Genomic DNA, 144179 nt, shown 5'->3' with positions numbered 1-144179 from the left:
CATAGCCCCCTTTTTATACTAGTCGCAATGCAGTCTCCAGCTTGTGCATCTTTCCTTTTTTACGTTTTTTATGTCCTGTTCTGGAAGGTACCGTCTCTAAGGTACCGTCAACATTGTACCGTAGTGTGATGGGTGGAAAGGCCATAGAAAGGTAAGGGCAGTGCGGAGACCATCGAGTATGTTCCAGAATAGCTGAATCTTTATAGATACATAGATCCATTCGTAACTTCAGTCCGCAAGCGAAACACTGTACCTCGTATCCCAATCCTGACTCAGGTCCCAAGTAGACAAATCCTGTTCTAGCTAAAACATGCGAAGAAGGTAATCCTTCCCTATCCGTAGGCCATTTCTGAAACGTGTCCAATCGACGGGCACAATCACAATAGTCAGGTAAGAAGACTGGAAAATGGTAGGGTTTGAACTTGGAGTTCTCATCGGGTTTCTCACTCGATTCTTGCTGTGGCGAAGTCATCTTTCTGGTGGGGTAACTATCCTCTTACAACCAATGTTTTATACCGACGTGTCCATACGGTAAGGTGAAATGATTGGGAAGTCGAACTCGCTTCTGGTACACGACTTGATAAACTTTTTCCAAAGGTCGACTGACGATGTGGTGAGTGGGTAAACGTACAATCTTGTTCGGTTGGTAAGTGGTCACTTTAAAGTTTCCATCCTCTCCCGATTGCAAGGCTTCTTTCAATACCCCAAAGTTGACCACTCGACTGGTACGATAATTCAGAGTCAGTCCTTTCACTTTACACGTCGTGTGCACTTCTCCTTGTTTGTCCCGGTATTCGTAGCCGTAATTTTTGGGACCGCCACTGACGAAACTTAGAATCTTGTCGTCGGGATACTCGTCTGTCCAGGCTCCTAAACGGTCTCCTTCGATGTCAGGGTGATGTTGAATCGGGTGATGGATGTAAATGCAACTGTCCGTGTCAAAGTACAGGACGCGTTCTTCTAACAGTTCTAAAGCTTCGTACAATTTTAAGCGAGCATGGGCTGTCACGTAAGCCGCAATGATGACATTTCCAAAAGGGTCGTCTTGTACAAAGTCCAGATCTTCTTCGTAATTGACCAAGATTAAATTCTCTCGAACGACGTCCACGTGTTTCATGTATTTGGTTTTGTCGTGAATCATCTGGAAGTAGCGGGCAGGTTCTGTCAAATATTCCGTCTTGGGTAAACACGGTCGTTGTGCCATTTTACCCCACAAGCAATTTAACATCACTTTGGCAAACGATCGCCTGCCTTCGTTTTTCTCGATGTGGTCTAAAGTGATGCCTTCTTGTTCGTAGTATTTCTCTTTGAATTGTATTTGGTCTTCGGGAGTGTGACACCAGGAAGGATAGCCGCTGGCTTCTTGCTTCAGTTTCAAAAAGGCATCCACATAGTCGGCGAAAATGCCTTTCTGCGTGGGGTCACCCTTGTGGTATTGTTGTGTCTTGGGAAAGTGACAAATTTCGTACACTTCTAACAGTTGGTATCCCATGTCCAGAGCTTTGAACAATTCTACGCTGACCCAGGTTCCCGTCAAGGCTCGTTCTTCCTGGCTGTGATGACAAGGTTGGTCTTGGTTACACGTTTCGGCACAAGTACGGCACAATGGAAACATCAGTTTGCCTTGACAATGGTGAGGTAAGACGGGATGGTATAGGTTCGTGGGAGGCAAAACTTTACACTTGATCAAGCCTTCGTATTGTCGAATGTTTTTCAGGTCGATGTGTTCCGTCAGCAATTGCGGGTGCCGTACAGGAAAGCGACAATATTTGCACACGTAGGGATACAGCGAACACACGTCCAAGTATTTGATTTCTTCTCCTTTCTCTTCGTCGGCTTGGTACAGCAAACAGGTGGCATTGGTCCTTCCTCCGTACAAACTATCCCTCGGGTTCAGCGGGTCCATGAACTGGTAACTTTCCACGAGGCGTTTAAACTCGGGATCGGTTTTCATACGGTGATCATACTCGTGTTCCCACATTTCCACCACTTGGTGTCCTTGCTGTTCTAACTTTAGGCGCCGCTGACAAGTGTCCTGGTACAAGTCTTCCATGGTTCGTTGCAAAAACTGATTTTTGGTGCCACGGTCAGGGTAACAGACGGGACATCCGTGAAATAAGCAACCGTTAAACTCGTACACGATCTTGGGGTTTTCTAAGTCCCAGCCATCGACCGAATACGTTCCGATGGTCTTTTCGCCCCCTCCGTTGCGGGCATGCTGAATCCACTTGTCTTCCTTGTCGCACAAGTAATGTAACCAACGCAGGGCTTTGACCGAGTATTGACGTTTGACATAGTGGGTCGTTTGAGGGCTGATGACAGCTACGGTGTTTTCAGGCATGAATCGTTGTCGATACACTAAGGAACACGCTTTGGCAATGGTGCAAGCTTCTTTCAAAGGATCGACCCCTCCGTGTTCCATGAACAGTTCTCGAAATTTTCCACAGCAACGTCGTAAAATGTCCACGTCGGAACGACAATACTTTAGCATTTCTTCCTGAAAGTCGAAAGGGTCCGAGGCGTGAGCCTGGTACCAAGCGTAGAAAGCTTCTCGTTGTTCGGTACGCATGTTGTCGGGGTCGTAATAGTGAGCCTCGGGCAAATGGGGTAGAACGGCGTGTTGATTGGCTTCCGTATTGAAAAAGTGTGGAAAGTACCCTTTAGCCATTTCTGTCATTCCAAACGTTTTAGGCATTCGACTCAAAGGCATGGCCAAATAGCTCATCGAATCTTTAAACTGTACTTGTCCCACTTGCATGAAAATGATTTTGGCTCCGTTCAAAGTCACTTTAGGACGCTCGGTGCCTTGTTCCGTATAGTATCTGAGAAGAAACTGTCCATCGTATCCGGAAAAATTGTGAGCCATCACCGTGGCATGACGATGACAATCTCCGTAACGTTCGATGTCCTCTTGGCTCCACGTCTTGTCGACGGGGTCTAAGACCCATTGGGCAAAATCGGCTAACGTGTTTGGTCCCCGAAAGATTTTTTCACGCCCTCCGGGAATCTTGCTGCAGTGAGGGCAATGACTGAAGATAGGTTCTTGAATGCACTTCTCGCACGTTCGATGAGCCACGCAGAAATTAGGAATGTGAATGCCAGTCTCTTGCATGCATTCGAAATCGAAAAAGATGAAATTGCCTTTCTTCTTTTGACCGTCCTCTGTCTCTGTTGGGGGTTGGTATTTTTGCACGTAACATTCGTGTTCCAAGTCCACGATGTGGTGACAAATGTGACATTTTTTCTTTCCTGAACATACGTGTGCCTTGGTATTATTGGTACGTATGACTTGTTCACACGTAGAGCACAATCTCAGGAGTTGACAAGCGCATTTTTTCTGTGAACCTTGCGTCTTCAAATGTTGTTGGTAACAGGTAGGGCTGACAAACGTGCGCAGACAAGTTGAACAAGGCACTGGTTCTTCGCTCAGACAGGGTGAAGAGGCCAAACATCCTGTGCATTTCGATCCACAATACTTGTGTTGCTCTCGATTGTTATAACCATGGTCACATTTCTCACAGTAATAACCGTATCCCAGGAATCCGGTGATACTGGTAATGGTATCGAAATGGTCATCGTGATGATAAACATGAATGTATTTTCCGTCCTTAAAATCTTGGCCTCGAAACAATAGAGGCCCGCGCATTTCTTGAGGGTGCACTTTCAAGGTGTATCGTGGAGCTAGGACATCTTGCAATTTTTGCATCTCAGGAATGCCACAGGGTGTGTCTTTGGGCAGTGCGGCTTGTTGTAACAGGAGTTCTGCTTCGTTTCGTTGTTTGGCTCGGTCGGAAGGTTGAATAGTGTTCCAGGTTCTTTTCCATTCTACCGTGTCGTTCTTGTTGGCATAGGTTCGTCCCACCACGATGGCACGGGCTAAACACATCTGGTCATGAGGGTTGTTAATTCGGACGAGACTCGTTTTGGTGTTGCGAAGGTCGTCCACCAATAACATCTTTTTGCGTCCTGTCCCTTGAGGAGGAGAGACGTGGGTCATGTCCAGTGTGGCTTTACCATCGGTGATGTCAAACTGATCATTAGATTGTTGTACGTGTTGAATCTTGTCCATGACTTTGGAAGCAGTCAATTCTGCAGGTGTGCTAAACTCGATCCAAACAGGGGATTTCAAACCGTCGTGTTGTATGGAAAGTCTCAAGCGATCGTCTTCTTTGGGTTGACATTGTCGCTTGAGTGCAGTGAGCAAAGAATCCCACACCTCAGTGATGAACACTTCTGCTTTCTCTAACGGCACTTCAGGCTTGAAATCTTTAAACTTCACCGTGTATTTGTAAGCCGTGGTTCTAAATTTTCTAGAGGAGCGCTTTTCCGTCTCTCGAATGGAATAGTACTTTTCAGGGTTGACTAAGGGTGGTGAACTTGGTTTAGAGGGTTGGGATTCTGGTTCACTCATGTCCTCTTCAAAATCACTGGCATGAATTTGTGCCAAGATTTCAGCCCTGGTACGAGGCGATAGATCACGTTTCTGCCTCTTACTTTCTTCTTCTTCTTCTTTCTTCTCGAATGAATGGGATCGTTTCATCTTGAAAGCAGAAAGTCAAATGACTCAAGTTCAAACACCATGAGCTACTTTATAGTCATAGCAGACCAGCGTATATAAAAGGGTGTGTGTCTTGTCCTTTCACTATTCATTTCACTCTCAAGCCGAGCACAACGATGGAAGAGACTAACCAGATGGAACGGTTCGTCAGAGCTTTGCGAGGGGTCATTAGAAAATTCTCTTCAGACCAGCCTACGGACTACTCTCCTTCCTTTAGAGATAAAAGTCAAGATACTTGCTATATCTGTCAGAAGAAAGGGCATTGGTCTTCAGAGTGTCCAGACCGTCAAAAAAGAAAAAAAACAGGGGCTAAAAAAGACAAAAGTCAAGATACCTGTTATTATTGTAAAGAAAAAGGACATTGGTCTCCAGATTGCCCAAAAAAGAAACAAGAGGAGTCAGAAGAAAAGAGGAATTCTTCAGAAGAAGAGAGGGATTCTTCAGAGGAAGAGAGGGATTCTTCTGAGGAAGAAAGAAGACAGGTGAAGAAAAAGAAACAGGAGAAAAAAAGAAGAAGGGAAGAAAGCGAGGAGGAAGAAGAAGAGGAAAAGAGTGTGACGGTGAAGAAATTCAAAAAACAGAGAGACTAAACAAGGAGAAAAGAAGAAATCAATGAACTTTTCATTAAAGTGTTATGTTGTGAATTGTGAATTGGATTGTAACAATGGATAAAAGAATAAATGAATGATAAAAGGTAAGTGTCTTTGAGTTTTGATTTTAAAATAAGAACGTACACTCACGCACTCATACACAGACACGTACTATAAGGGTAAAATGGGTGGGTTTTTTATTGAGTTATTGGCAAATTGAAATTGTATTTCTTTTCGAGAAATGTGGGTGACCCTGAAAAGGGCCTTTTTTTATTTATGGTGTAGGGGTGAGTTTAAGCAATCAACTTTAACTGCCTTATGCCTTTGCCACGGCCAAGGCCTACTTCTGAACTGCGTAATGTTGATGATGATTGGGTTGAAATCACTAAGGGTGGTACGGTAGGCTTAGTCACAGGGTTGACGTGTTTAGCTCGGGAAGGTCGTATTCTCTTCGGTCGTGATAAAGAAGTCTGATACATTTGTTTCAGACCTCTTAACTCCGCTAAAATGTCCAACAGTACCGTGACCGTTTGATTTTCACCCTCTTGTTTCTTTGCTGTTACTTCTTCTTGCTGTTGCTGCTGTTGTTTTTTTCTTACCTCTTCTTCTTGCTGCTGTTGCTGTAGGAGAAAAACTTGTTCGGCTTCCTTTTGTCGTTGTATAAATTTCTCCAATTCTTCTTTCTGTCTCTGTCTAAAATTCTCCACTTGCGGTAATGAAGAAGGTAACGAAGGTTCCGGAACAAATTCTTGCGAGGAGAGAAAATCCACAAAATCCCAATTCACCTCTTCTGAAAGTAAGTCCGGGTTCCCTTGGGCAGTCTCCCCTGTTGGTGCAGCCCAATGGATCATTTTCTGAGTTTCCGTCATGTTGAATCACTGTCGCATAGATTGACTGCACACAAGCGCTAGCGAATCTATATAGACTACGTGACGTCACAGACTGCTCTCTTCGGATTGGATGCGGGCTGACTGAATTCTGTAACGCGTGTTCGGATTGGTGAATGAACTCAATCCGTTTCAATCCTTTCTGTCCCTATAAATAAGCGCAGTTCACTGCATTGATTCACCTATTCTCGGAGCCTCAACATGTGGACAGACGTTGAATCTTCAACCCTTGTGTCAACAATGATGTTCAGGACGGACATGCTCATGTATGTCCGATCCAAGTGGACCGTTGTCCACAGGACCAACAGCAGCCTGTGGATAAGAAGAGTCTATATAGAGAGACAAGGTTGCCTCAAGAGGACTCTGATGTATGGCCCTGCTGTAAGACGAAGTTTGAGGAAAAGAAGATGTCACAAATGCCCTTTATGTTAAGGGCATATTAACATAAACCAAAGGCCCTTTTCAGGGCCAGCCATATATCTCGAAAAGAGATACCTTTCAATTGCCTACCCCTTTTTTTAAAATTTAAAAAAAAAAAATCCCATGTTAAATTCCCCTTGTACGTAAAGTGACCCACGATTTATTCCCATGTTAAATTCCCCTTGTACGTAGATTGACCCACGATTTTTCGCCATGTTAAATTTCCATTGTACGTAGATTGTCCCAAGGGGTTCTGTAATGCTAATTCCCATTGTACGTAGGGTATCCCCCTTCACTACTCGTGTTGGTGTATGGACCGGTGCGTGCAGGCAAAGCAATGGATGACGTTTACTCGCGGACCAGCGTTCGAATCTCATGAGAGAGATGAAATATATACAATAGTAACGTAGGAAAAGGAAATTTTCTTTTTATTATTTACCAAAATTGCTCCAGAATTGTGGTTTAGAACATAGATGTTAAAAACATTAAAATTAAAATAAAAAACGTAAAAAAAGCATTTTTTTCTCAATAAATAAAAAACGAAAAAAAAAAAAACGTTCCAGTAGTTTTTAGGCAACACAAAAACCAATATTTTACTTATTTACACGCTACATACCAGTTTTAAAGTTTCAGTGATACAAATATGAAAAAATGTCAAAAGTTTTAAACCGTAGTCCAGATAACATTGAAAATGTTTTCACTCAGTGTCGTTATCACCATCTGACTGATCTGACCACTCTATAGTTTCCTCCATATAATTTATATTGTCCAGCTTTTCCTTTAGGCGAAGATTTGCATGCACAAACACTACATCTCGCACTCTCTTGCACCGCAGACGGTTTTGTATTTTCGTGTGAATGAAGTCATATAAAAAACGCAAAAAAATAAAAAACGTAAAAAAAACCGCGTTTTTCGAGGTAAAATAAAAGACGAAAAAAACGTTTTTATCATCTATGGTTTAGAAGATTAAATTCTTCGGCACAACAGGCTCACCTCCATTCCCTTGTCATAAAGTCGCCGCACTTTCGTATAAACATACGTGACATAAGAAAGCGGTAGGACTGGGTTGACTTAATCTGTCACAGTAAATTACACTTCTGTCATTTTTAAAAACCACTTGACCCTCTGAAACCAATGCAAGTCCGGTTCAGCAATGCATCACAGCTGGTTTGTCGTTGTTAAGGAAGTAAGGGGAAATACCTTCAGCGAGACGCTAACGTAGTCTGGTAAAATTTCTTTATCAAAGATTAATCTCCATGTATGAAATGTAAAGCAGTTTGCCTTTATTTGTTATACCTCATAAAGTGTTATTTTTCTTGTTGCAGGTAAAACGTTTCTAGGCACACACAATCAAGTGTCGCATGGCATGAAGGGGAATCTTATATTTTCACGTTGAAAATATAAGAATATATTTTTCACATTGAAAATATAAGAATATATTTCTCACATGTGAAAATATAGGAATTAAAAGAAGATAATTATTTTGCCAACAAGCCTATATTTCGCACTTAAATATATATAGGACATCACAACTTGGCCACGGTACCAAATCTAATGATATACCCCGTATTATTGGGAGTATTCAGGGGTCAATGCAGGTATATGAATCATATGTGAACTACATCCAATCTTGTCTTGACCACATCCTTATTCAAGCGGTACGGACATGTTTCGGCCGTCCTACACGGTCACCATTTCTTCATGCATAGCACAGTGGTAGTTCGATAAAATTGTTAGAGGGACGATTCAGGTCATACGTGATAGGGATGAAGATTGCTGTATGTATGTATGTATGTATGTATGTATGTATGTATGTGTGTGTGTGTGTGTATGCGTGCGTGCGTGCGTGCGTGCGTGTGTGTGTGTATGTATGTATGCATGCATGCATGTGTGTGTGTATGTATGTATGTATGTGTGATTTGGATTTTTAACGTTGCTTTCAATAAAAAATCAGTCATATCGCTACGATGTCTGCAGTGTGGCAGTTTATAATGATGCCTAGCACTGGGGCATCATGTCGCATACCTTATCATGATGTCCCACCCAGTCACAAATATCCTGACACCAGGCCGACCAGTCCTAACACTAACCTCTTAATACTGAGCGCCCCAAGCGAGGCAGCTGTTAGTACCATTTTTGTAAGTCTTTGGTATGACTTGGTCGGGGATCGAATCCACGACCTCCCGCATCCGAGGTGGAAGCATCTGACCATTAGGCCACCAGAGCGATATGTATGTATGTATGTATGTATGTATGTATGTATGTATGTATGCATGTATGTATGTATGTAATGTTTGTAGGTATGTAATGTTTGTAGGTATGTAGGTCGGTAGGTATGTATGTATGTATGTATGTATGAATGTATGTATGCATGTCTGTATGCATGTACGTAAGTAGTGAAGGGGGGCACTTTACGGTCAATGGGAATTAGCATTATAAGACCCCTTGGGCAAGATTACCGTCAAGGGAAATTTAACATGGAGAAAAATCGTGGGTTAGATTACCGTCAAGGGAAATTAACATGGAGAAAGAAAAAATCGTGGGGCACTTTAGCGTCAAAGGAAATTAAACAGGGTGGGCCTTTATAGCGTCAAGGGCTTTCACTAAAGTGGGCCTTTATAGCGTCAAGGGAAATTGAACATGGGATTTTTTTTTTTTTTTTTTTTAAATTAAAAATGGGGTAGGCAATGGAAAGACTATCTCTTTTCGAGAAATATGGCTGGCCCTGAAAAGGGCCTTTGGGTTTATGTTAATGTATTCATAAACATAAATGGCACCGCATTGGTCTTCTTCTTGTCCTTAGGCTGCGTCTTACTGTTGGTCCGTACATCAGCACTCTTTTCAGGAATCCTTGTCTTTCGACGTAGATCCTACGTATCCACAGGCTGGTGTTTGTCCTGTGGACAACGGTCCACTTCGATCGGACATACATGAGCAAGTCTGTCCGAAACATCATGGAAGACACAAGGGTGGATGACTCAACTGTAGTCCACATCTTGAAGCGACGAGAACAGGTGAATCAATGCTTTGAACGGCGCTTATTTATAGGTACAGGAAGGATTGAAACGGATTGAGTTCATTCACCAATCCGAACACGCGTTACAAAATTCAGTCAGCCGTCATCCAATCCGAAGAGAGCAGTCTGTGACGTCACGTAGTCAATATAGATTCGCTAGCGCTTGTGTGCAGTCAATCTATGCGACAGTGATTCAACATGACGGAAACTCAGAAAACGATCCATTGGGCTGCACCAGCAGGGGAGACTGCCCAAGGGAACTCGGACTTACTTTCAGAAGAGGTGAATTGGGATTTTGTGGATTTTCTCTCCTCGCAAGAATTTGTTCCGGAACCTTCGTTACCTTCTTCATTACCGCAAGTGGAGAATTTTAGACAGAGACAGAAAGAAGAATTGGAGAAATTTATACAACGACAAAAGGAAGCGGAACAAGCTTTTCTCCTACAGCAACAGCAAGAAGAAGAGGTAAGAAAAAAACAACATCAGCAACAGCAAGAAGAAGTAGCAGCAAAGAAACAAGAGGGTGAAAATCAAACGGTCACGGTACTGTTGGACATTTTAGCGGAGTTAAGAAGTCTGAAACAAATGTATCAGACTTCTTTATTACGACCGAAGAGAATACGACCTTCCCGAGCTAAACACGTCAACCCTGTGACTAAGCCTACCGTACCACCCTTAGTGATTTCAACCCAATCATTATCATCATCAACATTACGCAGTCCAGAAGTAGGCCTTGGCCGTGGCAAAGGCTTAAGGCAGTTAAAGTTGATTGCTTAAACTCACTCCTTCACCATGAAGAAAAAGGCCCTTTTCAGGGCCACCCACATTTCTCGAAAAGAAATACAATTTCAATTTGCCAATAACTCAAAAAAACCCACCCATTTTACCCTTATACTACGTGCCTGTGTATGAGTGCGTGAGTGTACGTTCTTATTTTAAAATCAAAACTCAAAGACACTTACCTTATATCATTCATTTATTCTTTTATCCATTTTTTACAATCCAATTCACAACACAACACTTTAATAAAAAGTTCATTGACTTCTTCTTTCTCCTTGTTTAGTCTCTCTGTTTTTTAAATTTCTTCACCGTCTTTTCCTCATTTTCTTCCCTTCTTCTTTTCTTCTTCTCCTGTTTCTTTGCCTCTTGTAAATAGAATTGTCTTCTTTCTTCCTCTGAAGAATCCCTCTCTTCTTCCGAAGAATCCCTCTCTTCTTCTGAAGAATCCCTCTTTTCTTCTGACTCCTCTTGTTTCTTTTTTGGGCAATCTGGAGACCAATGTCCTTTTTCTTTACAATAATAGCAGGTATCTTGACTTTTGTCTTTTTTATCCCCTGTTTTTTTTCTTTTTTGACGGTCTGGACACTCTGAAGACCAATGCCCTTTCTTCTGACAGATATAGCAAGTATCTTGACTTTTATCTCTAAAGGAAGGAGAGTAGTCCGTAGGCTGGTCTGAAGAGAATTTTCTAATGACCCCTCGCAAAGCTCTGACGAACCGTTCCATCTGGTTAGTCTCTTCCATCGTTGTGCTCGGCTTGAGAGTGAAATGAATAGTGAAAGGACAAGACACACACCCTTTTATATACGCTGGTCTGCTATGACTATAAAGTAGCTCATGGTGTTTGAACTTGAGTCATTTGACTTTCTGCTTTCAAGATGAAACGATCTAATTCATTCGAGAAGAAAGAAGAAGAAGAAAGTAAGAGGCAGAAACGTGATCTATCGCCTCGTACCAGGGCTGAAATCTTGGCACAAATTCATGCCAGTGATTTTGAAGAGGACATGAGTGAACCAGAATCCCAACCCTCTAAACCAAGTTCACCACCCTTAGTCAACCCTGAAAAGTACTATTCCATTCGAGAGACGGAAAAGCGCTCCTCTAGAAAATTTAGAACCACGGCTTACAAATACACGGTGAAGTTTAAAGATTTCAAGGCTGAAGTGCCGTTAGAGAAAGCAGAAGTGTTCATCACTGGGGTGTGGGATTCTTTGCTCACTGCACTCAAGCGACAATGTCAACCCAAAGAAGACGACCGCTTGAGACTTTCCATACAACACGACGGTTTGAAATCCCCTGTTTGGATTGAGTTTAGCACCCCTGCAGAATTGACTGCTTCCAAAGTCATGGACAAGATTCAACACGTGCAACAATCCAATGACCAGTTTGACATCACCGATGGTAAAGCCACACTGAACATGACCCACGTCTCTCCTCCTCAAGGGACTGGACGCAAAAAGATGTTATTGGTGGACGACCTTCGCAACACCAAAAAGAGTCTCGTCCGAATTCGCAACCCTCATGACCAGATGTGTTTAGCCCGTGCCATCGTGGTGGGACGAACCTATGCCAACAAGAACGACACGACAGAATGGAAAAGAACCTGGAACACTATTCAACAATCGGACCGAGCCAAACAACGAAACGAAGCAGAACTCCTGTTGCAACAAACTGGCCTGTCCAAAGACACACCCTGTGGCATTCCTGAGATGCAAAAATTGCAAGATGTCCTAGCTCCACGATACACCTTGAAAGTGCACCCTCAAGAAGTGCGCGGACCTCTATTGTTTCGAGGGCAAGACTTTAAGGACGGAAAATACATTCATGTCTATTATCACGATGACCATTTCGATACGATTACCACTATCACTGGATTCCTGGGATACAGTTATTACTGTGAGAAATGTGACCATGGTTATAACAATCGAGAGCAACACAAGCATTGTGGATCGAAATGCACAGGATGTTTGGCCTCTTCACCCTGTATGAGCGAAGAACCAGTGCCTTGTTCAACTTGTCTGCGTACGTTTGTCAGCCCTACCTGTTACCAACAACATCTGAAAACGCAAGGTTCACAGAAGAAATGTGCTTGTCAACTGCTGAGATTGTGCTCTACGTGTGAACAAGTCATACGTACCAATAATACCAAGGCACACGTATGTTCAGGAAAGAAAAAATGTCACATTTGTCACCACATCGTGGACTTGGAACACGAATGTTACGTGCAAAAATACCAACCCCCACCAGAGAAAGAGGACGGTCACAAGAACAAAGGCAATTTCATCTTTTTCGATTTCGAATGCATGCAAGAAACCGGCATTCACATTCCTAATTTCTGCGTGGCTCATCGAGCGTGCGAGAAGTGCATTCAAGAACCTATCTTCAGTCATTGCCCTCACTGCAGAAAGATTCCCGGAGGGCGTGAAAAAATCTTTCGGGGACCAAACACGTTAGCTGATTTTGCCCAATGGGTCTTAGACCCCATCGACAAGACGTGGAGCCAAGAGGACATCGAACGTTACGGAGATTGTCATCATCATGCCACGGTGATGGCTCACAATTTCTCCGGATACGATGGACAGTTTCTTCTCAGATACTATACGGAACAAGGCACCGAGCGTCCTAAAGTGACTTTGAACGGAGCCAAAATCATTTTCATGCAAGTGGGACAAGTGCAGTTTAAAGATTCGATGAGCTATTTGGCCATGCCTTTGAGTCGAATGCCTAAAACGTTTGGAATGACAGAAATGGCTAAAGGGTACTTTCCACACTTTTTCAATACGGAAGCCAATCAACATGCCGTTCTACCCCATTTGCCCGAGGCTCACTATTACGACCCCGACAACATGCGTACCGAACAACGAGAAGCTTTCTACGCTTGGTACCAGGCTCACGCCTCGGACCCTTTCGACTTTCAGGAAGAAATGCTAAAGTATTGTCGTTCCGACGTGGACATTTTACGACGTTGCTGTGGAAAATTTCGAGAACTCTTCATGGAACACGGAGGGGTCGATCCTTTGAAAGAAGCTTGCACCATTGCCAAAGCGTGTTCCTTAGTGTATCGACAACGATTCATGCCTGAAAACACCGTGGCTGTCATCAGCCCTCAAACGACCCACTTTGTCAAACGTCAATACTCGGTCAAAGCCCTACGCTGGTTACATTACTTGTGCGACAAGGAAGACAAGTGGATTCAGCATGCCCGCAACGGAGGGGGCGAAAAGACCATCGGAACGTATTCGGTCGATGGCTGGGACTTAGAAAACCCCAAGATCGTGTACGAGTTTAACGGTTGCTTATTTCACGGATGTCCCGTTTGTTACCCTGACCGTGGCACTAAAAATCAGTTTTTGCAACGAACCATGGAAGACTTGTACCAGGACACTTGTCAGCGACGCCTAAAGTTAGAACAGGAAGGATACCAAGTGGTGGAAATGTGGGAACACGAGTACGATCACCGTATGAAAACCGATCCCGAGTTTAGACGCCTCGTGGAAAGTTACCAGTTCATGGACCCGCTGAACCCGAGGGATAGTTTGTACGGAGGAAGGACCAATGCCACCTGTTTGCTGTACCAAGCCGACGAAGAGATAGGAGAAGAAATCAAATATTTGGACGTGTGTTCGCTGTATCCCTACGTGTGCAAATATTGTCGCTTTCCTGTAGGGCACCCACAATTGCTGACGGAACACATCGACCTGAAAAACATTCGACAATACGAAGGCTTGATCAAGTGTAAAGTTTTGCCTCCCACGAACCTATACCATCCCGTCTTACCTCACCATTGCCAAGGCAAACTGATGTTTCCCTTGTGCCGTACTTGTGCCGAAACGTGCAACCAAGACCAAGCTTGTCAGCACAGCCAGGAAGAACGGGCCTTGACGGGAACCTGGGTCAGCGTAGAATTGTTCAAAGCTTTGGACATGGGATACCAACTGTTAGAAGTGTACGAAATTTGCCACTTTCCCAAGACACAACAATACCACAAGGGTGACCCCAGTCAGAAAGGCATTTTCGCCGACTACGTGGATGCCTTTTTGAAACTGAAGCAAGAAGCCAGCGGCTATCCTTCCTGGTGTCACACTCCCGAAGACCAAATACAATTCAAAGAGAAATACTACGAACAAGAAGGCATCACTTTAGACCACATCGAGAAAAACGAAGGCAGGCGATCGTTTGCCAAAGTGATGTTAAATTGCTTGTGGGGTAAAATGGCACAACGACCGTGTTTACCCAAGACGGAATATTTGACAGAACCTTCCCGCTACTTCCAGATGATTCACGACAAAACCAAATACATGAAACACGTGGACGTCGTTCGAGAGAATTTGATCTTGGTCAATTACGAAGAAGATCTGGACTTTGTACAAGACGACCCTTTTGGAAATGTCATCATTGCGGCTTACGTGACAGCTCATGCTCGCTTAAAATTGTAGGAAGCTTTAGAACTGTTAGGGGAACGCGTCCTGTACTTTGACACGGACAGTTGCATTTACATCCATCACCCGATTCAACATCACCCTAACATCGAAGGAGACCGTTTAGGAGCCTGGACAGACGAACATCCCGACGACAAGATTCTAAGTTTCCTCAGTGGCGGTCCCAAAAATTACGGCTACGAATACCGGGACAAACAAGGAGAAGTGCACACGACGTGCAAAGTGAAAGGACTGACTCTGAATTATCGTACCAGTCGAGTGGTCAACTTTGGGGTATTGAAAGAAGCCTTGCAATCGGGAGAGGATGGAAACTTTAAAGTGACCACTTACCAACCGAACAAGATTGTACGTTTACCCACTCACCACATCGTCAGTCGACCTTTGGAAAAAGTTTATCAAGTCGTGTACCAGAAGCGAGTTCGACTTCCCAATCATTTCACCTTACCGTATGGACACGTCGGTATAAAACATTGGTTGTAAGAGGATAGTTACCCCACCAGAAAGATGACTTCGCCACAGCAAGAATCGAGTGAGAAACCCGATGAGAACTCCAAGTTCAAACCCTACCATTTTCCAGTCTTCTTACCTGACTATTGTGATTGTGCCCGTCGATTGGACACGTTTCAGAAATGGCCTACGGATAGGGAAGGATTACCTTCTTCGCATGTTTTAGCTAGAACAGGATTTGTCTACTTGGGACCTGAGTCAGGATTGGGATACGAGGTACAGTGTTTCGCTTGCGGACTGAAGTTACGAATGGATCTATGTATCTATAAAGATTCAGCTATTCTGGAACATACTCGATGGTCTCCGCACTGTCCTTACCTTTCTATGGCCTTTCCACCCATCACACTACGGTACAATGTTGACGGTACCTTAGAGACGGTACCTTCCAAAACAGGACATAAAAAACGTAAAAAAGGAAAGATGTACAAGCTGGAGACTGCATTGCGACTAGTATAAAAAGGGGCTATGGTCAAGATCGATAGTTCATTGTGACTACCAAGACCGAACGAAGAAGATGAGTACTTTCAGAGAAACACAGAACAAGTTGTTTAGAAGGGCACAATTCAAGTGTGAGGCTTCGGAAGTGGAATGCGATTGTGAGCCTTGCGATGGGACCGATGCTGTACGTTGTGATCTGAGCGATGCCGTAAAGCATCATGGGAACTTTAGTGTCCCTACCCCTATCATGGAAAGTGATGCTGTGCGTGTCAAACCTGTGGGATGCGAAAGTGATGCCGCTCGTCCTCTTGGACATTTTACTGGGTTTCGTTTTAAAGGGGAATGTTCACCTTCACGTCTACCCCCCTACGGATGTCATCCAGCCCTGAGCAAACTCCTACCCATGTCACTCAACCCTCATCGAAACGAACCTGTGAAAGACGAATATTCGTTTCCTGTGCGTTTGTCGGAATACTGCGACTTTGAAAATCGTCTTCAATCGTTCAAAGGAAAATGGCCAAAGTATCTGGGAGGACCGACCCCCGAAGAATTAGCCAGAGCCGGATTTTTCTACTTGGGCGAAGGAGATAAAGTCAAGTGCTTCAGTTGCGGTGTGTCACTTCACCACTGGGAACCGCAAGATTCGGCCTACGTTGAACATGCTCGATGGTCACCGAATTGTCATTACTTACCCTTAGTGGGACCGAGACATTGAAGTAACTTCTTACCATAATAATCTGTTCATGGATACTTTACAAGAGAACATTCGTGCCTTGCCTGTGGAGTTGAGAGAACGCATTTATCGAGAACTGGTCAAAATACAAGTAAAACGTAAAGAACAATTGCATCCGTTACGTCACCGGTGTTTGAACCACTGGTACCTTCAGGCTATACAAGGACTGATTGAGTTGAAAGTGTTCCATTGGACAGACATTGATCAACGACCTCCTGGTTATAAAAAGGAATGGTTTGGTATGGACGATTCTATCTACTACATTGTAAACGTACTGCATCGAATTCCAGAGGAAGAGTTAACGAATTACCAACATCTTGAACACAATGTCAACTTGGTGAAAGAGGAAACTTCTGAACGAATTGTAATGTGTAGATTAGTGGTGAAACGATTTAGATTCGACAATGAATTTAAACCATGTTTGTGCAAAGAGTACATTTCTTGTGTCAGACCAAAGAGGATTTAGTATGACCTATTCATGGATACTTTGCTAGAGAACATTCGTGCTTTGCCTGTGGAGTTGAGAGAACGCATTTACCGAGAACTGATCAAAATACAAGTGAAACGCAAACTCAAAGTGATTCATTCGTTTTTAAATTATGCTATGTTCCAAAGTACAAGAAGACTGATTATGAGTGGATATTACATTAGGCACAAAGTTAAACGAGGCTATTGGCCACCACCCAGCGATTCCAGAAACAGTGTATATACTTATGGATACTTTACAAGAGAACATTTTGGGCTTGCCTGAGGAGTTGAGAGAAAGGATTTATCGAGAGCTGGTCAAAATACAAGTAAAACGTAAAGAACAATTGCATCCGTTACGTCACCAGATCTTTAACCACTGGTACCTGAATGGTGTAAGAGGACTGATTCGTCAGAAATTTTTTCACTGGTCAGACCTTGTTGAATACTTTCAGTATATGAATGATGATGATGGGCCAGACTTTCGTAATTTTGTTTACTTGGAGATTCACTTACTGCAACGTATTGAGGAAGACGAGTTAAAGGATTACCAACATTTGTTACATGGAATCTGCTTAGAAAAAGACGAAACATCTAGACAAACTCTGACGTTTCAGTTACAGTATGTAACATTTAAATTCCCTACTGGAGAACGAACGTGTTTGGTTAGAAATTACCTTTATTGCTTCCGAAACAAAGACACTATAAAATCAAGTTGCCATGCCACGGATTATGTCACATATCATTCAACAGATTCCGTGGAAGGAACTCAATGACCATATTCAAACCGTGGATCATTACCATCGATTATTACAAGAACTGTATCCATTCAATTTGGGACGACAAGTGGTGTGTGTCTTAGTGACTTGTTTTTTTGGGATTTCGTTTACCAGCCGATTCTTTGTGGACTCTTTACGATCAGTACTTACCATACCCCCATGGCCTTAAATGGTCACGAAAAACTCCTTTTGCTCAAAGCCTTGCGTTTTCATCTGGATACTTCTCGACCTCAACAGGAAAAAAAGATTCGTCAACTATTAGCGACCCAAGACGTGTATGACGATGTGTGTGTAGCTTGTGACTTACATCCCCATTGGACAGATGTCCGTGCCTGGAAAGAATGGGGTTTTGAGGCTTGGACCCAAGAAGTGGCCCAGTATGCACGAGAGTTGTTCAAGGAAAAAAGTTACTTTTCAACCCGTGTTAGTGACGGTGCCAGAAGAACCCGTCACCCAGGACAGGACTGTCGTGGACAGGCCTGAAAGACCCTTTCGGGAGGACACTTGTGTGACTTTACCCACTACTATAGAACTGGTTAGAACATTACCCAAAACATGTGGTTGTTGTACAGACACTTGTGTTTATTCCACGTTCATAGTTATTATGTGCCTTTTATCCTTGTACTTAAGCCTTTGGCTTTTATGTATTTTTGTCTTTCGTATTCATGGTTGAAAAAAACATTGAATAAACGTGTTCTGAAAAAGTATATAAACTCTTGTCTTGTTTGTTTTCGTGTCACAAGTGACATTTCTCACACCATGGCTACCTCTACTGTCTCTGTTCCCTCTTCCTCCACTGTCAAAGTCATCGACGAACACTTAGATCGTGCCAGTTGGGAGGCTTTGTATCTTCGCCATCCCTTTAACATGCTCATTGCTGGACCTAGCGGTTCTGGCAAAACCGAATTCGTCAAACGTTTGATCGAACATAAACATCATTTGATCGATCGGTCACCTCAACGGATCGTGTGGTGTTACAAAGAGTGGCAATCGGCGTACAGCCTCTTGCGAGAAAGTCAAGGCGATTCCATCGTGTTTGTGGAAGGCATTCCTAAAGAAGACGATGGCATCGTCTCTGTCTCCCGTCTAACCCATTTGGTCATTTTCGACGACATGTTAGGAGAAGACGAAGAAGAAATTAAATTGTGGTTCACGCGTAAAGGGCATCACCGTAATGCCAGTGTCGTTTACATCACCCAAAATTTGTTTCAACAAAGTAAAGCCCATCGCACCATCAGTCTCAATGCGCATTACGTGGTCTTGTTTAAAAGCCCTCGAGATAAATCGCAAGTGCAAGTCTTAGCCAAACAGTTAGGAACGCCTTGGCTGACTCAGGCGTACGACGATGCCACTCAAACGCCACACGCCTATTTATTCGTCGATTTGAAACCTACGACCCCCGAGGATTTGCGATTTCGTACCCACTTGTTTCACCACTGGTGCCAAGACGGAGGGCCTGTCCTGTACACGTCTCCGTCCTCGACTTCATTTCACTCCCCATGAAAACAATCTATAAAAACCTCAGACCCTTTTTCGTCTGTCTCACACACAGTGTAAACATGACGTCCCTTCAGTCGCATCTTCCCGTCAAATTGATTCGTGCCTTGTATGGCATCAGTCGAGAAAAAGATCCACAAACACGAGCTCGTGTCTTAGAAGCTAGTCTCAAAGAAGTCTTACGATGGTTCACGGTGACGGCACGTCAATTACTCCAAGGAATCATTCAGATTCCTCATCAAACCCAACGCTTTTTCGATCGAAACAAAGTCGCTTTGGTCCAACTGGCCGATCCCCGCATCGACACTCAAACCAAAAAACAAATCATTTTGAAACCTGGAGGGAGCGGTACTCTAGGAGGGGTCATCATTCGCTCTCTCTTAAGATGGGATCCTAATGCCCCCAAAGTTATCCCCAAGACAAAAGTCCAACGAAGCCCCAAGAAGAAAAAGAAAAAGACCAGGTCCCCAAGAAGAATAACTTCTCCAGTGGCAGGACCCTCCTCTTACCAGACACCACCCCGGAAAAAGAGAAGAAGCCCCCAGAAAAAGAAACAGAGAAAAAGTCCCCAGAAAAAGAAAAGTCCACAGAAGAAAACTAGTCGCAAGAGAGGCACTTCGGCCAGGACGCAACCTTACACTCGCAAACCACGGCCTGCCACAGCGGTGACTGCGTCCCCGGCAGCCTCACGTTTATCCACTTCTCCGTTGATGACACCCAGAACTGAAGAGTACTTGGAGACGTTGATCACACCAAGAACTTCTCCGCTGATGACCCCCAAAAGAACTTCCCCAGTGGCAGGACCTTCCAATTTAGTGGCAGTGGCTGCTGCTCAAAAAGTACCTTCTCCCAAAATCAAAGTTCAAGAAAGATCGGGCATGTTACAAAGTTTACTGGATTTGTCCAAGCAAGAACTGGCTCGATTTAGTCCGTTGCGTACCCCTGCACGACGTGTCATGCCTGTCATGAAGTTGATACGACGTAAAGACAATCAATGGCGACGCGTTCCAGTATAAAAAAGGCCTGTGACCGAGTAGGGTATCAGTGTTTTTTAGGTGCTCCTAAAGACTCAAAGATGTCACCCTCCAGAAAACCCCAAGGAAAGAAAAGGAAAGGACTGCCACCACGTTTAGCCAAACATGGGGACATGTTATCTGTCCTGTCCAAAGCTTCTCCACCCCTACGAAAAAAACTCATTCAAACAGCCTCCAAAGAGGTCATCGATACCGTGTGCGAATGTTGTTTGAACGTTTTGAAAGGCACGATCTCTTTGTCCAAACACCAGAAACAATGCTTAGGCAAACATCGTCACGTTCTTCGCCAAATGGTTCGAAAGAAAATTCCCATTCGTCAAAAAAAGATGTTAGTGCAACGTGGAGTTATTTTACCCCTCTTGTTAGGCCCCATACTGAAAGGAGTCTTGGGAACCATGTTGGGAGGACTGATGGGAGCAAGATAAAAAGGCCCTCGGAAGTCCCAAAATCTCAGAATCGACCCCTGACAACCCCATGGAAGGACGAAAACTAGCTTTAGTGCCTTACAAACGATGGATGGAATACCATCGTTGGCAAGAACAACGCACCCCGCATTTACCTCCCAATCCCAATTTGAGTGAGATGTCCCAGTTACAACACGAATTGCAATCCTTGATGGATCGCCAAGATTTGTCCGAAACAGAAAAATCGCAAAAGTACGGTCAACTCTTGCAACGACTGCAACTCTTTCACCAGAAAGCTTTAGACGAAACAGCTCTACCCACTCTGAAAGATTTTAAGACCTTGATGAAAAGTCCAGCACCATCACCAGTACCAATACCACCAGTACCCGTGACCAAGACAGAAAAAGGAAAAGGAGAAGAAGAAGAGGAAGGGTTTCAAACTCCACCAGAAAAAGTACGCAAGTTAACAACACCACCTACCTCCAGAATTGGATGGATTAAAAAGATGATGGCCACCCCTTCTTCCTCACAAGAGAAAAAGAAAGTGAAGACAGAAGTGAAGACAGAAGTGAAACAAGAACCAATATCCCCCGCTCAGACATCCTCCTCCTCTTCAACACCTATTGCTGGCCGCACACGCAAAGCATTGCAATCCAAGAAAATACCCCAAGAGAAAAAGAGTAGCCTCTTCCAAGAGTGGGTGCCTTATTAAGACACCAATCAACACAAAAAAATGGAAAAAGTCTTAGCCAGCATTTACTACGATCCCTCGCATCCTGCAGGTTACGCAGGAGTTCAAAAATTGTATCGTGCTGCCAAAACGCGACTGAAAAGTCTCCGTTTACCTCAAGTGCAACGATGGTTACAAGAACAAGCTACCTACACTTTACACAAACCCATTCGACGCAAGTTTGCCAGAAGTCGCACCCGAGTGGAAGGCATCGATCATCAATGGCAAGCCGATTTAGCCGATGTCTCTCATTTGGCCAGCTACAATCGTGGTTACAAATATTTGTTTGTGTCATCGACGTCTTTTCCAAATTTGCCTGGGTTGTGCCTTTGACTTCCAAATCCAGCAGCGAGTTAGTGCGAGCCCTGCAACGGGTGCTCAAAACAAAGCGGTCGTCACCCTCTTCGATGGCAAACGGACAAAGGCACCGAATTTCTGAACCAAGCTTTCCAAAAAGAATTAAAGAAACGTGACATTCATTTTTTTACCACCGAGAATCCCGAAACCAAAGCCAGCATCGTGGAACGTTTTCAACGCACTTTGAAAGAACGCATGTGGAAATATTTTACGCATCACCACACTCTGAAGTACATCGACATCTTACCACACCTGGTGCAAGCGTACAACCAATCTTACCATCGAAGCATCGGACGTGCCCCGCAAGACGTGACTCCCGAGAACGAAGTGCTGGTGTTTGAGCGCCTGTTCGGTACGTCCCCGACGAGGGCTGTCCCCAAGAAAAGTGGCGAGTTGACCGTAGGAGATTGGGTGCGCATTGGCAAAACCAAACGCACTTTCGACAAAGGTTACTTACCTAACTGGACGACCGAATTGTTTCGCGTCACTGGACGAGTGCATGGCCGTCATCCTGCCGTCTATAAATTGGAAGACATGAACGGAGAAGTACTCAAAGGAACGTTTTATTTGCCCGAGTTACAACGTGTCACCAAAAAAGAAGACGACGTGTACGACATCGAAAGCATTCTCGAACGCAGAACCCGTAAAGTGGGCAAACGACGTGTCAAAGAAGTCAAAGTACGTTGGAAAGGATATCCACCCAGTTTTGATTCTTGGATCGACGCTTCGCAAGTCATCGACTATAAAAAGAAGAAGTGACCATCATGCCCTTTCACACATCAGACGCAGCTACGTCGACCACTCCTTCTTCCCCTAGTTCTTCTGTGCAAGATTTACAAAAACAACCCTTGTGGGTGTGGTGTGGAGAACGTGTGCCTAAAACGCAAATCGTCTTTTTCTGCCAAATCTTCGTGGTGTATTGTGTCATCGGGGCAGCCATTGCCAATTTGAGTTTGCAACAAGGAGACAAACAATTGTGGACCATTTTATTGAGCAGTTGCATCGGTTACCTGCTTCCCAATCCCTCCCTGAAATTCTCCTCGAACGGGAACGTTGTGTCCAGTGCCAGTGCCAGTCACCACTCCAACAAGCACAACCAGAACCCCATTTTGGGCGGAGACACGCCTCTGACGTCCACTAACCCCTCGGACAGCCACAGAACTCTGGAATTATGAGTCACCAAAACCAATTTTACTTGACCTTACCCAGTGACAGTTCCATGGAGGTGTTCCCCAACAACACGTTGTGCTGTTACACGGCTAAATTACCTCAAGCCATCCCCTTAGATCACGAAGCCCATTGGGAAGTGGCTTTAGTAGAAATGATTCACCCGACCCAAGTCCACAATGTCATTCCCAATCAAAATTTTTTTCATGTGGAAGTTCTTGACGTGCCATTGCAACAGGAATTGGATAAGAGACCCATAACATCTGACGTTAAAAAAACCTATAATGAGAAAACTAAAACGTGGACCTACCACTTTTTCATTCTCCCAGGCTATTATTTTAGTGGTCATCATTTGGTCAGCACCATAGCCTCCAGGTTTAATGGTGTGTTTATGAAAGCTTTCGAAAGTGTCAACAAAAGTGTCACCCTGGAGTACCACAAAGTAGCTCGTCGCTTCTTAATAAAATTTGAACGGAGTAAAATCATGTCCATTTTATTTTGTCCTGAATTGTTTGACATGTTGGGCGGAGACATGAACATGAGAACGACCATACTCAAGAACAACGAATTACCCATCGTTTACGACAACGAGTCTTTTAGCAAGTTATTTCGTGCCCCAGTAGAACTGAACCAAGGACTGAATTTGATGTTCGTGTACTCCGATGTGGTGGAGTACAACGTGGTGGGACACACCTCCGTGCCGTTACTGCGTGTCATTCCTTTCAAAGTGGATTCTGCCGCAAACGCTGACGAGGAAGGTGGAAACACTTACCACGTTCACCGCGAATTTGTCCATCCTCACTATTTGCCTGTCAGCAAGTCGTATTTGGACACGGTCAACATTACTATAAAAGGAGATTTGGGACAAAATATTCCATTCACCAAAGGAAAAGTCACGGTGAAACTCCATTTTCGAAAACGGTTCTCTCACGACTCGTAAGTAAGTCATGTATCCAGTGTACCGAGGGGTGGCTCGACAGCGAGGACACGGTTTAGGAGACATGTTAAAATCGGCCTTTCGTTCGGTGGCCCCGGTGTTGAAACCGATGGTGACACGCGGATTGCACGCCTTGAAAGATGCGGCACTGACGCAAGGCAAAGAATTTCTCCAAAATGTCATCATCGACAGACAAAACCCTAAAGAAGCCTTCATGAGGGCTGGCAAAAATGTCTTGCTGCAAACGGGCAAAGACATTTTGGGCCGACGAGACACACCTATAAATGCCCTGCACGCTACCGAGTCAGGCATTCAGCAAGGACAAGGCAGAAAGAGACGACGAAGAAAACACCCTTTCACCAGACTTCAAGCGAGAAAGGCCAAGAAAAGAAGAACCGTTCGAGACTTAGACGTTTTCGATTATTGAAACACAGAAAAAATGATGCACCGAGAGTCTTGCGCCTGTTCCAAGACGGAACTGGACCTGTTTGCCATGCCCCCCACGATGATGACGATGCAGGAATCCCAGTGGGTGGAATTTCATCCCGTCTCCACACTGACCGATTCCGCTCCCATCGAGTTTGAAATCAAGGGACAGCCCGAAGATTACATCGATCTGAATAGCAGTTACTTGTACTTGAAAGTCCAAGTTCTAGAAAAAGATGATAGTGGAGTAGATGACGCTGACGAAATAGCTCCCGTCAACAATTTCATGCATTCCTTGTTCAGCTCAGTGGATTTGTACTTGAATAACAAACTGGTCAGCAGCAGCATGGATACTTACCCTTACCGTGCCTACTTGGAAAATCTCTTGACGTACGGAATAGATGCCAAGGATAGTCATCTCAATGCCTGTGTGCTGTGGGTAGCTGACACAGCGGGCAAGTTCGACACAATAGATTCAAGCAATTCCGACTTTGAGGCAAGAGAAGAGAAAATCCTAGGGAAAAAGAGTTTAGAACTGATGGATCGTTTGCATTTGGACATGTGGTTGCAAGAGAAATATTTGCTGAACGGGGTGAATGTCCGCTTGAGACTGAATCGCAGCAGTGCCGCTTTCCATTTGCAGGCTGCTGATCCTGCTAAGGCTCCTAAAAGCATAATCCAGGAGGCCAAACTCTACGTACGACACGTGGAAGTGTTACCCAAAGTAGGTAACGACATCAGTCAAACGTTGAGCAGAACGACCGCCAAGTATCCCATACGACGTGTGGAAGTGAAAACGTTCACCATTCCTGCTGGACAGCATTCTATGATCGAAGATCATCTGTTTCAAGGACAGCTACCCAAGCGTTTAATCCTTGGTATGGTCCTGAATTCAGCCTTCAACGGAGCCATCAAAGAAAATCCTTTCAACTTTCAACACTTCAACGTGAAGAAAATCGAAGTCAGTCGCGATGGCAAGACCTTGTGTACCCGACCTTTCGAACCTGACTTTGCCAACAAAAATTACTTGAGATCGTACTTGTCCTTGTACGAAGCCACGGGCAAGTTAGGAACCAACACCAGTCACGGCATTGAGTACGAGGATTACGCAGGAGGCTACGCTTTGTGGGCTTTCGATTTCACTCCAGACCAAGGCAGCGACGAGGGACATTTCCACCCTATAAAATCTGGCCAGATTCGTGTGGAACTTCAGTTTGCAGAAGCACTGAAACAGACAGTGAACGTCATCCTGTATGCCGAATTCGATAATACCATAGAAATCAACAGTTTGAGAGAAGTCATTCTAGATTATTAGAAGCTATGGAAGACTGTTATCCCTCTTTACCTAGTGGAGAAACTTTGGAGATGGAATGTAAGGAGACCGTGGAAAAAGAAGAAGAAGTGATCATGATGAAATCGAGATGGCCAGAACAAGAAGCCCATTTAGTCTCCTGTTTTGCCAAACACTTGGTCGACAAAATGACGGAATTGATCAAGAAAAATTGCTGTGGATGTCAAAACGATCATCCCAGTCAAATTCAACACGATAAATGCCTAATGTTAAGTCAAGAAGAAAAATTGGACGAGTATCTGGACGAAGCTTGGAGTCTCATCTCAAACAAAGACGTGTTGCACCAGTGGTATAAAGACTTGCGTGAACATTCTTGTCCACCATTAACCACTCAAGAGATCCATCGTATCGAAGCTCTCCTGAATCAGAGTGAGGAAACAGAACGAATAACCGTTTATTCGTCAGACATTTTCAAGCAAAAAGTCAGGATCGAATTGACGACTTATTATTACCTGTGAAGAAGAAAAAAACATGGATACCTGGGAACTTTATTACCTTTTGAACCACAGTTCGTATACGGCTTCTTGGAATCCTGTCGTCTGTGCTAAAGATGAACTCCCTCATCGCAAACCTAAAGACCATCAAGCTTACGTGATCAACACGGACGACAGTCATCTCCCAGGAACCCACTGGGTAGCCGTCTACTTTCCTCAAGAAGGATGTGTGGAATATTTCGATTCGTACGGATTGCCCCCTTTGGAAGACGATATCATCGACTTTATGAAAAGAAATGCTCAAACCACCCGTTTCAATAATGTGAAATTACAAGGCACAGATTCCTTGGTGTGTGGACAGTACTGTGTGTATTTTCTGCATCATCGCAGCCTGGGCTATTCCTTAGAACATTTAGTGACTCATTTTGATCCTCGTTCTTCTGCTAGAAACGATGTGAAAGTAGATCGATGGTTTTGTGACCATTATGCTTATCTTTTGTCTCAAGCTAGGAAACGTAGTGTCCATCAATGGCCTAATGATTTCCAACAGTGGAAATCACGATTTCATTCACAACGTTGTCAGCCTTGTTTAAAGTAGATTGTCTATTGAGAAAAAATGTTAGTGATTAGAAAAAGATTGTTTGATGTTATAGTATTGGATTATTGTTAAAAAAATTTTGAGTTGTTGTTGTTTAGTGTTAAGTGATTTTTGAATAAAAAATGTTGTGTTTTGAAAAAAAATGCCTTTGTGGTTTGTTTAGCTATAAGAATGTTGGATTGATGCTCTTTCATTTCTTACTATCCCTCTCATGACACTCACTGAACGTTGCGGCTCGAAAACCGTGTGGGGGATGTTTTCCTTCACGTCCGCGCTTTGACTTTAAGAACCGGGTTGTTCCCAGTCTAACCATCCATTGTCGACTCATCCTCCTACGAAGATGTGCTCCAAACTAGCTAAGCTCAACGAAGCCTACGTGAATTTGCATAGGGTCAGACACAGTCTGATACCGAAGCCAGAAGAAATAGAGAATGTGAGAATGTTAAAAATCACTGAAGACCTGATAGAAGAGCTCTTCAGAGAAGAAATGAACAGGGAGAAAGAAGAATGGACAGAGAAGTACAGACTTCAGAGACAGCAGCAACAGCAGCAACAACAACAGCAGCAACAACCTGAAGCTAACAGAGGCTTTGTCGATTGTCGTATCGACACCAAAGAGTTCTTCTTCTCTTTCCGAAGAAGCAGACCTATCGCCAGAAAGTCTATCCTCAGAGGACATCGCATTCTTAGAAACTAAAAAAGAATGCCATAGCAAAAAACAAAAAAACAGCCCTTTTCAGGGCTACCCAATACTCTAGAAAAGAATTAACGATCAATTTGCCAATGTGTGTAGGTAGACTGGTGTGAAAATAAACACTAACTCTTTTTTAAAAAAATGTGAGGGTATGTGTTTGTGTGTTTGTGTGTTTGTGTTTGTGTTTGTAAGTGATAAAGTAGGTTGGTGTGGATAGTAGATTAAAATGATGTTTGTTTTTTTGGGGGCTGTTTGAGGTGTAAATTTGGGGTTAGATTGGATTGCTTTGCATATGTAAATAGTCTATTGAAGTGATTTATAAAAACTTTTTACAATAGTGATGGGTAGCATAAAAAAGTGAGTGAGTGTTTCTTTTAGGTCCGCGCGTTGTTGTTGTTTTTTGGTCATGATCTAGGTAAGATGAATTTTATGTTTTTAGGGGATGTTTTCCATCACGTCCGCGCTTTCAGTATAAATTGAAACTCGCTGGGCAGTCCAGCTACCCTTGTTGATTGATCAACACAAGAATGAATAGCAGAATAGTGAAACTGTTAGAACTCCAGATGCACCTGGAATATGCCAGGTGCATAGTAAACGAACTATCAGCGGAGGCTATAGTAGAAGAAGCAAGAGTAAAGAAGGAAGAGGAGGAGAGAAGAGAGAGGGAAGAAGAGGAAAAGAAAAGAGAAGAGAGGATGTCGTTCAATATTCCCGAGACAGAGGATTGGGGTGTTGAAGCGAATCATCCTCCCTCTGCGCTCCCCAGAAGAAAGGTGAAAGAAGACTGGGGAAGAAGATGCGTGTGTGGCGCCAGGCCAGGACGGTGCAACCATTAGATAGGTGCATCAGGAGTTCAAAAAACAGCCCTTTTCAGGGCTACCCAATACTCTAGAAAAGAAATAACTATCGATTTGCCAATGTGTGTAGGTAGAGTAGTGTGAAAATAAACACTAACTCTTTATTAAGATATTGTGAGGGTATGTGTTTGTGTGTTTGTGTTTGTGTTTGTAAGTGATAATGTAAGTTTGTGTGAATAGTAGATTATGGGTTTCTTTATTGTTTCTTAGCGTATGTGGAGAGTATAGTTTGGGTTTGATTATATTAAATGAGAAAGTAGGGGATGTTTTCCTTCACGTCCGCGCGATGTTGGGTCATCATCTAGGTAAGATCCATTTTATGTTTTAGGGGGATGTTTTCCATCACGTCCGCGCTTTTCGTATAAGAACCCACAGTATTCGTCGTTCAAACCATTCTGCAAAGAATAAAAAGAAGATGGCGTCAAACCAAATGGACAAAATACAAACCTTGCAAGACGTTTTAGACAACTTAGGAATAATGGAACAGATGCTAATAAGACTGGTTGAAGACCATTATTCCTATAGTCCCCATCGTGTAAAGATGGAAATTAATAACTTAAGAAAAGCAAAGGACAAGATTAGTTGCGTTATGAAAGAGATAAAGGAGGAGAAGGAGGATGAAGAGGAAAGAATAAGAATACGCAAATGGAACGAAAAAATTGAAAAAGAGGAAGAAAATGAAAAGAGGAAGAAAGAAGAGGAGGAAGAGAAGAAGAAAGAAGAGGAGGAGAAGAAAAAAAAGAAAGAAAAGAAGAGAAAGAGTGTTGGAGATAAAATAAGAACTTGGTGGAGGAAAAGAAGAAATTAGAAGAAAACCCAAAGGCCCTTTTCAGGGCCAGCCATATTTCTCGAAAAGAGATAGTCTTTCCATTGCCTACCCCTTTTTTAATTTTTAAAAAAAAAAAAAAAAAAATCCCATGTTCAATTTCCCTTGACGCTATAAAGGCCCACTTTAGTGAAAGCCCTTGACGCTATAAAGGCCCACCCTGTTTAATTTCCTTTGACGCTAAAGTGCCCCACGATTTTTTCTTTCTCCATGTTAATTTCCCTTGACGGTAATCTAACCCACGATTTTTCTCCATGTTAAATTTCCCTTGACGGTAATCTTGCCCAAGGGGTCTTGTAATGCTAATTCCCATTGACCGTAAAGTGCCCCCCTTCACTACTTACGTATACAGGCTGTCGTAAGGGTGGTCAATACGGGCGACCCGAGGGTGGGAGGACAATTTCGCGGAGTTTGTGGTATTTTTTCTGCACGGGGAGGAGGGCGTTTCGTTCACTGCAGACTTGCAATCACCCTGTATGTATGTATGTATGTATGTATGTATGTACGTATGTATGTGTAGCGGTTATACTGGTGGTGTGGTATTATGAGGTTGTACCTTTTTACAAGGTGTCCGCTTTATTTGGCTTTCGTTATCTAGAGAGTGATAGCCCTCGGTATTGTTGCCCGGATCGAGTAAAGTTTAAAATAAAGTATGAAATTTAAGATGGAATAAATAGAGATCTGAGCAGAACAGAATGACACTAGCCCCATTACATGGAAAAACAAAAATTTAATCAGTTACACAAACAACTGGAATAATACATTACATTATGAAGATACACTTTTTTTAAAAATAAATTTGTCATCGAATTTCAAACACAAATATATTTATATAAAAAGCCGATCTGTTCTGAATGATAGAATTAGTTCATCATATAATCGAATGAACGACCGAAGTCATTGCCTTCATAATCTGCTAATTCTAGTCCTCTCCAACTTCACTGTGGTGGTTCCTCCAAGTCCTTTTGCTTTTTTCCGTATATATGTATGTATGTATGTATGTATGTATGTATGTATGTATGTATGTATGTATGTGTGTGTGTGTGTATGGATGGATGCATGCATGCATGTATGTACGAAGTTTCACAGCACATAAACACAATTATGGTTATATAATGCCAATCTAGTTTAGTTATCATCGAAAAGTTATATAGAAATATGTATTTAAAAATAAGAATAAGAATAAATGTCAGAGCTATCTTTGACTTTGTTCCATCTTTTGTGTGAGATAAGGTTTAGGGGAGTCAGTACCGTACCGGTAAGGGGTCATCCATTTAGTACGTATGCAAAAAATCTGGCAAAGCTTGACCCCTCCTCCCTCTCTGTACACATGCGTACTTTTTTTTTACAACCCACCACCTGCGTAGGTTCGCTTGAAGCCGCCCCCCCCCCCATTCCATAGAACGGCCTATATTTAATCCACGCAGAAACCATAAAGGTTTAATAATATTAACGTGTTTAATAAAACAGACAGTTCACCGACGTTGAATGTCTGGCTGCATCAAAGAAATACGCTGCGTAACTTTAAACAGTTTGTCTAGTGTCCGCTAAAATTTAACGCCGACTGAACCCAGTCGAACAGGTTACGTATTAGACAAATTAGTATCGAGGTTTCACCCCTACCTCACGTTTCCTATGCGTACGTACATTATCAGTGGACCCTTCATACGCAAGCGTAAGCATTTGGGTTATTTCCCTCCATGTGTACATACTAAATGGACGGCCCTAAGATCTTAAATCTGCTTGCACCACAGGGCATTGATGACTGACAGCTGGGCGATTGGCGCCGTTACTGGCGGCATGTGTTAGATTCCTGCTTTGAACCAATTGTAACTCTGTAACCTGCTTGGTTTCATTGTTATCATTGTATATAAATTTATTTCATGTAATGATACATTATACAAATACATGCCTTTCTCCAGTGTTTGGAATATAGGTATCAATGTATTTAACTTGTTTTTCTCAATACAAATCAGTTGGGTTTGTGCCTTGACGTAAATTCTGCTTGCTTAACGAATTCACGCGTACCTCAAGTCCTTACCTTCGACCTAGTTCCATCTTTTATTGAGGATGAGCGCAATTTACTTAAACCTGGTCCAGTTTCTTATGCAAATACAATTTGTTACAATTGGATACATTTTCTTGACCCAATTGTTGATTCTCATCATTACTGTTTGTACTCATCTTTAAGTCGAGTCCAACTGCAAATTGCACGTATCCAGATCTGCCGGCGCATAATGTCGCGTTTTAATATTGTTTGTTGAATTACACAAGGCTGGTCGAAAATTTAATTTCGCATGTATTAGATTTTAAATTAGATTTTTACTTTTGAATTACATAGCGGTGTTTGACATTTCAGTGGTGTATGTCCAAAAGTTCAGTTTTACGCGTTGAATGAAATTGTTTGTGTTGAATGTTCCATTTTATATGACGAGTTTTAAGATCTACACTGTTGAATTAAACTGAGGTGGCTGAAAGTTCCATTTCATAAATCGAAAAATCCATCACAAGTACGGAAGACGTTATTTTATGTTTACTCTTGTATTTATTCCATTTTATTATGTGATATGTTGACTGCATTAGGTCTATTTTGTAATGCTGTCATGGAATGGCTGTCTGAACCATGATCGGGTGAAATGACTGCCCCCCTACCCCCCACCCTTCCCGCCCAAGCAAGGTCTCCAATGACCATTATTTTGTTGGTATCATTTACTTGTTTATTATTTATTTGTTAAATTGCAAGCCTTAAATCCTTATAATGAGAGGCTACTTTTAGTTTGTTTTCTTTTGTGTGTTTAGGTTAGTTCCTCTCGCATTGCAAGTCCGAGAGCAATACAACTTTGTAGGTGCATATAGCTTATTACCATTAATATCAATTAAAGTAGGTCACAGTGAACTTATTTTTACCCCTCGGTCCTTCGCTCCATATTTATTATCGAATCCATGTTAGTGAGAAGCCAGATAAAGCTGCATTTTCTGACATCCGCATGACCGCTCCAATGGCCTAGTGGTTAGAGCGTCCGCCTCGGATGCGGGAGGTCATAACACTTACCCGATGGTATCACCCACCCTCACACAGTGACGCCACTGGCTTCAGCACGTGAAATTCTCGACATGTGAGATTAACATTTAAACAGATTTTCTCATTGGACCAGGCTTTTGCCCCTTACTGTGCCTCATATTATTTCTTATGACTGGCCACCTTGACCTGCGTGTTTGTATAAAGCAGACATGAAGATACTCGTACATATATCAAGTCAGGTGAATCATTGCCGTACGAACCAGAGTTATATATTTAACACTTTCCATTTGCCTGGTGTAAATCTCTCTCTCTCTCTCTCTCATATATATATATTAAAAGACAGCAGTAATTATGAGTGGGTAATGAGCGAAATAAAAAGCACTGTTTAGTTAACAGCAATGGGGTTTTTGACTTTGACCAAATGTTGGTTTTAGTATGGAGTATTGTTAGGTTAATCCGCATGGCTTCAGTGTTCTAAGGCAGAATATCCAGCTATAGATTAGTTTTCTTTTTAGGAATTCGGAAATCCATTTGCGATTGTAGGCTACTGCAGTTAGTATTTTATCGCTGGAAGTATGGCCAGGAGAAGAGAAGTTTTCTCTACTGAACTTTTGTCCAGCTCCTTAGTTATCCAGTAAGATCAGAGCAAATCTAACGTCAATCACAAGCTGAAACCATACACACTTTTGGTCCTTGAGGTGGCGTGCGCGCACGCGCGTTTGTGTGTGTGTGTATGTGTAATTTTTAACATAGCATTAAATTTGTTTTTTTGTCATATCACTACGACATCTGCAGTGTGACAGTTTATAGAGATGTCTAGCACTGGGGTATCTTGCCGCAGACATGTAGCATGATGTCCCACCCAGTCACATTATCCTGACTTCAGGCCGACCAGTCCAAACACTAACCTCGTAATGCTAGCGCCAATCGAGGCAGCTGTTAGTACCAGTTTTATAAGGTCTTTGGTATGACTCGGCCGGGGTTCTGAGTAACCTAAAATCTACATAAGACCAGTCTTATTGGGTGACTAAGAAACATCAGTAAGTAGTTCACTCTGTTCACACATCCGTCCGCGTTTCAGTCTTTCAGTAAAATTACACGTACAAGATGAACTCCACGTTGTCGATATCACCAACAGAGTGTGTTTTATTCATTCTCGTCTGAATGATGACATTTGGATCAAACTTTCATGACACGGCTCTTCATCAAGATTTTAGCAATAATAAACTAAACAAAAGTAATATAATTATTGTATGTATGCTTAAAGGATGAACTGCATAGTTCGTAGCAAAAACATACGGGCCTTTTAAAATATGATCGTTGAAGTCTTTGAAAGATGATGGTATACGGTCATTACAAATAAACCTATACTATCCAGAAAAACTGTATCGACTCTTTCCATTTAATTTAGGTCATCTCCTAACTTTCATTTATTTGCAGGTTGAAAATAACAAAGCGTTAAGCAACAAATAAAATAGTCCATGAATTTATGGATGTAATTTTTCAAGTATGAAGGTTCATTGGCTCCGATTCTGAAGCTCTTATGGATATACAGACATAGATAAATCAAGCAGACAGATGAATATTTTTCAGTTAAATAAAATTTTTATTTCGCTCACTCACTCGACACCAAATTATCCAATAATTATAGTCATTCATATATATATATATATATATATATATATATATATATATATATATATATATATATATATATATATATATATATATATATATATATATATATATATATATCATTAAAAGCATCTACCGGAATCCCCTTTCCCTCTGTAACATTGTACTTTTACCCAACGCGCTGGCAGAGAAGAAAAGTGGGAGAGAAGTTACATGAAGGAAGCATTGTATGCATTATTTACAGGCCTGTTATCATCCATGCAGCTTCTGTCAGATAGAACTTTGTTTCAGGATACATATCAATGCCAGATATTTAGATGTAAACGCTTGGTTTTGAAACAGATAAGACACTATATGTAACAAAGACGTCAAATTCTCATTCTAATATCTTTGAAACTCGATATTAAAAAGAAAACAGCCCGTTTTAATTTGACAACCCACCGTGTCGTCTGTATTCTTTCTTCCTCTCGTGCATAATGTGAAAGGTCCTTTCCAAGGCTGTATGGAAATAACACTACCCTATGCCGGAGAGATTATTGTCTGTGTCTTATAATTACATTGTTACGGTTAGACGTTTAAATAATAACGATGTGTGTTATGATCCTTATCTTCGACGGTAAATCATAAGACGTAATGTATAAAAAGCCTATGGCAAGTGAGATACCGCAATACAGGCAACTAGGGTACATCACTTGTAAAGTCCTCAGATTCAGTTTTGATCACAATGGCAAAGTTTGTGATAAGAGCAGCGTGGAAGGACAAGTTCAAACACTGCATGTATTTCTTTTGTAGTAACACACTCTGCCAGAAGTTAATTTGAAAAAGGTAACATTACTTAGTATACCAGAGTAATGATTTATTGGACCTAATCCCCGGAGAATATTAAATGATCAGTCGCTAACTAAAGAAATATATACTGAAATAGTGCAGAATTTTGCGGATAATTTCTCAGAACATTCTATTGTGGTCAGCGCGACACGTAACCATTAAGACTGAACTGTGGTCTAGGCTCGCAATAACTTGGCAACTTGCAATAGTTGACCTCTCTTGTTTGGAGGTATAGTGAATTTTAATTAGGGTCCGTTCAATAACGCTGAGACAGATATGTTAACGTAAGCTCATGTAGCGGGAAACGAGAAAGCGAAGACAAACCAGAGTAAAAACTTTTGGGAACTCTTGAGCCATTTGAAACAGATGTCAGAAAATTATATTTTACAGAATAGTTATTAATAAAGGCGATCTAGAGAGAATTCTTTCGACTTCGATAGGAGTGTTACAAAATGTATGTGGTTAGGGAAAATAATCCTGATTGGTCAAGTTAAACGATGTTTTTTTTTCCCCCAGACGAAATTCAAGGTTTAAATCAAGCAGTGTATGTCCTGAGAGGAGCCAGAACTTTAGCTCTAGGAAATAATAAGTATATCCAAATGACATGTGTCGGAATGTTGAGGGCACGAAAAGAGAAAGATTCAGTTGCATAGTAAGAGTTAGTCTCAATAAAGCACAAAGAAAATTAGCCCTATACCTGTATTGTACAGTGGAAAAGAGCGCAGTCTCCGACCAAGACGATTGATGACCCGAAGAGGCTAAATGGACAGTGATTTGGTAAGGAACAGAAGCAACCAGGTGATGCTGACGTGGCGGCAATATGAATTCGATCAGTTATTCGATTATATGATGAAATTTGTGTTATCGGTGTAACAGAACGGCTAATTGAATTTCGCTTACATATTTTAAAATATATTTCAAAGAGAAAGTGAATTACTAAAATGTCATGTTCAATTTCATTTTGCTTATGTAATTGGCTAAATTATTATATTTTACATACGGGGGCTCCTGTTATTCTATTCTGTATCTCTGCTCAGATTTCCACACATTACTGTCATATTTGATTCTATTGTTTACTCGTTCCAGGCAATGCCAGTGTGGTCGATCATCTAATAGATAACGATAACTTTAGCACCATAAGGTCGTTGTTGTTGTTGTTGTTGTTGTAGGGTTTAACGCCATTTTACAGCACAAGATAGGCTATAATGGCGGCCAGTATAATTGGTGGAGGAAGAACCCTGGAAAACCCCGGGAAGAACCACCAACCCACGAGAAACTACTGGCAGGCTTTCTCACGTACCAACGTTAGCCGAGCCTGAGACTCGAACTCGCGCAGACAGAGGTGAGATGGCAGTGATCCGTAACGGTGAGCGCTTTAGACCACTCGGGGCCCCAGTACCATAAAGAGTGGGAATCTTACACGTTATCATTCCACCTCTAACATACACATTGCTGGACTAAGAACGCTGGTGGATACATTGTCCATCCACGCCCATCTTGTCACAACTTTTTTCACCGTTGACATAGCTGAACCCGAGGGTTTTAAAATGTTTTGCACGTAGGCATTATTTTCTGTATTTTCAAAGACATATATAAAACAATGTATATGCCTCGAGCATTATTTATAAAAATACTCGTAATGCGTATCTGCAAAGATCTTATGTTTTGCATAGGCTTCTGTTTGTCGAAATAGAGATCTAGTGGGATGGTGCACATGGATGAGTGTTAAATTTCGCTTTCTTCCCTTCGAACTTGTTCCAGCTTTGATTGGGGATGAGCGCATAGCCATGTGGATTAGGTGGCAACAGCAGGGGAACAAGGCGATAGTACCAGTATTCGCGCTTGGAACGAATTTTAACCGTACAAGTTTTGCATTCGGACGATCTCAGTTATTTAGGATACAAAATATGCACCAGATGTATGTCAACGTATTAGTTTACAAAAGAAATCATACATTTTGAACTGTGTTCGCAATAGAAGAATCTTTGGTTTTTACTTTCTCTGCTGTTTATAAAATTGGCTTGACCATACGATCCAAAAGAAAAAAAATAGCTCGATGCATTTATAACGTCTCGGTTAATCCATGCTTGGTAAATAGCCGAGTTGTTCTGAGTAGCAGCAATAGCCACTATTGGCAAACATTCAGGACACACGGTACTAATGGTATGGAAAAATGGGAACCAGCCTGGAAATGGGTGAACCTAAAATAGAGTATATATGGGTTAGGCTGACCAGGATTGGTTAATAATGTAAGTTATGTTGTAGGAAAAAAGAACCTTTTGAGAGCTTATCCTATTTGTAAGTGAAAAAATAGAGACATTGTTTTATTGATGGAATTTCAGTCCTTTAACAGTCATGAGTTTGGAACACTCGTTACTAAAATTAGCACATGACTCTTTGGCGCGGAATTGAAAGCACATGTTTCAAACACATGCAGGTCCAGAAAATGCCGCGGCTCATATCCTTTCCTCTAAACAGAAGCTGACATCCAGGTTTCATTTATACTGATAAATATAGGTTTGATCATGAGCACTCAAAAATTTTAAGTTTTATTGACTTTTTAATATCATGGAGTTTGCATAGGCTTACTGTGGGAACTGAATTAGTACCGTGAGTCCTATTGACAGCCACAGCAATAAACAGTGTCTCCACATATGCAAGTGCAATTTACTTTACTATAAATGCAATCACATGGTTCTATTTGTGGATAACAAGCAAAACTAATACATTTTGTTAACCACAGAGTGACTTTAGGTAGGATATTAAATGCGTATTCAGATATATCAACTGGTGCCAAGAAGGTGTGAGGGGGAACAGTGTGTAGATTTGACTATGTTAGGTGGAGTGTTTAACACTTTGGTTTATATCTAAGCATGCATATATCAAATTTATACAATTTACCATTTATAGAGTAATTACAGTAAGCAGTATGATATTTCCTGGTTGTGTTTTGTAACATAATGCTTCAGATATGATCACTGAGCTCTTTTCCACCATGCTTAATGGTGATGATCTCTCATGACTTTGCTTTCCTCTAATTTCTTTCATTGAATGTTTTGAAAGTTCATATTTTGCATTTTAATGGACTTATGTCTACTTTACTTTAGTTTTAAATTATATGTCTTCTGGGGGGAATGTTAGGTAAGTTTTGTCATTTCAATCTCTTTTTCTGTAATAATACATGTACATTTAGATGGTCACCTTGACCTTTTACTCATTAATTACATAAAATGACAAGGTTGGCAATATATTTCAGTATTACATTGAAGAGCTATAAATGGTGATATTAAAAAAGACGATTCTTATAAGACAATTTTATTTTAATATTTTTTCTTACTTTCTTAAATAAAGCTCAAATATTTAAATGTTGCCTGAAATGCACCAATGGCCTTTAGGTGAAGATGAACTTGCAATATAATGTAATATTCACAAATGTAATCTTTGACAAGCAGGACTATGCACATTGCTTACTTATGTATTGAACTACTATTCCTAGGGTTGTCAAGAAAATCAAGGGTGAATATAGGACACAGGGTACTAATGGTATGGAAAAATGGGAACCAGCCTTGAAATGGGTGAACATAAAATAGAGTATATATGGGTTAGGCTGACCAGGATTGGTTAATAATGTAAGTTATGTTGTAGGAAAAAGAACCTTTTGAGAGCTTATCCTAGTTGTATAAGTGAAAAAACAGAGATTGTTTTATTGATGGAATTTCAGCCCTTTAACAGTCTTGAGTTTGGAACACTCATTACTAAAATTAGCACCCGACTCTTTGGTACGGAATTGAAAGCACATGTTTCAAACACCTGCAGGTCCAGAAAATGCCGCGGCTCATATCCTTTCTTCTACACTAAAGCTGACATCCAGGTTTCATCTATACTGATAAATATACGTTTAATCATGAGTACTCAAAAATTTAAAGTTATTGACTTTTTAATATCATGGGGTTTGCATAGGTTTACTATGGGAACTGAATTAGTACCGTCAGTCCTGGGGGCCTCGAGTGGCTGAGTGGTCTAAAGCGCTCACCGTTACGGATAGTCACTCTTTATCAACTTCTTTCATATACTAATGTATCCATACCTATTATGTGTGATTCATGTTATCCAGGGTCATGCCCTTTCTTCTCTAGTTTCAGTTTAATCTAATAATTTCATGTATTTATGTACATGTGTGTGTGTGTGTGTGTGTGTGTGTGTGTGTGTGTGTGTAGTAGTAGTAGTAGTAGTAGTAGTAGAAATAAAGTAGGTTTGAGTGTATAGCAGAATGTTAAATTTTGCTTGTCTAGCGAATGAGTTCTCGAGCACCACCAGTCCCTGCCTTCGACCTTGTTCAATCCTGTTGAGGATGAGCGCAATTTATCTAACCCTGGTCTAAAATTTGGCCAACGTAATCGGAATTTTAATCTTGATTGGTCATCTAGGATCAACGGTCTGTTTACAAATTTATTACGACGACCGGCCTAACTCGGGTGTGTTATTTTATAGTACACACGGATATATTCAAAGATATCGCGCGTGAGGTGAATCACTCGCTGTTGATGAACGTTAGCAACAAGTAATGTATGTAATTTAGGACAGTAGCTTCGACAGTAGATTGTAAACACGGTAATCGACAAATAAACAGCCATCGAATCCAGATAAAATTAAGAAAGTTCATCGAAGTATGCTGATTAGAGTATTTCAATTCATATTATATTAGATTTAGATTTAATTGTCGCGAATTAAGAAATGTTAGCACGTTTCCGATATCAATTTGGGGACCCGCGGTGGATCATAGGTTGTATAGCAGACTCATTATCGAAAGGGAAGGTTACAATCCTACCACTGCGGGAGGTCGCGGGTTCGAACCACAGCCGAGTCATAACAAAGACTTATAATAATGGTACTAGCAGCTGCCTCGCTTGGCGCTCAACATTAAGATGTTAGTGTTAGGACTGGTCGGCCAGATGTCAGGATAATGTGACTGGGTGGGACATGATGTTACATGTCTGCGGCATGATGAGTGGTAGACATCACTATAAAGTGACACACTGCAGACGTCGTAGTGAAATGACTGGACAATTGTTAAAGCTACGTTAAAATCCAAATCACACACACACACACACACACACACACACACGCATTCACGCACGCACTCACACACACTCCTACTCGGGTCATATACCGTGGTGTGTCCATGGGCAAGGCAGTTCACTCTTGTTGTCTCAGGACAAAATAACCTACTTGGGTTTCTTTGTTCCGCAAAACACCAAACTGTCATAGATATTTTGCGATTTGCTCATAGGCAATATTCAGGATGTATAATAATGTAGCTCTTAATGATAAAAACAACTGTTAAATTCCAACTAAATTACCTGAAATGAAGATTCATTAATGTACCATCATCATTCATCGAATTGAAACACTTATTATTGAATTATGTCTATTAAGTCAATTAAGAACAATTAATGCATTAGGTTCATTCAGTCAATTAAAGGTCAGATTCATGAGGTATATTACGAAGTGCAGTGACGTAAATGAAAATTGTGGGCCCCTCTGCAAAAAAATCAAATTGCAACCGCCCGTAAAGCTCAACCCCCCCCCCCCCCACACCACATTGTCGGGGGGCGATAGTGACGTCCTTGAGGTAATGCTTAATGTAAACCCGTGGGCAAGGCAGCATTTCAATGCAGAGCAGGATTTTTGCGCACTCGGAATTGTTCGGCAATATCTTTGTGCAGAAATATAAGTTGGATACAGTATGATACCGTATGTAATAATGTTCGAAGAAGGGTCGAATTTCTGTTTGATTTTAAATTATGTGGCTCGCACCCTCACCCCTCTCAAATAAATATTAACCGCTCCCTACGCAAGGTGGATGATTCAAATGTGAATGACTGTCATGTGCTTTGATTGCTAAAGTTAGGACACGTGGCTACACACCAGATTAGCTCCGAACCGTTTACTACGAGCCCCTAGTAAGAACATTCCTTACAGCACGTATCCAGTACACTGATTTCACACATTCATAAGAAATAAATCAACTCATTCCTGGTACTTATTTTCGATAGTATAAGATTAGAACTTCTGTAATAAAATTGAGAAAATTGTGTTTATTATATGGCGAGGACTATAAGCAGTACATTCTAGAGTTTAAAATAAAATGTACTGATAAATAACGGTCTTCCACGCTAACAATACAAAACGTTATCCATGCTGAACGAGGGCATGATATATACAGTGACAACGGAAGACAACCGATCTGCCCCGAACAATATTGGAGATTTCACGCATACAGTTATGGCGCTAATCCCCCTCAATACTGAACGGTATGACCTCGCTTGGAGTTTTCAGTAATTTGGGGGGGGGGGGGGGAGCGCTCGTATCGAATTTGTATATTTGAATTGTAAGATTTACAAACCCTGGTCTTAAAATTAACAAATAAACACCACTTGACCTTTTGAAAATGTATAGTTAATACATATCCTCGAGCAGATTGGTCTAAATATAGTCTAGCTTGCGACATTTGAAATGCCTAAGTTCGAATCTGGACGGTCGCTAGTAAGATAGGAACTTTTTTTTTAAATTTAATTTTTAAAAACGTCACCAAACATTGACTTTGTCAAAGTCATCTGAAGCTATTTTGAAACAACTCCAGTATATGTAACTGCTCCGGTGGCCTATTGGTTAGAGCGTCCGCCTCGGATGCGGGAGGTCGCGGGTTCAAACCCCGGACGAGATATACCGAGTCATAAGACTTTAAAAAATGGCACTAATGTGACTGGGTGGGACATCATGCTACATGTCTGCGGCATGATGCCCCAGTGCTAGACACCACTAAACTGCCACACTGCAGACATTATAGCGGTATGACCGAACATTTGTTAAAGCTACGTTAAACATCCAAATCACGCACATCCCAGTACAATTACAGGAGATCCTTCACACATAGTAGTCTTGATTTTAAACTATAGTTGGTCACTGATGCTAAGGACGAACAACCTCAAAGATCAAGGGCGTGAAAAAAAAATGTTAATATTTTGGACTTTGCCAGATTTAGGTGACGTTTTGGAAACTTAATTTTTGTAGAAAATTTTTTGTTCTTCTAGAGGCAGATGATGAAATATTATTACGCATTTGTAATTATAAAAGAATTAATTACCAGTGCATAACATCTTTTGTGCTTTTTTAAGTCACGTGACCAAGCATATGTCGCAAAGGCCAACAAGTGAATATAAATCTTAATGCATGTCAGTCCCAGGTATAGAATAGAAAATACCATTATATGAATGGATCTGAACGTAGTTAAACTTTAATGTTTTAATAGTAACTTAACTTTAATGTTTTAATAGTAATTTAACACTGTTTTTGAGGGAAATACTTTCTGTCTACTTCGGTGTGAATGACCCTAGGTTGCTTCAATGATATCTCTTCTTCTATGGAAATAACGGAAGACGTGGTTTTAATTTCTGTATATATATATATATATATATATATATATATATATATATATATATATATATATATATATATATATATATATGTGATGTTAACGTAGACAAGAAACGAAGCAACGGAGAAATTTCGAGTAAAATGACCGTTAAAAAATGCACCGCACTTGTATGCTGATCACCATGGGAGGACAGGATTCAAGGCAATGATTCGACTTGGTCGACTGAAAATCTGCTCATCACTGCATGGAAAAAGCAATTGTCGGTCGACCAATTCAAGGTCAGAATCCAATTCAACGGTTTGCACTTGTTGTTGTTATAGGGTTTAACGCCATTTTCAGCACAAGACAGGCTAAACATGGCGGCCAGTATAAATGGTGGAGGAAGAACCCGGGAAAACCCCAGGAAGAAGCACTGATCCACGAGAAACTACCGGCAAGCTTTCTCACATACCCACATTAGCCGAATCCGAGACTTGAACTCACGGAGACAGAGGTGAGATGGCAGTGATCCGTAAAGGTGAGCGCAGTAGACCACTGGCCACTCAGGGCCCCTGTTTTGCACATGTATATTAATTAAGCAGGCGCGATCATTGCCATGTCTAGCAGTAGCGTGGGAAAATGATATGGCATTCCTCAAAGGTGTGATAGTAAGCCAAACTTTGTGTAGGCATCAAAAGTCGAATGCCTCAGCTAAACATCGGTACCAAATTTATTACGCTACGCGAAGTTCAGCTTGAAATATAAGTATCGTTCTTTGCACACTCAGAATTGTTCGGCACGGGCCGCATTTCTATTTGGAATGATTTTAAATAATGTGTCCCACACCCTCGACGTTCTCTAATATATATTGACTGCTCCCTACACAAGCCGGATCACTCAAACGTGAATAACCGTCATGTGCTTTGATTGTTAAAGTTATGACACGTGCTTTCACATCTGATTAGCTCCGAACAATTAGTTTACCATGAACCCTTAGTAAGAACATTCTTTACGTCACGTATCAAGTTCATTGTTATTCACGTATCTAGCTGAAATAAATAAACTCGTTCCTGGTACTGGTCTAAGATCATGTAAGATTAAAACTTCTTCTATACAGATTTAATAAAATTGAGAAGTTTGTGTTTGTCATGTGACCAGGCTGCTGAATAAGCAGGTATATTCTGGAGTTCGCCCAAAGTGTGTTTATAAAAAATGGTGTTCCGCGCTAACAGCTCTAACGCTATCCATACTTAACGTAGGGCTTGAGTTAAATACAGTGAGCCCGGAAGACAATCTGAGTTAAATACACTAGGAGCCCGGAAGACAATATGAGTTAAATACACTAGGAGTCCGGAAAACAATCTGAGGTAAATACACTAGGAGTCCGGAAGACAAGCTATCGCTCATGAACGATGGAGGCAAATTAAAATACATGCATACAATTATGGCGGTAATCCCCCTCAATAACGAACGGCATGACCTCGCGTTGGAGTTTTCAGCAAGTTGGGGGAAAAGCATTCGCGTCGCAGGAGGGCTGGATCAGGTCAAGTGTCTAGGGGAGGGAGCGGGATCCAAAATTTCAAAAGGGCCCTAACGTTCATCTAAAGAGCACCAAACCAAAAGTTTATGTGCCTGTTTACTCAAAGTGTGCATAACACTTGACTAGCGAAGATGTATTCCATTCAGCGCTTTCCACTTGCATATTAAGTGGACGCGATATGACCATGTCAAGCTGTAGCGTGGGAGAATTGCATTCGTTTAAGATGTGATAGTAAGCCAAACTTTGTGTAGGTTAACAAGTCGAATGCATCGGTACCAAGAGTATTGTACTACACGAAGTGTAGCTTGAAATATCTGTGTTGATGCTTTATTATGTTGCAGGGGAAATGGAAGCAGTGTCCTCCATGTCACTTAAACCCTTAATTTCATTTATAACAAGCCCTAGCGTTAAGAAGAGAACAGACCACCTGAAAACGGATTGTCCGTCATAAAACTGGACGAATGGCCACCCTAACTTTAAGTGAATTTAACTTCATTTGGGCCGCTTATGTCTTCACTATAATACGTGCATTCAATTTTAGCATCCTCTGCCTTTATTTGTGAAAAATTCAAAAGAGATGTAGATTGCCATTTTGATTGTTATTCATGAAAACAAACCTACCCATATCACGTGATGAAATTCGGCGTCAATGAATATGTACAAACTCATGTATTGATTCATTCAAAGGTTGGAATCGAACACTATTTCAGTTTTCAATATATTCTAGTTTTACTGTGTTGAATTAAACTGCTATTTAGTTTGCATACATTCAGGAAGCAGACCATAAGGTGCGTAGTACTTAGTTGCGTAAGAATATTGTGCTGATTGTAATCCCCTCCGCCCCCATGCCCCCCCCCCCCCCGAAAACCCGCACACAAAAAACGGAAATTAATTTGTCTTGTACATCAGAGGCATTTTCTAGTTTGAAAGTCGCGGTTGCCGTGAACGTTCATCGACTGTGTACATAAAGGGAAGCAACTCCAATAATGGCAGTGCAACGTACTATGGATTGCTTCTCCTGACAAAAAGTATGGTTTGCATTTCTATGGTTGCCAGTGATCATAAAAGTGTTATTGAACAATATTGTTTTTAAGCGAAGAGTACGTATATTTGACTCCTGGCTTTGAAAATAAGTGTGACGTAGAGGAGTGACAAGACTGACTAATTAGACAAAAGTTTGCAGGGTACAGATTTATTCCATCCTAATCCGTTTTCCCGTACAGTGGCAGCCCAATCGTCATTCTTGGCATTAAGACGTTAATAATAGGATAACACGTTCAAAACAGAGGATATCAAGCAAGGTTAATTATGTTCGCTCTATTACTCATGTCAGTCGTGATCTACCCAGCCGTATAGTTTGAACGTTCATGACAGAAAGCAGGTTAGCAGTCTGAGAACCTAATTGTCCAAAGTTTTCATATTCATAAAGTTGGGTTCACAAGTATGAATCTTCAAATGGCGTGAAAGTGTTTCATCAGTCCTAATCCAAGACAAAAACAAGAAGTTTCTAAATAAACAGTTCCACTGTTTATTTTTCATGTACATTGTTCTGGCAGTTCTTTTAACAACTAAAACCACCATCCAGTCTTACGCTTTTAATGGATACCCTCTTGTTTTGAAATATCTGCATGCACGACATTATGGACCTACACACGCCTATAAACAATACAAATTTGTGCGTGCGTAGGTCCTTAATCTCGCGCATATATTTCGAGAGATGTGTATTTGCTATGGTGTGTGTGTGTGTGTGCTTTTGGGGAGATAATTAATAAATATTATAAGATCACATCAGGTCCGGCTACGATTCATTATCATTATATCTTTTCATTTTTGAACAACTAGGAACTCTTCCCATGTCAACATATGATTTTCCAGGGACGGTGATAGATGTACGGTATTATTTGTCTTTCTTCGAAACAAGACTCCATAAACCGAAGATTTGACTGTCATCATTCTGTATAGGTATTTGATATGATCGACAAACTTAAAATTTGACTTTTCATTATGTACGTGTATTTGATACGATCGACAAAATGAAACTTTAACTGTTTTCATTCTGTAAATGTATTTGATATGATCAGTAGTTTTCAGGTAATAACAATAACATCAGTTTGTTAGTACAAATGAGTCATTTAACCAGTTAGAGAGCATGTTAGCTGACTGTTAGGTATTCAGTAAGGTGATTTCCATGACGTCAAATGGCACTGACTCGGAATGAACGTTATTTCAAATGTTGAAATTGGATATACTTACGTGCGATGTGTACGGAGTATTCCGAAGAATACACTTATTTCAATGTATGGCTATTTATATAATGAATCAAAGCAAAACAAAGAAACACACGACAAAGATATTTATGCGATATGTAAAAATTATTAAACTCAGCATAACATGGCCACTGATCACTGACCAGGACAAAGATGCTTACTGTCCAGCTGACCCAGATTAATACATAATCCATCATAATCTGTTGCTGCCACTGATGACCAGTTTGAATCATGGTCAGAATAAATCTTATGACTTGTCATTAATGAATATCAGTAACAGAGCTTGCCTTCAAAGATGAGGTTCTGAAGTACAACTGCCAATGAAATCAGATATGAAGAAAGACAAGTTCCACGAGTGGATTGCTGGAAATGAATCAATTGAATCTACATCAGTAGTATGCAGATGACCAGTTAGTTGCATTGTGATGGTCTTAACATGCATTCTGTTTTCATATTCCAAGTCAATTTTATATCCAAACTCTTTTTAAAATATAGTTTTTGTTCGATAGTTTCATTTTTCTTTTGAATTTTTCTGTCTTCATGGCTGTGTTTGGTCTTTTAGCCTCTGTTGCTTTGAATCATCTAAATTCTCCAGCAAGTGTCTTTGGGCATCACATAGAAACAGAAGAGTTTTCAACTGGAGTTGCAAGCGTCTTTTGAAGATGATTACACGCGAGTATTCATTTTCTTATCTCAGCCATATTCGTGAATTGTCATCAGAAACAATTTGCCGTTATTTTTTTAAATTGGTTTTTATTATTTGTTTTATTATCACAAAATACCCAATAAGTAAATTGAAGTTACTAGATATATCTAAGCATCCAACGGGCTGGCTACTCATTTATTTGACCCAGTCTACTGTAAAATATGCTGGCAACTGGCGGGAATGTGTGTGTGTTTTGGATTGTTAACGTAGTTTTAACACATTTTCAGTCATATAGCTACGATGTCTGCAGTATAACCGTTTATAGTGATGTCTCGCATCATGCCACATACGTGTAGCATCATGTCCCACCCAGGCACATTATCCTGCCACTAGGCCGACCAGTCCTAACACTGACCTCTTAATTCTGAGCGCTAAGCGAGGCAGCTGCTGGTACCATTTGTATGAGTCTTTGGTATGACTCGGCCGGAGTTAAAAACCCGCGACCTCCCGCATCCGAGGCGGATGCTGTAATCACTTGGCCACCGGAGCGGTCTGCGAGAATTTCACCCGCTGTTCCGAATATTGGCTCTGAGGAGGAAACGGGACGTTGGGGTTAAAAGGTGTAGTCTTATTAAGGCAATCTACTATAAACAAGGTTGTTTTTTATTTAAAAAAAATCATTGAGGGTAGACCAGACTTCTAGTAGAAGGTTCGTATAATTCATCATTTATCAGATTTGGTGCTTTTGAAAGTATCTTTTTCTTTACAATGAATCATGATTACATAGGAACATCTTGACCTTGGGCTATTCAAAAGGCGTTTTATACATAAGGAGATCTTGATCTTCGGCTGTTCAGAAAGGCGTTTTATACAGTACCTCACCAGATGCTCCTTAGCAAGCTTAAGCAACACGACAACCTGAGACAGATCCACAAATGGCTGTCTTCATTTGTCACCTAGCGCCACATGCAGGTTGTAATTGATGGAGAATTTTCTGTGACGGTTGAAATGGAGACGGACGCAATTCACAACGCTGAATTTGGACCACCTTGTTCTTAAACGCATAAATTATTTACCTTTAGTAGTTAGCTCAAGGGGGCCCCGAGTGGCCGAGTGGTCTAAAGCGCTCTTCGTTTCGGATCACTGCCATCTCACCTCTATCTGCGGCGGTTCGAGTCTCGGATTCAGCCAATATGGTATGTGAGAAAGCTTGCCAGTAGCTTCTCGTGGGTCGGTGGTTCTTTCCGGGGTTTCCCCGGGTTCTTCCTCCACCATTAACACTGGCCGCCATGTATAGCCTATCGTGTGCTGACAAATGGCGTTAAACCCCACAACAACAACAATAGTTAGCTCAAATTTCCGCCTCCTCTACTGGAAAATAAATTCCTAGGAAGATCATATCCACCTGATTTACTTAACTTAAAAACTGGGATGCACAGTGGGCCATTTTTTCCAAACTAGACTTACTCACAGGTGCTCGACGCAAGCCTGATGCTGATAAAAAAAAACAAAACAACAACACAATAATCTAAAGGAAAAAATAATACAGAGTGACAAAAATACATTAGATTACCCCCATGACACGTTCTGACATAGGAACCTCTCTATCATAAGATATAAGAGAGAAGGTACGGAACTTCCAAATACTTCGTTCCACCCATGACCCTCGATTTCCTTCTGCTATTTCCGTTTTTAAAGGCACACGACCATACTGTATGGCTTGTTTTACTCCTGAGATATTTCTTCTATTCATCAAGCCATTATTGACGTTTCTGCGTTGTACCAAACTGAAGTTACGGGCTCCGAAACGTGCGATTGTCGCGAATTTTTACTCTTGCACATGTGAAAACCGGTGACAAGAGTTACATGTACCATGCTTACGACTCTACGATGCATCCCTTCTTGAATTACAGAACAGTGGTAGATGCAAAAGTTAGTTTTTACTTACTCGATTCAACTTTAGGAACCCTGTTCCATGCAAGAATTAGACATTGTCTTCTTCACTGCACAGGCATCGTATACATGCGATTCTATTTACAAAATAGGTCAACTATGCGGCACACAAGTCAACGCCGAAATATGATTGGTTCAAAAGATTATACTTATTATCACATGAGCTCGGACTTATCTCAAAGTAAAAATTCTCGAAAATCGCACGTTTCGGAGCCCGTAACATTAAAGACCCTGTGAAACTTTATTTGGAAGTAAGTTTGTAACAGTCTCTCACTAGGTTATCTGAATACTAATACTTCAGTCTCTTTAGTTTATAGTCGAACTACATGTTCTACCATTAAAGAACAACTAAGATACCTAAAGAATTTCAAGTTAGTTATGACAACAACAACAAGAAAGAGAAGTGGAATGCGAAATGGAGACGGAGGACCTTTCGTTCTCCTTTAGAAAGAGCTGGTATATACTGCGGTGATGTCAGTTGTAAGACGTGGCCGTCCTACCTGACGTTAAACCCAGGACCACTCACCAAAATCGAAACGGCCATTTTCAAGACCACCCATCAGAATCAATTGCTAATTCTTTCGAGTTTTTAGTTTGTGTATATTTTTGTGTGCATTGTCTATCCTCACAAACTAAAGAAAACCTCTACAAACCCTTTCCTTATTAAATGTGTTTGTTGGGTATAGTTTTGTGTATATGTCTGTGTGTGTTTGTGTGGGTATGGAGTGTGTCTATAAACATTTACATACCCTTGTGTAACTGTCAAAAGTAACAGAAGACTGGTTTCTTTTAGGTCCGCACTATTTCGGATTCCTTTTTCTTCTGTGTGAGGGATGTTTTCCTTTACGTTGTACCGCTCCGGTGGCCTAGTGGTTAGAGCGTCCGCCTCGGATGAGGGAAATCGTGGGTTCGATCCCCGGTCAATTCATATCAAAGACTTACAAAAATGATACTAAATCTGCCTTAGTGTTAGGACTGGTCGGCCTGGTGTCAGGATAATGTGACTGGGTAGGACATGATGCTACATGTCATTGGCATCATGCCCCAGTACTAGACATCACCACAAACTGTCACACTGTAGACATCGTAGCGATATGACTGAAAAATTGTTAAAGTTACGTTAAAACCCAAATCACACACACACACACACACACACGTACTTGAAGAATATAAAGCGACGCGTTCACCAAATCTTTCTTACACAACCGTAGGGTTAGTAAAGTTTCTAACTAGACGTACATGGCGAGGGGCAGAACACATCATTAATTTGAGAAAGGAAATAAGATTTGTCATGCATCGTTGACCAGACAAGGAAGAAGAATGGCGGTACACTGTAAAGTGCGCAAGCTAATGGAGACCATCACATTGATGGGCCGATTACAGCACCTCCTGGGATTATGGTCACCCGGCTGTCTAGAAAAGATCAATACTGATCCTATCTGCATCAAAATTATGTACACGTGATGTATGTCTTTGTGTATGCATATGTTGATTACAGGTAACATTCTGAAACCCCTTTACCCCTTCTCTTGGGATAGTGTGTAATGGTATAATATGTGTCTATCAATACTTCCTACCCCTGGTGTGATGGTGTGATTGTGTATGTTAATATAGAGTGTGTATATCAGGAGTCCTACCATTTTTATTGTAGTTTAGGTGTGTGTGCGTGGATTGTAATAAAAACAGTGTGTGCTGAATTGTTGTGTGTGTGTTTGGATAGCAAAAATAGGTGCTGGATAGCATATGTAGTGTGAAAGGATTGGAATAAAAGACGACATGTCATCTGAAGCAGACTAAAACCATCCAAGTCTATGAGACTATATTACATTGCACCAGAATAAGTTGAATTATTCTGAGTTATGCATGTTACAAGTAAACCCCACTTTAGGCTAATTTTCAAAAGCAATAACTGAAGCTGAAGAGACAAAAGTCAATAAAGACAACTCTGTGCCTTGTGATAATGTACACATCCTACTGCAATTGAATCTGCTTGCTATAAGGATCTTCTGTATGTCACGGAATTGTGTGCATAATATTATAATGGTGTTGTATTTTAATGTAAATAATTATAGGTTAAAGCATTTGTATGGGAAAGTGTGAACGAGTTTTTTCGGATGGAAATACTTAATGACCTTTTGAGTGCAGTATATCCATCTGACAAAACGATTAGTAATCTTTTTATTATATGCTTATTTTTTTAAAATTCTACCTAAGGCTTAATTATATAAACAAAACTACACTACAAGAAACAAAGTAACTGAATGTATGCCGTATTCCACACTAAAGACACAAGCGCAGATTAATCATTACACAACAACATTATTAATGTGCACATAACTCCGCCCAGATAAATTTGAACTTAGTTGCGAGCTAGACATATCTTTCGAAAGAAAATGGCATTTTGGTCTACTTGAAATTGAAAGCTGGAGTCATATTGTGAATGAATGCGCGTTGCATCAACCTTTCCATTTGGTCTTGAATGAATAGATTTTGATATTTTTGTCTATTCTACGAAATTTCTTGATTGTGGACTGGATTATCTGTGCCAATTCTACATGAAGTTCATCGGATTGAAGCAGCGAGGGAGAAGCGTGTTGACATCTGCAAGTGTGTTTCTGTTCTGTCATTGGATGTTTGAATCATAATGTGGGAAAAATATGAAGTCTTTCAATTGGAATTATCAAAAAGATGCTATGGAATATAATGTTTATTTCATTTTAAGCGCAGTAAGGAGGATGTAATTGTACTTGGATTATAGTCGAAATTACAATACAGTTTCGAAATGTGTAATGAAACTTGAGAACCCATGACATGGCTAATGTACTTCGGATTTACAGAACTAAGAAAGTACCTTTTGAGGAAATTCAGGATGTAAAACTGTAAGTAAATTCTTGGCCATTCTTATTACCAACTAAAGACAGCTTATGCCTTGTGTCATTTGCATGTTATTTGTAAGGACCCTGTCTGGCGTCTATAGCTAGCCTAAATCCGAAACATTGTATCAAAAACGTTAACGCGGAATGTGCCAACGCAGCTAGTATGTGGCAGTCCACGAAACATCTGCATTAGTTCATTCAGAAACAAATTTAATCAACCTAAACGTAAAGCGTCTACTAAGAGAGTGTACATAATTTGTTCACAAAGTAGTTCCTAATACACAATTGGGCACACGTGAGTTCATTACGAAGTTGCACGTGTGTTCAATATCGTATAATATTGCATACTTCTGACAATGTAAAGTTAACGGAGAAAAAATGAGCATATAATAATGTGTGTCACGGAACTGTGTGCATATAATTACAATGGTGTTGTATTTTAATGTAAATAATTATAGGTTACTGCATTTGTATGGGAAAATATGAACAAGTTTTTTGGATGGAAATACAGCACGATCTTTGAAGTGCAGTATATTCATCGGACAAAACGAGTTCATATTTTTCCATACAAATGTAATCTTTTTATTATATGCTCATATTTTTTATTCTGTCTAAGGCTTAATTATATAAACAAAAATACACTATAAGAAACAAAGTAACTAAATATATGCCGTATTCCAAACTATATACACAAGCGCAGATTCATCATTACACAACAACATTATTAATGCGCACATAACTCCGCCCAGATAAATTTGAATTTAGTTGCGCGCTAGACATAACTTTCGAAAGAAAATGGCGTTTTGGTCTACTTGAAATTGAAAGTTGGAGTCATATTGTGAATGAATGCGCATTGCAACAACTTTTCTATTTTTATCTTGAATTTTTGTCGATTCTACGAAATTTTGTGATTATGTACTAGATTATCTGTGCCAGTTCTACATGAAATACATCGGATTGAAACAGCGAGGGAGAAGCATGTTGACATCTGCAAGTGTGTTTATGTTCTGTCATAGAATGTTTGAAATCATAATGTGGGGAAAAATATGAAGTCTTTCAATTGGAATTATCAAAAAGACGCTATGGAATATCATGTTTATTTCATTTTGAGCGCATTAAGGAGGATGTAATTGCAACTGGAATAAAGTCGAAATCACAGTACACTTTCGAAATGTGTAATCAAGCTTGCGAACCCATGACATGGCTAATGTACTTCAGATTTGGAGAACTAAGAAAGTACCTTTTGAGGAAATTCAGGATGTAAAACTGCAAGTACATTTTTTGCCATTCTTATTATCAACTAAAGAAGTGTTAATATTTCTGTATAATTACACTGCATATATTCTGAGTAAAAATAATTAGGTACTTTCAAGGATTCCGAGGTTATCATGAGTTTCATCATGCCAAAACAAATTTCATGCAACACAGTGCTAACGGAACCAATATGGCCTCTTTCATATTACAGCAGTATGCTATTGGAATCAAGAAGCTGGGTTGAATTATGTATGTTGTATGTTGTAAACGATGAGAAGAGCTGGAGTTATTATCTCGTGTGATTATTCTTCTTGCAGAGAGATTACTGTTTCACTAGATCATTTGCACTCGAATGGCTATAAACGGCTGGTTACGGGTAGCTACTGGCAAGCTTTCTCACATACCCACGTTGGTCGAGCCCAGCACTCGAAACCACGTGGACAGAGGTGAGATGTCAGAGATCGGTAAAATGGAACGTTTTAGATCATTCGGCCTTCCGCGACCACGACATTTTGTGTTGTCGAACTGTGTAATTGTCCATCATTTCATGATATTGCAGCTTGATATCCGTTGATGAGCGGTTTATTTCAGATATTTATATATTCATATGCTTTGTGAGCATTATAACTTAGTAAACTCGTCTCTTTTGTGAATATCATAGTTTCATAATCTTATGACGTTGATATAGACACACAATTTCACTGAATGCACAAACATGTTTCATATCTATGAATGTGAACAGAACAATTTCTTTTGTTATGTTATCATACTATTATTATCCAGGTTTGCTACAAGCACAAGCTAACGTGCATGGTTAATAGGCATCGTTTTCAATAAAACAGCAACTTAAACCTATTTTATTTTTTAGTTAGTATGTCATTGATATAGCAGTATTTTGTGCATGATATATTAATTTTTGCGGTTGTTTGTTTAATTTAAATTGACTACGAAATCGAAATTACGATTGTTGTCATATATATATATATATATATATATATATATATATATATATATATATATATATATATATATATATATATATATATATATATATATATATATATATATATATATATGGGGGGGGGGTAAATAAATATCATTTTGATAACTGGTGTTTGTCTCTTCACTACCCTGTGTAACAATAGTGGAAATGCAATGTTGACAAAAAAGGACACTAACACCGCTAACATTTGACCTGAATCGACCAAACCTTAAAAAGGCACATCTAAAAGTAATACGCAATTCACCTGGAAAACAGCGTCCAATTATGTGTAACGGTCTAGCTATACTGGTTTCATGCAACATCCCATGTGAAGATGTCAAGCTAATTGTAAAAGGCCATAACTCTATCGAAAACTGGAGTTGAGATGAATCACAATGGATTGCCAGTAGTGAAGATGTAATGTTAATGGTAAGAGCAACTAATTCAGCGCAGATTAGACCTAAACATATGAAACCTTTAAAAGGAAAATGGATCTTCTTTCTGACAACAATTCACCTACCAGATACCGTCCATTTACATTAAAGGTTACAGAGCTATGATGCGGGTTACAAGAAATGGTAACAGAAAGAAATATGGACAGAAAAGGTTCCAGCGTGTCTACTAGAACTAGTTCAAATAATAATAATAATAATAATAATAATAACCGCATGGACAATGTCTGATAGTTTTGGCCTGTTCTCAAATTGCGACCAAATATTTAATGGCTATAAAGATATCTCCATTTCTGTAAAATGTGCATTAATTATATGTCTCAGATCATTACTTGTCAATACGCCTGATCTCAAACCATGTTATGTACTTTACTGGCTCGTCATAGGTTAAAACAACGAGCCTAAAATAAAGATAAAGATTATAGCATATCAAAAAGCATATAATTGTTGAATGAATTCATCTGCCAATATTGACGAACCCAGTCGGACATTTAGAAGTGGCCACGTGTCATTCTTCGAAAGCTCGTATTTTCTTACAATTCAAAGAAGATAGGAACGGTAATACAGATGATGCCATCCTTCAATTCTGAGCATGTACAGTTATATCGTCATATCAACACTACTTCAAGCGTTTGCAGACACGTAAACATTCTTTATTACACTCCTGGATACAACGTTTTCTGTTATAACGTCTAAATTTGTATTCCCGGGCCAAATTCTTCACTAGTATTTATTCCAATGTAAATTCCTTTGCTACAATATTTAATTGGTTATAGCGTTTGATTTGTGTGGTCAGCTTGAGAAAATTAGCTCATTTATAACGTTTTATCACTTGATGCGCCCAAGCGAGATAAACAATGACGGTCAGTGCTTAAAAATCTGATTGCCCGACTCACGGGGCCTTTCTAATTTCAGACCGATCCACTCCTGTACTCTAAGTGAAGTTCTCATCGGGCTTGGCGATAAATCTAATTTGCCTAAGAAATATTTTTTATCGCACTGATGAAACAACAGTAAATTAATAACATATACCGTTATAAACATCGTTACTTAACATACCTCTCTTTGGCATTAACATGTGTTTCTACCGGCGGTAGGATAAAAAATCCCAATTTTAAGGTTTTCTATAGAATATACCGTTTTATAGTTTAAATCTACCGCTTTTAAAAGTTAACAAATACGTTTTAAAGAGAAAATTCACTCCAACCCCCAGTTAAAAATATTTTCATGTGTTGTATCTATGCACCTCGAATTCAGGATGATAGTTGCAAATATTTTATTTTACCTAACTCCATATAAATGGAAACCGCTGGAGCAAAACAGTAAATTTTCAACAACTGTACGTGAAGCCCATTGTAAATTTTGGGTCTTCTACAGTTATATTGATTAGATTTGTTGAATATAAACATTTTGAAGCCCATTTTAAAGTTTGTGATAGAGAAAATTCCTGACATCAGGAAATGGAATGCAAAAATTAAAACAATAAAAATAAAGAATTTTCACAACGCATAGGTTTATTTTGAATTGTACAAGAAGATGTCAGGCAAATGATAAAAGAGTAATCCGAGGAAAAAATTATTAATTTTTATGACAATTCGAATACATTTATACCAGAACATGATTGTTCATATTTTCTGATAGATCGCACGACGAAAGGCCCGAAAGACAGTGAAATTGACGCCATCCTGAAAGAAAAGAAGTTATATTCTAGTAAAGTCTATAATGTATCGATCGATCGATGACTGAGTGAATAGCTCACTCTTGTAAAAATTGTTCATGTAGCCATACATATCTCAATCGTTCAACCAATCATAAGATTAATAATTTTTATTTAATGACTGAATGATGTGTCCATATAGTTATTCAAATTCAAATAAAGCCGTAAAATGTATAAATTAAGATGTGTACTAAGTCAATGTGAAATTGAAATAAATTATTGCCATATTTTTATCTTTTGAGGAGCACAGAAAATAAACAAGGTACCATAAACTAGAAGATTTAACTTGCATATTCAAGGAGAAAATACTGTTAACGTCTATACTCCCTAATAAGTTTTATCCAACAGCAAACTACACAGACCCAGATTTGCCGTCGCATAATGTGCCGTCACATCTGGGTCTATGTAGCCTGTTTGGAGTACAAAGTAGAACAAAAAGAGGCTATATCTGGCGGCACATTGTGCGGCGATTCAGGATCTGTGTTATTTGCTGTTGGACTCGTCGTATAAGCGAGTATTTAAAGGCATGATATGTAACTAAATAACAGTAAAACACAGACCCCAACTTTTAAGGGCTTCTGGTTAATAAATGTTATAGAGTAACCATGTCCAAAGGACACCCAATACCATCACTAAATGTATGGTAACATCCATTCTATAAACACAACTGTATTGTATAAGTACAGCTTAAGTAAAATAATATTATAAATGTTAATTTTTTATTAAATATTATTTTATAGAATTAAGTGGATTGCTATAAACAAAGATGAGGGTGACACTGACAATCACAAAAAGATATTTAACAATAAAAACGTATTTCATTGATGAAAAAAAACGGGCCTGGTTACAACTACGTTACTCTAAAGATACTATTGACCAGAAACATTAAAAATACTACCTTTATTAGCCCTGGTACAGTTTTCCAGAATTCAAAATTTGGAATCAACTGCAATCCACTTGCTTTCGTACGGACTTTCATATAGAACATTCCACCTATTAGGTAGGCCACCATCAATGAAAGAAATCTGCAAAAAGACAAGATCTTGGAAGTGTCACAAATATAGAAATCATGTGTCTCAATTGGTATAGACAGGAACTTAGGAGGACATCTAAGAAAGATTGTTCCAATCAACATATCAAGGAAAATATTTAAAGTTTGGGTTTCAGACCACGAAGTTTACATACGATTTAGTAGATACTTGTATATTTCTCTACCTATTGAGACCTAATAGTTTAGAATAGTAGCTGGTTAAGTGCATTTGTAAATTTTTACTGAAGGTGATTTTGACTTTTGAATTGTACTTCAAAAATTCCGTATCAACCCTTTCTTCGTTGTCACAATCTGCAGTAGTCCAGTCCTTAGCTTTATTTGCGTATTTCGTGATGTTATTTTTTATAAAACGGAAATCGTAACACTTGCAATTTCATTTTGTTACTGTTATAGTTGAATATATTGGTTTCGAATTCGCCTTAAAAGCCGAAGTAACGAACAATAAAATCTATTCTCTACAATACAAAATATAGACTGCCATTGCTTTCAACAGTTAGACAAGAAACGTATTTTTGTGTTCAGGTAATGAGTATATTGTAGTATCTATCTTGATTGGAGCATTTTGTATATAATAGAGTTGTCTTCTTCAGGTGTTCATTTTCAGGTTGTTTTCTTTTATGGAGTGACAGTGTTCTCCGGTAATAGTCTGAAGCTATCAGGTAGTTGCTTATGACATTGGAAAATAAACTGAATTGATTAGTTCTACAAACCTCTACAAGATTTATTGTAGATGGTGGACCAGTGGTAAACCTAACGATTACTTTGATGACTTTGTTCTTTGTGAGTTTTTTTCAGGCTAAATGTGTTGCCACAGTTGATTGATTGATATTTGTGTAAACAACTGAACTTTCAGGATCATAGTAAAGGTATCTTATAATCGTTCTTTGGGAACCATTTACAATGACATAAAACATTCAGCATAATACGCTTTCTGCAGGTATTATCAACAAACCAACTGGCTATAATTTGGACCTGGTACTTTAATTTTTGTTGCATTATTCAATATGTTTTAAGTATTTGCAGGCGTACAATGATCTTAGAGTTATTCTGATTAAAAATCAACCACATCATATACTGAGTCACCGTGTGTTGTTGTATATCTTTTCCCTTAACTATATCTCTGGTTTTTGTTTTGTTGAATCGCTTCGGCGTTAGAGACGTGCTTTCCTAAACACCATACCATGTAATTTATCATACCAATGTGTTTTATAAATCTTCTTGTTTATCTGCAAGGGATGATGATAAACATCATTTAAATTTTTAAGTGATTCAGAAAGAGGAATTTGGCAAAATAAATTATATAGCCCTCTTTGCTATGTAACCTACCTTCTTTGCGATTTTCAAGAGTTTAAGCAAGAAAAGCAAATTGATGACTGTCTAGTATAATTTGGTCAATCAAGTTTAATTTATATAATCTGGATTCACCCGGTTGAGAGGCGTAGGAATTTCACGTCCAATATACTGTGGATGAATCTGTTTCAGCTGCCCTTTTATTCATTTTAACTGGTGACTATGGAAACCAGCTTTGAGATTCTTAAGAAAAAGTAAATTCAAAATTGGATTTAAAATATTTCATACATACCCGAGTTAACATGTTCAAAATGTACATATGAATGGAGTATAAAATTCTCTATCATTCTTTCTGACATTGAAACATCATGCGCAGAAGACTACTGAACATGTCTCAATATCATGACGTACCCACATCCTAATATTGAATAAGCGATCGGGCACATTTTTATTAACCAGACATTTTATAAACTCGTCAAGTTAAAACTCCATGTTATACCTAGAAATTCAGACAAAGAGAATATAAAAACTATTTTCAAGATGGCCGCCACAGTGATCATTTCTGATTGTCAGATCAGCACCATTTTCACTCAGGACCAATCAGAGATTATAAGAAGTATTTAGGGAAAACCCATGTCGTTAAGACCATTAGTTTAGGCGGAGTAGCTGGTTGTCATATTGGAGATTGTTTTAATTGTCACCAACCAGACCTTGCAATAGATATGTGTGCAAATGTGGGTTTAGTAAATAATAAGTGAAAAGTTAAGTAATTGATTGCGTGAGCGAGTGAGAGAGGGGGATGAATGAATGAGAAAACAAGCGAGAGAATGAACATTAACCAATAAAAGAAGAGTAGCAAAAAAATGAGGGACCAAAATCACAGAAAGATACAAGAACTATTAAAAGACTACAAAAACAAAGTAGAATAGACGAAATTAAAAACCAGAGGAGAGTCTACTTTCTTCTGGCGTGTGTGTGTGTGTGTGTGAGAGAGAGAGAGAGAGAGAGAGAGAGAGAGAGAGATTACATTATGCAAAGCACTGTTCCAGCACTGATGCTACCAGTAATTTTGCAGCCGTCAATACATGCACATTTGGAGGTTAAGCTCAACTGAAAACGAAATAATCAGTATAAAAATCCGATTGATGTGATTTATACACTTAACTCTTAAAGAGAACTATACGCATCCATCTTCAAAATGAGGAATTTTGTCAAGCATAGGACGCAATGTAAGGGTACAGTTTTACAGTTTATATTTACATATTCCTTTTTCAAGTCCAATACAACTAATTAAGTTCTCTGTTCTGGAAAATAAAATAACGTTTCTGCCGCAGTTCTTTTCACACTAAAATAAGCCCTATGACATAAAAAAGAAGATAAAGTCGCAAACAAAGAGGTATGGTGGCTGATGGGATCAAATCCATCACAAAAAGAAAGCGTTTACCATGGCATTAAATATTCTTGTCGATTTATCTTAAAAATGGTCTACTCTAGAAAAAAATAATATTTTCCTCCCACCTTTATCCTCTGTTCACGAACGAAATAAGCGTAAATTTGTGGCCTAAAATTGTGTTCATTTAACGTACTGTATCGTCCATTTCAGATTTAAAAATTCATTTTGCAAAGAAAAAATAATTCTTTATCTCATCAGACAATTCACAAAGTATTCGAAAGTTGTATAGACAAGACATAAAAGTCCAATGATTTTGTGTTGATGTCATTTTTTAGTAGAATCATACCCATTCCCTCAATGTGTTGTTTAAAGTATCCTTATTACCACACTTATGGTTGACACCCGGTGTATTGTCACTGAAAGGCCACACATAGATTAGAAATCCACCAGATGCAAATGAGCTGTAAACCCAGTCTGTCAAATAGCACTACAATGAGTAGTTTGGTTTGTTTTGATATCGGAATGAAGAGCCTTTAAAGTGAGATGCGGTTCTATTTGCAAACAGTACTGAAAGAGCTTGAATTGTAACGTTGCAACCTTAAATAATAATAAAAGTGTAGTACATCGCCAAGATTAATAATTTCGTATGACGTTGAGCAATATCTATTACTAAACTTCATCGAATCATCTTAGCAACACAAGTCAGTCTCATTCAGTTTTGTTATACTGTTAAATAAAGAATAAACGAATAATCTACCAATATTGATATGAGGCTTACGATTAAGGGCTTTGGTACTTAATTCACCATTGACCTCAGATTTTTCTCTTATGAGGCAAAATCAAGAGTGGCATACGATCCTATCATTAAAATTCGGTTATAACATTGCGATCAGCATGAATTACAACTTCTACTAAAGAATGATAAAATAAGTATTTTTCTAGCTCGTAGCAGTCTGGCAATTACATAGGCGATTGACATCTGAATTCCGTTTGCCTTGAATAAAGGTTCGTGCGCCTTCTCATCACATATTAGATCTACTATCACAGGTAATCTGAAATTATATAAAGTGTTACATTAAGATCATCATTGAGCATTTTTCTCACCATATTCAATGCTGTTTAGGGTTTATTTCAGGCTATCTTTTAATTTCTACTTTGGCGTGAATAATTCCCTATGTACAGAGGGCATGTATTTATGAATGATATATCTGGATTTTTATCTTTTCAAAACTAATTGCTTTCAATCCTTGACGGTCGTAGTGATAACAAATTCATCTAGTATTCAGTTATTATTATGTCCTCATTCAAATTTGTTGACCAAACGCCTCTTGACGGCAACCCCCCCCCCCACCACCCTCAACAAAAACTAAAACATGATGCATGGAACACTTTTCTCGTTAAATTTAAATTTGAGATATTCCACGAGATGTATAATTTTTTCATTTAAAGTTAACGATGCTTGCAGCGTAATACTTTACAAATATTGTAATTTTATCACAAACAAGCACACTTACATTTGCAGCTTAATTAATTACAAAAACCTTGCGTATTGATGGAATAAGTGAACTATTTACATCTCTATCCAGTGTGTCTGCTACAAAATGTAGTTCTGCACTGATTGCAAGTATTCACAACACTGTTTGCAAATTTATAAGTTGCTTATTTTCTTTCTTCTTTTGAACGTCTATTTTCATTCATTTTGATTAAATAAATAAAGGAAAACTTTTGATTTAAACATGAAATTTATTTTAAGTGGAGAAAATAAAGCACTTTTAAGCACTGTATGGTTCAATTCTTTAACATCGCGGCGAATTTAACTAGTGCGGAGTATAGAATGAGCGAAATGACGAACTAGCAAGAGATAATTCAAACATTTAAATTTACTTACATTTGATCTAAGTCATTATTATGCTTTAACATTGTTACTGACCATACGATTGTTTTTATCCTCATCTTTCTCTTTGCCCTTTCTTTTGGTCGGTTTGTCTGTAAATTTTACTATCATTCATAGGTCCAGAGACATCATTGCATAAGTAGTATGATAATAGCAGGTTTGGATTTTTGTTACTGTCCTCGATCAAAGCCTTCTACCACCCTTGACTTTTTCCTTACATCACACTTACACACACGTGAGCCCGCGCGTATACCCGCAAAATAAGGTTATAACAAAATCCGTTCCAAGTCGACAACACATTTTGGCTACTTTTTCAACTACCTCCGTTGGAAGCTCACGTGAAGCTTGCGGAGACTAGTAACAGTAGAGCATCAATTTATTCCGACACCAGCACGACCGCACAGGCCAGAAAGGACAAATATACAGGCCATGAAAACCACCAAAATGCAGGGGTGGTCGATTTTTTCAAGTTGGATAAACGACATGGGCCATATATATTGGAAATGAAAATGTGATTCTACTACAACATTACCTGAGCGAAAGGAAAACGTATTCCTGCAAAGGTCCACTCGGGGTGCTCGTACGCCACAAACACATATGCAACCGCCTACGTCATGGATGTTCGATATGTGGGAGAGCGTACAGTTATGCATGTACTGCTACAAACATCTATCTCAAACGCCTTGCATCGGATATTGCAGACGTCGATTATGTACCAGCTGGCCGCTCCGAGGAGCTTCGAATGATTTAAGTATAATTTCTAAATGTTTGCTCACTGTAAACATAACAATGGTATTTAACAACCATGTCTCCTGGGTACTTATTTTATAAACGTTCAAAGCAAGATGGTCATAACCGCTCCGGTGGCCTAGTGGTTAGAGCGTCCGTCTCGGATGCGGGAGGTCGTGGGTTCGATCCTCGGCCGAGTCATACAAAAGACTTACAAAAATGGTACTGACAGCTGCCTCGCTTGGCGCTCAGCATTAAGAGGTTACTGTTAGGACTGGTCGACCTGGTGTCACGATAATGTGACTGGGTGGGACATGATGCCCCAGTGCTAGACATCACTATAAACTGCCACGCTACAGACATCGTAGCGATATGACTGAAAAATTGTTATAGCTACGTAAAAGTCCAAATCACACACACACACACACACACACAAGATGGTAATTTCTTTGATCATTGTCTGAAACTTTGACATAATGTAACTTGAGGTAGACAAAAGTTAAAGATCAAAGAGATTTCACGATTTCTTGAAATTTAAATCAATTACCAAGACTGCCAAATTTCAGTAACTTAAATTTACTCCAAATGTCAAACCAATTCTTATGGTTTTTATATTCGATCTTGAGTCTTGTGCAGAAAATGTTTGAGAATTCGAGGCAAGCTCACGTGTTATTTTTGCTATATTCTCTCTCCTTTACATGGAAAAAGATTATACTTTGCAAAACCATTAGAAAATAATGCTATTCCAATATTACGAACATACTCCTCACATTAATTTATAGACGATATTCTAGAATTATTACATACAAAATGTCAGTATTAATGATAGAAATTAGAATAAGTTATGAACGTAGAATTTTTTAAAATTTTCATAAAAATATTGAAACTTTTACTATAAGAGTGTAGAGCCTTTGTGAAATTAAAATATGGGATCGTCTCCATTAGAATGGAGACAGTTTTGATAAGGCAGAATGGCAGATTATATTGTGTTGAGGGAATTGGAGCAAAGTTAATATCCAGGAAACAGACTTTAGGGGCCCACATGGTGTGGTCTGGACAGGTTTTAAGCCATCACCCATCCGGTAGTAAGTCCAGCACACTAATCACTTAGCTACTGCTACTCCAATTTGAAAATGTAATGACTCTGCCAAGTTTTTTCCATTCAAAGAAAAAGGAATAAAAATATTGGTCTAATTCAAGCAGACCTGTAGCTTGCTCAGTGAGATCTTTGCCATCTGAAAGTCTGGTAAATGTTTTTATAAATGATTGTAACGGTGAAAATGAGCTTAATAATATTTGGCAACGTCGCTGATTGGATGGCACGTTAGACAGAGTACTTCAAAAGCACTCAGACACACACATATATACAACAATATAGTTATTTTTTATTCTGTAGGAAAGTCTTTCTAACCGTCAGACTGTAATACTATTTTGCTGAGTACATAAGTTAAGCAAGGACTTTTTTTGTTACTTTGGCACAAATACTTTTTACCTTATCTGAAATACATTATAAACAATTTTACGTTTATAACTCATACACAAACAGTGCCGGTCGTTTTAACAGCATAGAGGCTATATTTATTCGAAAGATGAAGAAAAAGACATGAGCGAGACCTGTTGGAAACACTCGATTGTATAGACCTTGATCTTACACTCAGTCTGCGTCGATCTCATCTTTAAACCAGAGAGTACTATACTAAATGCGATGCGAAACTTCCTACAAAGAAGACGTACCCAGCATCTTGCTTGAAATAATACAGGGCCAATTTCTTACTGCCCGGATCAGTTTGAAACGATCCATCACTTGGTTTGGCTATCAAATACTTCTGCGGTGGATTAGTACTAGGAATGGTTAGACAAACCTGAAATACGATTGAACAATTTTGTGCCATGCCTGCGTGCAGGGCATCTTAGTCTCGTACACACACACAGATATATATATATATATATATATATATATATATATATATATATATATATATATATATATATATATATATATATATATATATATATATATATATATATATATATATATGAGAGAGAACAAAGTTAAAACATTATTTTGGGGGGTTTTGCTGGTTGGCAAATTATCAGGTTTAGAAGTTTATTCATAACATCATACGGTCTACTTTACATCACTAAGTAGTATCTTGAATGTAAGCTACTTGCTGTCTTGCCTTGAAAACTTTTTCAAAAAGGAAAATTTCTTCTTGGCTGGAATATAGAAGACGTGATCTGTATAATACAAGATATCGGATCATTAAATAGTGCATTCAAGTTTGTCAGTGAAACTCTCAAAATAATTTATCGGATTTCAAAAGAAAATATGTGGTACTTTGTGGCAAGAAATCCTTATATGATTTAGTCATGACCAGTATCGACGGGACCAAGTTTATTCGCCAGCAGCATTATCATAAGTTTCAATGCTCTTATCATGAGAGCTAAGGTGCTGATCTTTTGTTTGCATACATTTGTTCGTATTTGCCAAGGCACATTAGGCTTAGTTCGATAACAATATTGTCAACGACCTTGCATTCTTTGAGAATATCATCCATGTTGAATGCAGCGCCACTCAGAAAAGTCACAGTTTGATTCAACACCTGTAGCACTAACTGCCAACGGAATTGATGTCAACAACACAAAAAAAAACCAACATTAGAAACATTGCTGATAGCGTCCCCATTATTTTATCACATTGCACTTTGGAATATTTGGAGCCATACCAAAGACTTATAAAAATGATACTAACAGCTGCCTCTCTAGACGCTCAGCATTAAGAGGTTACTGTTAGGACTGGTTGGCCTGGTGTCAGGATAATGTGACTGGGTGGGACGTGATGCCACATGTCCGCGGCATGATCTACCAGTGCTATACGTCACTATAAACAGCCAAACTGCAGACATCGTTGCGATATGACTGATTTTTGTATATATATAGCTACGTAAAAAAATCGTACACACATATAAATTCACTATTTTCGTAGGGCTTATGGTTGAGGTTGGCATCATCAGTATGTTTCTCTGAAATATAAATATCATTGACAGCATCTTTTCCAAGTGTAAAGTTCTTTAAAAGGTATCGGAGTGCATTCAGTTGCGTTATACCTGAAAAGATGGTGTCACGAAACGTGTACTAAGATGATATCAGATGCTGCTTGAATTCATTGTTTCTTACTTTTTTTGTTGCTTCCTAGCTTTACCTGGGTATGCAATGTTTCATTCAGATGTTTGTATTTTATCCAGGAAAGTAGTGTGCAGCACATGTATGTTATAATGATAATGTAACGAGCCATTATCTTCAACATATTTCTTATTTCTTGCCTCACTATCAAGAACAGGCACGAGCAAATTTATAATTTTTCTGCTGGCAATATTCCTATGGTTCCTCTAGACCGTGGCAGCACACATGTTGCAGGAGAGCAGCATATGATTGTCAACGATCGCTGAACTAAACCGTGTCCTGCAGAAAGTACGTACTCTTCAGAGAAAGTTATTGTTCATTTCTATCAGCAGTACTTTCGCGCTGGCATATTTGGTCTCGTATTCTTTGTTGACCTAATTTTTGTTATTTGAATGCGTGACCACATTCTTTTTATTTGTTGTGCCGACATATTAAGAGTCCCCGTCAAAGTATCGCCTGATATCATCATGTGCCTGTTGAGTTTTGCGTTTGAAATTGTTGATACTGTACTTAATCAGCCGTTGCTAATGACGATACCAAAAGTTATATAAATAGAGCTCATTATGTATCTTTGGTTGTTGATCGTGTCCGATGACGACACTGGTTGTGTGACACACGGTGACTACGTATGTAGCTCCTGAGTACAAAGTTTGATGCAGACAGGTTGGGGATGGGAAGTCGGTAGACGTGATGTCTGGAATGCTAATATATGTCGTTTTTATTACGCAATTGTGAGGCGTTGGCGCCGGTCCTCCACTAGTTCAACAATCTTTGCGATGAACGTGCGCCTGGTATACCGGTCCATGGCCGATAGTTCCCGCTCTTTTGGTTGGATCCGGCACCATTTCAAGTCACATTTAGTGGTTTCTTTTGTATCATTTCCTGGGGCGACCTCGGTTCCGTTTTCCCAGCTTGAATTCACCATATTGGTTTTCTGGTCTCCTCCATCAGAATTACGTGGTCAGACCATCTTAGCTGGGATTTCAATAGAATGCCTCAATGTTAGGAACACTGGCCCTATTGAGGACTCGTAAGTATAGAGATCCGTGTGCTGTTCCATGGGTTTCTACAGTATTTGCCACACAGTGAAGATCATGTCGACTGTGCTGGGCCGGGACGGAATCAACACTATGGTTCCTTTGAGATGGTTGAGACAAGTCTATTCAGGAAAGTGCGGGCAAGAACCTTCCCTACAATGGAGACTAGAGCAATTCCTCCATAGCGTTTTAGTCAGCTCTAGTGTCTTTATTCTTGTACAGTGAGATCATGATCACATCTTGTAGTAGATCTGCAGGTACATCATCCTCGTCCCAGATGCTGGCGTGGATGTCATGGAAAGCTGCAAATGCTTCTGTGCCAAGAGCCGTGAATACCTCTGCAGGGATTCCATTTCTACCTGGTGCTCTCCACAGTTAATCTGTTTAATGGCCTTCCATACCTCCTCCTCAGATGAGAGCTAGTCCAACTCTTCACAGACTGGTCTTTGATAGATTTGTTGCAGTGTTGTTCTATTGACAGTGTATGGGCAATGGAGGAGCTGGCTAAAATGCACCTTTCATCTTGCTTTTATCCCTTCTATGTCTTTGATGTCTGTGGTGGAATCTTCTTAGAGGGGTGGATCCTCATCTGGATGGGCCATAAACAGCTTTAATAGTAGTAAAGAACATTTTGGAGTTCTTCATATCAGCATTTTGTTGAATTTCCTCATCCTTGTTTTCCCTACCATTGATCCCTGCATTTTGCGGAATTCCCGTAGAGCCCTTGCCTACAGGTGCATAAACTTGTCTCTCTTTAACCCATAAATGGGGAAGTGGTGGGTTTGACGCCAGGGCGTGTGCACACACATGTAGGCTTACACGGCACACCTCTGTGGCCCACTGCTGCTCCGAGTTCCTCTTCATTTAGTCTGGGATCGAATGATACCCAGTTACAGTGTGTTGCCACGAGGAGGCACCGCAGGAGTCTTGACCTCGGATAGGCTATGTACTGGCAGGGTTAGTCATACGCATTCGACTCCCCTTTTCGCCACTGAATGTTCGCGGATAGGCAGTGGCAGCAACTGGAAGCAGAAACTGCAAGCACTAACTACAACTACACTACTGCACTAGATACATCACACACCCCCTAACACAGTATGATAGTAGGTCGAATTGCTATAATGGGCTTTCTGTTAAACAACACAAACCCCTGATATGCAACTAATAACAGAACCTTGCACCAAAAGTCCATATGCCATTTTGACAGTAGGAAATTAAATACAGGATATCAAAATAAATGTAAATATTCTGTTGTCAACTATAGTACATCAGTTGAAATCAATACAAATAAAAATGGGAAAGTCAAATGCATGTAGTGGCCAATGAGTGAATCTTGTAATACTCTATTTTGTTACCCCCTCAGAGCCCCCCACCGACCACCAGCGAGTAGACTAGTTCTCTAACAGGAAAACTGTGCCGTCCGATACCCATATTTACGTTTTCGTAACTAAATTTGGTATATATATATATATATATATATATATATATATATATATATATATATATATATATATATATATATATATATATATATATAATGAAATATGTCACGTGTTTAGAACGGTTTTAAATGTTATTGGTAGTACTAACTTAACAATTTAGCAGAATGACATGGATGAAATTCAAAAAAGTCTAGTGTTTGTACTTGTCATGATAACTACTGCTGATGATTGTATTTGTTCGCCAACATATATACGACTCTTACATCTCACCATGTGTTTCTTTGACAATGATTCGCTTAATAAAGAAATACAAAGGTATATAATTTAATCTGTTGATCGGCATCTTTTTCACCATAATTTTTCAATGTCATCTTTAGATAAATTGATTTTATTTTTAATCTCTTGATATATCTACTATTACTTATTGCCTCCTTCAATTTGTATATTTATGTTTTCGCTAAAGGTTGACAGGTGATTAATCCAGATAGATTAATCAGAGAGAGAGAGAGAGAAAGAGAGAGAGAGAGAGAGAGAGAGAGAGAGAGAGAGTTAGTTAAAATACCGATGCATCTGTACATATCGATTCCTCGTTGAACCCATAGCATGGGTTATATGAATATAAATACCTGTCAATCGAAGCCACATCTTTGAACCTAAAAGACATTAGAATTTACAATATCATACCCATATAATAAGAAATTATAAATTAAATCAATGAAGTTCCATATCAAAGGCAACTCTAAAGTATTATAACCAAGCATGTGCTTAAGAACACCTGCGAAGTATGTATTTTTTGAGCTTTTTTGTCCAGATGAGTTTTATGTTATGAGCTTTTCCATTCAATCAAGTTGACCTAAAAGCATGAATACGCGCATGGTTTGGAGGGAAAGCTTCTATGATAGAAAAACGATTCAGAATAATGTATCCTTTGGATGTTTTGTTTAATATGAACAATTTCAAGAATTCTACCTGAAATAATATCTTTTAATGTAAGATAAATCAATTGATATTGCCATTGACATTATTAAAATTGAAGTCTGTTTCGGAATACATTAAATATACAGTTCAGTTAGAAAAATAATGTTTGGGCGACTTATTTTGAAGTCAAATCATTTCATCCAAGTATTTGTCTGATTGCTTTCATTCTCTGCTATTTGTCATATAGATCACCTACAACAACTACACAAACAGTTTTCAATGCATATTAGAAATAAGTAAAAAATATTATTTTAGATAAGAGTGGGTATGTTCAATTTAAAAAAGATTATTTATATTTTCAGTCGGTTGGAACGGGAAGAACCGCATTTAAGCGTGAAGTTTAAGAAATTAGAGGCGGTACATAAAACTTCTTTTCAAAATACTTAAATAACTGCAGAGTTTCTAAATATATTGAATCTTATATAGAACATATTAGTAAATTTGTCAATAATAGATAATTGACCCATTAGATCTCTGGGGAAGGCTCCGCCCACATATTAACATAGCTGTTTCTTTCGCCAACGTACCTTGCCGCTTTGAGAAAAGAAGGTGATGGCGATTAAAAGAGAACTTTTATGTATGTGCTTACAATTTCATTGACATTGGGAGAGAGATGATGAAGTTATAAAAATTTCAATTGTATGTGACGTTTTTATTATAATACATCCCGCGCATGCTCATAATGACTGGTCTCTTAACCGAGTAGCATCTAGTGTAAACTTGTCACGTGCGAAACAAGCTGGATAATTATAATAGTCAGCGGATCATTTGAATTTCTGTTAAGCGCTAGTTAACTATCAGTATGCCCAGAGGTCAGTTCAGTCGATAGTTCTACAATATAACTACACAGACACAGACAGCAAGTAGACAGACAAGCAAGCAGACGAAAACAAGCAGACATAATGCACGAACATTCATCGATCTATCTATCCATGAGTCCTTCCTTTTCACTTCCTCAATTTTACCTTCCTCACTTACTTCTTCCTTTACTCAACCTTCCTTCTTTCGATCATCATGTAGATTTACCTTGGAGTGGAGTCTGTGTTTCCAAGACTACTGAGATCCACAACGCTGCCGTCCTTAAACGTACACTTACATGAACTCTTATCTACACAAGCAGTCTGACATCGTACGGTACAAAGCTGCGCCAAGCAGACAATAAATATGTATATATTCGCCGGCAATATTTCCCTTCTCATCATAGTGTGAGTAAATGAAGATGTATCCATGAACTGATTAAGATGTACAAAGTCTTTATCAAGGTATGTACATGTAGATGTAATCATTGTTATCGTGTGCAATGTTTAGGTTCGGTTCGAAGAGATATATAGGTTTGTCACATCATAAAACGAAATAATACCGAGGGTGAGGATTCTTTAGATTCGTCAACTGGGTGAGTGTACAAGAATATCATTTATCCCTTAACTTACGCCAAAACCCCACGATGTCATGCAGATAGAGAGATTAAAATGTACGCATTTTCTAATCATGTAATTTCATATAGACTAATAGTGAACGGTTTTAATGTTTAACCAGATAAAATTTGTGTACGCATATGTAACATATATACCGGTGTTTGTACTTCATCATGCTTGCGTCTATGGCTAATGTATTTTACATGGTTTAGTTGTGTATTTATTTAGCTGACTCAGTCATCATTCATTGGAACCAGTGGTGCTGGCCCGGCTCAGTGTCTAAAGGCTGGACGGTTCATCCTTCAATGTGTGTCTGCTGGGAGGTGTGCAATATTCATTCAGGTCATTATGAATGATTAAAATGACAAATGATAATCGTTATTGTAATGATGTATTAATAATACAGAAGAATCACTATGTTATAATCCCAAAATGTCTTTAAATGAATTCACAGTAATCAAGTGACAGCTATACATCCAAATAGTCTTTATATGAATTTACAGTAATCCCGTAAAGCTATTATATATCAAAATAGTCTTTAAATGAATGTTAGAGTAATGTGAGTCCAACTAATGATTAAATTAAGTAAATGATTCAATCTTTTCAACATAAATCATCCAAGACGGATAGTACAACCAAGAATCCATAATTCTACGAAATGATTCTTTGATATTGAATACCAATATGCGTTAAGGAGAATGCAATACGATGTTTGAATGAATCTTCTTGGTATTTAGCAATCACTCTCTCAGTAAACAGATGAGCTGTTCTAACACAGACTAATAATAAATTAGGTCATCTTGGCTTTTTAGAAATCATGTCCTGGAGTTAGGTCACGTGCTTTTTAGGCGATACGGCTCTGCAGTTCTCCGGTCAACTAAATAGTGTGGAAATTATATGGTTTATGAGTGACCTTCAAATATTTGGAGACTCATCTCGTGTGGTCGGCGCCACACCAAGTCCAATGAATATTCTGGAGATCAGGCACGTCAATGCCACAAAATGTCATCAGCATATTGTATGTGTGCATCACTGTGTTACATAGATAATGTCGGTGTTGCGAAAATATTCTCGCAGAGTTGTCTTGGTATTAAGCCATCACATCATCGCACAAAAGCAAATTATTTCCGGTAGGGTCGAGGTCGTAAACAGCAAGGGCTTCATCGATTGAGTAAAAAAAGGCAGTGGTAGATTTCTCGAGGATGACGCAAGCGCTCATGTGAAATGCCAGATCATCATATCATGGTTGTTTGTTAACTGGTGGTGCAATAACATGCAGCCGATATCACATTAACCATCGCATAATCAAATTCAACATTAGTTCAGCAGGGTTAATGATTAGAAATGAGTTTGGAAACATGTCCCTGTGCTTGGATGGCCTGAGCTTTACCTACGCAGAGAAGTGAACGCTGATGAAAGCATCGTAGATGTTTTCTCTTTCCGATGCCATGTTGAATATCATTTCTTGTACAACTGTATCATAACTTCATAGTGTATGCGATGCCGCACGAAAACGTTTACTGAAAATCCAACGCGGGTTCAAAACACGTCATGATCAAGCTGCGATTGCTGACACTTAAGTTCGGTGTGGAGCAAAGAAATTTACATTTGTAATAAAAGTCGCAGGTGGTGATGTCCCTCTTGAGTTAACGTAGGTGAACGAGACAATTTAGAGTGAATACCCTCGCGAAAAGCAACTTTGGCTCTCTCCAGGACCCATATAAAATTATTGCAGGTCGGGGACAATGCTAAATATATGACTGGGCTCAAACAATTTACCGAAGTTCGAGTAGAACCTGTAAACCGTGTCGATGCTGCATGCAACTGGCGCGATCTAGCATATAAAGGAGAAAGTGATATCCGTGCCCGACAAAGTGCAGAGGTAGACAGCATCCATAAGGTGAATGCAATTACTTGTTTAGGTGTCGGATGAAGAATTCCCAGATAGACCATGAAGGCAATATTTGCACTCGGTGCACAAAGTCCAATCATCGGAGGTAAAACTGTAATTTAGAAAACAAAAATTGATAAGAAACTGGCCACTATATAATATAGTCTCCGCTTATTTAGAATGGTGAAGCTGCCGTTGAGAAATAAGCGAGATCAGAATAGGTCACCATGGGGTTGTTCGAGCATGGATTGCCAAAGAAGCTTTGTGGCACACTTTCCTACCAGCACCAAGGAAAAAATCCCATAAATGTTCTGTTGTAAAGAACCCCAACGAAATTTACTAGGCTAATCTTTTGCTTTTCCCAAATGATCGTGGACGTGGAATACGTACATATAAGTACGCGGAACCACTGACTTGTAAATATTCAACGAGTGTCTCAGACTAGCTTAACCTATCTATACATGTTCGCCACTAACATGGCCATGGCTTTTGCAGGTGTATCCGGGGAAAGAATTTCTCAAAGCTGTTGCTACGTTTGTAGTAAAACATAAAGTGATGGTTCGTCTTGGACATATCAACATACATATCTGTATGCACCGGAGGAGTTATAAGGCGGACGACATCGTGCTTCTGACCCAGCATGGTCTATTGAGATCTCGGAAATAAATAATATTCATAGGCAACCAACACTCTATCATTTATCATCCGCTGGTGAACAAGCAGCAAAGCCACCAAGCTGAGTATTTGTGCCAGGGGAACTTTGGCATGTAGTTCTCAGGGATACGGAACTACCACCAAGGTATAATCTGATTAGGTGATTAGCAGTAGTGTGGTATCCGTACGCGTAGGTGGTGACATCATCGGGGAAAATCCATTGCTTGGTTTCAAGCGTGGACAAACGCACCTTACAGCATCGGTAAGCAGTAGTGCGACGTTCTTTTTGCTATTTATCAGATTGACCGTGACCACGAATTCAATCGCGCCATTCCGAGTGGTACTCCAAACACATGGTGTGCTTGAGATCCTTTCCCACAATCCATTTGCATTGTTTCATGTTTTTACCCGAACTAACCGTGATAAAATACATTTTGGGATGCAGTCCCACGTATTTGTCAATTTTCTTTCGGCGCACAATCGTCTTTGAATTTCCCCACTAAGTGGTCTCGCTGATATCCTCAAGTATCAGATGATCATTTTCGACTTGATTCAGCCATGTCGGTCTACACATCATCGGCTATGATGTGTCCTTGTACAGAATTTGTATATACTCGGACTTGTACATAAAGAGCTTGTCTGCGCCGGTTCGAGTCTCAGATTCAGCCAATGTAGATATGTGAGAAAGCATGCCAGTAGCTTCTCGTGGGTCGGTGGTTCTTTCCGGGGTTTTCCCGGGTTCTTCCTCCACCATTAATACTGGCCGCCATATATGGCCTATCGTGTGCTGAAAAATGGCGTTAAACCCCACAACAACAACAACAACAACAACATAAAGAGCTTGGAAAGATCTAGCGCTGATGCACCAACGTATATAGGTTTCGTTAGCTTCAGTTTTGATTTCGTTTTACTGTGAACAGCAATGAGTCCGCCGTCAATGACTTGCATGACTCGAACGCTAGGTCAGCAATAAGCACGCAAGGATTTATCACGCACGTGGTCCCTAAAAAATCAACTCGGATTCGCCTATGCAGATTTTCTATTGTTTTCCCAGACGAAGCGCTGTTCGTGTGATTAAAGAAATATTTCGCAAATTTATGTGTCCTCTTTGTTCTCGGATCTGTTCATCGTAATGTAAGGAGCCATCCATGCACGCTGAAAATATCCGGGTATCCGATGGACTCGCACCACGCGCACTCTGAACAATTAATACAGCTGGAGGTTTCTCACATTACAACGTAATTAGGTTTGGTGCATCAATTCTGAACCAGTTTGATATATATATATATATATATATATATATATATATATATATATATATATATATATATATATATATATATATATATATATATATATATATATATATCACAACCATTCCTTCTTCAGTAGTGACAATTGAATAGAAAGTTTATATTTTATGAAAAGTGGGAAGACAAGTGTACAACTGGAACATCATATTAATAGGGTAGATTACAAATAATGTTTTGACTAAAGTTTCTGTCGTTTATAATTGTATTTAAAGTTTAATTAGTATTGAAAAATCAAATTAAAGTATTGTCAGCAAAGTGAGCGTGTATAGTTATTTGCTACGTTATTAAGTTCAGAGATATGTAAATTTGTTTTGTAGTTCTTATGTCATGAAAAACGGTCTCATAGAAGGTGTACTTTATCAGCCAAACATTTTTCTCTAAGTATTGATAGCAGTTGAAATCTTTACATAATTATCATCGACAGTCATAATGTTTAAATAAGTAAAATCAAAATTAACATGACTTTTCTCCCTTGCATCTTTAACAAAGGCTGGGGTTATGTCTCCTGTATGTTATCCCTACATTAGTAATACAATGCATTATCCTCTACACCTTTTTTCCTTAAAATTTTAGTGATTTGAAGCCTTGTAGATAGAAACTGTAAAGTTGGTTTGTTTCAAGGCCAGTGCTATAACATATGCATTGGACGTCTGGATTACACTCTCTAGGTTGTTTCCAAGGATGTCTTTTTTGGTGAATTTCCCCTTGGTAACATCTTGGTACCCGTTGAGATCCCCACCCAAAAAACGTATATAGCTTTGAAGGGCATGAGGCGGAATCAGACATACTGGGATAGCCAATACAGTCCATGGGTTAGGTTGTGGTCTTGGATCATTTGAGACCTCCACCTTTTAACCATACAATGGTTGATGTGCATGAGAAGAAATTATACAAGTTTCCAGTATAGACACTGTAGAAAGAGACACATGCTCTTGGATCATCACTTGGAAACTATTGAGACGATATTTTGCAAATATTGTTTTCTTATTTTCTTTGTGCTGGATATATGACAAATTATGCTTGAAGGGCGTGAGGAAACAAGATTAAGCATATATTCAGATCAGACACTGGGCTTTGCCCATGTGATTGGGATCTTGACCTTGACTCATAACGAGAGAGAGAGAGAGAGAGAGAGAGAGAGGTAGATGTGATAGCGTAACACTCGATAGATATTACATTGAGATGACCCCCATGATCCCTTTACATGAGAAATTACTTTATCGGCTGCTCAAAAACTGCATATTACCACTGCCTTGCTTGAAATTGTACGCTGATGACACCCAAATATACAAATCTAGCCACCCAACTGAAGTTGATGCTACCATCCAAGGTGTAGAGAGGTGCATTTCTGATGTGAAATCATGGATGACATGTAACAAGCTGAAGATGAATGATGATAAAACTGAGGCCATTCTGATCAAACACAATGACTTTCTCATTTACATCCTTTACCTCAATCAATAAATGTCAGCAACGCCAACATTAAATTCACACAATCAGTACGAAACCTAGGTGTTACTCTGGACAGTACTCTCACACTGCACCAACATGTCATGAACATATGCAAGGCTGCATATCTTGAGCTGAGACGCATCAGCTCCCTTCGCCAATATCTTTCAGTTGATGCCACTAAAACACTTGTGTGTTCATTAGTACTTTCAAGACTGGACTATTGTAACTCAATTATGTATGGTTCATCTCAATATCTACTCCAGAAACTTCAAAAAGTTCAAAACACAGCTGCTCGGATCATACTTAGAGTACCACGATCAGAGCACACCTACCTGCTGCTCTGTACCCTACACTGGCTATCCATTCGATCCAGAATCAAACAATTTTTTTTCTCTGTGCTACGTTTCACTGTCGGACTCTAGTCCAACATACCTATCCGACCTCACCCAAGTGTACACACCAGCAAGATACTTACCGCTCCTCTTCCGACAATCGTATACTCATTATTCCCACCATGAAAACAAAGTCATATGGACAGCGTTCTTTTGCATACCAGGGCCCAGCAAAGTGGAATGAATTGCCCACTGAACTTAGACACAAAGACACAGTGATCCCATTCAAGAGTGCTCTCAAAACTCACTTATTTCGACTGCAAGAACAAACTTAAAGACCTAATAATGTTTCCTACCTTAAATGTTCTCAGCATGTTTTTTTATTTTTTCTAATTTCATGGTGTTTGTTTTTGTAATCATATCACTATATATATATATATATATATATATATATATATATATATATATATATATATATATATATATATATATATATATATATATATATATATATAAAAGGTTTTTTTTTATCTTATAGGTGTTGTCTAATGTTGTAAAGCGCTAAGAGCTTCTAAAGATTAGGCGCCATACAAAGTCCTCATTATTATTATTATTATTATTTAAGCGAAGTAGCGATTTAGTATTTTATGTGACGTTACGTAAACGCGCTGTTAGGGCACTGAGATTTCCGCATTAGATACGCTCATAAATCCTTTCAAAATGCTGTACATATCAATCAGTAAAGTTTTAGCCATTATATCATACACACCGATAATTCTCTAATATCATATATTCTCACACAAAATAAATCAAGATCTACAAAATACAGTATAGCCGCGATCAATAAAAATATTCTTACCCAAAGGAGATCTCAGCAGAATATAGTATACTGGCAATCAATAATCATATTATTATAGCGTTTTTGTCTTATATAATACATTCTCACAAAGGAAAATTACCGAAGAGACTCGTCCCTTGAGTTCGAAGATGACCAGGTCATTACTAACTAGTTTGATTTCTGTGAGTACATGAATAGCTTGCTCAAGCCGATTTGCGTTGTGAACTGTCTGTGTCACATTTGAGAGGAGATGACGCTTGGGTTTGCTTGATCAATGGAGGACATGCCGCAGTTCAGAGATTTACTCTGCTCAAGCTTCTGCTCTTCATCAGCAGTTCTCTTCCGTTCAATGTCTGTAGGTCCCATACAGATGAGTCTTCGCCAGGTTGAGCGATCCTGTGTGCGATCTTCTCACGACTTAGGATCAATGTTGAAGTGTTTCAGGGACGACTTGATGAAATCTTTGAAGCGTTTCTTCTGACCACACCCCGAGAGTGCTTTCCCTCCTTCAGCTCACAATAGAAGATGCAGCTTACTGTAGAAGATCTTCTTTAGTAGTTACTTTTCTGACATCCTGGTTACGTGGAATGGCTATCTTAACTGTAATTTCGTCAGCAGAGTAGGAATGCTTGGAATACCTGCCCGTATGAGAACCTCAGTTTCTAGGACCCTGTCCTGTCATCTTATCCTTATCACATAAGACATTCAGGGAACAGTCGTCAAAAAATAGGAAATCACGAACTTTTCCTAAGTACAAAAGGAATCTCAGTCCAAGTTAGATAACGTCTTAGAACGTATTGTATCATAAGTAAACAAGTATATCAAGAACGATTTTACTCCATTTGGTAAGTAATGAGCATTAGTTAACTCGTAGAAATTCGTGTTATAAAACTAGGATTTAGGATGATAATTGGAAAGGTTTGATTATAGAAAGAAAATGCTTGTGCAAAACAGTTAACTTTCAACAACAACAACACGTGCAGTCTATTGTACGTTTTGAATACTCTACCATTACATTGATTCCATTTGTTGAAATAAACACGTTCAAGCCAATTTTAAAGTTTGTACTGTAGACGAAATATTTGTGTAAGTTGAGAATTTTAATAGCGCACGAGTTGTTTTTGAATTGTACAATACAAACAGATGAAAGTGAAAAAGAAGAACTTGATAAATACATTATTTACTTATAAATATTCGAATGCAGCAAATCAGAACATACAAATATACAAAATCCATGGATTCTAAACATATTGTTCATATTTTCTGATAGCTCGAACAACCAAAGGGCCGACCAACAGTACAAATTACGCCTTCCTGAAAGAAAAAAAAATATCATCTAGTAAAGCCAATAATATACTCATCCATCGACGAATCAATCAATTGTTCATTCTTTCAATAAAATTGTTCATGTAGCCATTGACCTATGACTCGTTAAATCAGTCCTTAGATTAATACCCTTCAATTAATGATCCAATGACGTGCTTACATTTTTGTATTCTAAATAAAAGTAAGCCATACAATGGGTAAATTACAATGTGTAATAATCAATGCCAAATTTCTAATTCTCATATTTTTATTATCTTTCGATGGACATTGAAATAAACAAGGTATCAAAACTAGAAGTATGAACTTAGATGCACAAGGAGAAATTAATATTACCATACATGTTTGCTTATATGTTGAGTCCAACAGCAAATTGCACAGTAAGTATGTATCCAGATAAAACAACAGGACACGGCCATTTTTGTTAACGGCTTCTAGTTAAAAAATATTATATAGCAAACATGTCACCCTATGTCATCACTGAAAATACTCTAACAGTCTTTCTATAAACATTACCGTTTTTGTGCATTTTACAGCCTTAGTAATACATGTAGAGGGAAAAAAATTAAAGTTAGAAATTGAATGATAGACATACTAATTTAAGTAAACCTGAAATTTTGTTATACAGTAAATGATTGAATAAAAAGAAACCGATAGCAACAAAATAAGGTTTCGGATTTCTGCTACGATGAATTCTTGTCATAATCATTGCTTTACTCTCCCTCCCCACATGTGGAACAAGGATCCATCTCATTAATTGTTGTCTCTCTGTATATTCTTTCTCTATGTTGATATATTCAGAAGTTACTTGCAGGTTTTTTTTGCAGATTGTTAAAGATCTCTTTACTCATATCATTAATGTAATTTTAAGAAAAAAACATTCAAAGTAAATGTAATTGTCAGTGAATTTGTTTAAAAGATAATTAGGATGACAAAGCCAAACACAAAAGACATTGAACAATAAAGATAATTTCATTTAATGAAGAAGAAGGTCATGATTACAGTAACATTGTTCTGCAAGGTCTTTGACCAGAAACATAAAAAAAAAAAATCATACCTTTATCAGCCCTGGTACAATTCTCCAGAATTCAATATTTGGAACCAACTGCAATCCACTTGCTTTCATACGAACCTTCATATAGACAATTCCACCTACTAGGTAAATCACCAACACTGAAAAGAATCTGCAAAAGGACAAGATTTTGGTAATGTCATAAACGTAGCCTTCAGATCACAAATATTTCTCATGCCGTTTCTCTCCCTCCGACGAACCTTGTTGCCTAATACGGTGGCATTGAACGGCACGGTGGTAATAAACTGACCTTGCATCTCTGCGGTCACGAGTTTAAACCTGAATTCCGGTACGCGGAAGGGTAAGCAATCGATTTGCGGTAATTATATGCAAATTATATATAATTAGTTCTAAGACAGATATTTTATAGATCAGTCTATTAACAACTATTAAACTGATATGTAATGCACCGGCTGACCACTTTAAGAACATCCGGTTTTCTAATTGTGAGGTGTACGTGCTCAGGGAGAGTTGGTGAGTGTATTGATCTAGAGAAGCGATCTCTTGAGTCCGGCTGCCATGCGTCAAACTCACAGGGCGGTGACTCACAAACTCACAGGGCGGTGATTCACAACTCACAGGGCGGTGACATATGTTTGTTTATATTCCTTTGCTTCATTCATAATTTGAGTTTAAACATCTGGAAGAAGAAAAAGGATACAAAACCAAAAAAAAACAAAAAAAAACTGGTCATAGTAACGTTGTTGGATCCTTATATGACCATACAAACTGGTTTAAATGACCTGCCAAATTATCATACATAAAAACAGGCTGATCCATGATTTTCTCGGAATGGTGATGGTTCGGTGTTTGTTTCGTGTAAAATTGTAAACAACAGACACACACACACACACACGCATATATATATATATATATATATATATATATATATATATATATATATATATATATATATATATATATATATATATATATATATATATATATATATATATATATATATATATATATATATATATATATAGGTACATACATACATACATACATACATACATACATACATACAATGTAATACCTAGTAGTATCCATTGGATCTCCTCAAGGCATCCAGCTGCTGGGGCCTTTTATGTCTACTTTGTTTAGTAAAATCGAGTACCCTATCTCGATTACAGGCTGTTGAAACCAATTCTTACCACATACACTCCGTAGTAATGGGTTTGCTCGTGTGCGTTTTATAAGGTTCTTGAATCGGTTTTTTAATCGACGCGGTTGAGAATTATTGCTTGCACGGAACCGAAACAGTTACAGGCAGTTAGACGCAAAAGCATACAACACAACATAATAATGAAAATCAAAATACAATATAAAGTATGGGGCTTAGGGTAGATGCGATGGCTGAGTATGTTCAATGGACAAATAGTTAGTCTAATGAAGCCTTAAAGTAGACATCTTTTCATATTTATACGCAGCACTGAGCCACTACCATATACACTGTATGATAAAATCTTTATGAAAGGGAATACATTGTCTGAATCAGTACTGCCATTTTCCCTCTCGTTTCTTTGCTTAAACATATATTTTTCCTCTGACTCTCAGAGAATGTTTGAATGACAGGAATCCCTCGAAGTGACCGACGCTCCACTGGCCAAAAAGAATTTCAGGAATCCATGATAATAGATAGAACGCTCACACCCGGATAGTAGATAGAACGCTCACACCCTGATGAATCCATGATAGTAGATAGAACTCTCACACCGTGATGAATCTATGATAGTAGATAGAACGCTCACACCCTGATGAATCCATGATAGTAGATAGAACTCTCACACCGTGATAAATCCATGATAGTAGATAGAACGCTCACACCGTGATGAATCCATGATAGCAGATAGAACTCTCACACCGTGATGAATCTATGATAATAGATAGAACTCTCACACCCTGATGAATCCATGATAGTAGATAGAATGCTCACACCGTGATGAATCCATGATAGTAGATAGAACGCTCACACCGTGATGAATCCATGATAGTAGATAGAACTCTCACACCGTGATAAATCCATGATAGTAGATAGAACGCTCACACCGTGATGAATCCATGATATTAGATAGAACGCTTACACCGTGATGAATGCATGATATTAGATACAACGCTCACACCGTGATGAATCCATGATATTAGATAGAACACTCACACCCTGATGAATCCATGATAGTAGATAGAACGCTCACACCCCAATGAATCCAGTTTAAGCAGATTAAACCCGATTTAAACGGATTACAGTCGTCTCTTAGCTCTTGCTCTTCTCATTATGCATAATTTTATTCTAAAACACTTGGGATTATTTTTCGAATTCGATGAAAGGATTTGTATGTAAAGTGGGTTATAAACAATATTGATATTGCTCTACACTGGCTGATGCTCTACTGATAGACAGCCGATAGTACGCTCAACCTTACCACCCCCCATCAGATCTGTACACTACAAGCGTCTGTCTGTCTGTCTCTCTATATATATGTGTGTGTGTATGTGTGTGTGTGTGTCTGTGTCTGTGTGTCTATGTATGTGTGTGAGTGCATGTATAGATAGACAGATAAATAGATAGATAACTGCTTTAGAGGCTGTGCAGACAAACATAACATTGATACATCCAGAGAGTATAACAACGATAACAGCGCCGAAAGATAGAACGAATAAGTAACAGCTCTAGTGGCAAAGGTTAAACGAGTCTCACTGCAGAAGACAATTTGTCCTGATTAAACGAGAACAAGATTGAACGAGTCTCACTGTAGAAGACAATTTGTCCTGATTAAATAAGGTTGAACGAGTCACACTGTAAAAGACAACGTGTCCTGATTAAACAAAAACAACGTTGAACAATGCATACAGGTCAACATAATCCATCCGGGTTCTATATGCACCACATACCAACTAAAAAGTCTTATAAATCTATCGTTTACAGAGGTAATAATCACATTAAGGTGTTTTGCAGTTGACTGGGTAGGATAGCTAGAGTGGTCTACAAAGAAGTTAGGGTCAGAAGATAAGAGACCTATGGTATTTACAGATGAAGAAAAACCATTTTAATTTAACTAGAACATGCCATACCTGCCAGACAGAAATACTTAGACAAAGTTCGCGATAACGAACTTAGTACACGCACAGTGCACGAACATTGTCACTTAAAAAAAAGTAAAGATGGCATGCTCATAATGATTGAAATTTGAATTTCGTGTTTTCAAACTTCATTTCTAAGTTGATGCATAACAACTCCGGTTGTGAAAGTCATTTGGTTATGCAACGCTTTTAAAAATGATCAGGTTATGCAACGCTTGTAAAAATGACCAGGTTATGCAACGCTTGTAAAAATGATCAACATAAAGAGTCAACAATCAACTCACCTTAATAGAAATATTGTAAATCCTACTTCAGGTAAAATTTGTCAGGTTCACTTCAAATTGTGATGCAGTTAACATCACTGTTAAATCTGTTCCCAAGCGTGGTATTTGTTTTAATTGTTAGAGGTTGGAACTCACTGGGGTGTCTCAGTGAGATCATGCTAATCAAAGTATCAATTAAAGGGAATAAGAATAATTGAAATAATTTTTGGAGTTATCGATTTGCTCTATGAAAAAAATTAAATTTAGGATTTTGAACCCAACAATCAACATATGTTTTGGTAGATGCTTGTATAGTTCTCTGGCTACTAAATCCTAACAGTATAAAATTGTAGTTGGTTATGTACAGTTGGAAACTGTTACTATGAGTGATTTTGACTTCTCTTCAAATATACGATGGCAATCCTTTCTTTGTTATCAATATTTGACGTCGTTCAATTTTTAGCTTTTTCATGCATATCATTGTGAACATGAAACTTGCATTCAATGTGGATGGAAGTAAATCTAGCTTAAATGACAACATTTCTATGAAATATATAAATTCCAACTGAATGCATGCATTTTTTAAAAACTGATTTTGCAAACTGTTAAAGTTCTATATAGGAATAATTCTGATAAGCAATGATGTAACAGTGTAAATTACAATATCTGACAAGGATTTGGTAATTTTAGCAGCTCTTGCATTTACAAATATTTACGAGTCTTATTTATACAGAGAATTTCTCTGTAGATTCTGTTTGCTACAACTATGTTCAATACCCTGTTGAAATACTAATGATTGAAGTAAAATCCTCAAATAGGAATTATCAACGAAAAGATATAATGCATAGCTTGAAGTATACGAACAGCGATACCAGTCTATGGTATGATGTAAACTTGAAGACAAAACATGATTATTAACGATATTGATGGAATCAGTTCGAATACCAATCGATAAGAGGATCTGGCTGAACCAACAGTCGATGAAGGATACAAAACCACAAGATAAGGATTTGACGTATTTGTTAACCCTGAACATTAGTGATGTGATGTGTTTTCAACGTTGATAGATAAAGAAATTTAATCCGAGCTATTAGGTAGATCGCAAAGAAACACAAGCTGAATATCTGACTGACCAACATATACTATTGACAAACCAATACAAGTACTGACTGACCAACATATACTATCGACAAACCAATACATGTACTGACTGACCCACATATACTATCGACAAATCAATACATGTACCTCAAGAAATAGAGATGCAAGAATTTAGTCATAATAATCCACAGGCTACACCTGATAAAGAATAATCAGAAAATGAAATAGAAGAATTGTTTGACGAAATCACTAGATTTAAATGTAGACTATAAGCAAATTGATCTGTGGTTCATTACCACCAAAAACAAAACAGAGATGGAATGACAGAAAATAACTTTTGAATACGTTGCTCCAAGAATATAGTTATATAGTGTTTAAAACAGAACTTGGATATCTCGAAGAAAAGATAAAAACACTTGAAGGAGAAATTTGGAAGAAACAAATGATCGTGAAAATTATATATACTTTGCATAATCAATTGGCAAAACCAAAATCCCTGATTTTAAAAGTTAAAAGTATTGAGTACTTTGAAAATATTCACAAGCCAAGCATGGAGAGAATTAAAGAACCACCAGACTGAGCACCCTCGTGGAGAAAGACGAAATAAGAAAAAAAAAGAAAAACAACAGTTAAATGAAAAGAGTGCAACTACAACAGCTAGTCCTGCATATATATCAATGACTGTATTAACAATTGCCCCACCCACTGCAAACTTTTTAAGAAGTTTTTTCCTACTCCAACCAGTTCTCCTACTGCACCTCATACTTCTGGTAAATGTTTTTTTTTTAACATTATCGAAAACATTAACGACTGTTCCTTTGCGGCTCATTATTCCTAGAATGATTGGTTGTGTAATATGCTTGTTGCTTGTGACTCCTGGACAAATTATTTATATCCTTACTGAACATGTTCATATCTGCTATGGTAACATAACCTTATAATCTAAATTTGCTGTGAGCACAATCAAACGTTTATTGTTAATGGGCAACGTGTGGAAAATCTTCTGAACACTTGATTTTAAATTCGGCATGTCATTGAAATAACAATATTTATTGTATCTGTAGACAATGTGCAAGGAGACTAGAATGCACAGATGGGAGTTGATCCGTACGGTACTGAATAAGACGCTCCCGCCCCCACGAGTCTCCCAACTATGGGTAAAATAGTGTGATGATAGCACATCATCACTGGGCGGAAGTCTTCCTCGATGAAGCCAATCTACTGAGTACTATATCGGAATTTAATTGTTTTACTAGATGCTGTCAGATATACCATATGTAAGAGTAAAGACGACTTCATTAAAATACAGCTATACATTATAAATAAAATGTGATTTTACAACTGGTTTTGATTTCTTCCTTAATGCAGAATCAATTCGATCTGTATTTGTGACAATGTGACACACATGGATTCGCATGATGTGCATGTATTAATCCCTGTATTTTCTAATGCACCTTTTTTTTCTCCACATCTGTTGAATTGTAGAAACTTGTTATCCTCCAAAACATTATGCTCATTGATAGTGCCATCTATGTTTTCTGATTCCCCGTCACCAGAGGAGATGTTTCTCTTTGACACATAATTTATTATAACGGAATCGGTTTCCTGCTAGTTCTCAGGTTTTAAACAATTCGTAATATCCTTTTCATTTCAAAAGTACACAATTTTAACCTTACATTCTCATGGTCTTTAAAGTCTTTTCAACTATGTGTTCGTCATATTTTTTATAGTACATACATAACACCTTTGTAAAATATGCCGTTGGTGTCCTTTCCTTGTAATTCTTCGTTTCTGAACTATCGTATCACCTAAAATTATTTGCATCGTTGCAAGTACTTCACGAACGCTCCATGTCCTAGTGGTTAGGACGTCCGCCTCGAATGCGGGAGGTCGGGGGTTCGAATCCCGGCCGAGTCATACCAAAGACTTCTAAACATGGTACTAACAGCTGCCTCGCTTGGCGCTCAGCAGTAAGGGGTTGTCCATAAAGGACGTCCGCAGATAATACCTGTTTTCCTACCCCCTCTTCCCTTGTCCGCTTTTGTCCCCAGGCTGCGGATGTCCCCATCTAGCATTATACACTGCTTTATGGTCTGGCAGTGTAATAGCTGGTGCTCTCAAAATACAACGCTCATTAATCTCACGACAACATGTATCTCAAAACAAAGAAAAAGATAAACAGAAAGTTATATCATTAAAAAAGTCTTTATTCAGGACATATACTAAAGTTGTCATCTCACAGAAAGCTTAATTCGATAGACTGTCAATGTCTTACTCCACTCCAACAAACGCAGACTGTATCCAGTCAAATAAATTGCGAACAACTTGCAGACCATCATCACTGCTTTCAGTTGCGGGAGTTGTTGATGGAGCTGACATAATAGCACTAACAGATTCAGGTTCCACAGCGCACACGTCTGCCACTTCAGCTTGTGCGCTCACTGCTGCATGCTTGTGAATACGGGCATGATTGCGCTTCGCAGCCTGAGATGGAAAGTACAGGCCACACTGATCACAAACACGCTTCTCAGGATCACCAGTCACCGACGGACAGTAGAAATCAAATGGCATCCTCAGGAAGTCGTGTGAAGGCTGCAGATGTAAAAGAGCCAGTCGTTGACAAAGCGATCCAAACGTTCTACAGTTGCTGCCAACAAGTGCATAAGTAATCCCTTTATCTGTGATGTAGTGTGGAACAGGTGGAGGTAAAAATCGTCCAGGAAGTATATCATTGTAGTTAGTGCGACGCTGCCCACAGCATGATTCAATGTTGCACTTCACAATCTGCAAGCAATACTGTGATTGTTGAATGTGACGACTTGACCACTCATCTGACGGTGGACTGATGTCCAGTTTTCCTGCATCAAATGATACAAAAGATCCTACCACATCAAATCCACCAATAACCGTTGAGCTCCAGATTTCTGCCAGAACTTCACCGGCCTTCTGGAAATTGTCCCTTTCCAACTCTACATCACATGTCTTGCCATTGCTGTCCAAATGAGATCTATAATGATTGTGAGTCAGGATCAATCCTGCTAGGTCGCGTGACAGAGTTGTAATCAGAGTGCCCTGGCGCATAGCACGCTACGAAAATTGCATCCAGGTTGTTGTAATGGAAGGCTCGATAGGCTGCGGCTAGTATTTTCGGAAATCGAGGGTTCTCATCAGGACCGCCATCTGCTGTTATGACCACAATCGGCTTCACTGATCCATTAATACACAGAACAGGCTGAAAAGCAGGAATTTGTTTGAATTCTTCAAAATCGGCAGCATATGTCATTGCTGTGCTACTGTCATGCTTCCCACTGCGAAAGAAGATAGCAGTCGGCCCTGAATACGATACAGACCCTGGTTTTATAACACATGCAGCATATACTGATGGGATCAGTTTGTGGCATTCTGCAATAACCCAGCCGTGATCTGGCAGCTGCACACGATACTCCATGTGCATCAGAATGGGCGTCTGCTTATTTGATTGCAGTAATTGTAGTGGGACTCGTGCCTTGTCGTCTTGGCTCAAGAAAAAACACAGTGTTCTCCCATAACGAAAGCCAGATCTTTCAAGTAGCAGATTGTAGCTGCTGAAAATGAGCATCCACGTGATTGCGCCTTTCACTGTTTGCTGCCTTAAGCAGCTTGACAGACATGTGGTCACGTGACGGTTACCTTCCGTCGTTGCCGAATTACGTGGAAGCAGACGTAGATATGTTCCTGCTGGACTGATGCTGAAGCCATCTTGGACGAGGGCTTCATGCAAATCATCCAACGTTTTTCAGCTACTAAGCATGTCAGATCGTCGCCAGGGATCAGTAGCTGCTCCACATGATACACTGTCCACGATTGTCTTTAGCAACTGTGGTTGGTCATCTTCTAAGCGGGGCCTTCCTACTTTCTGCCGACAGAACTTTTTGAGTCGCTAGCCAATGACTGGATGTTCTTCCGTAACTTCAGTCTGCTTTCTCTTGAAGTCAAGCCTGGAGTTCTGTTTGCGTGCTCGTTCAGCTGCCAGACGTTTTAACTTTTTCTCCAGCTGCACCATTTTGCAGCCGAGTTCATCAGACTTTGTTTTCATATCAACTGTCCACAGTCCATTGTTTTGTACCTGTAAAAGACTAGCCATTTGTGCGTTGACAGATTCTAATTCATTGCTTGCTGCGTCTTGTGCTGGTGTAGAGCTTTGGTTTTTTCTTCTTCACTAGACATGCTACTGCTGTCGTTTGTGTCTCGGCATCCATCTCTCTTGCTTTTACGTCAGCAGAAGATGCCTCTTCCACCTCTGACTGAACGTCACTATTTATTATCACCACACTTGACGAAAGTTCATGAGCTGACGTGGTTAGCGTCGAAGTAGTTGAATCTGATGCTTGGCTTTGACTGGCCTTAGACGTGGCAGCGCGGGCCCACATGCTAATCAGACGACTTTTTCTTTCTGTTGTCTCGCATGCCAAACTCGATTCAAGTTTTTGACTTGTTCTTCATTTTGTTTACAATTGTTCCACTGCTCCTGTGCACGTTTATGCGCCAGATCTGCCTTCAGAGCAGGGTGTTCAGCAATGATAACATCCTTAAAGTCGCTATACAGTTTATAACGCGTATCCATTATTATCATCGGTAGTATACTGAATATTCTTAAATAATATGTAATATTAACTGGAAAAATATAGATATTGAAAACTCTATTAAACAGTACGTTGCCTATGTCACTGATTAATTCACACATGTGCGGAAGGCAGCTGGAATAGATGCTTTCAGATGTACTGTGCGTAGCAGCAGTGTAGTGATAGCTGCTGCAGCCAGCCGCTTGCCGCAAGGCCAACCCATTCATATATATTCTGTGGCACGACTCGTACAAATTGAAATTAACAAATAATTTATACTTAGGGATCACCCATAAAAGACGTGCACAAAACATACTGGAATACATGCAGTAGGCCTAAAGCAGCTGTTCAACACAGAATACCATAACAAAAAGTACTAGCTTACGGACGTCCGCAAGGTCCTTTACACCCCTCCACCCTTGTCCGCAGTTGTCCGCATTTAAACACCCCCTACACCCCATCTTTGCAAAAGTCCTTTATGGATGATCCCTAAGAGGCTGGTGTTAGGACTGGTCGGCCTGGTGTCAGGATAATGTGACTGGATGGGACATGATGCTACATGTCTGCGACATGATGCCCCAGTGCAAGACATCAAAATAAACTGCCACACTGCAGACATCGTAGCGATATGACTGAATAATGGTTAAAACTACGTTGAAAATCCAAATCACACACGCGCGCGCGCGCAAGTACTTTGCATGTAAAGTTAGAATGGTATCGTTTTTTGTTTAAAAAAATTGATTTGTATTTCGAAGATCTGTTTGACCATTTAAAAAATATTTGTTAGGTAACCAAATAGATTTGATCCGGAGTTTATTATTGTATTCGAGAATTTAGTTTGGCAACACGTCAATCCATTTTCCTGTTTCATTCTGAAATTCTTCCACGTTCGAGTATTCGCAGTTTGCTTAAACCTTTCCAATACAGATGCGTTTTGTGTCTGAGTAAGCTGAAAAGTATTCAGTGGCTTCTTTTTTAAGCAAATGCATAACTTCTTTGTCTTAATCCTCTTTCCCTTCACCAAAATCAAGGCCGTATTAAGACGTAGGCACAGGGACACGTGGTTATATATATAAACCATCGAAAACTTATTAGCCCAATATAGCTATACTAATTACACACATATTAAAAACAATATAAGGATTGCTTTTCGGGTAAATTTGTAGATCTATGTGGCCCTCTATCTTAAGTGCCCCGGTCCCTCATAAGCTTATATCCTGTCCAGCATCCCACTTGATTGTTTCTGGCTTCCTCTCTTTGAAGATGTCTTTGAAAGGTCATGTATGTTATTTCCTTTACATCCTCTACTCAAGCGTACTTTGAAAAGAAACATATCACTCTTAAGATGCATTTGTAACCACCATTTATTTTGATATAGTTACATGCCAACAACATATGCCTGCTACAGTAGGTGTTATGAACAATTTAATTTGCAGTATTTATCAAAATGTATTCAATATTTTCAGGCATGCAAATGATTTAATATTTATGCCAAATTTTCTCATTCCGATGCCAGATTACACCATAGCTACATCATATATTGAGTAATCACGTGCTGTTTCTGTTTTTGTTGACTCGCTGGAAATTGATCTTGTTAAGTTTACAAGACTCTCTGATTACGCTGTACATTTAGCTGAACACATCTCTCTCTATTTACCTAAATCAAATACGTAAATTAATCATCCACTATTGTAACTATCACGTTGGGATTGATATTGCTTATACACGTAATTAGAGAAACCGTTTTATCAACGACTCCTGCTTCATAAGACTTTAAATCAATATTACAAATCATGCTCCATACAAGTTTTAGGGTTACACTTAAACCTATTTGTTTGATTGTACAGTATATACGTGTCTCACCTATATCCGATAAAGGCAATAATTATTACTTTCATGTATATTACTGCTTAAAAATACGATATTATTTTGTTACGCACTATTAACATCTGTTTGTACCGCATGATGAATGGATATGTATCATGGGCCAGTGGCCTATATTACCAATAAACACTATTATTATATTATTATCATGTTGGGATTGATATTGCTTATAAATATACATCTTTTCTGAAATAATAAAAGATTTCATTTTATTATGTTTAAAGTCGACAAATAAACATTTGTATTTTCTTTTATGGTATTTGTTTGCAACACAATTAACATTGACAAAAGTTCTATACCATCTAAATGTGTAAACAAATTGACTGTATCTTTTGATAACAAGACTGTTGGTTATATCTATCGTTACAATGCAACCTGCTGAGTACCCTTGAGGTATCATTATTCGTGTGTAAAAACGTTATTAAAAAAAACCCAAAACAAATTTGAGTTTAACAGTACCACCGCTAAAACATTTTGTCAAATTCACGTATCACATCAGTAAGATTTATATAGTACTGGTCTAAGTCTGTAATGTATATACATATATATAGTAGAGATTAGATAAGAAGTGAGCTGGCATCTGAATAAAGCAGTCGATTTGTAGACTCAAGCTCACCTTCTTGCGTCTTGACGGACTAGCTGCGCGCGCCTTAACACCGACTTCCTAAACACCGTACCATTTAATTTATCTTAAAAGTGTTTACGTATTTTTATAAATCTTCTTGTATCTCTATGCTAGATGATGTTACTGAAAATTTAAATATTCAAGGGATTCAGAGAGAGGAGAATAACAAAATAAATCGTACACCCTTCTCCCCAAAGTGTTGAAGCCGTCTTTTAAAAATATCCTACTCTCGAATTTAATTGAGCAATTTTCAAGACTTTGAAGCCAGCGTTCGAGAGTCTGAAAGTCAACTTGTTCATTCAAATGCAACTAAATACAAGTGTGGTCAAAATTCAGTTATGTCTGTACATATCACTGTGTTCATAAACACAATGCAAGCTATGACCTTCGGATTGACCGCTCTGATTTTCAAATTTCTTCATAAAAGTGCTGATATGTCGATGGTCCGATCTGCACAAATTTCAGAACAAAATCAATATTAAAAGAGATTATCTACTGAACATGATGCATAGTTCGAAGTCGATTTTGCTGGGATGCTTTAGTGAAACGCCACGTTGAGAAGACCATCCGATCGACGAACGGAGGATAAAAATATCTTCAGAAAGGCCACTAAGGTAGTCATTTTGAATTTTGAATTATTGTCACTTTAATATACCAACATTCAAGGACGTATATTTTAATGTCCTAATGGCTAAATGTTCAGGAGAAGTAGGAGAAGTAGTTGTTACCAGATTTGCCAAAATATGGGAAGTCGCATTGGCCTAATTGTCACTTTGGACCAAATACATGTACTAAAAAGTGTTTAAGTGATGAACACCCCATGTTGATAGGACCATAACAAGTGTATAAGTGAACATCCCATGTTGATACGACCATAACAAGTGTTTAAGTGAACATACCATGTTGATACGACCATAAAAAGTGTTTAAGTGAACATCCCATGTTGATACGACCATAAAAAGTGTTTAAGTGAACATCCCATGTTGATACGACCATAACAAGTGTTTAAGTGAGCATCCCATATTGATACGACCATAAAAAGTGTTTAAGTGAACATCCCATGTTGATACGACCATAACAAGTGTTTAAGTGAACATACCATGTTGATACGACCATAAAAAGTGTTTAAGTGAACATCCCATGTTGATACGACCATAAAAAGTGTTTAAGTGAACATCCCATGTTGATACGACCATAACAAGTGTTTAAGTGAGCATCCCATGTTGATACGACCATAAAAAGTGTTTAAGTGAACATCCCATGTTGATACGACCATAACAAGTGTTTAAGTGAGCATCCCATGTTGATACGACCATAAAAAGTGTTTAAGTGAACATCCCATGTTGATACGATCATAACAGTGTTTAAATGAACATCCCATGTTGATACTACCATAAAAAGTGTTTAATTGAACATCCCATGTTGATACGACCATAACAAATTGTTTCAGTGAACACCCCCTGTTTATACGACAATCACTTTTAGAAAGTAGTTTAATGTGCCCCGAGTGATCTAAACTTCTCGCCTTTACCGTTAATTGTCATATTACCTCTGTCCATGTGGGTTCTAGTGTCGAGATGGGCCAGTGTGGGTATGTAAGAAAGATTGCTAGTAGCTTCCCGTGGGTCGGTGGTTATTACTGGGGTTTTCCAGAATTCTTCCTCCACCCAAATATATTGGTGGCCATGTATAAGCTATCATGCGCTGAAAAATGGCGTTAAACCCAACCCAACAACAACAACATTGAACAAAGTAGTGATTACAAGATTTCCAATACGCTGCCATTGCCATTTTCTTGTAGGTCTAATTAGCGTTATTTTTTTTAAGGACTTTTAGATATCGTAAAAGGCCTTGTAATGAAAATTATATGCCGTTACTACGATCCATTAAAAGCTCTGAACCTGGAGATCTGAGCAGAAGTATTTAAATTTATGACGAAATATATATCATAAGAAGTATTACAGTAAAAACCCATGTCTATATGACTTTCTGTTAAAGAGAGGTAGCGATAATAAGATTTTCAAGATGTTTAGAGGTCAAGTCTGATTGGTACAATTTCGTTTAGAAGCAACTACATATCAAAGGAAATCCTTAAGTGAGAACGTGATGTTGCTACGCCTAACAGCATTTAAGTATGGCTGCAATGGTGACCATATTGGATGTAAGATCGGCATTATTTAAACTTCCAACCAAGTAGACATCACATAATGTTAATTGGTTACAATACTATGTCGGTACGGCTATATGTTCAGGAGGATTACCGATGAAAAGATTTTCAAGATGGCAGCTATAACAAATGTGCGATAGGGCAACATTTGCATTAACCAGCCAGCATAAGAATTCTTTTAGCGAAAATTCCTTGTTAATATATATATATATATATATATATATATATATATATATATATATATATATATATATATATATATATATATATATATATATATATATATCCATTCAGAGGAAGAAACGACAACACTATTTTCAAGATGGCCGCTGCAATTGCCATATCGAGTTGCCGGATCACCACCAATTATACTCTGGACATCTTAAGACGCTCTTAGTGAAAACCACGTGTCGTTACGACCATTAGTTCAAGCTTAGTAGCTGGCTGCATCGGAGGTTGTTTTAATTTGTAGCAACCAGGTATTGTAATAGATGTGTGCGTGTGTAAAGTTTCATGGCAATCCTCCCAGTAGTTTAGGATGTTTTAACAATCCAAATGTGGGTTTAGTAAATAAGAAAAGTACGTAAGTAAGTGAAAAAGTGGTTGAGTAACTGATGGCGTGAGTGAGGGGATAAATGAGTAAGCAAAGCAGCAAGTGAATGAATATTAAACAAGCATGTAGAGTAATAAAATGTGCCCAAACGAACGGACATATAGAAAGAAGAAGAATTACAATTCTACAAGAACAAAGTAGAATAGAGAGAGAGAGAAAGAGAGAGAGAGAGAGAGAGAGAGAGAGTGTACATTAGACAAAGCACTGTTCCAACGCTGATGCTAATGACGCTACCGGTCATCCTGCAGCCGTCAATGCATGCACACTTTAACGTTAAGCTCAACTGAAAACAGAATAATCAGTATGAAAATGCGACTGATTTATAAAGTTAACTTTTAAAATGTAAAAGAGAACTCATACGAGTCCATTTTCACAGCAAGCAAGTTTGCAAAGTTTGCCAAATCAATGACTCAATTTAATGATACAAATTATATCTAAATTATGTTTTATAAATATCTAGGGACTAGGTTTATAGACAATACATTATAGGCTATTTCGCCGTCGAGACTTGCGGGTTGGCGATTGGACAAAATCCAGACGGAAAGGAGTGACAACAGAAAATAGAAAGTTAATATAAAGAAAAAAATTTGGCTGAAGGACTGGGGATGTCAAATCTCAATCATTCAAAAATTCTTTTTTTTTCTCACTTACATAATTCCTTTTTTAAGTCCAATAATTAAATTAGTCCTCTGTTCTAGGTACTAAAATAACTTTTCTGTCCAATTTATTATTTTACATTAAAATAAACCTGAAACCTGAAACCTTACCCAGGAAAATAGTAGATCAAAGAAGATAGACTCGCAAATAGATGGGTGGGAGTGTTGGTTTGGGTAAAATCCACCACTAGAAGCGTTCACCATGAGTATTATGTCTTCTTGCAGATTTGCCATAAAATTGTTCAACTCTAGAAAGAAAGTAGATATTTTCGTCCCACCTCTATGTTCATGAATGTTTCTGGCACGACCCTTGAGTGGAAATTTTAGCCTGATCTTTTTCTCACTTGACATTATTATACCGTTCATTTCAGATTTCTCCCAAAGCATTACTAATCTGCTTCATTGTAACAAATATTAGTTTTGCATGGGAACATAACTCTTTATCTCATCAGACAATTCACAAAGTATTCTTAAAGTTAGCCAGGCATTATATAAAAAGTCCCATGATTTATGTTTTGATGGCATTTTTTTAGTAGAAGCATGCCCATTCCCTCTCTGTATTGTTTAAAGTACCATGATTACTACACGGGTGGATGACACCAGTTGTCTTGGCCCAGTAGGGACATTAATAGATTAGAAATCAACCGAGTACAAATGTACCGTAAACCGAACCTGTCAAATGAGAATACGGTCTAAATGCCGTAAACTTACATTAGTTGGACACGTGTCGTTACTAACTCGATTGGAATATTGAGACAGAATATGGTGATGCTTGACAGATATTATGAAGCGGTTTGCTTTTGCAATATACGCATTTTAAGAATATTGGCATACCTATATGTTACTTTCATGTACTGTTGCTAAAATGTCTTGGATATTGTACTTTAGGAAATTGTAACTGATCTATGCACACAGTTAACCAATATGACTGCTCCCAAATGCTCAAAAATCAGACCAAATTAGTCTGAAGTAAACTATACTTAGCAATTATTAAAATTTTGTAAACGAATTTTGCCAGATTAGAAAATAACACTTCTGAAAGTGCAATGAATGAATTACAAAGTAGATCAAATGCAAAAACGTTATCCCCCTTTTTAGTTTACCTCTGAAGTCCACGAAGTGAAAATGAGAAAGCGGCGCTAGCGGTTTTTTGAGAAGATAACATCTAAAGTAAGTTCAAGCTGTATACTCTATAACCCAAATTACATCCATCAATCATACACCAAAATAAAGGGACTTAAAAGTTTTTTTTTTATACAATATCTAAGATATACAAGGTCTATAATAAACAGCCAGTATGACTGGGAAATTCTTTTTATTTAAAAATCTAGCCCTATTCAAAATACGAAATGGTAAAACTCAACCAATGCGAAATTGTTAGTATGGCGGAATGCCGGCATCTAATCTATTAAAGCTAAGGTTACTTTGTGTACACTGTAACTGTGTAATCTTCTGACCAGTATAAATAGTCTTAGTAAAAGAGTAAAAGCCGGTACAGTGTAATAAAAGTGCTGCCGTGTATAGAATTTTAATTATCCAGAAAGTATTTACCAGCTAGGTAAATTATAACCATGACAAATTATCGTCAGCAAGAAGTGGGTGGGTGTAGAAGAATCATGGAACTGATGCGTGATGAAATGATGCTCAGTGCAATCAGATATGTGCGGTCTTTTTCAATAGACACAGTCATATTTACCTAGAAAAACGAACTGGTATTCCTGATGTAAATACCAAATTCTCAGCAAATATCCAATCATGTTTGAGCTGTAAACTTGAACATTTACCTGATCATTAGGTTACTCTTTTTAATGCAAGAATGTAATGGAGCAACGTTGCAGTCACTATTTCGGTCGAAAATATTCTGCTGGTTCAAACTTGTCAAGAAATGCTGAGCAACGAGTCTACAGAACTAAGGACAAATACTCGTGCACATTTGCTAGCAAATACGTGATGGAAACAAATTTTTCAACATAAAAACAAAGTTGATCTCCCAGTCATTGGGTTGGCGCTTTCTATATTTGTCTAAGTGTGAATGTTTGAGACAGCCGAATCCATTGCAACTTACAAGCAGCTAAGCTAACTGCCCCATTTACCCGATATATAAACAAAAGGGGTCTACATTAACAATCACAGAGGAATAATTTAAAGAATATTTGAATGAAACCCTTTTTGCACTAGAATTTATGAAAGACAATTTACGCGGTTAATTCCTTGAAGTGGAAGTATGTCAAAAGAAAAGAAACGAAACCAAAAGTATGTCAAAAGAAAAGAAACGAAACTGACAAGTTTCTAAGACCATAGATTAAAGATGTCTTTCTAATCAAATTTTTAAATTACGCGAAAACAACAACTGCAACAATGACAACAGTAACAAGAAAAGAACAAAAAATAATAATAAGATCTGATGTACAATATCTGTTCAAAATAAAATGTCGCCTTTGATAAGAGGCCAGTTTGACCTTTCCACATATTTGCTGCTTAAGACACGTTTTACTGCATGTGTTCGAGACAATAAATATTAGAGAAAGCATCTATAAAACATCATATTATAACGCAAAACGTATACTAATGCGGACACCATGGCGGATCGGGGAGGGGGAAGGGAAGCAGGGTTTCTGGAATCCCCTCAAGCTAAAAGAAAAAAAAAGCAACAAAAAAGAACACACACACACACACACACACACACACACACAAATCTACAATCAATGGTCTCTTGAAATTCTCATCGTTTTATTATTTTTCCCGTGTATTGGATATTGATGCACACTTTCAGTAAATAGACATATCGACTTTTGCTTTGATACCCTTTCAAGAAATTCAGGTCACTTTTGAAATTTTGGAAGCCTCCCCGCCATTAACACTTTATCTGATCTGGCCCTGGACACTGATGCACAGACCAGTATGATCACCAATGGAGCCTAGAAATGGAAACTGATAGTAAAAATTTGCTTATTTTGTGGAGAGGACTATTAGCCGTTCCTTGTGTGTATTAGGAATTCATTTCATGTGGTTATAAAAGAGAATGCATTGCTGTTCAACAAATGCTTACTTATGAGGTTCCCATGTACTCATTCCTACATAGTGTAATGCATATGTCACACCCCAGGTGCTTGCAGATATAGTGACATGTACATAAGACAAAGACCTGATTTGATAGTACGATATAGATATAATAAAGGCCTGTCAGGAGAGTGGCATGATGATATCATAAAGGATACACACACACACACACACACACACACACACATATATATATATATATATATATATATATATATATATATATATATATATATATATATATATATATATATATATATATATTGTGTCCCTTGAGAAAGCTTCTACTTTCCTTCCCAAGTTAGACATAGACAACATTCCATTAATTGAGTCACCGAATATTTATTTATTGTTGTTTACACAGCGGATATATATTTTTGATTTTTTAGCGCATGTTGGTTTTTATCTCAAAATCAATGCGCAAAGAGCGATGCTAACTCTCAAGACACCCTTTTGTTGCTTTAACGTCTATTTATAGAACTGACAAATGATGAAGCAAGCACTAATTACTTTAGATGCACGTGGGAAGCAAATATTATATCCCAGTCAGATAAATATATACGTAAATAATATATCCCAGTCAGGTAAAAGTATATGTAAATATTACATACCAGTCAGGTAAATGTATATGTAACTGTTACATTCCAGGAAGGTAAATGTATATGTAAATATTATATCCCATTCAGGTAAATGTATATGCAAATATTACCTCCCAGTCAGGTAAATGTATATGGAAATATTCTATTCCTGACAGGTAAATATATATGCAAATATTATATTCCAGTCAGGTAAATGAATATGTAAATATTACATCCCAGTCAGGTAAATGTATATGTCAATATTTGTACTTCGGTATTGTGAGTAGTTCCTTTTTTGTCGCAACGACAAGCCTGATACTGTGCAGTTTTATCTGATAACAAGGATGAAAGAGCTTGAATTACAATATTTCAATTTCGGTGAAAAATAAATATGTAGATCACTCACATTTCTATAATTTCCTATGATGCTGAGCAGTATCTATTGGGTAGACATCGCCTTTTCCCCACAAGCAGTGATGACCAAGCTTCATTAAATGATCATATCATTACAAGTGTACGTCAGTCAATCTCATTCAGTTTTGATATACTATGAAATAAGAATACACGAATAATCTACCAATATTGCCATAAGGTTTCCGATTAAGGCCTTTTGTACTTAAGTGATTTTTCACTTCAGACCTCGGACCGATCGTGGCCTAAGTGGTTATAGCGTCCGCCTCGGATGCGAGAAGTCGCTGGTTTAAACCCCGGCCGAGTCATACAAAAGACTTATGAAAATGGTACTTTCAGCTGCCTCGCTTGGTGGCCAGAATTAAGTGGTTAGTGTTAGGACTGGTCGACCTGGTGTCAGGATAATGTGACTTGGTGGGACATGATGCTACATTTATGCGGCATGATGCCCCAGTGCTAGACAAAACTATAAACTGCCACACTACAGACATCGCAGCGATATGACTGGAACATTTGTGAAAGCTACGTTAAAAATCCAAAGCACACACACACACACACACGTTTCTCTCTTATTATGCAAAATCAAGAGTTGCCTCCGCTCCTGCCATTAACGTCGCAACATGACAATTCGATCAGCACGGATGGCAACTTCTGCTAAGCACTTATATGAGAAGTATTTTTCAAGCTTGTGGCAAGCTGGCTATTACAGAGAGGCCTGTCTCCTGTGGTCCGTTTATCGTGAATAAAGGTTCCTCCGCCTTCTCATCACATATTAGATGTACTATCACAGGTAATCTGAAATTATACAGATTATTGTTAAGATCGTCATGCAACATCTTTCTTACCAGAAATAATACGTTTTGTTTTTATAAGGGATTTATTTCAGGCCATTTCTTAATTTCTGCTGCAGCGTGAAAAGTTCTTTATGTAGAGGGCATATGGACGCTATCTGAAAACGAATTCCTTTGAAGGCTGGATTGCTGTAATAATAAAAGTTTTATTTCTTCCTATCTCGACCGATCCGGTGACCTAGTGGTTATATATATATATATATATATATATATATATATATATATATATATATATATATATATATATATATATATATATATATATATATATATATATATATATATATATTGGTTTTAAGGCGCCAGTGGGCCGCCTTCACCCCTTCTCCTGTTAGTAGAAAACATGGTCTGCCGGGCTTCAAATCTAAGCCACTCGCGAAGGCCAGGAGCTGGATTTTAGTTGACAGAGGCAGTAAGAGACGCAGGCCGTATGGGGCATTTTGGAGGATTGGGGCGCTTGTCTCCCACTCCCACCCCAGGCAATGTCAACCTTAGACCACAAAACCAGTTGCTTTCGGGTAGATGGGACTCGTAAACCTTGGATGGTAGCTCATCTAGGAGAAGGAAAACTCCGATTCCAAACCTCTGCTGCCTTGTGGCTATACCCACTCATGGGAAAGGCTAAGGGAGTAAACCCCGACAGAAAATCCGGAGATGGAGTCCCTAAGGCGGTATGACATTGACTTCAACGTCATTCCGGCAACTCCTGCGACGCCGTTGGTGCCAAGCTGTATCGGCATTCGTCGTTCCCTTGGGCACACCAGCTGCGTGGAGAGGGGGGATCTGCTGCATGGGCAACAGCTGATTCTCCATACCACCCTGCCCAGGCTTCATAGCTCCACTGGAGAGGACACTCCAGCGTCGTCGTACGGCGTCGGCACAACACGAGAAGTAGCAGTTTACCGGTTCTAAGTCAAAGCTCGATTGGCGTAGAGCTTGGCGCCAGGGGTTACCTCTGACGGTGGGAGAGATCATCAGGTCTCACTGGACAGCTACCGCCCGCCTCAAGCTGGGCAGCCCCCAGTCAGTAAGGTGCTGCCCGCCATGGCCTGAGTGCTTCACTGGGTAAGTGGAGCTTAGAGAACCATCTCGACAAGTGGGCCACAAAACTCTGCACCAGGAAAGACTAAAAGAAGAAATAAAAAGACTCCAACTCTTCGTTTTGTAACCTGGAACATCAGGACCATGTGTCCTGGATTGACCACTGACCTACAGCAGATCGACGATGCACGGAAGACTGCCGTCATTGACAGAGAACTCTCCCGACTGAACATCGACATTGCCTGCCTCCAAGAGACCCGACTGGCTGACAGCGGCACCATCAGGGAAGCCAATTACACATTCTTTTGGCAGGGGAAGCCCTTGGATGAACCTAGGCAGCATGGTGTAGGCTTTGCCGTCAAGAACACGCTAATCGCCTTCATTGAACCTCCATCATCAGGTACTGAGAGAATCCTTGCCCTCCGGCTGTCAACATCCTTAGGCCCGGTCAACATCTTCAGTGTGTACGCCCCAACCCTCTACTCCACCTACGAGGAGAAAGACAAGTTTTATGAGGCTCTGGATCAGGCAATATCCAGTATCCCCAACAATGAAAGCCTTTACTTACTAGGAGACTTCAATGCTAGAGTGGGAGCTGACCATGAGGCCTGGTCCACCTGTCTCGGCTTTTACGGAAGGGGCAAGATCAACGAGAATGGTCAGCGACTGCTGGAGATGTGCTGCTCCCACAGTCTATGTGTGACAAACACTTTCTTCAAATGCAAGGAGATCCACCAGGTGTCGTGGAGACACCCACGTTCACGCCACTGGCACCAGCTAGACCTCGTCATCACCAGGCGTGCAGAACTGGCCAGTGTCCTCCTTACCCGCAGCTACCACAGTGCCGATTGTGACACGGACCATTCCCTCGTGGCCAGCAAGGTGCGAATATTACCCAAGAAGCTGCACCACGCCAAGAAGAAGGGTCACCCACGTATCAACACCTGCTGTGCAAGCAACCCAGAGAAAACACAGCAGTTCATCAGCAAACTGAAGGAAGCCCTCACCAAAGTGACACCTGATGACACCATTGATTCCAAGTGGTCCCATATCCGTGACTCTGTGTACAATTCAGCCATCACAGCTTACGGGAAGAGGGAGCGAAAGAATGTCGACTGGTATGAGGCAAACTGGGAGGAGATGGAGCCCGTGACTGAGGCAAAGAGGAAAGCCCTCCTGGCATACAAGGCTGCACCTAGCCCCAGAACACTACAAGCCCTCAGGATTGCAAGGAATAACGCCCAGAAGACCCGCCCGCCGCTGTGCCAACACCTACTGGCTGAACCTTTGCAACAGTATACAGACAGCTTCTGACACCGGGGATACAAGAGGAATGTATGAGGGTATCAAAAAGGCGACAGGCCCCCCCCAGCTACAAGATCGCCCCCCTCAAGTCCAAGACGGGCGAAGTCATCACAGACCAGGGGAAACAACTGCAGCGATGGGTTGAGCACTATCTCGAGCTATATGCAACCCAAAACAATGTCACTGGAACTGCCCTGGACGCCATTCCAGACCTGCCTGTCATGGAGGAGCTAGACACACAGCCCACCCTGGAAGAGCTCGGAAAAGCCATCGATTGCCTTGCCTGTGGGAAGGCTCCTGGAAGCGACGGCATTCCGCCTGAAGTCCTCAAGAGCGGAAAACCAGCACTTCTCCAGCCCCTACACACACTCCTCTGCCTTTGCTGGGAACAGGGATACATCCCACAGGACATGCGTAACGCCAACATCGTCACTTTGTACAAAACCAAAGGAGACCGTAGCGACTGCAACAACTATCGGGGCATCTCCCTCCTCAGCATCGTCGGAAAAGCCTTCGCCCGTGTTGCCTTGGCACGCTTGCAGATCCTAGCCTCCCGCGTCTACCCAGAATCCCAGTGTGGATTTCGAGCCGGCAGGTCAACTGTAGACATGATCTTCTCACTACGTCAGCTGCAGGAGAAGTGTCGCGAGCAGCAGATGCCCCTCTACATTGCCTTCATAGACGTGACGAAGGCGTTTGACATGGTTAGTCGGAGTGGACTCTTCAGACTCCTGCAGAAGATCGGCTGCCCCCCACGTCTGCTTGCTGTCATTATGTCGTTCCACGAGAACATGCACAGCACAGTGTGCTTCAATGGCGCAACATCTGAAGCATTCCCAGTCGTTAGCGGAGTCAAACAAGGCTGTGTCCTTGCACCGACGCTCTTTGCCATCTTCTTCTCCATGCTTCTCCAGTACGCATTCAAGGACTGCAGCGAGGGAGTGTACATCCATACCAGGGCTGACGGCAAGCTGTTCAACATCGCCCGTCTCCGTGCTAAGACTAAAGTCACAGAGGTACTCATCCGTGAATTGCTCTTTGCCGACGATACAGCCTTGACATCACACACGGAAGATGGACTTCAGCAGCTGGTATGCTGCCTCTCCCATGCATGTAAGGAATTTGGACTGACCATCAGTTTGAAGAAAACAAATGTCATGGCACAGGACACAGACTCCCCTCCCTCTGTCTCCATCGATGGGTACAATTTGGAAGTTGTCGAGAACTTCACATACCTCGGGTCTAACATCTCCAGCTCACTCTCCATTGATTCTGAGGTGGGTGGCAGGGTTGCCAAGGCAGCAGCAGTGATGGCCAGACTTAACCAGAGGGTCTGGAACAACCCCAACCTCACAGAGAAGACTAAACTGCGTGTCTACCAAGCGTGCGTGCTCAGCTCACTTCTCTACAGCAGCGAAACATGGACCACCTATGCAAGACACGAGAGGAAACTCAACAGCTTCCACCTGAGATGTCTGCGGCGCATTCTGCACATCCAGTGGCAGGACAAAGTACCCAACACAGAGGTTCTAGAACGCGCCAACATGAACAGCATGTTCTCCATACTCAGCGAGAGGCGCCTTCGCTGGCTCGGCCATGTCAAGAGAATGGACCCAGGTCGCATTCCCAAGGACCTGTTATATGGGGAGTTAGCAGAAGGTGCACGACCAACTGGACGACCACATCTGCGCTACAAAGATGTTTGCAAGAAGGATATGAAGACAGCAAACATCAATGTCAACGACTGGGAGAGCTGTGCAAACAACCGTTCCAGCTGGCGTCTAGCTGTCAGGCAGGGAGTTCAAAACGCAGAGGAAAAGAGAAGAATAAAGCAAGCTGAAAAGAGAGCTAAAAAGAAGGATACGCAAAAGCGTTCTTTGGAGCTATGCCATCGTCTCTCGTAGACGGACGAATGCCAAGATAAGAAGAGATATATATATATATATATATATATATATATATATATATATATATATATATATATATATATATATATATATATATATATATATATATATATATATATATATATCACACGCAAACACACATACTTCCATTTACAACGGAATTTATATTGACTACAAAATCTATGGTAAACAAAAATATGTTTCTACTACCATACTACCCAAACAAAACTCAACATATATTCCACCCCACGAATTCGTACGCGACCGCCCACGATATGGATATTTGATCAGTGGCAGAGGGTATCGATATGCATGCACTGTTACAAACATCTGCATTGGCAACCTTCGGCTGACATCGACTACATGCCAGCGGACCGTCTCGACGAGCTACGAATGACTTAAATACAACCTCTGTGCGCTTGCTCAGCATAAACAGCATATGACCATGAATTGAATCTAACAACCATGTCTCATGAAATCTAATTCTAGAACCGTTCAGAGCAAAATTTGCAGAGTCTAAAACTTTGGCATTGTGTAACTTTAGTTACAAAAAATTTAAATCAAAGAGATTTCACGATTTTCTTTATTTAAATCACTTTCTAAGACTGCCAAATTTCAGTAGCCTAAATTTACTCCAAATATAAAATCGATTTTGAGGGAAGGTTTTATACTTGAGCTTGTATAAAAAAAGTTTGAGAATACGAGGCTAAGTCGTCATTTGTTTTTATTTGCTGTATTCTCTTTATTTGGCATGAAAATTGGTTGTATGTTGCAGAAGCATTGGCTATTGATGGGATTCCAAAATTATGAACACATTTCTTACACATTAATTTAATGGTGACATTCTATGAACATATAATTCTTTTATTATTTACAGAACTAATATTGAAAAGTCTTCTATATGCAATCTGCACGTGGAGAGATGAGAAGTATTCGTAAAGTTAAGATATGGGATCGTCTCCATCAAGAAAGGAAACGGTTTCATACGGCAACATGGCTTATTATATCGCTTGGAGGGAAAAGGAGTACAATCATGTTATGGGCAGATATGGTTTGCTTTGGATAAGATTCGAACCTGCATCCATCCGGTCGAAAGTACTGCACACTAATCATTTACCTACCTCGACTCCTTTTAGAAAATTTTAATGACTCTGTTGGCGAAGTTTTCGTTCGATTCACAGGAAAAAGTAAGAATAAATACTGATCTCGTTCAAGCAGACGTTTTACAGGTTCAATGCGATATTCGTCATTCGAAAGCATGGTAAATGTTTTTTTTTTAATTTTTAATTTTTTAAAAATAAACGACTGTAACAGTTATGACTAACTTACAAAATATCAGGTAGCTTCGCTTACTGGATGGCATCTTAGACAGTGTTCGTCAAAAACAAAAATCACATAACTGCATACTTGTCATACTTTGACCACACACACACACACACACACACACACACACACACCTGTAACTGTATTTGGCTGAGTACATAAAAGTCAAGTCTTTTTTTACTTTTGGCACCAACACATTCCACTATATCTAAAATGCGTTATAAACATTTTTACATGTACTGCGTATACACAGTTAGAGCTTGTCATCCTTACTGTATACATGGTATATTTTTCCTAAAGAAGAAAGTAACAGATATGAGCAACACCTGCTAGTAACAATCAATTGTATAGGTCTTGATCAAACCCTAGGTCAGCGTCGATCTCTCAGAGTTACGCGAGAATCTGGCTGAAGGAGACTAAAAATATAAGCAATATTTCCCGGTAGCCATGCTTAAACCAGACAATCATAAACTAATACGATGTGAAATTTGATAAAAATAATACATACGCAACTTCGTGCTTGATATAATATAGGACCAACTTTTTACTGTCCGGATCAGTCTGAAACGATCTGTCATTTGGTTTGGCGATCAAAATGTGCTGCGTCGGAGTAGGAATGGTTAGACAAACCTGAAATACGAATGAACAAGTTAGCATCCAAGGACATTTTGAATGTGTCATATATATATATATATATATATATATATATATATATATATATATATATATATATATATATATATATATATATATATATATATATATATATATATATATATATATATATATATATATATATTCGAGCTGTAGACAAATTGGGATTCTCAGGTGCGGCCAACCTTCTAATGTTAACATTGGCATTCGAACTGAGGTTCAGCTGGGTTAATGAGCTTCTGATGTAAATACAACCCACGGACGCAGGATGTTTGGGACTTCGATCGATTATGACGCGGGAAGTTACAAGGTTTTTGACTTCAATCGCGTGTGACGCTGGAGGTTTGGAATTTATATCGCCTCTAAAGCAGACCGGAAGACCTGGCGTTCGAGCCGAAGTCGAAACGGGATTCTTGAGGTACGGCCCAGCGGGCGTATGGGTTTTGAGACTTCGATCGCCTGTGAAGACGGCCAATTGAGGACGATGTTTCTTAGAAAGGCCTTTGCCATTTGTTTGTGTTCATAATAGCTACAAAATTTGTATGCATGAGCTGAAGAAATGATATAGGATAATAATGGACTTTTTCGCTGTCTTTAATAAATTTGTGAGATCACAAGAGATAAAACAGAAGTAAGCAATGTGGTGTTCTGTTATGCCGACCGTAGTTGGTGACACTGTATTGGACACAGATATTTCTACCTTTCCATTTGCATTACCTAAAGACATTGCTATAAAAGAGATTGACATGCAACCATCATAGGTAGCATTGCCACGTAGTAGAAGGCTATACAATATTTTGCTTCTGGAAGTCACGTGTCCCTTTGTCAGAAACGTCAGCTGACTTCCCGAGTATTATTTGCCGCAAGTATTTTATCAGGATTAGAAGTCTTAGTTTATAGTATCATATGGTTTGCTTGCATCTCATCTTGGATTTTATCGGAGTATGACAAAACATTTCTTTTCAGAGACTATGGTCGATATGAAAATTATCCGATCGCTATGGGGATCTTATAATTCTTTGGTGACTAAGATGATTTTTGTTTTACATAGGAGAAGCTACTGAAGCGGAGTTATTGTTATTTCTGAAAAAAGATTTGCACAAGGAATACGACTACTTGATCACGAGCGTCCAAGACGAGCCAGATTGTATTACACCTGTGATCGATGATAACACTAAGGAATACGACTACTTGATCACGAGCGTCCAAGACGAGCCAGGTTGTATTACACCTGTGATCGATGATAACACTAAGGAATACGACTACTTGATCACGAGCGTCCAAGACGAGCCAGATTGTATTACACCTGTGATCGATGATAACACTAAGGAATACGACTACTTGATCACGAGCGTCCAAGACGAGCCAGGTTGTATTACAACTGTGATCGATGATAACACTAAGGAATACGACTACTTGATCACGAGCGTCCAAGACGAGCCAGATTGTATTACACCTGTGATCGATGATAACACTAAGGAATACGACTACTTGATCACGAGCGTCCAAGACGAGCCAGATTGTATTACAATGATAACACTAAGAAGTACCTTGAATGCAAGTTAATTGCTATCTTGTCTTGGAAAATTTTAAGAATACGTACAATTATATTGCTTGCGTCACAGGCTATGATAAAACGATTAAGCGCGCCATATGAAAATTGCAGCAGATTGTATCTAAATTAGAGAGAGAAAAAAATGAATAGGATATAATGTATAAAATCGACTGAAGCAGGATTATTGGCAGCATACCAGCGCGTACACAACGCTAATGTGATTTACCATCAGCAAGCTCTGATTTTGTTCCAGTTATTCTGTTAGTCACGTTGAATTATTGACTAATATGTTGGTGCCAGAACCAAATTTTGTATAGGCATACTGCTTATTGACTGCATCTGCAATGCGTGTTGAAGTAGTTAGATCTCTAATCTTAGTGTTCTTCATTGCTATCGTAACATTTAATGTCATTCCAGAGCCTGTAATCAAAATCGTTGCTCGTTGCCCCAATTTCAGCACGTCTTAAACCGCTGGCAGCTCGAACTTTAATAGGAGAATAGGTGCCATCTGCTAGCTTATCGCGATATATTTCTATGGGAGGCGTGTAATAAAATGTCAGTGCAGTTACACTATGTAATTCTTCATTAGCCCAAAAATCTGACAACCCTTTGGAACAATGAAATTGCCCAGAAATTTATCATCAACGTATTTCTTATTTGTCGCTTCCGTATAAACAGCAGGCCCGAGCAAGTTTATGATTTTTCTGCTGCCCACACTCCTATCCCAATACATGGTTCCTCCAGACCAAGGTAACACACTTGGCGCAGTCAGCAGCATTGAGTACCAACGATCGCTGAAGCTCAATTGTGTCCAGCAAAAAGTACACACTCTTGAGAAATATTGTTGTTCGCTGTACCTGATCTGCCATTGATAATGACAGTACCGATAGTTGTACAAATGAATCATTATATCTAGACCTTTTATAAAGAAATGTAAAGAAATGTGTATCATTAAGTTTCACTCAGGAAACGTCAGAAAATCACGACACAATATTTTTGTTTCTCGATTGCCATTACATGACAGTAGGTCCAACTGGCAGCAGCTAAAGAAATTTGCTTCCCAATATCCTGTGTACTAACGTATTAACTAAGGCAAGTCATTATTTATACGTTGAATCCCGGTATGGCTACACACTAAAAGCTTACCTGCTTTATCGACGATGTGAGCAGCTCTAATGCTGCTTACAAAACAAGACAGCTACGTTTAAAAAAATGGAGCCAAATGAGATGACGCCTGTAAAAGAACTTGATGGCGATGTGATTCTGTCGCAATATTTGATGATATGAAAATTTATCGCGACAACATGAATAAATTAAAGAATAATTTTCGTTGTCACAAAACAAGCGCTGCAATTCAGTATACTTACAATCTTACTATGATGTTACAAAATGTATCAGACACAACACAGGCTGTTTTGTTTTATTTTCTGCCTTAGACAATCGCAACATCGAGTTAATTGCACGCGACCATTGTCGTGGAATAGATACTGCTATATTTAAACAATGCTGTCACTAGGTTATACCACCGAACAAACATAATTTTATGGCATTTCATCGAGATGCAGAAGAAGTCCCCGAAATGTATCGGCTTTGTTTTGACGAGTTTTATTTTCCAGGCTGAATTTGCAAGATGTTAATATTTATAAAAACATATAGTATATTGCTATTTGTCGGAGTACAGGAGAACAAAACAAAATAAAGCTGATGTTATGAGAAAGTTCGTGGCGTAGCAGCAGCAACAACTACCTTGTCGCATACTAGCAGTAAAAATACTCAAGCAAGTGTATCAAAACGAGATAGCAGAAACTTTAGTTCTGTTTGTTACAAAAATATAACAAGCTGCAACTACACACGATTTGAAGCAGGATAGACTTGGCACAATGCTAGATGAGCATGGTGAGGAACAGCAGGATATATTAGAAAAGATTGCTCGAATGCTCAATAAAAGCGAAGAATCCTTTTACGGAAAAAGAAAAGTTATCGAGAAGTAGTACGTGATTTATTTGTATGATCACTTGCAAAGGAGAAAAGTAGATGCTGTCGAAGGAAATATATAAAAAATAAACAGGGCAAAAGAGGAGGTAACTAAGTTCAATAGAAAATGGGACAGAAGGCAAAGGACCTGCCTGAAATTATAAAGCATCTGGAACAAATAAAAGAAATTGTCAAGGAGTCAGGGCAAATACAAAATTCAGTAAGAAAACAGAAGACTGATTTCGTATTAAGAAATCTTGTTACGCAATGCAATAAGTTAATGATACATTTTGACAAAATTATTAAAATATTCCAACCTAAAACAGGAAGAGGCATCATATTCAAAACTCATCTGAGCTTGTCGCACAACTAATATTGCTAGCGGCATGTAAACAGGCAGGAAACATTGACACAGAAGTTGATAATGAAGTCACTGAAATACTTCAGCAAAAATTTACTTAGTAATCCAAAACTTTTACGCATATCTGTATCTTGTAATCGACCTTAGTCCAGGATCAATTAATGGTCTACCTGACCAGTGACATTCATTTTGTAAGTAACACAATTCATAGATAATATTTCTCTATGATTATAGATGAAATATTCAGATCATTATTAATTATAAACATGTTTACTTCAGAATGAGTTAAAGATAAGTCTTGATTCTGATCTTGGAAAGTCCAGAGAAGAAATGTTTCATTAAGTTGACAGAATATTTGCAGAAAATGATAATTGCGACCTTGGTCAAGTGAAGGGTATTTGAAAGTGTTTACTTAAGGATGTATTCATTCCTACCTTAATATCTGAAGTGAAATCGGTCTTATTTTTTTGTTCAGTTTTTAATTTGGGTGGATTTACTTATTCAAATTATTCATTGGAATTACAAAGTTCTCATTAATACTTCTTGGACTAAATTACTAATTTGGAATTACAGTGAATTGAGAAGAGGACTTTTAGAATTATATTACTGAGATACATCAAAAGACTGCCAGCACATAGCCACGTTCCAAGCCATTGACACATTAGCACATTTGAGCCTTCAGGCATATCAACATATTACTATTGAAATTTATTTTGAATACCACTGGATTTCAATTGGAACTTCATACATTTGGATTTGTGATAGAACATTTAGGACCATTTGGAATTTAATTCACAATACTGTAAGTTCTTTTGAAGTTTTCATTCTGTATGCTAGGGGAAATACATTGTATCTGTTGAATTTTACAAAACTATGCCTGCAGTTGCAATGTCAATCACAAACCAATAAGGAAACAACGTGAACTTAAATAATGAGAACGTAAAATTTTTACTTCCATCTGAGATCGCAAGATGAAATGATATAATTGACTTGCATAATGAAACCAACACGAATTAAGCGCAAGAAAATCAATCTAGATTTTTTTGTTATCAATATGTTGTAGGACAGGTGCTGTGTTGCCAGGCATAGCAAGAAAAATTGGTCCTCTGTCCTAGAGTTTTGCGAAGGGTGCCGCTTAGTCTGCAGGCAGTGCAGCAGGTTAAATAATCGTGGAAAACATATCGCATTCGCCAGCAGAAGTCAAACAGGCAATTAGAGAAATCGCTTAAACAAAATAAGCTTAGCGTGTAATGACTTCTGCAGCTAAAAATATTATCGAAGCGCGGTCAAGAAATTATGAATCGGCTTAATGTAAGATTACAGTCCGCGGCATTGACAAATCTATCAAAAATCATGAGTGGCTCTTGTCTAAAAAGACGTGTGTAACAGTGGCATAATTATGTTGTCTAAATTTAGCCCTGATTATTTTAAACTCATTGACGAGTCTTATAATGATGCTACTTCAGAATACGAGGACGTGGATTACTTGGATAATGCCTCTAATCGCATGAATAAAAGCTGGTACAAGAATTATTGATGCGAGAGATGAAAATGTTTACTTGCTGCCCCATTAAAGTTTTCTAGAGGTCAGAGGATACTTGAAAACGACTGCTGCTCTACCTAGTGATTTTACGGCAAATGCAAATTTAGATACAAGAACTCAAATATATTTGGAAGAATTTGTCTACATGTATCTTATATTTCATCTTGATATTTTAAAAGACACGGAACGCATAAATGATTCTAAATATCGGATATTGAAGTAAAGAGGATTATGGCCTTTTTCACAGCAGATAGTTTTCACATACCAAAGTCGCTTTTGGACTTAAATATAAAGCTGACGTAGCAATAGTAAAATCAACGGCCAGAAAACCCAAGGCTGGCAGATCAAAGGTCAACAAATAAAAATATGTCGGCTAATAAGAAATAGATGATGTACTTAAAGAAGAATTACATAAGCCAGCAAAACGTCGTTTGCCTAGGCGGATAGTTATTGCCAATAGTGTTGATTATATCAGGTCTTTTTGAATATTCCAAGGAGAACAAATGCGTCAAATACTTGCTTAATAGTATAAATGTTTTTAGCAAGTAATCTTGGAGTTTGCATCTACAAAATAAAACAGGCGCCGCTATCCAAGACGCCTTTGCATCTTTGTCACGTAGACCAGAAAAAGTTTGGGATGATCATGACGGCGAATTTTATAATGATATGTGTGAAATGTGGCTTCAGGACAAAACAGTCGTTTTTGAAGGACTTAACAGGACCCTAGAGATTGTTGTGTGAAGCACTTTACAAAAAATATATGGGACCCCTGCAGTAAATAGCGGACAAATATAATCATACGAAACACAGAAGTAATAATATGGCACCAGATGAACCCAGTGAAGAAAAAAAAAAGCAAATCAAAACGCTGTACGCAGACAAATTAATCATCAGGAGAAAGTTTAATGTGGACGATCGACTTAAACTTAGCAGAGACTAGAGACTGATCGAAAAGGGTCATACGACGAACTGGACCAAATACTTTGTTGCTCCGTCAGAAATATTAACGACAATTTATGTGACGTTTAAGATAGCAGACCTTAGTGGCGAACCTATTTCGGGAACGTTTTATGAGCAAGAATTATTTACAACATCTCTCTGACACTCAAGGCAAGTCTGCACTCTACACATTGCATATATTATTATGGGTTTTTTTACGTCTGCATGTAAGTACTGAGAAATAATTCTTTCTTATTCTTGCAATATTTTTGCTAGCTACGGGATTGCATGCAGAAATTTGTGTGCTCTTTGCGTATTTGACGTGATGAATTTGTCAATGACTCTGCTTAATTGTTCCACTCTTCATACGACAAGTTATTTCTGACGTGAAATTTTCTGGCACACACACACACACACACACACACACACACACACACACATATATATATATATATATATATATATATATATATATATATATATATATATATATATATATATATATATATATATATATATATATATATATATATATATATATATATATATATATATATATATATATATAGAGTTGTTTTCGTCGTAGTTATAAGTAATCACAGCATCCTTTTCATATAAGTCATACTTTTTTTTGCATTAAACGCAGTTTTAAATAATATCCGATGCTATTTTTTTTATATCACCGACATCCACTAGGATGAAGCTGTTTGAAGCTGTCGAAAAATGACATAAATCCTGACATGACATTTCTTCTGAATCTTACTGCGGTGTCGCTCACAGGCAGTCGTGCAATAAGCTTTTGCAAAAAGTTATGGTTAAAAGACACGAGTTTGTTCTCACAAAAATGTTCCTTGCAAAAATCAACGATGTGAGGTGCTGTCATGAGTCTAAGTATTCGTCTGTTATGACAACAAGTTGCTGCTGCATCACAGCGCATCTTGCATAAAAACGATGCTTCTAAAGGTCGTAAAGCATTAATCTGCATATTATATATAATGAGCATAAACATGAGCTTCATTTTAATGGTCTTTACTAGCTACGTAAAACGTTCATTATGCGAATGCGCAAGCTGTTGCCATTGGACATTTTTGACCGTAAGGTCCAACATTATAAAGATTCTGTTAGACGAGCCGATTTGCATCGTGGTATAAAGTTTTCCGTTCGTGTTAGCGTTGTATTTACTGAGATAAACGATACTGAAACCATGGCACAGTTTTGTCTAAGACACTGCGAGCATTTAACAAGGAAATACTTTACATATATATATATATATATATATATATATATATATATATATATATATATATATATATATATATATATATATATATATATATATATACATAATCGTTTTTAGCTCGCTAAGAAACAAGATCGATATATGCAAGAGCAAGGGGTCTGGCTGGATTATATTTGGCCAATACAACAAGAATAAGGACAAAATAATTTTTTGGAGAACGTGTCTCAATAGTTTTTCGAATGAAGAGATTCTTACTGGGTTCCGCAGATACTGTGCCAACGTCGAAAGAGCTATCGTGCCAGACACAAACAATAACACATCGAAATTTGAACATTTCAGTCGTATGTGACGTGTGCCGTTTATAGTGTATGCTGACTTTGAGCCACTGCTTGTTCCCATATCATGTGCAGACAGCAATTCTGAAAAATCCCGTACAAGAAACTATCACGAGCATATCCCTTGAAGCTACGCTTACAAAGTCGTCTGCGTTACCAATAAGCAAGGCAAGCCATTAAAAAATATTTCACAGCGCAAACTGTGGATAACATTTGATATAGAGCCTGCTAGCAGAAGATGGTTACTTGAGTCGCATTCTACCTGCAAAAATAATTTATGATGCAGGCGAAAGAGAAAAATGTATGACCATTACGTCGTGTTGGATATGCAAGTAGCCAATTTGCGATGACAAAGTTCGATATCGTGGTGCAGCGGATAATAAATGTAACCTGCAATTGAGGACGCCAGAATTTGTTCCATTAGTATTTCATAATCTCCTGGGCTGCGACACTCGTTTCATATTGAAACAGTTTGGACAAGATAATAACGTGCATACCAAATAACTTAGAGAATTATTTGTTATTCTCTTTGCGTTACATAGAGAGACTGCAGTTCATGTAAACTTCACTTGAAAACTTTATTAAGAATAGAAAATCTTTCAGATATATCGCAGAAGCATATACCTGCGACAAGCTCAAATTGCTAGCTCGAAAAGGATGTTTTTCTTATGACTATATTACATGACCATTTCAATTTCTCTCGTTCTCTCAATAAAATGCCCTCAATAACAAAGAAAACCACTTTACAAGTAATACGATGCAAGCAACAACAGAATGTGGGCAAGTTCAATGAAGAACATATGGCCGGCATGCAAGAAGTAATTATATTTCGAAGAAAATGTACTTTTTGAATCTGTTAGATAATTTGAAATTGCTTACAAATGGAATCAAGAAAAAGATGTTTTCAAGAACGTTACGAACTAGTGCGACTACGTAGCAGTGCTTGATGGCATGAAACAACATGTCAATGAATTCATTTCGATAGGATCAGCATGTCGTAAGTACAATCACGCTAAATAAAATCTGACTATCTGGCTACGATCACAAAAGATACACCATAGATGATGGTGGACACACATTTGCTAGCGGGCACCAGAGAACAAAATCAGATGATAAGGTGCCAGATACATTTTACCGAATTGTGCTTAATATGAGCAAAAAAGCGGTGGACAATAATAAATATTATGTTTCGTTCCATTTCATTTTCATTTCTCTCGTAACGTAGCTGGTATTAGGGGAGTCACTCATGACTTTGGAACAATCTCTCTCCTTTTTGTTCCGTTCTCCAGTGAGTTTGAAACTTTGCAAAGTCGATGCCTGTCCACCTTTTGACGCTATCTTTCAATCTCTTCTTCTGTCTACCTCGTTTTCTCTTTCCTCTGACTGTGACCTGTAGAATTCTTTTTGCCAGACCAGATGAGCGTGAGACGTGATCATACCATCTTAGCTGGCGTTTCTTTAGAGTGATGAGCAGATTTTCCTAAGGTTCAATTGCACCTTGTATTCTAATGCGCACCTCCTAATTTGATACCTGGTCCAAGAAGGAGATGTTTAGGATCCTTCTATAACATCTCATCTCTGAAGCATGGATTTTTCTCTTTAGCTCTGCTGTCAGGGTCCATGTCACACATGCATACAGGAATATGGATATGACGAGGGAGCGCATAAGCATGATCTTGGACCTAAATGTGATATTGCTGTCCTTCCGAATGGAATTCACCCTAGCCAGTGCAACTGTTGTCTGCGCAATCCTGGATAGAACCTCATGTTTTGAACCTTTGTCAAAGGAGATAACACCCAGGAACTTAAAGCTTGTTACTGCGCCCAGCATATGTCCATTCACTATTATTTCCTTTTGGATGTCATTCGGGTTGTTTGTCATTATCTTTGCCATTTCAGCACTGATCTCCATCCCATACAATAGTGATGCTTGATTGAGACGGATCACTCAGAGGTCCAGTTCTTGTTCATCTCCTGCTAAGCCATCGATATCATCAATGAACCTTAGTTTGGTGATTGTTTTGCCTCCCATACAGTAGTGATGCTTGATTGAGACGGATCACTCAGAGGTCCAGTACTTGTTCATCTCCTGCTAAGCCATCGATATCATCGATGAACCTTAGTTTGGTGATTGTTTTGCCTCAGACACTATATTCCAAAAGAATTTTTTTAATGACACCTCAGAGAAAGTTTAAAGCATAGCGTACGGTGTTAATTGTTGAATACAATATGTTACGCATTCTAGCAGAGCAGTGGTAAACATTACCAGAATAAGTACTAAGAGATGTTGCTGTCCTGCTAATTAAAGAAAATATTTCTTGTTGCTGCTACAGGTCGCAAATATTTTAATCTGCTAGCGTCTCCTATATTAGCATTCCTGCAATTATATTGCATAGTCATTACCTCAAGAGTTTCTAAGCGATCGTCTGCTTTGTCGCCATTTAAATCTTCCGGGGAAAGACCACTTGGAATGATCCCACGCCACAGCACTCATAGGCGGACTTGTGTACGTTCATATCCTTTCGTCTGGAGCCAACTCCAGATACTCTGATACCTTTGTAACCCACCTTATCTAGTTATTTTGTAAGAACACGATTGAGCGTTACATTACTTATCTCACCAAGCTTGTTGTAAACTGAGTGTTCTCCACTCCAATATATACAGTATAATGCAGTATTTAATTGTACGTTCAAGATCAGGCAAAATGCAAAAAAAAGGACGAAAAATATAATACAATACAGCAACCAATCTTATGGAGCATTTACAAAAGAGAAAAAATACCTGCAGCTCCGTATTGGGAAATGATACTTATTTTTTTTATTCCAGAGCACATAGTATGATAGAATGCCTGTTGCTGCCTAAAGCATTCTTATATCGAAACATAGAAGCAAATATTTCTTGTTTGCCCGAATCGATAATTGTTGCGCTGACTGGGCGCGTTGTATTCTCGTGTTTTCTTACTGAGCCATGAATATTATTTGTCTTCATCGAGAACGCCTCTAAGTTCTCGATACTGTTATCCAATTTACTGCCATAGAGGTTATCTAATGACGTTTTCTGGTATGATGCTATGCCGCACTCAAAACTAAACATGTGTTCGCTCAATACACTTTGACATCGTCTTATGCTAGAGACTACTATCAGAATGTAACTGTTATTATTTGGATTGCCGGTAAAGTTTATGACGCAGGATGTGTATGGCATCTCTTTGTTAATTTGCTTCATATAGGCAAGATGTATCGAACTTACCCAGATCGGCTTTGGGGATTGAAGTCCCAAGCCTTCTAACTTCCTGCGTCTGCTGGGACGTGTTGACATCAGAAGTTTCGCCGTAATGTTACTTGTGGACACCTCCATGTCCTTTCCAGCATATTTATCTGGTTGGAGCTTTATATCTAATTTGCATATTTTGTGATTAAAAAAATAAATAAAACGCTAGCAAAGGGAAATAACTCAAAGTGTTCAAGCCAAGGAGAGTAACTCGTCTTATGTGTAATCTTATTGTATAATCAATCATCTGTCATCATTGTTGTGTACGCAAGAATATAGGCAACTTGAGAGAGAGAGAGAGAGAGAGAGAGAGAGAGAATGTGTGTCCTTGATACATTTTTGATCGCCTTTCCGTTAGCCATTACAACCCCCCTGATACGCACGTAATAAAGTAGCCTTGCACCAAATGCTATGTTCATATGCTATTTTGTTAGTAGGAAGTTAAATAAAGACCATCAAAATAAAAATGTTTGTTTCCATCTATTGTAAATAAAGCGAAGTTTATGAATTTAATCATGGAAAAAACTAAATCATTTTAGTAGCCAGTGGGTGTATCTCTGAATATTTAATATTCGATGTAGTCATCTCCCCTCAACGCCAGAAATTAGACTGGTTCTCTGGCAGTACTGGCAGTAAAATTGTCATCCGATACCTCGTTCTAGATAACTTTGTGACTAACATATACCTTGCATGTAGAGGCACTGAGTCATTTTGTCTTTCTTTTTATCTGTTGAAATCACAATCATAATTAAAATTTTAATAAGCTTTTATTAAAATAGTCATGTGTTCATAACAATTTTAATGCTTATACGTTGCACTAACACAAAAATTTAAAAACCACGTAGATGAAATACAAAATAATCTATTGTTCTTGTCATGATAACCTGTTGATAATTTTAATTTTTGCCTCCATTTCTGCGACTCTTACATCCCACCCATGTGTTTTTCGGATAATTATTCTTGTAAGAAAAAAATACAAACTCTCATCATTAGAGAATTGTTTTGCTCTCTCTCTCTCTCTCTCTCTCTCTCTCTCTCTCTCTCTCATCGCTTGCTGTCATCTTCAATGAGAGAGAGAGAGAGAGAGAGAGAGAGAGAGAGAGAGAGATTAATTAAAGATACCGATGCGCCTATACATCCCGGTTCCTCGTTGAAGCCATAACATGGGTTGTATGAATATAAATATCCGTCAGTAGACAACACGTCTTTAAACCTAAAACAAATTTGAACGAGAGAATTTAAAATAAAATATCGATACAATAAAACATTCTCAATTAAACATTTGGCTTATCACAGGAACACTAAATTGTGATATCAAAGGCATTTTAAAATATTTTCAAACCAAGCATGTGCATTAAGAAGTAAGTATTTTGTAAGCTTTCCGTACGTTCGAGTTGATATTAGTGCATGAATACAAGCATTACCTGGGATAGGCTTCCATGATGTAGAAAAGAGTCAGAACAATGCATCGGCGTTATGTTTTAATTAGCTTCTGTGTTCTTTGAGTGTAGTTTTATACGAAACATTAAAAGAATTCAGACTGAAACAATATGCTTTAATGAAAGGACATGGATAAATATATTATTGCAATGGAAGTCTGTTTCGGAATACATTGAATTCACTGTTCAGTAATCAGTGATTTTAATTAAAATCCATTCACTCAGGTATTGGCCTTATTGCTTCTATTCTCTGATATTTGTCAAATAGGTCACCTTCAACAAACATACAAACAGTTTCAGTGCATGGTAGAAATATATAGAAATTATTACTTTAGTCAAGAATGAGTATGTACAATTGAAGAAAGATTATTGATAATTTCAGTCTGATTGAATGATAAGAATTGCATTTAAGGGTGAACTTTAAGAGATTAGAGGCGGTTAATACAGCTATTACTTATCAAAATATTTAAATAATAATAAAATAAAGCTTGTATAGAACATAGGAGGCAAGTAAATTTGTCACTTAAAGAAAACTCACCATTAGGATCTGAAGAGAAGGACCCGGTCACGTATTTGTGTGTGTGTGTGTGTGTGTGGGGGGGGTATACAAAAAACTTAGCTTTCCGTTTGAGAAAAAAAAATTGGCGAGTAAAAGAGAACTTTTAAATATAGGTTATCAACTTCATTTAAATGAATTTGGACGAGATAGGATGAAGTTATATATATTTTAACTGTATATGAGGTTTCTTTATAATAGAACCCGCGTAAATGACCAACCGGGTTCCTAATGATCGATCGCTCGACCGACACGCATATAGTAAAAAATGTAAGAAATAAGTTGAAAGATTTAAATGGTCGGTAGACCATTTGAATTTCTGTTACGGGCTAGTTGGTAGACAGTCACTGCTTAGGCCGAGAGATCAATTCGATCGATACCTGTACAATATATCTACAGGTAGCGAAACTGAAGAACGTACACACACACACACACACACACACACACACACACACACGCACGCATACATACATACATACATACATACTTTCTTAGGTACTTATGTGCATGAAAACAGATTGTCAGATACCCGTACATGTACAAAAGACAAAGAAATAAGCTGACGTGCATGCAAGTGGACAGACAAGAAAGCAAAAACAACATACATATGTGCAAATATGCATCAATCCATCTATTCATCAAGCCTAACGTTTTGCTTCTTTCCTTCCTCTTTTCAACTTCCTCACTTACTTCTTCCTTAACTCACACTCCCTTCCTTTGATCATCATGTAGATTTACCTTGGAGTGGAGTCTGTGTTTCCAAGACTACTGAGATCGACGACGCTGCCGTCCTTAAACGTACACTTACACGAACTCTTATCTACACACGCATTCTGACATCGTACGTTATAGATCTGCGTCCAGCAGACAATGTATATGTATATATTCGTCAGCAATACCTCCCGTCTCAACATTGTGCGACTAAACGAAGCTGTATCCACAAGATGAACAAAGCCTTTATCAAGGTAGGTATATGTACATGTAAGCATTGTTATCGTGTGCAATGTTTAGGTTCGGTTCGAAGAGATACATGGGTTTATCACATCATAAAACGAAATAATACCGAGGGTGAGGATTCGTTAGATTCGTCAACTGGGTGAGTGTACAAGGATATCATTTATCCTTTAACTGACGCCAAAACCTCACGATAGCATGCATATAGATACATTACCCCACGATGTCATGCAGATAGATACATTAATGTACGACCTTACTTATCATGTAATTCCATATAGACTAAAGGTGAACGGTTTAACTGTTTAATCAGATCATTTTTGTGTACGCCTTCGTAACATGTAATGTAGTCTTTGTAAAATCACGCTTGTGTCTATGACCAATACATTTTGCATGGTTCAGTTGTTAATATTTTTAGCTGATTCAAGTGTTATGCCTTACAACCAGTTGTTGGCCCGGTTAAGATTCTGAATGTTTGACAGTTCATGTCTCAAGCTGTGTCTGCAAGGAAGTAAGGCAGAAGTGTGAGGAATACAATAGATGGGGTCATTCAGATTGATTTAAGTGGAATAACTTATAACTTTTTGTCTGCTGTTGGACGGTCTAATTTTCCGTCACTTCCTGAACGATATATCTCATACATATTAGTGTCATAATAACTGTTTGAAATTTCGGTTACTGCTCGAGGGCAAACCCGCGCGCGAGCCCTCCAAGCGGATTTACCACAAGGCGCCCCTATACAGCGTGATGCGAGAGGAAAATCAAGGGGTATAGAAAGGTCTGACCTAGAACAGCAACCAGAATCATATCTCTTCTTGGTTTGAGAATAGCAACTAATTACGGTTCCAAAATCGCGAAATTTAGAAGTTGGGCATGCGAGCGTATCCCACGGAAGCTTGCAGCTGTTGATATGCTTTGATTATTTGTCAGCAACTATGAGGGTCTACCAGTTCTTCTCTTAATAACGTGATCGTGAAATATAATTGCACTTCAATCTAAACTTCTTCAGTTGCAACAAGCACACGCACTTCTAACCAATTACCTTTGTTTTACTTCCACAGCAGTAGTGAAAGGGGTGAGATTAGCGACAATGGGAATTAGCATTAAAAACACCCCCTGGGTAAGATTAGCGACAATGGAAATTTAACATTAACCACCCTGGGTAAGATTAGCGACAATGGAAATTTAGCATGGGCAAAAAACCCTGGGTAAGATTAGCGACAATGGAATTTAACATTGGAGAAAGGAAGAAAAAGGAAATATTGATTTTAGCGACAAAGGCATTCGAACAATGGAAAAAAAAATATATCGATTCTTGGGACAAAGGCAATTGAACATGGGGAATAGAGTTTGGGTCTGTCTAGGGACAAGGGGAATTGAACATGGGAATAGAGTTTGGGTTTGTCTAGGGACAAAGGGGAATTGAACATGTTAGAAAAAAAAAAAACTACTTTAGGGACAAGGGGAATTGAACATGGGATTTTTTTTTTTTTTTTAAATTTTTTTTATAAAGGGGTAGGCAATCGAAAGGCTATCTATTTTCGAGAAATGTGGGTGGCCCTGAAAAGGGCCTTTGGGTTTTTTTCTTCTTCTTCTAACTCCTTAACTTCTTCCACCATCCTCTTATTTTTTCCATCATTCCTTTCTTCTTCTTTTCTGTTTCCGGCATCCAGTCCGGGTGACCCATGGCTCGGAACTTCTCTTGGATTTTCATCCAGTTTGAGTTTAGTTTTTCTAGTTCTTCCTTTTTCTTTCTATTTTCTTCTTCTTTTCTTTCCTTTGACCACTTTTCTTTGATCTTCTTGACCTCTTCGGTCAGCACATTCCTCATTACTTCTTCCGCTTTCTTAAGCTTGTCTAAGCCCCACTTCACAAAAGACCAATCTGTCCATTCTACAATGTCTTCTAAAAAACACCTTACACTCGTCACATAAACTATGGCTTCTTTCAACTTGCCCACTTTCACATACGGTGGGTTAATTAAACCTCTGATTCTCTTCTCCTCATCCTCTATCATTTCTTTTACAATATTGATGGCTAAGTGGAGGCTGGTTACTTGTCTTGAGACGAAGTCTTTTGTCACTGCATGCTTCCATTCCTGTTCAAGCCTTTCTGCTACATTCAATCCATCCACCATCCAATACCAACTTCCCATAAGGTTGTTATACAACGCTGAAGCTGCTGGCATCTTCTTGTTTGCTTATTCCGTAGAATGGGCTCCAATGGCAAATACTGTTAGTTTTATACTAAAAGTGCGGACGTGATGGAAAACATCCCCCTAAGACATAAAATTGATCTTACCTAGATCATGACCAAACAACGCGCGGACGTGAAGGAAAACATCCCCTACTTTTCTCATTTTATATAATATACTATCCACATAAGTGAAGCAACAATAAACAAACCCCAAATCTACTATTTACACACGCAAATCATTAAAACAAAATCCATAATCTACTATCCACACAATCGTACGTGAGCGGTTACAAAACCCAAACTATACTCTCCACATACGCTAAGAAACAATAAACAAAATCCATAATCTACTATCCACACAATCGTACGTGAGCGGTTACAAAACCCAAACTATACTCTCCACATACGCTAAGAAGCAATAAACAAACCCAAATCTACTATCCACACAAACATACGTGAGCGCTTACAAACAAACACACACACACACACACACACACACACAAGAAAAAAAGAGTCAGTGTTTATATTCACACTACTCTACCTACACACATTGGCAAAACGATTGTTATATCTTTTCTAGAGATTGGGGTAGCCCTGAAAAGGGCTGTTTTTTAACTCCAGATGCACCTATCTAATGCTGGCACCTTCCTGGTCTGGCACCACACACACATCTTCGACTCCAGTCTCCTTGCCAATTCACCCTTGTTGCTGTAAGCGCAGAGGCGGGTTGAGTGGCTTCACTATTCCAATCTTCTGTCTCTGGAATAGTGAATACTTCCCTTTCTCTTCTTCTATTTCTTGTTCTAGGATGAACTGGCATCCTTACCTCCTGTTGTAAATGTGGTGTAGCTACAGGTTGGGGAGATGTTCTTGCCTTAGGTGTCACCTTGCACACAGGGTTCATCATAGGGTGACACCTGATCTCTCTCTTTCCTTCCTCCTCTTCTTTCATTTTTCTCTCTTCCTCCTCCTGTTCTATCCTGGCTTCTTCCACAAGGGCCTTCTCAGCCAGCTCGTTCAGGAGGCACCTGGCATATTCCAGGTGCATCTGGAGTTCAAAAAGTTTTTCAAGTCTGCTACTCATTTTTATTGTTGATCAATCAACAAGGGTAGCTAGACTGTCCAGCTAGTTTCAATTTATAGTGAAAGCGTGGACGAGAAGGAAAACATCCCCCTAAAAACATAAAATTGATCTTACCTAGATCATGACCAAACAACGCGCGGACCTAAAAGAAACACTCACTCACTTTTTTATACTACCCATTCCTATTCTAAAAATTTTTTTCATTAATCACTCCAATATGCTATTCACATACGCAAAGCAAACCAATCAAACCCCCAAATCTACTCTCCCCACACCTCAAACAGCCAAAAAAACATGATCTTAATCTAATATCCACACCAACGTACGTGAGATGTTACAAACACAAACACACAAACACATATCCTCACACTGTAAAAAAAGAGTTAGTGTTTATATTCACACTACTCTACCTACACACATTGGCAAATTGATGGTTATTTCTTTTCTAGAGTATTGGGGTAGCCCTGAAAAGGGCTGTTTTTTCTTTTTGTTTTTTTCTTTGCTATGGCAATCTTTTAATTTCTAAGAATGCGATGTCCTCTGAGGATAGACTTTCTGGCGATAGGTCTGCTTCTTCGTAAAGAGAAGAAGAACTCTTTGGTGTCGATATGACAATCGACAAAGCCTCTCTCAGGTTCAGGTTCCTGCTGCTGTTGCTGTTGTTGTTGTTGTTGTTGCTGCTGTCTCTGAAGTCTGTACTTCTCTGTCCATTCTTCTTTCTCCCTGTTCACTTCTTCTCTGAAGAGCTCTTCTATCAGGTCTTCAGTGACTTTTAACATTCTCACATTCTCTATCTCTTCTGGCTTCGGTATCAGACTGTGTCTGACCCTATGCAAATTCACGTAGGCTTCGTTTAGCTTAGCTAGTTTGGAGCACATCTTCGTAGGAGGATGAGTCGACAATGGATGGTTAGACTGGAAACAACCCGGTTCTTAAAGTCAAAGCGCGGACGTGAAGGAAAACATCCCTCCACGGTTTTCGAGCCGCAATGTTCAATGAGTGTCATGAGAGGGATAGTAAGAAGTCATAGAGCATGAATCAAACATTCTTATAGCCAAACAAATCACAAAGGCATTTTTTTTCAAAACACAACATTTTTTATTCAAAAATCACTTAACACTAACCAACAACTCTAACATTTTTTAACAATAATCCAACAATATAACATCAAACATTTTTTCAAATGACAAACATTTTTTCAATTTACACTCTTCTTTAAACAGGGTTGGCAAAGTTGTGAATGAAATTGTGATTTCCACTGTTGCAAGTCATTGAGTCATGGATGGACACTACGTTTCCTAGCTTAAGACAACAAAATAAGCATACTAGTCACAAAATCAACGATTTACTTTCTCATCGTTTCTAGAAAAATCAGGATCAAAATAAGTCACTAAATGTTCTTTTGCTGATAATAAGTGATCAATTTCGATCTCGACTTTCTCTTTGAATTTGTCAAAGAGGGCTTTGATGTAATGGATGTCTCGAGTCGTTAATGGAGGACAGAAATGTTCACGCAAGTCTTTATACCACCAACGTAACACGTCTTTTTTAAACAGACTCCAAGCTTCGTCCAGATATTCGTTGAATTTTTCTTCTTGACTGATGTTTTCACATCCATAGTAATCATGCTTCATCCATGTCGTAATTGTGTCTGCCAGGTATGTAGCACAGTAGGAGACCAATTGCTGTTCTTGTTCTGGACATCTCGACTTGATCACGATGTCCTTTTCGTCTTTGTGTTGGGATTCTCCTTCCACGGTCTCCTCACATTCCATCTTCAAAGCTTCTCCACTAGGTAAAGAGGGAGAACAGTCTTCCATGGCTTCTAGTAATCTAGAATGACTTCTCTCAAACTGTTGATTTCTATGGTATTATCGAATTCTGCATACAGGATGACGTTCACTGTCTCGTCCAGTGGCTTTGCAAACTGAAGTTCCACACGAATCTGGCCAGATTTTATAGGGTGGAAATGTCCCTCGTCGCTGCCTTGGTCTGGAGTGAAGTCGAAAGCCCACAAAGCGGCGTACGTAATGCCGTGACTGGTGTTGGTTCCTAACTGTCCAGTGGCTTTGTACAGGGACAAGTACGACCTCAAATAATTCCCGTCACCAAATTTAGGTTCGAAAGGTCGGGTACACAAGGTCTTGCCATCGCGACTGACTTCGATCTTGGACACGTCAAAGTATTGAAAGTAGAAAGGATTTTTAGCGATAGCTCCGTTGAAGGCTGTATTCTCGACCATTCCAACGATTAAACGTTTGGGTAACTGTCCCTGGAACAGATGATCTTCGATCATGGATCGCTGTCCCCTAGGAATGGTGAAGGTTTTCACTTCCACACGTCGGATCGGATACTTGGCGGTCGTTCTGCTCAACGTCTGACTGATGTCGTTTCCCACTTTAGGTAACACTTCCACGCGGCGTACGTAGAGTCTGGCTTCTTGGATTTTGGTTTTGTAATTATCGTCACTATCAGCCAATAAATGGAAAGCGGTACTGCTCCGATTCAGTCTCAGGCGGACATCCACCCCGTTTAGCAAATATTTCTCTTGCAACCACATGTCCAAATGCAAACGATCCATCAGTTCTAAACTCTTTCCATCTTTAATTCTGTCTCTTCGTTCTACAAATCCCGCATTGTTGTCTTTGTCTGCAGCACCTTTGAATGTTTCAAACTGGCCTGCATCGTCAGCTTCCCATACCACACAGGCATTCAGATGAGTGTTCTTGGTGTCTATTCCGTACGTCAAGAGATTTTCCAGGTACGCTTGGTAAGGGTAAGTATCCTTGCTGCTACTGACTAGTTTGTTATTCAAGTACAAGTCCACTCCGCTAAACAAGGAATGCATGAAATTGTTGACGGGAGCTACTAGCTCACTGTCTATAGCATTTCCATCCTTATCTTGAACTTTGACTTTCAAGTACAAGTAACTGCTATTCAGATCGATGTAATCTTCGGGCTGTCCTTTGATTTCAAACTCGATGGGAGCGGAATCGGTCAATGAGGAGACGGGATGAAATTCCACCCATTCGGATTCTTGCATGGTCATCATGGTGGGTGGCATGGCAAACAGATCCAGTTCCGTCTTGGAACAGGCGCAAGACTCTCGGTGCATCATTTTTTTTCTGTGTCTCAATAATCGAAAACGTCTAAGTCTCGAACGGTTCTTCTTTTCTTGGCCTTTCTAGCTTGAAGTCTGGTGAAAGGGTGTTTTCTTCGTCGTCTCTTTCTGCCTTGTCCTTGCTGAATGCCTGACTCGGTAGCGTGCAGGGCATTTATAGGTGTGTCTCGTCGGCCCAAAAGGTCTTTGCCCGTTTGTAACAAGACATTTTTGCCAGCCCTCATGAAGGCTTCTTTAGGGTTTTGTTTGTCGATGATGACATTTTGGAGAAATTCTTTACCTTGCGTCAGTGCCGCATCTTTCAAGGCGTGCAATCCGCGTGTCACCATCGGTTTCAAGACTGGGGCCACCGAACAAAAGGCCGATTTTAACATATCTCCTAAACCGTGTCCTCGCTGCCAAGCAACCCCTCGGTACACTGGATACATGACTTACGAATCGTGAGAGAACCGTTTTCGAAAATGGAGTTTCACCGTGACTTTTCCTTTGGTGAATGAAATATTTTGTCCCAAATCTCCTTTTATAGCAATGTTGACCGTGTCCAAATACGACTTGCTGACAGGCAAATAGTGAGGATGTACAAATTCGCGGTGGACATGGTAAGTGTTTCCACCTTCCTGGTCACTGGTCGTGGTAATATCCACTTTGAAAGGAATGACACGCAGTAACGGCACAGAGGTGTGTCCCACCACGTTATACTCCACCACATCGGAGTACACGAACATCAAATTCAGTCCTTGGTTCAGTTCTACAGGGAATCGAAAAAACTTGTAAAATTCCGTATTGCTGTTGATCTTCGGTTTAAAATTTGGAGCCATTTTTGTGTCTCCACCTAAAATATCAAACAAGTCACGATTAAAACTGATGGACAACGTTTGGGTATCCTGAAATTTCATCAGTAAGCGACGAGCCACTTTATGGTACTCCAGGGTGACACTTTTTTTGACTCTGTTCAGGGCTTTGCCAAAGGCTAACTCGAACCTGGAAGTAATGGTGTCCACCAAATGTTGACCACTAAAATAAAACCCTGCAGGAATTTTCAAGGTGTAGATATTGAAGGGTGAATTGTTGGATGGTCTTGTGTCCCCTGTAAACCCGATGTCATTCATGGCTTCTTGTAATTGTTGGTTCAGGATTTCGACCTCAAAAGTGTTTTGCTTTTCGGTGATGTTTTGGATTTGTGTAGGGTGAATCATTTCTACTAAAGCCACTTCCCAATGGGCTTCATGATCTAACTGGATGGCTTGAGGTAATTTAGCCGTGTAACAGCACAAGGTGTTGTGGGGAAACACCTCCATGGAACTGTCACTGGGTAAGGTTAAGTAAAATTGGTTTTCGTGACTCATAATTCCAGAGTTCTGTGGCTGTCCGAGGGGTTACTGGATGTCAGAGGCGTGTCTCCGCCCAAAATGGGGTTCTGGTTGTGATTGTTGATGGAGTGGTGATTGGCACTGGCACTGGATACTAGGTTCCCGTGGTTCCCGTTCGAGGAGAATTTCAGGGAGGGATTAGGAAGCAGGTAACCGATGCAACTGCTCAATAAAATGGTCCACAATTGTTTGTCTCCTTGTTGCAAACTCAAATTGGCAATGGCTGCCCCGATGACACAATACACCACGAAGATTTGGCAGAAAAAGATGATTTGCGTTTTAGGCACACGTTCTCCACACCACACCCACAAAGGTTGTTTTTGTAAATCTTGCACAGAAGAACTAGGTGAAGGAGGAGTAGTTGACGCAGCTGCGTCTGTGTGAAAGGGCATGATGGTCACTTCTTTTTATAGTCGATGACTTGCGAAGCGTCGATCCAAGAATCAAAACTAGGTGGATATCCTTTCCAACGTACTTTCACTTCTTTGACACGTCGTTTGCCTACTTTACGGGTTCTGCGTTCGAGAATGCTTTCGATGTCGTACACGTCGTCTTCTTTTTTGGTCACACGTTGTAACTCGGGCAAATAAAACGTTCCTTTGAGCACTTCTCCGTTCATGTCTTCCAATTTGTAGACGGCAGGATGACGATCATGCACTCGTCCAGTGACGCGAAACAATTCGGTCGTCCAGTTAGGTAAGTAACCTTTGTCGAAAGTGCGTTTGGTTTTGCCAATGTGCACCCAATCTCCTACGGCCAACTCTCCACTTTTCTTGGGGACAGCCCTCGTCGGGGACGTACCAAACAGACGCTCAAACACCAACACTTCGTTGTCGGGAGTCACTTCTTGCGGGGCACGTCCGATGCTTCGATGGTAAGATTGGTTGTACACTTGCACCAGGTGCGGTAAGATGTCGATGTACTTCAGAGTGTGGTGATGCGTGAAATATTTCCACATGCGTTCTTTCAATGTGCGTTGAAAACGTTCCACGATGCTGGCTTTGGTTTCGGGATTCTCGGTGGTAAAAAAATGAATGTCACGTTTCTTTAATTCTTTTTGGAAAGCTTGGTTCAGAAATTCGGTACCTTTGTCCGTTTGCCACCGAAGAGGGTGACGACCACTTTGTTTCAACACCCGTTGCAGGGCTCGCACTAACTCGTTGCTCGATTTGGAATTCAAGGGCACGACCCAGGCAAATTTGGAAAAGACGTCGATGACACAAAACAAATATTTGTAGCCACGATTGTAGCTGGCCAAATGAGAGACATCGGCTAAATTGGCTTGCCATTGATGATCGATGCCTTCCACTCGGGTGCGACTTCTGGCAAACTTGCGTCGAATGGGTTTGTGTAAAGTGTAGGTAGCTTGTTCTTGTAACCATCGTTGCACTTGAGGTAAACGGAGACTTTTCAGTCGAGTTTTGGCAGCACGATACAATTTTTGAACTCCTGCGTAACCTGCAGGATGGGAGGGATCGTAGTAAATGCTGGCTAAGACTTTTTCCATTTTTTTTGTGTTTGTGTGTTAATAAGGCACCCACTCTTGGAAGATGCTACTCTTTCTCTTGGGGTACTTTCTTGGATTGCAATGCTTTGCGTGTGCGACCAGCAATAGGTGTTGAAGAGGAGGATATCTGAGCGGGGGATATCGGTTCTTGTTTCACTTCTGTCTTCACTGCTGTCTTCACTTTCTTTTTCTCTTGTGATGAAGAAGGGGTGGCCATCATCTTTTTAATCCATCCAATTCTGGAGGTAGCTGGTGTTGTTAACTTGCGTACTTTTTCTGGTGGAGTTTGAAACCCTTCTTCTTTTTCTTCTTTTCCTTTTTCTGTCTTGGTCACTGGTAGTGGTGGTACTGGTACTGGTACTGGTGATGGTGCTGGACTTTTCATCAAGGTCTTAAAATCTTTCAAAGTCGGTACAGCTGTTTCGTCTAAAGCTTTCTGGCGAAAGAGTTGCAGTCGTTGCAAGAGTTGACCGTACTTTTGCGATTTTTCTGTTTCGGACAAATCTTGGCGATCCATCAAGGACTGCAATTCGTGTTGTAACTGGGACATCTCGCTCAAATTGGGATTGGGAGGTAAATGCGGGGTGCGTTGTTCTTGCCACCGATGGTATTCCATCCATCGTTTGTAAGGTACTAAAGCTAGTTTTCGTCCTTCCATAGGGTTGTCAGGGGTCGATTCTGAGATCTTGGGACTTCCGAGGGCCTTTTTATCTTGCTCCCACCAGTCCTTCCAACATGGTTCCCAAGACTCCTTTCAGTATGGGGCCTTACAAGAGAGGCAAAATGCCTCCACGTTGGACTAACATCTTCTTCTTTTGACGAATGAGAATTTTCTTTTGAACCATTTGGCGAAGAACGTGACGATGTTTGCTTAAGCATTGTTTCTGGTGTTTGGACAAAGGGATCGTGCCTTTCAAAACGTTCAAACAACATTCGCACACGGTATCGATGACCTCTTTGGAGGCCGATTGAATGAGTTTTTTTCGTAGAGGTGGAGAAGCTTTGGACAGGACAGATAACATGTCCCCATGTTTGACTAAACGTGGTGGTAGTCCTTTTCTTTTCTTTCCTTGGGGTTTTCTGGAGGGTGACATCTTTGAGTCTTCAGGAGCACCAAAAAAACACTGATACCCCCGACTTGGTCACAGGTCTTTTTTATACTGGAACGCGTCGCCACTGATTGTCTTTACGGCGTATCAGTTTGAGGACAGGCATGACACGTCGTGGAGGGGTACGCAACGGACTAAATCGAGCCAGTTCTTGCTTGGACAAATCCAGTAAACTTTGTAACATACCCGATCTTTCATGGACTTTGATTTTGGGAGAAGGTACTTTGTGAGCAGCAGCCACTGCCACTAAATTGGAGGGTCCTGCCACTGGGGAAGTTCTTTTTGGGGTCATCAACGGAGAAGTTCTTGGTGTGATCAACGTCTCCAAGTACTCTTCAGTTCTTGGTGTCATCAACGGAGAAGTGGATGAACGTGAGGCTGCCGGAGATGCGGTCACCGCCGTGGCAGATCGTGGTTTGCGAGTGTAAGGTTGCGTCCTGGCCGAAGTGCCTCTCTTGCGACTAGTTTTCTTCTGTGGACTTTTCTTTTTCTTGGGGCTTCTTTTCTTTTTCCGGGGTGGTGTCTGGTCAGAGGAGGGTCCCGCCACTGGAGAAGTTCTTCTTGGGGACCTGGTCTTTTTCTTTTTCTTCTTGGGGCTTCGTTGGACTTTTTTCTTGGGGATAACTTTGGGGGCATTAGGATCCCATCTTAAGAGTGAGCGAATGATGACCCCTCCTAGAGTACCACTCCCTCCAGGTTTCGAAATGATTTGTTTTTTGGTTTGAGTGTCGATGCGGGGATCGGCCAGTTGGACCAAAGCGACTTTGTTTCGATCGAAAAAGCGTTTGGTTTGATGAGGAATCTGAATGATTCCTTGGAGTATTTGACGTGCCGTCACCGTGAACCATCGTAAGACTTCTTTGAGACTAGCTTCTAAGACACGAGCTCGTATTTGTGGATTTTTTTCTCGACTGATGCCATACAAGGCACGAATCAATTTGACGGGAAGATGCGACTGCAGGGACGTCATGTTCACACTGTGAGTGAGACAGACGATAAAGGGTCTGAGGTTTTTATAGATTTTTTATGTGGAGTGAAATGAAGTCGAGGACGGAGACGTGTACAGGACAGGCCCTCCGTCTTGGCACCAGTGGTGAAACAAGTGGGTACGAAATCGCAAATCCTCGGGGGTCGTAGGTTTCAAATCGACGAGTAAATAGGCGTGTGGAGTTTGAGTGGCATCGTCGTACGCCTGAGTCAGCCAAGGCGTTCCTAACTGTTTGGCTAAGACTTGCACTTGCGATTTATCTCGAGGGCTTTTAAACAAGACCACGTAATGCGCATTGAGACTGATGGTGCGATGGGCTTTACTTTGTTGAAACAAAGTTTGGGTGATGTAAACGACACTGGCATTACGGTGATGCCCTTTGCGCGTAAACCACAGTTTAATTTCTTCTTCGTCTTCTCCTAACATGTCGTCAAAAATGACCAAATGGGTTTGACGGGAGTCAGAGACGATGCCGTCGTCTTCTTTAGGAATGCCTTCCACAAACACGATGGAATCGCCTTGACTTTCTCGCAAAAGGCTGTACGCCGATTGCCACTCTTTGTAACACCACACGATCCGTTGAGGTGGTCGATCGATCAAATGATGTTTATGTTCGATCAAACGTTTGACGAATTCGGTTTTGCCTGAACCGCTAGGTCCAGCAATGAGCATGTTAAAGGGATGGCGAAGATACAAAGCCTCCCAACTGGCACGATCTAAGTGTTCGTCGATGACTTTGACAGTGGAGGAAGAGGGAGCAGAGACAGCAGAGGTAGCCATAGTGTGAGAAATGTCACTTGTGACACGAAAAACAAACAAGACAAGAGTTTATATACTTTTTTTCAGAACACGTTTATTGAATGTTTCAAACATGAATACGAAAGACAAAAATACATAAAAACCAAAGGATTAAGTATAAGGATAAAAGGCACATGATAACCATTAACGTGGAATAAACACAAGTGTCTGTACAACATGTTTTGGGTAATGTTCTAACCAGTTCTATAGTAGGGGGTAAGGTCACACAAATGTCCTCCCGAAAGGGTCTTTCAGGCCTGTCCACGACAGTCCCGTCCTGGGTGACGGGTTCTTCTGGCACCGTCACTAACACAGGTTGAAAAGTCGCAAGGCTCACAATCGCATTCCACTTCAGAAGCCCCACACTTGAATTGTGCCTGTCTAAACTTGCTTTGTGTTTCTCTGAAAGTATTCATCTTGTTCGCTCGGTCTTGGTAGTCACAATGAACTATTGATCTTGCCTAGGGTTCCTTTTTATATACAGACCAATACCGACGTGTCCATACGGTAAGGTGAAATGATTGGGAAGTCGCACTCGCTTCTGGTACACGATTTGATAGACTTTTTCCAAGGGTCGACTGACGATGTGGTGAGTGGGTAAACGTACAATTTTGTTCGGTTGATAGGTGGTCACTTTAAAGTTTGCATCCTCTCCCGATTGCAAGTTTTCTTTCAATACCCCAAAATTCACCACCCGACTGGTACGATAATTCAGAGTCAATCCTTTCACTTTACACGTCGTGTGCAATTCTCCTTGTGGGTCCGGGTATTCGTAGCCGTAATTTTTGGGACCACCACTGACGAAACTTAGAATCTTGTCGTCGGGATGTTCGTCTGTCCAGGCTCCTAAACGGTCTCCTTCGATGTCAGGGTGCTGTTGACTCGGGTGATGGATGTAAATGCAACTGTCCGTGTCAAAGTACAGAACACGTTCCCCTAACAGTTCTAAAGCTTCGTACAATTTTAAGCGAGCATGAGCTGTCACGTAAGCCGCAATGAGGACATTTCCAAAGGGGTCGTCTTGTACAAAGTCCAGATCTTCTTCGTAATTGACCAAGATCAAAACCTCGCGAACGACGTCCACGTGTTTCATGTATTTGGTTTTGTCGTGAATCATCTGAAAGTAGCGGGAAGGTTCTGTCAAATATTCCGTCTTGGGTAAACACGGTCGTTGTGCCATTTTATCCCACAAGCAATTTAACATCACTTTGGCAAACGATCGCCTGCCTTCGTTTTTCTCGATGTGGTCTAAAGAGATGCCTTCTTGTTCATAGTATTTCTCTTTGAATGTCTTTTCGTCTTCGGAAGTGTGACACCAGGAAGGATAGCCGCTGGCTTCTTGCTTCAGTTTCAAAAAGGCATCCACGTAGTCGGCGAAAATGCCTTTCTGACTGGGGTCACCCTTGTGGTATTGTTGTGTCTTGGGAAAGTGACAAATTTCGTACACTTCTAACAGTTGGTATCCCATGTCCGGAGCTTTGAACACTTCTACGCTGACCCAGGTTCCCGTCAAGGCCCGTTCTTCCTGGGTGTGCTGACAAGGTTGGTCTTGGTTGCACGTTTCGGCACAAGTACGGCACAATGGAAACATCAGTTTGCCTTGACAATGGTGAGGTAAGACGGGATGGTATAGGTTCGTGGGAGGCAAAACTTTACACTTGATCAAGCCTTCGTATTGTCGAATGTTTTTCAGGTCGATGTGTTCCGTGAACAATTGTGGGTGCCCTGCAGGAAAGGGACAATATTTGCACACGTAAGGATACAACGAACACACGTCCAAGTATTTGATTTCTTCTCCTTTCTCTTCGTCGGCTTGGTACAGCAAACAGGTGGCATTGGTCCTTCCTCCGTATAAACTATCCCTCGGGTTTAGGGGGTCCATCAGCTTGTAACTTTCCACGGCACGTTTAAACTCGGGGTCGGTTTTCATACGGTGATCGTACTCGTGTTCCCACATTTCCACCACTTGGTATCCTTGCTGTTCTAACTTTAGGCGTCGCTGACAAGTGTCCTGGTACAAGTCTTCCATGGTTCGTTGTAAAAACTGAATTTTAGTGCTACGATCAGGGTAACAGACGGGACATCCGTGAAATAAGCAACCGTTAAACTCGTACACGATCTTGGGTTTTTTTTTACGTCCCAGCCATCGACCGAATATGTTCCGATGGTCTTTTCGCCTCCTCCGTTGCGGGCATGCTGAATCCATTTATCTTCCTTGTCGCACAAGTAATGTAACCAACGTAGGGCTTTGACCGAGTATTGACGTTTGACAAAGTGGGTCGTTTGAGGACTGATGACAGCCACGGTGTTTTCAGGCATGAATCGTTGTCGATACACTAAGGAACACGCTTTGGCAAGGGTGCAAGCTTCTTTCAAAGGATCGACCCCTCCGTGTTCCATGAACAGTTCTCGAAATTTTCCACAGCAACGCCGTAAAATGTCCACGTCAGAACGACAATACTTTAGCATTTCTTCCTGAAAGTCGAAAGGGTCGGAGGCGTGAGTCTGGTACCAAGCGTAGAAAGCTTCTCTTTGTTCTTTACGCATGTTGTCGGGGTCGTAATAGTGAGCCTCAGGCAAATGGGGTAGAACGGCGTGTTGATTGGCATCCGTATTGAAAAAGTGTGGAAAGTACCCTTTAGCCATTTCTGTCATTCCAAACGTTTTAGGCGTTCGACTCAAAGGCATGGCCAAATAGCTCATCGAATCTTTAAACTGCACTTGTCCCACTTGCATGAAAATGATTTTGGCTCCGTTCAAAGTGACTTTAGGACGCTCGGTGCCTTGTTCCGTATAGTATCTGAGAAGAAACTGTTCATCGTATCCGGAGAAATTGTGAGCCATCACTGTGGCATGACGATGACAATCTCCGTAACGTTCGATGTCCTCTTGGCTCCACGTCTTGTCGATGGGATCTAAGACCCATTGGGCAAAATCGGCTAACGTGTTCGGTCCTCGAAAGATTTTTTCACGTCCTCCAGGAATCTTGCTGCAGTGAGGGCAATGACTGAAGATAGGTTCTTGAATGCACTTCTCGCACGCTCGATCAGCCACGCAGAAATTAGGAATGTGAATGCCAGTCTCTTGCATGCATTCGAAATCGAAAAAGATGAAATTGCCTTTCTTCTTGTGACCGTCCTCTTTCTCTGGTGGGGGTTGGTATTTTTGCACGTAGCATTCGTGTTTCAAGTCGACGATGTGGTGACAAATGTGACATTTTTTCTTTCCTGAACATACGTGTGCCTTGGCATTATTGGTACGTAGGCCTTGTCGACACGTAGGGCACAGTCTCAGCAGTTGACAAGCACATTTCTGCTGTGAACCTTGCGTCTTCAGGTGTTGTTGGTAACACGTAGGGCTGACAAACGTGCGCAGACAAGCAGGACAATGTACTCTTTCTTGTCCTTTGCTCAGACAGGGTGGAGAGGCCAAACATCCTGGGCATTTCCATCCGCAATGTTTGTGTTGCTCTCGATTGTTGTAGCCATAGTCACATTTCTCACAGTAATAACTGTATCCCAGGAATGCGGTGATACTGGTAATGGTATCGAAATGGTCATCGTGATAATAGTCATGAATGTATTTTCCGTCCTTAAAGTCTTTCCCTCGAAACAACAGAGGTCCGCGCATTTCTTGAGGGTGCACTTTCAAGGTGTAGAGTGGAGCTAGGACATCTTGCAATTTCTGCATCTCAGGGATGCCACAGGGTGTGTCTTTGGACAGTCCGGCTTGTTGTAACAGGAGTTCTGCTTCGTTTCGTTGTTTGGCTCGGTCGGATCGTTGAATAGTTTTCCAGGCTCTTTTCCATTCTACCGTGTCGTTCTTGTTGGCATAGGTTCGTCCCACAACGATGGCTCAGGCTAAACACATCTGGTCTTGAGAATTGTGAATTTGGACGAGACTCTTTTTGGTGTTGCGAAGGTCGTTCACCAATAACACCTTATTGCGTTGTCCGGTCCCTTGAGGAGGAGAGACGTGGGCCATTTTCAGTGCTGCTTTACCATCGGTGATGTCAAACTGTTCATTAGATTGTTGTACGTGTTGAATCTTGTCCATGACTTTGGAAGGGGTTAGTTCCGCGGGTCTGCTAAACTCGATCCAAACAGGGGATTTCAAGCTGTCGTGATCTATGGATAGTGTCAAGCGATCGTCTTCTTTGGGTTGACATTGTCGCTTGAGTGCGGTGAGCAAAGAATCCCACATCTCGGTGATAAACCCTTCTGCTTTCTCCAATGGTACGTCGGACTTGAAATCTTTAAACTTCACTGTGTAGGTGTAAACCGTGGTTCTAAATTTTCTAGAGGAGCGCTTTTCCGTCTCTCGAATGGAATAGTACTTTTCAGGGTTGACTAAGGGTGGTGAACTTGGTTTAGAGGGTTCGGATTCTGGTTCACTCATGTCCTCTTCAAAATCACTGGCATGAATTTGTGCCAAGACTTCAGCTCTGGTACGAGGCGATAGATCACGTTTCTGCCTCTTACTTTCTTCTTCTTTCTTCTCGAATGAATAGGATCGTTTCATCTTAAGTGCAAAACGTCAAATGACTCAAGTTTAAACACCATAGACTAATTTATAGTCATGGCAAACCAGCGTATATAAAAAGGGTGTGTGTCTTGTCCTTTCACTATTCATTTCACTCTCAAACCGAGCACAACGATGGAAGAGACTACCCAGATGGAACGTTTCATCAGAGCTTTGCGAGGGGTCATTAGAAAATTCTCTTCAGACCAGCCGACGGACTACTCTCCTTCCTTTCGAGATAAAAGTCAAGATACTTGCTATATCTGTCAGAAGAAAGGGCATTGGTCTTCAGAGTGTCCAGACCGTCAAAAGAGAACAAAAACAGGGGCTAGAAAAGACAAAAGTCAAGATACCTGTTATTATTGTCAAGAAAAAGGACATTGGTCTCCAGATTGCCCAAAAAAGAAACAAGAGGAGTCGGAAGAAAAGAGGGATTCTTCAGAAGAAGAGAGAGATTCTTCAGAGGAAGAAAGCTTCCAGGTGAAGAAAAAGAAACAGGAGAAGAAAAGAAGAAGGGAAGAAAGTGAGGAGGAAGAGGAGGAAAAGACTGTGACGGTGAAGAAATTGAAAAAAAAGAGAGGGTAAAAAAAGAAACAGAAGAAGTGAATGTAATTTATAAAGTGTTCTGTTGTGAATTGTGAATTGGATTGTAACTATGGAGAAAAGAATACATTAATTATATAAGGTAAGTGTCTTTGAGTTTTGATTTTAAAATAAGAAGCTACACTCACGCACTCATATACAGACATGTACTATAAGGGTAAAATGTTTTTTTTTGTTGATTTTTGAGTTATTGGCAAATTGAAGTGGGTGGCCCTGAAAAGGGCCTTTTTTTGGTGTAGGGGTGAGTTTAAGCAATCAACTTTAACTGCCTTAAGCCTTTGCCACGGCCAAGGCCTACTTCTGATGATGATGATTGGGTTGAAATCACTAAGGGTGGTACGATAGGCTTAGTCACAGGGTTGGCGTGTTTAGCTCGGGAAGGTCGTATTCTCTTCGGTCGTGATAAAGAAGTCTGATACATTTGTTTCAGACTTCTTAACTCCGCTAAAAAGTCCAACAGTACCGTAGCCGTTTGATTTTCACCCTCTTGTTTCTTTGCTGCTACTTCTTCTTCTTCTTGTTTTTTTCTTACCTCTTCTTGTTGCTGTTGCTGTTGCTGTTGCTGTAGGAGAAAAGCTTGTTCCGCTTCCTTTTGTCGTTGCATAAATTTCTCCAATTCTTCTTTCTGTCTCTGTCTAAAATTCTCCACTTGCGGTAATGAAGAATGAGACGAAGGTTCCGGAACAAATTCTTGCGAGGTAAGAAAATCCACAAAATCCCAATGTACCTCTTCTGAAAGTAAGTCCGGGTTCCCTTGGGCGGTCTCCACTGCTGGTGCACCCCAATGGATCGTTTTCTGAGTTTCCGTCATGTTGAATCACTGTCGCATAGATTGACAGCACACAGGCGCTAGCGAATCTATATAGACCACATGACGTCACAGACTGCTCTCTTCGGATTGGATGCGGACTGACTGAATTTTGTAACGCGTGTTCGGATTGGTGAATGAACTCAATCCGTTTCAATCTTTCCTCTACCTATAAATAAGCGCAGTTCACTGCATTGATTCACCTGTTCTCGTCGCCTCACGATGTGGACCACAGTTGAATCATCCACCCTTGTGTCTTCAATGATGTTTAGGACGGACATGCTCATGTATGTCCGGTTCAGGTGGACTGTTGTTGATAGGACAGATACTAGTCTATGGATGAGAAGAGTTTACGTAGAAAGACAAGGATGCCTCAAGAGGGTACTTGTGTATGGACCTGCAGTTAGAAGGAGTTTAAGAAGAAGAAGATGTGACAGATGCCGTCTATGTTAATATTAATATTAACATAAACCCAAAGGCCCTTTTCAGGGCCACCCACATTTCTCGAAAAGAGATAGCCTTTCGATTGCCTACCCCGTTATAAAAAAATTTAAAAAAAAAAAATTAAAAAAAATCCCATGTTCAATTCCCCTTGTCCCTAAAGTAGTTTTTTTTTTCTAACATGTTCAATTCCCCTTTGTCGCTAGACAAACCCAAACTCTATTCCCATGTTCAATTCCCCTTGTCCCTAGACAGACCCAAAACTCTATTCCCCATGTTCAATTGCCTTTGTCCCTAGAATCGATATTTTTTTTTCCATTGTTCGAATGCCTTTGTCGCTAAAATCAATATTTCCATTTTGTTTCCTTTCTCCAATGTTAAATTCCATTGTCGCTAATCTTACCCAGGGTTTTTTGCCCATGCTAAATTTCCATTGTCGCTAATCTTACCCAGGGTGGTTAATGTTAAATTTCCATTGTCGCTAATCTTACCCAGGGGGTGTTTTTAATGCTAATTCCCATTGTCGCTAATCTCACCCCTTTCACTACTCACAGCTGCCATCCAATCGAAGAAAATATCAACGTAAGGAATACTTAAGTCTTCGACGATTGTGCATTCTATGGGTCTAGTGCCGCCTTCACTTAGACCTATATTCATTATTCAATTGATTGGTGACTGAAAAATTCGTTCTCGTTTTCGTCCGAGAACTGTTATACGGACAAGTGCGTCCTTGTTGAATAACAGTCGATATTTTTCTCTTCATTGGTTCAATATAATTAAAGGGGAAATGCAACCAAGGTGGATTTTGTCGGTGAATTCCACCTCAACGTTGTTGACATAATCCCTGAGTGCTTTCACGACTTGCGCTGTAGTATGCGACCTGGCGTTTTCGCGTGCTAATGCAATGATTCCTAGCTGGCTTCGGCTATTGGCACACCAGGGCGGTTCCAGCGGTTAATTTCTATCTGACCCTCACGTAGAATATATTGGAGCGTATGATGAAGACCCGGTAACACCATCATGACGCAGAAATTCATCAACAAGTGGGACGAAATTGCTATCGATGTTAGCATCTCCTGGTACCCGATCCAACATAGTGCTGGCAAATTTTATACAACAATACAGTTTGAACACAAACTCCAAAGACGATGAAGTACCCGTCCAGATAGAGGTTGAGTCCTTCAAACTAAATTTCATTTCTGGCGAACACAGACCCTGTTTATGTAAATGCGAAAGAATCACCAACATCACCATCGCTGACACCTGATAATTGGCAGACGTCATGTCGCTTGTTAATTTCTAATATTGTTATCATAACAACCCAAGTCTAGTTCCAGTTAAGATTGACATGTATTTTCTGGACTTGTACACCTTTAATATGTGAGGTTCAGGTGTATCAAAAGCATTCCCGTCAAAATCGAAATCATTTACCAAGTGCATTAAACATCCACGTACTGTCATTGTATTAAATATCAAGTCGATCTCTAATGTACATTTGCATGGTCAAGGTATCTCCCCTGACGACTAGCATGTACCCATCGTGGTCTGCAAGGGTGAAACGAAGGTTTATGAATCGGGCATTGTTTCACGGAGGATACACATGTATGAGAGTGATCGATATCATATCACCCTGAGCTGCATTCGGACAAGCCCAAACATGCATAACTCTACGACTCTTGCGTCGTCGAGGTTGAGGTTTCATAAATGACACATATGGCGTTACAAGTCAAGTTAATCTGAGTCGTTGGGAAAATCCTGACAATGTCCTGAACGATGTTAAGTAATCAGGGTACGAGCTTTACTATTCGACGAGGAAGCAAGCGCTTCTGTGAAAACCGTGAGTACATCATAACATGGTTGGTCGTTACGAGATGGTGCAATCACATACTGTCGATCCCACGTTAAAAATCGCATGATCAGATTTAACAACAGTTGAGCTTTCCCAGATCCAGCCAGGCGAAAGGTTAGTACGCAAAGTGGGTTTGGAAGTCTGTCACCTTTTTCGTGATGCCATGTTGAATATCACTTATTATATAACTCAATCATGCTTTCATATTGTGTGCTATGCCGCATGAAAACTCGTACTGCAAATCCAACGCGGGTTTAAAACATGTAATAGTCGAGCGGCTATTGCTGAAATTGCGTACGGTGTGAGCAAAGAAGTTTATATAAAAACGTCGCCAATGGTGAAATAGCTGTTGCGTTAGCATAGCTGCCATAAGCAACGTGAAGAATATGCCCTGGAGATAAAAACCTTAGGCTCCCTTCAGGAAACAGACACAAGTTTTGCGGCCTGTCACTCGGTTGGATACGGGATATGCGACCAGACTATAACAATCGACCGAAGCTTCAAGAAGAACCTGTAAACCGGTCGATATTATATGTTACTATGAACTCGCGTGCAAAGCATCATCGTGCCGATTTAGATATCATTCATAATTTTAACGATATCGCGGGGCAGATGACGGAGAAAAAATTCCCAAATGAGGAAGTACACAGGCCAAGATTGTATTTGGTGGGCAAAATCCATTCATTGGAGGTAAACTGTAATCTAGACAGCAAATATGGATAAGAAACTGACCATCATATTCTACAGTCCCTTCTGTTATTAAAAGGATGAACCTGCCTTTGAAAAGTTAGTGAGCAATACAACAGTCAACTATGGGGTTGCTCGAGCGTGATTGGCCAAACAAGCATTATGTAAAAAGGAATATTTCCTGCGGATGATTTGATGTAAGGCCTCCCCCCCCCCCCCCCGTCAACGTAGTTCATCAGGCTGATATTTTGTTTCTCTCACTTGGACGTACATGCATCTAAAGATTCAGTGTTGCAAGCGTGCTTATGCGTACCTATACATGTTCGCAGCTAACATTGACACGGCGTTGCTGTTGGACCCGGGCAAATAATTTCTCGGTTCCGTTGCTGCGATGTTTGTAAAACACTAGGTGATAGTTCGTCTTGGACATGTCGGCATACAACACAATGAAGCTATCATTTACCCGCAGGAGTGTTTTATCAATCTTAAGTAACGATCTCGCGAGTGTGGACAAGGCTTCAGACAGTGGTTACAGCCTTCAATAATGAAACCACATGCATGATTGGGATAAAAAGCGTTGAGGCGATTCGACAGAAAAATGAAACCGATACCCTCAAAATGGTTCAAGAACCATTCCCGTTAGCTTCAGTCGGAATCAATTTCGTTCTGTATCGGTGTGCGCTGGATGAGTTAGAAGGCGGACAAAATCGTATACTGAGCCATTATGGTTTATTGATGCATTTACGATACCGAACATAAATGACATTCCGTGGCAACCAGCATGTTATCATTTAGCACCCGTTGGTGAACGAGCAGCAAAAGCACCAAGCTGAGCATTTGCGACAGAGGAATTGCAAGTTGTTAACTGTGATACACAGCAAACAATAAGATCGTAAGTGGTGACACCATCGGGGGGAATCCATATCTTGGTACCAAGCGGGGATAAGCTCACCTTTCTTCATCGGTGATTGCGATGTTATTTTTTTTAACCCTGGTTAGATTGGCCGTGTCCATGAATTCGCGTTTTTCCCATATACACGCTACGTGCTAGAGCTGGTTACCAAGGAAAACCGCAGTATTTCTGAACGTACCTCGATACATACCAAGATATACTCCATTTTGTATTAAGGACTAACAATTCAATGCTATGGGCCTGATACATTTTTGGTTTAATTTCCTTCTTTCAATAGCTGTGAAACAATTCTGCTCTGATTTATATTAAAATAACACCATATTATATCCGTGATATTATTTGAAGAAAAAAAAAAACGATAATTATCTTGACATAAAAGAAAAGACCTTTCTTATATAGTTCAAATGAAAAACGCCCCCCCCCCCCACTCAACGGACCCGAAAATTAATGGTCAAGACCTTATGTTAGATGAATTCATTATGTGTATGATCTATAACATGTAACTAAAGTGGGGTGATTCAGCTTAGACTAGAGCTGATACTGTGAAAGGCATGCTGCATACATTAGAGAGACTATTCATAAAAATAGGTGTTGATATTAAATCCTTCAGTGTTAAAGTTACACTAATGATCTAATAGGCAGGGAAACTTTGAGTGGGATGCCAACACCCGGCACAAGATATTTTTAGAGAATGGTCAGTAAACATAAAATACACTCAACAACGAGACAATTTTTAATGGACTTGAGAAATTACGTAAAGTTCACAAAGAAAAGATTTGCGCATCTGAAAGTGTTAGGATGATTCACATTCTTACAAAGGAACACATATATATATATATGTGTGTGTGTGTGTGTGTGTGTGTGTGTGTGTTTAAATCCGAAATATTTTGGAAATTTGGATTTGGCCCGATTGTGTATCACAACATTCCATTTGGACGCCGCGTTGGAGTACGTGGCAGGTGATAAACATGGGATTAAAGGCTCATAAATCAAGTTATATTTGTAATATTCCCCATCAGTTTGTAGCAGATATAGTCGTAACAAGATTCCTCGGGAATTTCCGTAATTCCTTGCTGACGGAAACTACTGAAGTACCGGTATAGTGAAAAAGCACCCTGGTACGTACCACCGAAAAACAAAATAATGCGTTATACCTCTACAACATACACGATGTGTTTGAGATCCCTTTGCACTGTCATACTTGGAAGTCTTTTTGCATTTTTTCATGTTTTTTCCTGAACTAATTACAATCGATTATGTTATGGGGCACAATCCCATATATTCATCGATGGCTTGCCAGCGCGCACTCGTTTTTGAATTTCCCCACTACCTTTTTATTTCTATTACTAATAAGCGGTTCTCTTGCTGATACTCGTTTGCATCCAATTAATGTTTTAGACATGGTTTGGCCATGTGATGTGCACGAATAATGAATTTGAGTCTTGTTGCATTATGTTGTCTTGTTAAAATTTTAATGCTGGAATGTTATAAAACTTGCATCCAGTGTTGATAGAAGTAAATCTAGCTTGAATGGCAACATTCAGGTGAAATATCTGATTCCAATTGAAGCATGCAGTTAGTTTTTAATTCATTTTCTTTAGCTTTAAAGAAATATTTGGAATAATATTTTTAAGCAATATGTAATAATGTACAATATTTATAAGCAATAATGTAATAATGTCAATCACAATATCTGACAATGATTTCGAACTTTTAGAACATCTTGCATTAATAGATATTTGATAAGTCTTCTGTAATTGTTTCATCTATATATTTTGCAACTATTTTGAATTAAGTTTTCTCCGGGTATCTCTCTGCGGTTCCATTCGCTATAACTATGTTGAAATCCTCTTTGAATTCTTCCACTTCTATTGATTCTACGCTTATGCTTTTATCCTTGGTAAATCCCAACTCTTCAAGCTGGTATGTATCAATTTCCGCACCATTTAAATGACCCCCCCAAAATTGGCAAAGTATTTATTGCGCTACTTGTGCAATAAATTACTGAAGTATGTGTAGATGTTGTATAAACGAATTTGAAGAGCACAAATGTTCTATAGATTACACAAGAAATGGTTATTTATATATTCAATCACTGGAAAATATTGAAACACATTTTGATGATCGAATCATATCAACAGAACGTTTGTAACTCCTGAAAAGTAAATTTCTCACGTTAAAATTATCACAAATTACCCAACAAAGATAACACTTGTTTTAAATATATGAGCAACAATAAAATTTAATGGCGAATGCTTGTATAATCGAAAACAACATCTTCTATCTCACAACATAGATGGAGGTAGAGTTCGAATATCAAAATCAAACAATCCATCAGAGATTTCGGCTGAACAAACACCCAAGTAGGAATTTGTAGATAAAACACTCAAGATAAGGATTAAATTCGTTAACCCTGAATATTAAGGCGATCTGTTTTTAACAGTGAAAGATAAAGAAAATCAGTCGAACCCTAAGGCATATCACGAGAAAATGCAAGTTAAATACCGGAATGGAGTAGCATATACCATGGACAAACCAATCAAAGTACCTGAGGAAAGAGAGAAGCAAGAATGTAGTCATAGTAATCCACAGTGTCAACCTGATATAGAACTAGCTGAAAATTAAATAAATGAATTATTTCACGAAGTAAAAATGTCACCAGATTTTTGTTTTAAACAAAGTAATCAATAGTTCATTACCACCAAATGAAAACAGAGATGGGATGATACAAAGTAACAAGAATAATTAGCTTTAGAAAAGGCGGCCTTTAGAAACAGAAGTAGATTATGATGTCGAAGGGATACATTGTTTTGAAGAAGAGACTGGAAAAGAAACAAATGATCATGACCAAATATTTCTGCATCAATAATAAAAAAATTAAAATAACAACAACAGCTACTACTACTACTACTACTAATACTTATACAAACGACAAGGATAATATTTGATAAATGCCAATTTTGGACTATTTTCAAATCGTGACCAAATTTTCCGGGGTGGTAATGATACATCAGTTTATTCAAATATGCATGTATTATTTGTCTCGAAGCATTACTTATCAAAGACATTGGTGTTTAAATTTGGCTTTCTCGTTATA

The 144179-nt window shown here is 39.5% G+C and overlaps 2 protein-coding genes across 2 annotated transcripts; both read right to left on the bottom strand.

Annotated features, from left to right (window-relative positions):
* Positions 1–55320: 55320 nt before the first annotated feature.
* On the bottom strand, positions 55321–69783 carry LOC149776588 (uncharacterized). Its single transcript, XM_089942465.1, has 7 exons — positions 69537–69783; positions 68095–68185; positions 63605–63732; positions 60212–60299; positions 58882–58964; positions 56412–56538; positions 55321–55481 (listed from the first exon to the last, which is right to left on the bottom strand). Exons 1-7 carry the CDS (start codon positions 69737–69739, stop codon positions 55422–55424), a joined length of 780 nt encoding a protein of 259 aa, XP_089798591.1. The 5' UTR covers positions 69740–69783; the 3' UTR covers positions 55321–55421.
* A 17381-nt stretch (positions 69784–87164) lies between these two features.
* LOC149776587 (uncharacterized) lies at positions 87165–114780 on the bottom strand. The gene is made up of 2 exons (XM_089941320.1): positions 114400–114780; positions 87165–87350 (listed from the first exon to the last, which is right to left on the bottom strand). Exons 1-2 carry the CDS (start codon positions 114778–114780, stop codon positions 87165–87167), a joined length of 567 nt encoding a protein of 188 aa, XP_089797446.1.
* Positions 114781–144179: the final 29399 nt, after the last annotated feature.

This window comes from Sinohyriopsis cumingii, chromosome 18 (genome assembly GCF_028554795.1).
Source record: "Sinohyriopsis cumingii isolate HCF-2022 chromosome 18, ASM2855479v2, whole genome shotgun sequence".
Taxonomy (NCBI): Eukaryota; Metazoa; Mollusca; class Bivalvia; order Unionida; family Unionidae; genus Sinohyriopsis; species Sinohyriopsis cumingii.
The sequence above is the reverse complement of the archived record's forward strand: the minus strand, read 5'-3'. Positions and strand labels throughout refer to the sequence as shown.

Coding starts and splice junctions, on each gene's coding strand:
- LOC149776588 (XM_089942465.1), bottom strand. CDS start 69,739: ATGGATACATCTTCATTTACTCACACTATGATGAGAAGGGAAATATTG. Junction 63,733..68,094: donor CGATATGTACAGATGCATCG/GTATTTTAACTA, acceptor ATCGTATTTCAG/GTTTGTCTAACCATTCCTAG. Junction 58,965..60,211: donor TTCAGATGTCAATCGCCTAT/GTAATTGCCAGA, acceptor TTTCGTTTTCAG/TTGAGCTTAACCTCCAAATG.
- LOC149776587 (XM_089941320.1), bottom strand. CDS start 114,780: ATGGAGATCAGTGCTGAAATGGCAAAGATAATGACAAACAACCCGAAT. Junction 87,351..114,399: donor ACATCTCCTTCTTGGACCAG/GTATCAAATTAG, acceptor AGTCTTTTACAG/GTACAAAACAATGGACTGTG.